The 135,539-nt window shown below is 41.3% G+C and overlaps 4 protein-coding genes across 17 annotated transcripts; all 4 read right to left on the reverse strand.

Annotated features, from left to right (window-relative positions):
* Window positions 1–631: 631 nt before the first annotated feature.
* Window positions 632–5,155, reverse strand: phf11 (PHD finger protein 11). The gene is made up of 8 exons (XM_033986706.2): window positions 5,010–5,155; window positions 1,828–1,932; window positions 1,513–1,646; window positions 1,398–1,429; window positions 1,093–1,157; window positions 1,003–1,025; window positions 851–915; window positions 632–747 (listed from the first exon to the last, which is right to left on the reverse strand). The coding sequence occupies exons 1-8, from the start codon at window positions 5,112–5,114 to the stop codon at window positions 632–634; spliced, it is 645 nt and encodes a 214-aa protein (XP_033842597.2). The 5' UTR covers window positions 5,115–5,155.
* A 511-nt stretch (window positions 5,156–5,666) lies between these two features.
* On the reverse strand, window positions 5,667–33,344 carry mcf2lb (mcf.2 cell line derived transforming sequence-like b). 10 transcript variants are annotated; one of them, XM_055230804.1, is made up of 35 exons: window positions 33,251–33,344; window positions 32,903–33,072; window positions 21,629–21,712; window positions 20,189–20,303; window positions 18,635–18,725; window positions 16,797–16,916; window positions 15,834–15,950; window positions 15,308–15,457; window positions 14,497–14,621; window positions 13,976–14,090; window positions 13,775–13,894; window positions 12,885–13,076; window positions 12,602–12,793; window positions 12,308–12,467; window positions 12,115–12,179; window positions 11,938–12,023; window positions 11,760–11,826; window positions 11,535–11,650; window positions 11,355–11,424; window positions 11,191–11,283; window positions 11,018–11,110; window positions 10,817–10,942; window positions 10,525–10,746; window positions 10,326–10,418; window positions 10,168–10,246; window positions 10,015–10,087; window positions 9,832–9,935; window positions 9,617–9,709; window positions 9,436–9,495; window positions 9,200–9,265; window positions 8,953–9,030; window positions 8,447–8,556; window positions 8,253–8,359; window positions 6,484–6,587; window positions 5,673–6,391 (listed from the first exon to the last, which is right to left on the reverse strand). In XM_055230804.1, the coding sequence occupies exons 2-35, from the start codon at window positions 32,979–32,981 to the stop codon at window positions 6,312–6,314; spliced, it is 3,645 nt and encodes a 1,214-aa protein (XP_055086779.1). In that variant the 5' UTR covers window positions 32,982–33,072; window positions 33,251–33,344; the 3' UTR covers window positions 5,673–6,311. The 10 variants fall into 10 exon arrangements, with proteins under 10 accessions (XP_055086786.1, XP_055086779.1, XP_055086780.1 ...); XM_055230805.1 differs by having other exon boundaries at window positions 32,903–33,030; window positions 33,251–33,295; XM_055230807.1 differs by lacking the exon at window positions 9,436–9,495.
* An 830-nt stretch (window positions 33,345–34,174) lies between these two features.
* Window positions 34,175–64,219, reverse strand: LOC117389102 (phospholipid-transporting ATPase IH-like). 5 transcript variants are annotated; one of them, XM_055230813.1, is made up of 31 exons: window positions 63,735–64,160; window positions 54,367–54,489; window positions 54,180–54,269; window positions 53,430–53,510; window positions 52,774–52,881; window positions 51,361–51,489; window positions 50,492–50,595; window positions 50,336–50,386; window positions 50,201–50,265; window positions 49,676–49,757; window positions 49,440–49,590; window positions 47,980–48,177; window positions 47,735–47,908; window positions 47,089–47,255; window positions 45,937–46,008; window positions 45,411–45,484; window positions 45,235–45,338; window positions 44,391–44,572; window positions 43,826–44,059; window positions 43,571–43,748; window positions 43,385–43,487; window positions 43,139–43,284; window positions 42,702–42,761; window positions 42,489–42,616; window positions 42,280–42,415; window positions 41,834–41,857; window positions 40,746–40,811; window positions 40,365–40,468; window positions 39,502–39,667; window positions 37,263–37,464; window positions 36,536–36,657 (listed from the first exon to the last, which is right to left on the reverse strand). In XM_055230813.1, exons 1-30 carry the CDS (start codon window positions 63,771–63,773, stop codon window positions 37,282–37,284), a joined length of 3,522 nt encoding a protein of 1,173 aa, XP_055086788.1. In that variant the 5' UTR covers window positions 63,774–64,160; the 3' UTR covers window positions 36,536–36,657; window positions 37,263–37,281. The 5 variants fall into 5 exon arrangements, with proteins under 5 accessions (XP_033842587.1, XP_033842588.1, XP_055086788.1 ...); XM_033986696.2 differs by lacking the exon at window positions 37,263–37,464 and having other exon boundaries at window positions 34,175–36,657; XM_055230814.1 differs by lacking the exons at window positions 36,536–36,657; window positions 37,263–37,464 and adding an exon at window positions 38,714–38,916.
* A 35,529-nt stretch (window positions 64,220–99,748) lies between these two features.
* sox1a (SRY-box transcription factor 1a) lies at window positions 99,749–101,302 on the reverse strand. Its single transcript, XM_033987499.2, has one exon. It carries the CDS (start codon window positions 101,072–101,074, stop codon window positions 100,064–100,066), a length of 1,011 nt encoding a protein of 336 aa, XP_033843390.1. The 5' UTR covers window positions 101,075–101,302; the 3' UTR covers window positions 99,749–100,063.
* Window positions 101,303–135,539: the final 34,237 nt, after the last annotated feature.

Genomic DNA, 135,539 nt, shown 5'->3' on the forward strand with positions numbered 1-135,539 from the left:
GTTTAGCTACAAGCTCCCCAAGTTTTCCAGAAGCCATCATAACCTTCAGTGCTACATCACAATCTGCACAAGCTCAACATGCTTCAGCGTGTGACAGTTAAATCATTATTCATAATCATCAGGAGGATTTTTTTACCATGTGTATCGGCCTGTCCCGATGTTATTCTGGTAAATGTGTCCTTCATTTCATCAATGAAACCGTTGAATATTGCTTGTGCACAGCCTGATGAGATACAGTTGCTCCAGAAGTGTGAGGAGTCTATGGAGACGTCAGTCGGCTCCACTTGAAACAGTTCAGTGTTTGAGTTCTGTGAAGTGACTGCATCCTCAGTGGTGTCCTGGCTCTCCATTTGATGAACTAGAAAACAAAGACCTCTATGGTTGGTATGTCATACTTAAATGTGTTTAATTGAATTATAACTTTGCATACTTGCATACCTGTCACAGGAGCAATGACAGGGAGATTTCTGGGAGAAAAATATAAAATTGAACCACAGCTCTCATTTAGCTAATAATGTAATTTAATAACAAATACAAACCCATTTAACTGTAGTTTTCATATGGAAAATAAAACAAATGAATACATGTTAGAAACCAGGATAATTAATGTCGATTCAAATATGGTATATCTTTAATTTACATAATGTGATTTTAGACTGACCAGTGCATTTTGTGAGTTGGTATTTTCCTCCAAGTCTGACTCTATAGGGCCAAACATGGCTATTGGCTCACCAGCATCAGTCACATCTATAAGCACAAATCAATGGAGGATAAAATAAAGTGAATATTTTTACTAGCAATATTTAGCACTCAACTTAGTTAACACAGCTCAAAACTAAAAATACTTTACCTGAGTCTGTGGATTCATCTAAGATTATTAATCTTGAGCGCCTACGGTCTTTTTTCTCTTTTTGCCTAAGACACACACAGAGTAGTAAAAATGTAGATATTTCTCAAAACATTACCCATGTTTAAATGGTTATGTCTATTAAACTGTCAAACCTGTCACCGAAGTCCAATTTCCTCTGTAAATTTAACAGTTCAGTAAATACAATGAATGCTGAGAGTGAATGAAATCAGACTATGCATCACCTTGGGATTACGAGTGGAAGTGCTGGGTAAATCATCATATAACCCTTCTTCTGAAGATGCATGAGCTAAAACAGATGAATCAAATGAGACCATTGACAAAAAACACAACCAACTGTGCCAACAGTCACATTTAAGACTTTCCCATTGCATTTTCATAGACAAGGCAATTCATCAGACAATTAAAACAAGTGAAAAAAGGCATCAGAATAACAGTAACCCTATCAGAAGACATCTGTTTGTGATTTCTTATGTTCTAATAAATTATTTGAAGGCAACAAATATTTCAGTATAAATGGTGTACTCACACTGTGTTTTCTGACAGTGAACACAGTGTAACCTTGAAGATAAAAATTACTGCTGTTAAAAGGGTTTTATGATATAACAAAAAAACTAAGTGACACAATTTCAGGCTAAACTTACCCAAACTTGCCGTTCACTTGGTCCTCAAATGTCTGGGCTTTAGCTTGGATAGCACATGGATAATGGTAAGACTTCTTACAGGCTTTGGTTTCGCACCCCACAGTGGCACCTTTTTTCTTACACTTGCTGCAAGACTGAAATGGATTTATAATTGTATTTCACTAATTTACAACAATTTTCAACCTTATAGTCTGTCTCTCTACAGACACACATCAGAAAGCCTTTCAGTTTGGAATTATATTTAACACTCTAGTCTTTTGAGTTTATCAAATGGGAATAAAGTTTAAGTGCATTTGGTCTCTATCCAAATTTTACCAATCTGCGTCCACGTTGCTGCTCTGACAAAACATCTTTGGCAGAGAAACCAAACAAGTCATCAAAGTCTGGAGTGTTCCGACAGAAAAGTCCAGAAGAATACAGCTGTGGAACAGAATAGTGGGTGAATTTACATCAAGAATACAAAATGTGAATGGTTAAGCAACAATGTAGGTTTGAAAGTCACCATGTGTAATTAGACTGACTGACCCGCCCCTGCTGTAGTCTCACTTATCACCCCTACATGCTATTTATGTAACTGCAGTCTGAGTTTTTCCTTAGTCCCAAATCCACTCACATTAAGACACACCCAATTTTTTGAACCTGTATTTCAAGTAGCTAATTGAGTTACATTTTTACAAATACATTTTTAGTACCTGCATTTTTAACATTAACAAAGACTCTAGCAAAAGATGAAATTTAAAGCTGTCAACTGGACAAATCGTTGAGTGAAGACGTTTCGCTGCTCATCCGCTTCTTCAGTTCTGGTCAGATTACTGCTGGACACTGCCTTATATCTATCTGAAGGGAGGAGCCAGTTTCAGCCTTAATGACCCTATTCAACCTTTAATGGCCCCCTATTTTTCTCTTTTGTTTCTGTTTGTTTTGTGTGTGAGGATGGGACAAAACAAAAATAACATAACAAACAAATATAGCTTCTTTAACTCCCCTCTCAAACCATTTCTTTTCTCTGGCTAAGATCTGAACCTCACTATGTTCAAAGGAGTGGTTAGTGGCTTTGAGATGGAGATGTACAGCAGACTGGGGTCCAGAGGAGCTCTTACGCCGGTGTTGGTACATTCTCTTATGAGGTGGCTGCTTAGTTACTTGTTAGGACAGACAACCTTTCCTTAAACAGGAATTGGGGCCTGAGACATAATCTCTCACAGACCTATGATTTCATCCTCAGACCTAAAGCAAACGGAAACAAAAGAGAACAATAGGAGGGCCATTAAAGGTTGAATAGGGCCGTTAAGGCTGAAACGTTAATAGATGTTTACAGTTTCAGTGTAGTTAGCCCCAGCATTCTGACCAGAACTGAAGAAGTGACTTGGATGAGCAGCGAAACGTCTTCACTCCTACAACAATGTGTCCAGTTGGCAGATTTAAATTTCATCTTTTGCTCTGCATCAGACCTGGACGACTGAGAGATTACGCAGACATGTTCTAGACTTGGGGAAAAAAAATCACTAAATATCAGCTGGTTTAGATTAGAAATGCAACAAACACACCCCTAAGGCAAATAAAACCCAAGCTGACAATAGGCCAAGATACAACAGGCTTTATATTTTTAAATAGATGTGGCTTTTTACAGAAAAGTGGGTAGCAGATCTTTAACCCTTAGATGCACACGTGGGGTCAAAAATGACCCCAGAGGTTGTTATTCTTCAAAATCTTTAAAACAAAAAGTTGTAATATATTCATATTTCAGGTATTCCTCACAAAACATGTTTGTGACATGAGGCCATTTGCATTTTTCTTTATTTTTTCATTCATTTTAAGAAATTGCAGTTTTTGTATCACTACCCCACTCTTCCACAAGTGGGGTCAAAAATGACCCCAAGCTATTCCTATGGAATCTTCTGTGAACCTTTAATTCTTAGCAACTTTGACTGTGCCACTTACACATCTGATGTCATATCTCACATCTGATGCAACTTTGACTGTCAATACTGTCCCACTTATACACCTGATGTCAGCAGTCTCATCACCCAGGAGGGGTGCACCCCAAATGCAGTTGATGGAATTGTGTACGTAGGGAGACGGCCAGGGGAAGACATCCAGAAGAATCTGGGGGAAAACATTGTCAGTTGTGCAGTGAATTCAGACACACAGGTCGCAACATCACCAAGCAGAACTTCTTCACCCATGTGCTTCTTGCAGACCATCTCCTGGAAAAGGGTCTGACTGTTGTGGGAACTTTGCGACAAAACAAGCCAGACATTCCACCAGTCATGAAGGCTTCCAGGTCCAGAGTGGTCCACAGCACTGAATGTGGGTTCAGTGGCAGCATGACCATGATCAGCTATGTGAGACACAAGGGAAAAGCTCTTCTGCTGCTTAGCAAAATGCACCACAGCAAGAGGGTGGATGAAAACAGCCCAAAGGAAAAAAAAAAAAAAAAGCGATCAGCTTCTACAACCAGACCAAAGGAGGAGTAGATACTATGGACCAGATGGTTGGCAACTACAAATGCAAACTCCAGACACAGAGGTGACCTTTGGTGCTCTGAATGCTTATTCATTTTTCAGGCATCACCAACGGACAACGACACTTCCTCACAGAGGTCTCAAAGGAGCTTGTGACACCTCACATGAAAAGTCAACTGGAAGGTACACCGACCCTACCCACCTACATCACTGAAGCAATGGGAAGGTGTGGCGTGACAAAAATTGCTGCGATCTGGCCACAGGAAAGAAGCACATAGAGCCAGCAGAAGAGAAAAAGGTGCCAGTTGTGTCCACGAAACAAAGATTACAAAGCCACTGATTGCTGTTGGAAATGCAGTACCTCTGTGTGCAACGGTCACAGCCAGAAGCAAGTAGCTTGTGACGGTGCATACAGTGAATGGAGATAAGATGTTTGTGTATGTACATATGTGTGGACAGTGTTATGGACTCTGGACCTGTTGAATGCACACAAACATGTTTTGTCACCTGATTGACCTAAAATGTGAATGAAAAGTAAAAAAAAATGTACATGTCAAAAAGGAAATTACTCTTTTATTTCAGCAAAATATATAATCTTAATCAACATGAGAGAAATGTCTTTAGTTTATTGCAAAAACACACTGATTTCAAGTGGGATCATTTTTGACCCCACTTGTGGAAGTGGGGGTAGTGATACAAAAACAGAAATTTCTTTTCTAAAATTAATGAAAAAATAAATAAAAATGCAAATGGCCTCATGTCACAAACATATTTTATGAGGAGTACCTGGAAAATGAAAATATTCCAACTCTTCGTTTTAAAGATTTTCAAGAATAAAACCTAGGTTATTGCAAAAACGCATTGATTTTAATTGGGGTCATTTTTGACTCGTGGAAGAGTGTGGGTATTAGCGAACTTTACAAGGCAGATTCTCAAGATGAAAGTCTTCACAAAGTTACTTAATAACGATGTCTCCTATCATTAGTGTCCTGCCCTTCTCCAGTGACACAAACACATAAAACTATACTCTACCAAACAGTTCTGATGAGCAGTAACTTCTTCTTTCGTAGATAAAGGTCCAGTGATCTTGTTCTCCTCGGACGTCCGGCACAGGACGCACACAACACCACAGTTCATTTTATCTTTATCTTTATAAAAAGGAGGAACATGCAGGAAGCGTTTCAGCGCCACTTTATTTCACTGGTTGCCAGATTTAGTGACACGAGTGCCTCTTGTGACAAATAACAGACCTGCTCTATTCGTATCTAAGCGTGTCGTTTATTTGTTGGATAGTATTAAAAATATGTACGCTGACCTAGATTTAAATCTGTTATGAAAACTGTCCACTGTTATGTCCACTAAATAAAAAATACCGAGCAAAGTCCCTTTAGCCTCACCTATAACACATTTTAGTGTGTATCTGGCAACAAAGTAAGTTTCAGTTTCATTTCTCATAGAACATATTTGTAGATGGCCGACCTTCTAGGCTACTTAATTTTGCAAACTGTCTGTAATATGCTCATTTTAATCAGGTACTATTCTAACAATATAGTCTAAGCCTATGAGTTATAACTGCAAGTATCACAGCCAACACAATGGGAGTTATTACAACACTTTTATGTAAAAAAAAGAGTCACAAACTTGTGACATCTGCATACTTGATATACAATATAGCATTTCAATAACAAACATCTCATGACAAACATGAACAATATCTACATTCAACATAATCCTCAAAAGAGAATAAATTAAATCTATACAGTCACCTCCATCTAGTTCAACTTCACGCAAACATGTTTTAACTGTAGCTTACTTGATCCATCAAGTTTTGTGCATCACTTTTAGACAAAATCTCAGAGAAGCTGGTAGTTACATGAACTGACACAGACAGACAACTTTACATATATGCAACTTGATTTTTTAACAAAAATAGTAAATAATAAATACACAAAACAGTCTTCAAATCTAGCAGTAAGTAAATATGTGCAAATATTTATACATGGTGGTGTAACAGTAACAGTTTTACCTTGGGTGTGATTTGATCAGACAGACAGATAACACAATCAGTCCAGTCCGGCTGGCTCATTCATACTGCTGTTACAGAATAATTATACATATATTGTGAAAAAGAGAATTAACGGCAGGTTCGAAACGTACTCTGACACATCTTAACATTAATTCTGTCATTTATGACCGGACAAATAATAAAGACATGTTTTTTGTGGAAACTGTACAATAATCAAACAGTACAATGTTGGCAATACAGCACAGATAGTCACGTGATGCTAGCATCCAAATGGGCTGTTTGGTCGGGAACAGAAAGTGCACGTGATCTCAGGGTTTGAGATCAGAAAAACCAGTGTAGGTCTCACTGCAACTGGACGACGTGCTGAGATTTCCAGAGCCACTGCCCTCTATAAGACGCATCGATGCAAAGTAATATCACTACTTATGCAAACTGTGATGCATCATACTTTACTTCCTATCAGATCATTAGATTGCATACCTGAGCTGTTGAGGGACTGGCATGACTTAGACTTTTTGACGAGTGATATAAGATTTGAAGCAGCAATCCAACCCTCCTTTGAAGTGCTAAGGTTGCGGACAAGCCTACAAAACATGAAACAATTATCTGTAAAAAATTATGACAAAACATACGCTATGCACATTACAATTCAAATCACAAAAGATGACAGATGCCCAGAGCCTCACTGGGAGAATCTTCACCCATAACTCACCTATTGCTTCACAAATGGAATATATTTTAAGGACAAGCAAAACTGGATACTATGGTGGTGCTTATGCAATTTAATTATCTGGTAAAAACATTTATACTCAAACCTGCACCTGTTTTCAAAGTTTTAAATGGACTTATGTACTTTACTTTACTTATGTTTGTTTTTTGTGAGTCTAAGTCAGGGGTGTCAATCATGCGGCCCGGGGGCCAGATCCGGCCCGCCATCAGACTTTATCCGGCCCTCAGCTGATTTTTAATAAAAATACACTCAGCAAAAATTGAATTTTTTTTCTTTTTTCTGATTGCTAGCAAAATAGCATCATCTTCAAAACCGTAATAATGAACCTTAATAAAACAAAGGTGCATTCAAAGCTAACACACAAGCACTTAAATGACATTTTGAAATTGGCAGCTACTCAGGATATGATGCCTGATATTGATGCACTTGTGCAGGGTAAAAGATGCCACGTTTCTGGATCAAAAACAAAGCATGACTAAATCCTGTAAAATAAAAAGGTAAAATACTGGTGATTTTAGGTCTGGATCTTTTTTTTTTTTTTTTGCTTTCATGTGCAGAATGTTGAGTTCAAATCATTTTTGTGTTAATCTGCACATGCTCTAATAAAATCTAAATTCTAATATTTTATAAAGGAACAGTTCTCTTCAATAAAAATATTTTACATGTTTTTCTGCACAAATGTTTCTACTTATTGCTAGTATTTATGCTGTGAGTTTTCTGGTCCGGTCCCCTTGAGATTAAATTAAGTCGTATGTGGCTCCCAGACCAAAATGAGTTTGACACCCCTGGTCTAAGTGCTCTCATTGGGCTCTTCCTGTTTTTATATGTGTGTGTATGAACAATGAATGTATGTAAACTCAACACTACATTTTGTCATCCCTTTATGTATTAATATAGATGCACATACATGCATACAAATTATTAAAGAGGGAGTATTTCTATTGTCTATTAACTCCTAACACATAACATATTTAGATCACCATGTTACCTTTTAATGTTTTGAAAATGATATATTTGCCGCAAACAACATATTAACATGTTTTAAAAGTTTCACTTTGTTTTTGACGCTCTGAGTCTCCCCTCCCTTTGCTCCCTGTGTTAAGTCACTCCCCCTTCAGAGCACTCAGCAACCAGCATGCATCCCGCTAATGACACTACTGCACATCGCATCAGGTTTGTCAAGTCGCTGTGTACAGTTTTGTGTCATGTTTTTGTTTATTTATGGAGAACTGTCATGTGTGAGCCTGGGTGACATAGGCTTGTGGGCGGAGCCTTGCACAGAATCTTACAGCTAACCATAAGCAGGGTTCAAATTGGACCTGGAAGAGATCACTAAAATACTCAAACATGCATGGATGATATCGAAAACCTCTTCAGGCATGTCTGTAATGAGGGAACAATGTTGTAACATGATAGAAAGCTAAAAAAAAGCTACTTAATTTTGCATAATACCTCCTCTTGAATATAATAATAATAATAATAATAATAATAAGTTTCAACAAAAAATCTGGATTCATACCACTGTTTGTCTTCGCCCTCTCGGACTAACTGAACCATGTCTCCACTCTTCATTGACAAATCTTCAGAGCCATTGAGATCAATATTCACAATGTATTTGCCAACACACTGTAGACAGCATGGAAAACACATGATTATTACTGGATGATTATTGCTATGCTAGGCTTTACTTTTTATTTTGAAATGATAATTTACTAGTTTCTTGTCAGCGTCGTCCTCATTGTCTGAGTTTAGTGGGTCTTCAGCACTGGAGTATCCATCCTGCTCCTCAGAGGTATTCAGGGACATCGAGGCCTTGTTCCATCCTGTAAAATACAAAATAAAATCAAACTAATAAAAGTTTGACCTCATAATTTACTTTTACCATTTTGAAAAAGGAGAAAGGAGAAGCTAGGTCTAAAAAAAATGCAGGTAGCGCTAACATGAAGGAAGGGTTAGGCCAAGTTCTGGCCACAAGATGTTGATCAACACATAAAAGCTGATTCCCAACCACCATAAATTTGCAGAAGATGGAGACTAGAGAGATGGAAGGGACTGCAAAGAGAATATTTCCCCGGCCCTACTGGACACCCATGCAAATTACATCTGAAAATGTGTCTGAGGAACTGTCTAAGGAAAACTTTAATGGAAAAAAGTGAAGAAGTAGGCGTCTTAGGCTTGAAAAATAACTTTGGTTTTCTTCCGAGCTGTGGCCAATGTACCTCTCCATTTACTGTGTCTGACACTAGTGGTGCTGAACCAACTGGCTCTGCTCAGGTGAAGGGGAGGGGGCCCTGCATCTGAAGCACATGAAGCAATGCAAACAACCAGTCATCTCCCAGCAGAGTTAAAGCTATGTGTACTATCAAAGTTCTGAAATAATACTACCACAAAATTAAAGTTTAAAGTTGTTTCACGATTGCAAAACTAAAAAGTAAGACATTTTAAGAAGTTTTTTTTTTTTTTTACCTTTGAAGCCAAATGGTGTGGGATCACTCTGCCGTTTTGTCTTGTGATCAGGGCTTGGGGGAGATTCTTTGTGAAGATGACCACAGATAAATACAAAAGATTATTATACAAATATTAAGTAACTGAGATATGCTACGCTAAGACCAAAGCTTAAGAAAGACAAGTAGAAGGGGTTCTTTACTATTTAACACTTAGACTACAGACATAGAGCACACAGGGTCTGACAGAAATTATACCTGGAGATGGTAGGATCATCAGGGGTAACGTAAAACTTTTATCATCAGAAGCTGAGAACTCTGTGAAGGGAAGCATGCAGTATTTGACCTACTGTTTCATTACTGCATTGGCAATAGTGTGATATATTTCTATATTGTACGTCTATCACTATTTTTGGATCAGAATGTGTCCCGCATTTACCTTTCGGGGCTTTGAAGTTACTAAAGCCCTGTAAAGTAAAGCGCTTTTTAGCAACAGCCGCTCTCTCTGAGGTAGGACTTATGAGAGCCTCTTCTGAGTAACAGGAAAAACAGAGGGAAAGACAGATATAACGACAGGACAGTGAGTTTACATACAGTGAAAGCAGAAAGGGAAAAATAATCAGACAATCAAATAATAATTCAATTTTGACAAACCTTTTCCAGCTGGTTTTGGTGAAGAACAGTTGACGTCGGGGCTGCCTGGCTCTGCTTTCCTCTCTTCTCCCTTCTTCAGTGACTTCTGTCCAGTCTTAAAAGGGCTGTGGAATCATTGAAAGTATTGAAATATGAAGCCTTAGACAAAAATAATTCCACATTAGCAAATATATAAGACCATACCTGAGGCTCACAGCTCCTCCTGTCACTGGAGGAAACTGGAAAACATGGTCTGGTGCCCTCTGTTGGCGGGCCTCTGAAAGTAACCAACCAAACAAACTCAGAAATTGGATCATTTTTTAAAGATATTAATGTAAATAAGATATTTCTCTTTACCTCTGCACGCCTCAAGCTGCGTCGTCAAGACCTTTCTGATTTCATTCACCCAAACAGTCTTCACTTCAGCAGTCGGGGCCTATTATCAAGCAACATATTTTAACAAGCCAGTATTTTATAGTTAGTTAATTGCACATCTATTACGCAAGAGGTCATACCTGCACAATATAGACTTCTTCTCTGGAGTTGGACCAGATTTCAAACTTCTTATTGTCTCCCTTGGCATTTTCAGTGAAGCCAATAGCATTCATCTATTAAAATGGTAAAATTGTCACATTTTACCCTCAAGGCACTGAAAACCACTCACTCATTCACACACACGTACACCCCCCACAAAATTAAGTAACAAAAACATACACTGAGGGACTGTTTGAAGCTGTAGGACGGGGCTTTCTCGTAACCCTCTCCGTTCTCCTCTCTTCGTTTGCAGAAGAGTAGGGCTTTTTCATGAAGGAAAAGGTGTCTCTGCATGGGCTTAAACCGAGCCAAGTCTTTCACTTTGGCATGGCCTTTCTTATGCTCTGTCCACACACTGAACGAACCTTGCATCAGCAGTTTACCCAGCTCACTCAGATTTCCCTATGAAAAAAAACATCTTTTAGATTTTATACATATCTTCAGCCTTGTGCGTTGTTTTTTTTAGTCTGACCTCGTATCCTGTGATGGCGATAAGGTGCATGGAGTCGTTAACGGCCTTCAGGATGCCTACGATAGAGGTAAGAGCGTCCTGTAGGTCCTCTGCTCCTTCACAGCCCTTACTGTACTTCAACATTTCCTGTAATTGCATTTATATATGAGTATCAACAAAGCATACCAATAAATATACTGTTTTATGAGATGAGCAGTACACCTTTAATAGCAGCTGATATTTGGTAATTCTTTGAACAGGTTTGAGCAGGTAAGAATCCAGGCCCAGTTTATGTTCTAACTTCTTCTGACACTCCTGGTAGGATTCAAGACACAGATATTTAATTACACTATTCTGCACTTGGTAAAACATGATAAAACATTTCTTCTGATTACCTGGAAAAAGGCACAGTCGGAGCACTGCCTCCAAAGGCTTTCTGAGCGGGGCTTGTTATGGCAGTACTTCTCATAGATCTGTAGGTCAGTCATCTAAAAGAAACAAACACTAAGAACTTAGAATCTCGTAATATTGAGAGAAAAAAGAAACTTAATTTACTTACACGTTCAAGAAAACATCTTCCAACCAACTCCGGACAGTCAGTGTACAGCTCCAACTCTCGGAGGAAAGTTCTACAAGAAACAAAACATGCAGTTTAGCAAATAAGCTCAGAGAACTACAACTAACAGAATCATGTGGCAGTGCAGTGAGAGCAAAATTCCTGCAGGTGACGCCCACTCACCTCTTATGGAAGTGGTAGATTTCTGGCATGTTGCCAAACAAAATCTCCTTTTTGTTTTGCAAAGGAGTGGGGATGAGGGGGGCCATTGCTGGATTATCCATCTCAGAGGCATAGCCCTGTGAAACAAAATAAATACATTTATATAAAAAAACAAACTAAATGTTATTATTTGTATTATTTTTTATATTATTTTACAAGGATGATCTGGAGTTTAGTGAGAATTACCTGTAGAACACAAAGCAGTTCTTCCACATAGGCTCTTTCAGTTTCTAGCAGCTCATTCATCACATGTCTAAAATAGAGAAACATAAAACAATTATAGACATGCTTTGTGAGAAATAATAATAGTTTTCATGCTGGCCATCTGGTGTGTAACTTGAGAAGTTTATGGTTTCTTCTTCACCTCCGCAGCACTGCCAAGTTTTCCTCTTCCTCTGACAGAGAGGCGTGTCGGCTCGTACTGTCTCCATTCAGCAGCTGCCCATTTCCCTGTGGGAGAGAAAAGGAAATATAGATTACCTTGATTGATTTCTATATAAATAAAAAAAAACTAAAGTAACAAATAAATAGCTCTACTCACTGTTTCACAGATGATGGTAGTGCAGGAATCCACCTCTGAAATCCTCTCCTGTTGTACTTTGTGAGCTGTGGCAGAGTTTGGTCACATTATTAAAGATAACAGATGACAATAATAATAATCTATTTTAAAAATCTATATGTTTATTTTTGTTTTGACAGTAATAAAAGAGTAAACAGTAAAAGTAAAAATGCACCAGGAGAGGTGAGAGGGGATTTGATGAAAGCCTCTGGTCTCGGGGCGACAGGCTGGACTGGTCTTGTCTGTTTGGCTGCGAGCTTTTTCAAACTGACCCTCCTCTTATCAAACATCTCCAGCATCGACGTTTGCTTTTGGAAGACCTTTTCCACTTGATCCTATGGGCAGAAAAAGAGACGTGTTTTATTTTTAATATTCTATGGGCAGACACTTAATGGCTTATAAAACACAGGAGTTTTCTATTTTATTTATGAACACCAGGTGGCAGTGTAAAATGGTTCTTTACACTTACTCTGAACTGCGGGTTAAGAACAGCCTCATATTCACTCCCTATTCCACTAAGGTCTGTCAGCTGATTCTGTCCTGAATTGTCCAAGTGCCGTTCAAGTTCCTTCAGTGCCAGCTCTGCCCCCTCATGTGACTGGCACTTGTCCACTGGCTGCGATGCTAGTAAGTATATGCCCTCATCGCACCACTTTGTTGCCTGTAAGAGACAAAAAAAAAAAAAAAAGTTATAAAGTAAAACCAAAAACGGAGAAGAGAATGAGTAATAGTGTGTTGTGTTTCAGACTCACTCGTTCCAGATGGTGGTGCAGCTCAAGAGCTTTCAGAAGGTGGGCTTTCTTTGCTTTAAAGTTGTTGGACACATTTTCACTGGCTGATCTGAGGTCAGAGCATTTTGGCTGGATGGACTCCTCTGAATAGTGCGAGTGTTGCACCAGCTCGTCTCCCTCATGGGCCAAAGCTGCAGCCCTGTCCACCACCTCCTGCAAATTAGAATGCAATTACTGAAACTGAAATCCACTGCATTTTATTTTGTTCATAACAATCCAATGCTCTAGAATGTCTGTAGTTTAAAATTGAGCAGGAGGATAGGTCAGAATTAGCTCAATCGTGCCCGGCAACCTCATTTATACTTTCTGTCCAATTTTATCTCTATTGGTCAGGCTAAAATACATAAATATTTAAAGATAAGACAGAGGACAGGGAGCTGTGAGTGAATGTCACTGACAACATGTTAAATACTACACAAATAAAATGAATACTGTGTTCAGTTTGTGTTAATATTTTAATTTTTGTCCGGTAATTAATGAAGTATTCTACATATAAATATAGTCAGGTAGTCTATATTTTAATTAATTAGAATTTTAATATATTGTTTATTTTATGTTTTTGGATTTTAATAAAAGTGACTGTTATCTTTAAGACATATTGACTTAGCTAAAGTGTTGCTATGTACAAAGTCTATTCTATGGTGAAGTTTTCTGGTTAACTGTCAGAGTGCAGATTTGTTGACCTGGTTTATGGTTAATATCTATAATTACTGGGCCTATCCACATGAAACTAAAACAGGCACACAGTTAAAGTTGTGCCATTATTCAACTCTAAAGAAGTGATTGTTGTTGCCATCCAAAATTATGACTAAATCAATTCTAGAGCGTAAAAACAATCTTTATTCACTTACACAGACTTTCTTCTCATAGGTGGTGAGTTCATTGAAGATATGGTCGGCGTGTGCGGGGCTGATCCCCACCTCGGAAAATGTTGAAAGCTTTTCCGCCACCTGGTTCAGCAGAGCGTTCACCTAAAACGGCAACATCCTCTTGAGTTTCAGGCCATTACAAAGTTCATTTATCACGATGAAAGTGCTGATGTTCAAGCTTACCTCTTTGTAGTTATGCTCAAAGTGGCACAGCTGCAGACACTGGTCCAGTTTGGTTTGGTGCCTCACCCAGAACTCATCAAACGCCCTCTCCGTCTCATCCAGCTGGGAGAGCAGTCTGACGGCATAGAAACACAGAAACATGGAGGTTAATAAAAGCACCTGACAGGGAACATAGAGACGGTTCTTGGGGTGTTATTTGGTTAATCGATAACTGCGATTATTCAGGTCACAAAATAATTTCAGAAGCAAAATAAAATTACTTCCATTCAACCAATACTCCCAAAATAGTAAACTTAAATGTAACATGCATTGATTTGGCTGTTTATGGCATTGCATCATTCCGAAAGTAAACAAAGGATAATTGTGAATAATCATACAATGGTGGTGTTTCTTCTCACACTAACACTAAAATGTGATACAGTTAAATAATCTTAAATGAATGTATATGTAAGATACCCACAAACACATTTTTTAAAAAAGTGTTTAATTACAAATAATACTGTTCCGTTTACTCCTCTCACCTTTGCACAGTCGCCAGGTTTTCCAACTCATCCTGGTTCATATTGTGGTCTGGATCTCGTACTACTGGCTCATTGATGCTCTCTAGAAGTTGGCTGCCTTGTCCCAAAGTCACCAACAGGTCGTCCTACACACAGGGATTGGATGTTATGTTTGGGCACTTCTTTACTCCTATATATATATTTTTATTGTCTATATTTTCGTAGCATTTCTTCCCAATTTTCTCCGCAGAAGTTATTCACATTTTTCCTTATATTTTTCTTTCATTAGTTGATTTTTTAATTTTTTGTCTATTTCTGTATAGTGTAATTAATCATATTTTTTTGTAGTCTTGTTCCTGAGCCAGAGAGAGCGTGAGCCCGGCGTGCGGCGTTCCCCTGGTCTCAGCCCCCTCCCCTGTACGTCAGAGCCTGCCGCTGCTGGAACATCTACGCCGGATTCTTAGCTTTTTGTTAGCCTAGCCTCTTTTTGTTTGACCTGGTGAGTCCGGAAGTCCTGTTTTTGTTCTTTATTTTGTGTTGGGATAATTTATGGGTTGTTTTTTTCATCAGGGTAGAGACAGCGGTGGCCGACTCACCATGGTCTTGTTCCTTTGTTTTTTGTTTTTTGGCATGGGTTTTGTTAAGGGTTATTTTCCACATATTTAAGATCAAGTTTTAAAAGTAATAAAAACAAAAAACCCTTGAACTCTTAACTTTGTTTCCTTAATAAATATGTTTTGTCTACTTTTGGGTCATAACAATGTTGATGCTCCTGTTTCAGCATTTGTGAGAAAAATGACAAAATAAAGTATCAGAAAAAGCTTGTTCCTACCTTCATTTTGTTTTTCTTGCTGGTGTGTGTGTTGAGTAGAGTGGTTGTGGCTTGAATTTCATTTGGGAGTTCAGTTTCAGCCAGTTCCATCCCAAACGATTGAAGAGTCTGTGCCATCTTCTTCACCATTAAAGCAAAGCCCTCAATAGCCTGATGCAAACACAAGTATGTCACCGTAACTTCATTGTACTATGGAACTAATGCGTGATATCTGATATATGATATTTATCACACTGAGGGGGCTAAAATCAGTATACATACTCAATTTGTGGGAACCTGCCTCACTTATGGAGACATTGCCATAGTGATTAACAATTTAAAACACAATAATAAATCTTTTGAATGGAAAAAAGCCCTAAAAATGTTGCACATAGCAGAAAGCTAAAACCCATGAATAGTTTAAAGTTAGAGTTTAATTCCAAGTTTGACAAGTAATGACTATGGTTAAGGTTAGGATCAGTCTGCAGGAAATGAATCAATGTAATGTTCCTGTTCGACGTATAAACCCAGGATGTGTGGTGCGTACAGTGCGATGGGAGATCCACTTCTCATGGCAGTACTCCTGAGTCCCCCCGAGCTCCTGGGTGAGCTGTGACCGGTCGATGTAGGAATGAAGCTCCGTCAGTGAGCTCAGCATGATTACCTATATACAGATACATATACAGATACATATTCATATACAGATACATATTTATATTCATATGCACGTACTACATCAAAATAGAAACATTTCATTTAAACTTATACTTTATAATAACTACACTGTAATTATCTGTACTAAAGCTTTGGCAAAGACTTAATTCATGACTCAGGGTTAGTCATTATGAATTAAGTCTTTGTTCATGCTCTATTAAGGCTAATTAAAATGTAGTTATTATCAGTGGTGGAAGAAGTACATCATTTTGTTACTTAAGTCAAAATACAGATAGTTGAGCAAAAACTCAAGTAAAAGTGTCACATGAAAAAATGACTTAAGTAAAAGTATTAAAGTACCTGTTTAAAAATGTACTTAAAGAGTATAAAGTGTTCTGTGCAGATTTTCAGATCTAATGAAGCTTTTTCATACAGATTTGCACTGAAGTTTGTTCAACAGAAACAATGGAATTAATATTTTTTTCCTGGCTGTCTTTATTTTGTATAATTTCTTTGCTCAAACTACAAATGTGTTACAAATAAACCACTCAGCCTTTTTAGCAGGTTTCACACAATTATAAAAAAAAAATAAAAAATAAAAAATACTGTAAGTTTTCAGTCCAATAAAAAAAAATTGTGGAGTAGAAAGTATGGATACCTGCTCTCAAATGTAGTGAAATAAAGCTAAAAGTACATCTTACTATAGATACCTAAAATGTATACTTGAGTACAGCACTTTACTACTTTTACTTTGCTGTGTTCCACCACTGGTTATTATACAGTGTTCCTAATTTGTTTTATGTATTCAGTGGACAAAAGGCAAAAGGCAGGTGGGAGACAGAAAAGCTGCACTCACCGGGACTTTCATTTTGAACTCATCTTTGTTCATCTTGAAGAGGATGTCGGACAGGGTACGCTGCAGGAGGGTGGTGGGCCTCAGGACCAGGACAAGCTGGAGGTTCCCCGGGAAGGCGCCCTGAGACATAGAGTTCACATTTACACTGGTGACATGGGATGAACTATGAGACTGACATTTTACAGCTGATACATTTGATCAAGCAGTGACTGACCAGTATTGTGTCTTAAAACTACAATTAAATATCGAGCGGTGTGTTCCTTTCGCAGCTGTTTTCTGGAAGTAAATGTGTTTAATTTGGTCTCCGAGGGAAATGCATGTGTTACTGCATGTCTGATAAAATAATAGTCATTAGTCATAAATAATAATTAATCTGCAGAATAGGCTAAAGTTTAAATGTTTTTTTTTTTTTTTTCATATCTTTTCAAGCTAAACTGACAATATAATGTTTAATATATACCTATAATGGTGTTACTAAACCACATATCTTTTTCATTTAAATATTAATAAGATACTGGACAAAATCTGTTAGAATACATATTTTTCATGTGCAAATGTGAGCGACTTCCAAGGCTGGTGATCAAAGTCATGGTCTACTTATTTTCTGCTCTTTGTTCTTTGTCAGATTTGGACTTGATGCTCACACACACAGAGCGATGAGCCAAGAGTGGGCTTAGCAACTAGACCTTGGATCTGTGTAAAAAAATCAGCCTATTTGTTTTGATAATTCTCTCTGAAAAAAAACATATTTAGAGAGAAAACTATGCACTTTTATTTAGGTAAACCCTGTTCACCGCAGAGCCACTCAAAGCCTGCAAACTACCAGCTTTCATCCCTGTTCATTTAGCTGCACTGCTGAATCATGCCAACACCAGTTATTACAGGGATGACTGACTGCACTATATTACAACGCTGTCAGTCTGTAAAGCTCCCCTTGTGGGATTAATAAAACTGGATTTAATTTGGAATGAATGAGTGCTTTCTCCATGTGTTTGGGGGCCGTAACAGCTTTAGGCAATTATTATGAACATTGTAATCACTAGACTTTCAACGACCCAGAGATATTAGCTAATTAATTTTATCAACCAAGTAACGTGTTTCTGTGCAGTTATGATATAAGGAAATTGGTGTGTGTGTATATATATGTAATTGCATATTTACAGTGTATTTACATTGCCTTTGCACACATGGCGAGCTTTAACAGTGATGAAGATTAAGGTTACAGTGTAAACAACTCCAGCTGTTGTGATATTACTCTAACATCTGTTCTTTGCATTTGTATTTTGTTTTTTGAAATACTCATTTTATTTATTAGTTTACTTTTTGAGCAGATTAATGAACAAATGTATCCAGTATACTTAATGCACATTTCACATATTTTTTCTTATTTAAGCTCGAAAAGGAGTGGGAAGAAGAAAAAGTATTAAATTCCTCCCCTGTCTTCCATAAGAACATACATTAAATGCTTTTTTAAAGTTTCCTTTTCAGTTGAACAAATAAATATATATATAAAAACATTCAATTCATGACTATAACTGCAGCAAAAGGTCACTGACAATGATTTAGATGGACTGTGTTGCTCTAAGTAATTTTTAAATTTCAACAGAAAGAAAAACATACCAAGAATGATAAATAAATGGTAACAATAATACTGCAATGGTAAGGAAGCAATAAACATAAAGTAGAACCAAAACTGATACGGCAATACATTTAAACTCCTCTCTCTCTGTGCACAGACCAGACCAAATTTATGAAATAGATCATGAAAATCATAAATGCACCAGTATCTTTAGCAGAAAAACAAAAGGACCCAGGTACGTGCAAGGGGTGAAACTTACAGCTATCCGGAGCAGAGTCCCCTTGACAGCTGCCCATCTGTCTTGTCGCCGATCAATGACGAGAATGAAACCCACTTCTGTTGGGGACAAGCTGCAACACAAAAACGTACAAAAGCACAGAACACAAATACAGTCAGAATTTTCAGAACTCAGTAAAGCCCTGGGTCTAAAGAGTTAATGTCTGAGCAGTGAAATACCCAGGATGCCAAGCTTTTGTCCCTGGCTTTTTGTTATGCTGTTCTTTATCTCCTTAGACAGCTGCTGCAGCACATCAAAGCATATACAAGGATTCACTCTCAGATATTTCCCTCCTTTTAATTCAGTCCTGTGAGAGAAATTTAATTAAAACTATATAAAATGCACCTTTAAATAATCATCCAGAGTATCTTCTTCCTTAGTGACCATCACCTGCGACACTCGATAGTCGATATTACAAAGAAAAGCCCCAGACAAAAAGCCCTTGTTCACATGAGGTGGGAAGCATGCTCTGCGATTGTCATGGATTGAGGCAGGGAGTCCCTCAAAGCATCGCTAGACACTGCCCCCATCAAACAGCATTTTAATTATCCAACCACAAACTAGCAGTAGAGAAAACACCAGCCTATTGCACACATGTTATGGAGTGATGAGCAGCTTCAGTATCCAGTCAGTGTGGCTTTTGTGTGAGGGGGAGGGGCAGATTCAGGGGTCTGGTGGAGATATTAAAAGGAATAAACACACACACAAACACATTAAAAGGAATAAACACACACACAAACACACTACATTCTCTATTGCAATTTGAATCTGAAGTAACATTTAATTACGGTAACTATAGTGTCAGTTTGTTTTGTGGTTTTGTGGGGTTTTTTGTTTTGTTTTTGTGCTCTTTGCTCACAAATTCTATTACAGATTTTTAAAATGCTCGTTCAAAATCCCATTTACAAAGAAAAGGGTGTGCAGGGATGTGCAGTTATTTATGGCTGATCCAGAGGCAGTAACACAGCACCAAAAGATGTTATATGAGTTTATAATACATGTTAAGTATTAGAGAATGCACAATTTAGGGAGATTGACATTCATATTGTGCTGGGCTGTTTTCACTTTGTTTTTCAAGAAGCCAGCATTATAGATTTTATCACATGGTGTCTTCTTTATTCAATGTCATTGGCCTCAGATGTTGGACACTGGCTTCTGGCTGGAGGCTACATGTGCCCTGTGAGGGGTGTAGGTCCCTGAGGTTGCTAACCATCTGTTGTCATGACAGCCATGAATCTCCATGATGATCTAAATGACTAAATGACCATCTATCCTTATGTATTCACAGACAAGAAAACCTAAACCAAAAATGTTTCACAACACAGACATGAGAATTGCTTTGTTTTTACATGGCAGTGCAATAGCCTCATATCTGTTGCCCTCTACTGGCAGTAGATGATGTCCGGGTTTTTGCCATTGGGATTAGTCTGTCTACATGACTAATGGCATACTGCAGTGCGCTACCCAGAGCCATAGTGTGGAGTGTGCAGTAGACATGGGCTGATAAATGCAGTTATCAGACATGAACAGATTTACCTGGGCACACTGGTCAGGTAGGTGAGTACATTGTGGAACTCTCTGTCTGTTATCTCTCCAAATGAGGGAAACTCTGGAAACACGATGATGGGGCTGCCATTGTCTCCTCTGCCACCTATAAAATCAAACACATTGTCATGGGGCCTGCATTATCTGTCCTCCTGTGCTCTCTCCCCCTGGAGTGCATCAGCGCAATTACCTCCACCTGCTGCCGAGTATTTGAGGGCTCGGCAGAAGACACTCGGAGCCAAACCGTCCGCGTGTCAACGTGAATGCTCCAGCTTAGTTTTTGCATTTTTGTTACCTGTCTGCCTGTTACCCATTGGAAATTTGCCAACTTCCAGATTCCTGCTCTCGCTCGTTCCTGCTTCTGCCTCTGCGCTCCAGCTCCGGTACAGTCCACCCCTCTGCCTTGCCTCCTGTCCCGTCTTGGTCTCTGGCTTGCTTCCCGTCTCCTGCCCTGTCTCTCGCTCTCTGGATTACTCCTGCTGGGTCTTCCCTGGCCCTGTCCCTGGTCCCGTCGTGCTCCAGCCCTGGCTGTCTCCGTGCCCGCTCTGGACGTCCCTGCTTGGCTTGCCCTGGTCTTGTCCTGATCCTGTCCTCGTTCCGGTCCTGGTTTTCCCGTCCCTGCTCTGCACTACTCCCGCCTGGTCTGCCTCCCGCTCCCTGCTCCCCGTGTGTGTTAAATGAACTATTAAACTGAATTTCACCATTTTGTAAATAAACACTGTAAGTCTGCACTCCTTGGTCCGCACTCGCACTAGCCATTACGACACACATGCAACATTAGAAACATCCATGTTTGGTGTTAAAGACAGATACAGATGACACGGTACATCTTTTCTTAAATTGTAACTGACCACTGGATGGCACAAAAATGTAAAACTCAACATCTATATCATCTCAACTTCAAATTAGGGCAGAACATAAATATAATTTCATGATTATTTCCAAATAAAAAGCATGATTACCCTGGTTAGGGCTCAGTGGTTCAAACTGATCACATTTCTCTTCTGTTTACTCTGGTCAAACATACTGTACACATACTAAGCCGTCTTTGTGAAACAGCTGTCTGCACCATGGCCAGAAAATCAGTCTCTCTTTCACCGCTTGTTGCTATAGCAACAGCAAGTGCACAGTCATGCTTCAGTGTCTGCTCTGATCTGAGGCTGCAAAATGGTGCCCAACGCTACTGCAGCCAATGTCAGCTGCAGCACTCACACACGTTTCACACATGTGTCACAAAACTGAGGCCTAGCTCAGCACTAGCCTGATGAGAGCAGACTCAGAGGATATTCTGGTCCAACACAAGGCTGCAGCGATGAGGTGAGATGAGATTATGAGTTCCATTGTTGGATTTTACAAAAAAACTTAAAAAAGCAAATATAATTAACATCTTGGACAGCCACACACACACATACATGTCTCACACACACTCACCTGAGAGGAAGGCGAATCTCTTTCTGAGGTCAGGAGTGATGTCTGTAGCTCGGAGCGGACTATTGTCCAATTGCATGATTTCATCTGAAACACACCAAACATGATAGGGTTAGACTCAAGTCTAGACATAAGTCTATCCAAAAGGACATTTAGGACATACAAAGACAAAGTTAATGGCATCTTCTTTAACACAAACTATACCCACTTTTCTCAAGCTAAGTCCTGAATGTGGCACATAAGTATTTACATTTATCCCACAGGTAGAAGTAGGAAGCATGTAAAACACTCTTTAATATTTAAAAGGTCTGATAAACAAACACTGTAAACTTCCAGACTAGTACCTGTCCTGCGACATCTGGCAAAGCCATGAGCCCGGAGCTGTCTAGTGCAGCTTCATTTTGAGAGCAGTATTTCTCTGTCAGTCGGTAAATGCCCCATAGTCTCCTCCGTCCTGTCTCTCCAGCTCTTCTTTGTGATAAGTTGGATGTCGGCTTACAAACTTGCCTATTCTGCTCTGGATCTTCTTTTGATTCCTGGTTAAACAAACCAAATGTCTGACAGTGACTCTTTGTGAGCGCTGGGAAAGCTATCAGGTAACTTGGCCTTAGGCTACCATTACACATCACACTCTCTCCTGCTCCCTCCATGCACAGACACTCAAACAAACTGTATCAACACTAAGGACTTGAGCTCAAACTTGTGGAACATGTCTGTCTGCTTTTTTCCTTTAAAACAAACATTAAAAACTTAAATCTGAATCTGAAATACATTCCTTTTCTTTAAATAATTTATAAAAAAAAAAATAGCATCAGCATGATTTAATCTTAATTCAAATTAATTAAAATGTATTCAACTTATGTGATACTTTTCTATTCACTTAGCAACATGCAAGTCAACCACAAGTCAACTATTCATAGCATTGTGTCATTCTACACTATTTAATTGGAATAAGTAAATATGTACTGACTATTAATAAATGTATTTCACAGGATCCTGACAATACAAATGACCAGTCCCTCACACTGACAGACAAACCACATAAACACAACCTCCACATTTGTCTTCCTGACTTCACCTGAAGCATGGGTGTGCAAACCACCACAAGCCCGACATGTGGATCAGACAGAGACGAATGGGTATTTTTGTGATGCTTGTAACCTGCCAGAGGATTGTGGCTTGGCTGAAGGTCAATTATTCCCCCAGGAGATGGGACACAAAGCTCCAGTGGACTGTCCATCTGCCCGGCGCTCACAGGCACGCTCCAAACCCACTCAAGTTCACACAGGGAGCAGCAGTTTCCTCTTTCCACTAGCCACGCCTCGCCCCCAGCTACTCCCACACGTATCAGCCCCCGCCTGCCAAGACCTGCACTTTGTTAACGAAAGACAGGCTATACTGTTACTGAGAAATCCCCTTCAAAGATGTCAGATTTCAGTCTCATTCAGCTCATGCATAAAGCCTACAAACATTCTCCAGATTTCCTCTTACTGTTGTCTTGTGTCTCTTTCCCATCGACTTACACTTGTCAACCCTCGAGCGGTTTACACAGACAAACATGATGCCACTATACGTCACACTATCGGGCGAACTAGTGAAACCATTACAATATCCTTTCTCGTGTTTAACTGTTTTAGACACAACGTCCAGTATTGGTGATGTAACAGAATTGCTTTTGACTTAATCATAGTTAATTATTTAATAGTGTAGCAGTTTTATCCCATTCAACCTTGCATACAGTTAAACATTACTTAAGACGCGGTGTTCTAAATCCTGGTTCATAGCTTGAATAAAAGCGGACAGTTGCAAGCGAAAGGGAATCTGGAGTAAAATCTATGCCAAATTAAAAGGGTCACTGGAAACTGAAGCTAACACGGATAGTTTGTGATCATTGTTTACATCTTTGTCGAAACAGATAGAGCTATTTTAGTAAGTCCCGTTTTAATGATTGAGAATAATGGCTCACTCAAGGTACTTATTAGCAGGGAAACAACATATACTTTAGTGTTTTCATGATAAAAATTCAGTCAATTCTAAGGATGCACTCCATACTGACAAAACGTTTCTCCTTTACCATTTCAGTGTCATCGTTATAACTGTATACAATATAATGTAATTGTGAACATGGACGAGGCATATAGCTACTTTAATTCCAACATTTGCTCAAACTACCTCTAAAATAGTTCAAGTAAGTCCCTAATGAAATGAGGATCTAGTTTCAGCACTAGTTTTAGCATCGATTAGCATTTGGGTGTATATTGCTTTTTTACAACCCCGATACATCTACTATATTTTAATCCTTATAACAAAGAGTTCGACTAAATCCAAAACTGCCCCCTTTTTTTCCTTCGTCTTGAATCGTAAACACAGAGCTGCATGAACCACCTGCTGCTTTGGACACTAATGTTCTTTAAGAGCTTAACACAGAGGATTAGAGTGCACTCACGCTCACGTTTGGGGGCAGAGAGTCAAACATTACTGGGTCACTGTCACACCTGGACCTCCTGATACTACTGACACAGATTAGGCACAAGTCCAGCAGCAGGTTCTCAGAGACACAAACAAGCTAATTCTGTTATTATTACAATGCTCTGGTCTTTAATAATAAGTGACAGTGTTTTCTTGATAAAATTAAAGTGAAATCTGTAACGTTTCTGGTGGACCGTTTCGCCACCTGCTTTTCTCCATGGTATGGCTTTAACCTGCATATTTCCATGGAAACAAACAGGTGACGCCACTAGTTACAGGTCAGATCTATGGAGATGTGACCATGCTCACTGTAAGAATACCTACAATGAGGTTAGTAGCAAAAACACATATAAGTCAATAAATTAAGATGAATATGTTAAATGCCATACTGTGGAACATTCCAGGAAAACAGTAACCATAATAGCCATTAGGGACAAGCAGCTGAAGAAAAAAAAAACAAACAAACAAAAAACTAAACGCCAGAAAAGTTGAATGAAATGTGGGTAATGTATAAGTTGAAGCAGCTACATCAATAACAATGGGGGGAGTGCGGCAAAAACTATAAGGGGCTTAAAGGGATGGTCATGTGAGGAGCTATTAATGAGAAGAAGCCTTCAGACATAGAAACAACGGCACTCATGGTCCATCAGATGAAAAAATGTAGTATTAAAATAATCTTTAAAGTATAAATAAATAAAGTAAAAAGTAAAAAGTATTTTGCACAGATTTTGAGGTCGTATAAGACTTTAAATATAGTCATTTTGATAAAGATTTGTTTTTTTTCTAGCATTTTTTTATTTGTATATTTTTTTGTTTGCTCAAATTATTAACATGTTAAAAATAAACCCTCAGGTCTCAAACAGTCATAAAAATACTTTTCAGTCAAAAATGTAGTGCAGTGGAAAATACATGCTTGTTTTACGAGTACAGTACTGCTCTCAAATATAGTGAAGTAAAAGTATCCACTTTAAAATTTACTAAAGTACTTAAAGTAAAGTACTTAAAGTAAAGTATAGATATCTAAAAGTTATACTTAAGTACAGCACTTTACTACTTTTACTTTGTTACGTTTCACCACTGGTCCAATATGTTTTTCATTTAGCCCAGAAACAGTTCAGTTATCTTTCTTTGCTACAGTAGGGCTAGCTATCCATCCATCCATCCATTTTCTTCTGCTTATCCAGAACCGGGTTGCGGGGGCATCAGTCTAAGCAGGGACTCCCAGACATCCCTCGGGGTTAGCTAACATATGTTAAACTGTAGATACACTAAATGGGGCACAATGTATTGCTTTAATGCTGCAAGGTTTGCATCACTTCAGAATCTCACATGACTGTTGTTGCCCCAGTCCCAAGTCAAATATTCTGAACACAATAGCAGTTTTATAATGTTACAATGGACAAACAAGAACATGCAAAACCCTCACTAGGAAAAAGAACATATTAAATGAAGTATCAACTGTCACCTACCACACAGGAGCCAGTGGCAGCAGCGAGACAGCCTATAGTATCTCTTCACCTCCTGCATGGATATCCTGACGTGGGTACCCCTGTCCTCCACGGGGTGTAAACAAACATCTAGAGTCGTCTTTGAGCCTATGCCCTGTTCACTTTGAGCACACGTGTTTAATGCATCCATCTGACTTTCCTCCGCTTCTGCATCTCCATCAAAAACCAGAGAATCAAATGAGTCCAGCTCCTCTCTTTTCACATCTTTTTGCCTCTGCTCTTCTGTCAGTTCTGAATCCAGGCAAACCCCAGAGTCTAGCTCAGCATCCTGAACGAAGAAGTCCACCGTGTCCTCTGCCCCCATTGCTTTACAATAAACAATGTCCTCTTCACTCATGTACGCCTCGCAGATCTTTCACATTAACATCGCAGTAGCTCTCACTAACTGCACAGACTTTTTTTTCAAACTCGGGTTACCTTTACCTGCAACAAAGGCATCAGTGTAACAGTAAGCTCCGCCTTTTTCCCATGGCTACCCCACCCCTAAAGAGAAGCTACCTGAACCCTCTCATTTCAATAACACAGAAAGCCCCACTAACAAAGCAATGTGCAATGTTGGTTATTGTTATCGTTGCTGTTATGACATATTCACCATATTTTAACATATACTTACAATACAAAAAGCCCCTGTGCATTTTACAGCAATAGACTAAGTACAAAGCCCCCCAATCTGAGCAGTCTATTCAAAACGCAGTCTGCATCTCCATTTAATCACTCACACACTGTTGTCATTGAAGGCCCTCTTCTTGGGTAGGACCCTCACAAGACCCTATTATTACAAACTAGTGAAAGGCCTAACTCTTGCGTGATCCCAGAAAGACGACACTGTGTCTTAACAGAATACGCCAATTACATTTGACTCTCACTCGGTTAAGTTTCATGAGTGAGTCCTTATTTATTTAAGGCATTGGTTAGAAATGTGTCGGTTCAATCCATATTTAGTCCTGATCATAGACTGTATATATAAATGGACACAGCTAACCTAATAGGAAATGATTATGGGCGCGCGTCCAGATCCATCGACTCTGACTCCAATTCCCTTTACATTAGAAAACTGTGGCCCCTCTCTCTGTAACTGCTGCTGTCAGGCTCATCATTTTAGTCAAACTGTTCGTATTGACCAGCGCTACATGATCCTGATGTTTTTATTTCTCTTTTGTGTCAAGATATGAACATTAATAACAGATAAATCATGTGCCTTCTTTCCCTGAGGTCACTCCCGATGTTCACTTTGACCATCTTTATCTTATACTGCCTTTCTTTACGTGCACACCAAACATATGTCATGTAAACATTAAAACCTAACTTGAGTAATCTGATTTCTTTCTGTAAATTCAAAAATGAAAGAAAAACGTTACAGATTGTTAGAGTTACTTTGAAATTTGTCTTACTTAAGTAACAGACTGAGTACTTCTGCTGCCACTGCTGATGATCAATTTCTTTTGTGCATGTAAACACACGTCAAAATTTGATCTGATTATTGGGACATTTCATTATTCCAGCCTGATATTACTGGTCATGTAAATGTACCCAGTGTCACGTTTAAATCTGGTTAAAAGTTGCCTCGTGCTTTGCTCATGTATTTCCTCCTCTGTCACTGCTCATCAGTCCTGGTGGTAAATGTAGACAGTAAACATGCTGTGTGCGCTTGTTGTGTCTGACCCGTAACAAGGTGGAGTTTAATGCTTGTTTTACGACGAAGGGCGCACTTGAGGTTATCAGCGTAACAAACTCTGAGACATATTAACTAAACCCAAAAGATTACAACAGCTAAGTCAAAGGGGTTAACCAAAAGCAAAGTCTGCTCAGGGAGTACACATGATTTTCAGCGGTTTTCCCAAGGTCAGTGATTTGGGATGGGGGAGTGTCAATGCAACTACAGTGTCTGTGTGCTACTTCCTGGAATACAAGTGAGGCTAGTGATACAATAACCAGTGAAAAAGTGTGTATATAGAAAATTTAAATACAAATATATGTACTCACCAACGAGAAGAGAATGTAAGAATAGTGTAGTTTAGTTAAGATACAAAACTGCATAAAATAATACAACTGAACAGCACGCAACTAAATCAAAAGTAAAATTAATATGTAAATTGGTTGATATGGCATAATAATACAAATACAAATATAAATACTAATACTACTACTACTAATAATAATAATACACTCAAACTTGGTCGTGGTAAGCTACTATTGCAGTCACATGTGCCCTGAGGCAGACTGATGGAAGCGAGGCCGCCAATCTGTGCCATTGGCCCCTCCCACCACCACCAACACACTCACGCACTCACGCACACATCACTTTCATACTAGACTATGTGGGTGAAGTGCCTTGCCTCAAGACACAACCACAGTTTTTGCAACTGGCGCCCCACGGTGACACCTGATATTCCCAGCGGTCTCCCATCCAAGTCCGAACCAGACATGAACAAGTTTTCCTATGACCAAATGAAAATAACAACTGCTGAACTGCATGTTGTAAATGCTGATGACTTAACCAGAAAACCAGAGATAATTAGCTGCAGTTTGGCGTGGATACAGCGTTAAATATCTGAAGACTTGGAGGTGCAGTACTGTCATGCCAGTGAATGTGAAGAAAGCAAACGGTGTCCCCAGACTCACGTGAGCGAAGCGGCACCATCGGGATCCCACAATCCGACGAAACAGCGCTAGTCCTGCGTTTCCTCCTCATGACTATCTCTCTATGACTGCAAACCCCTTTTAAAATTTCCAAGGTCTCTGCTCTATGGTTGACTGGCCAGCTCAGCAGCTTTGATCAGCACTTTTCAGACCTTCATACTGGCTACTTCACTGCTGGGGTGCTGCTATTTTTCTATTCTGCAGAAGAGTGGTTCACTGCGCAGGAAAAACACTGCGCTGCTGCCAGAATCTCAATGTGGGAAACTGAGGCGTCTGTTAAAGTAGTACAGACATGCATCCCCCAACACACACACACACACAAAATAAAACAGCAAGTAGAGGAAAGAGAAAGGAACTCAAAAATAAACTGCATACAAGGCTCTGGGCATTGAGCCTCGTGAAAACTTAGTCATAGCTATCACAAGGAAGATACAAGCTCACAAACAGGGCTGCTTAAAACTGTTAAGAAAATAGTCAAATATTGTTAATGAAATACTTAAATCATCTTCTGTTTATAGAATGGTGGAGTGAGACCTAAAATAAGGCAGAAAGTACCTGACTTGTTATTCAAATCCACACCAAATGAGTCATTATGTCCTTGGACCACTGCTGACCTTCCTTAACAGCTTTATGGCACAAAATATGTGTGTCAGAAGATTATGTTTCATTTTTACACCCCACGAAAATGTTTACTTTCACTGCTAAAATGGTGAAAAAATAGGATAGCAAAAGTATAATAATTACAATCTTGCATTCTCAAAATAGTAAACAAAGTTGTCGTTTCTCACAGCAGGTTTCATGATCAATCTTACCATCCCACTCTCTCCAGGAGTTCTTGCGGCTGTCGGGGCTAAAGGGGAACGGATTGGCAAGTCCAGTAATGTCCAAGTTTTGGATAATTTGACTGAGGCGGTTCATGATGCGGTAGGACGCCTCTCCTCCCTCCCGCAGGATCTCATGCAGAGACATAAGAGCAGCAGCCTCAAACAAGCAACTCACTCACCTAACAAAATAAAAATAAATAAATATTCACTAGCTTTGCAAAACTCCGCAGTGCACTAGCAGCCTCCCAGCATGGCCCTCTTGCTCTCATCCTCCAAAGGGGCATCTACATTGGTAACAACACAAGAGCAACGTCCTTTGCAAAGATACATCCAGGACACCGTAGAGAGAAGTCCAGGCATTTATAGAATAAGCTGACTCATGGTCTCCAAACGCCTACTAAAAGCAATACTCTTCACACCAGGGGCAATGCAGTGACTGATGCTTTAGCCACTAACACAAACTATCACCGGAGCATTAGAGAAGGTTTGGAAGTAAGTACGAGGAGAAGGGGGAGGGATGGGGCCAGCCGGTGAGGCACAAATCCCCTTCTGCTGCTCTGGCTAATTATATTCAACTACTTCTTCTACTTGTGAACAAATCTGCTATATCCTGTGATACATGTGTAAGTGCTACAAATCTTTGCAACACAGCAAACAGAAAATGCCATGTACTGTTGTTTGCAAATACCACTCAAGAAACAAGCATATCTAGCTTATAAATCAGTGAATTGTAATTACTCTGTGAATGTCTGGCTCGCCTTGAATTGTGAGAACAAAATGTAAAGTGCCTGCAACAAATCATCAGAAATAATTTAGCAGATTTTAACACAAAATCATATTTAGAAAAGGGAGTTTTTCTTACAATATTCATGTGGAAGTGCTCGGCTGTGTTCTCTTGCGAGTACATACCAGCATCAGTTTATGAGCTGAATAGAGAAAAAGGCAGAGCTACTCACTCTCCCTCATACTGATGAGGCTGACCCACAAAAGGGGTTCTTCCTCAAAGAAAGACTATGTTAGCCACAGTAATTCAACAACAACACAAGATGCACCGTTTTAAATTAGGTGTGAGCTTAAAGTTGCCAGGTGCATTGTGACAGTACTAGGACTGGCCATATTGTGTTTTGGTTCAAGCCTAGTCGGAGACGATAGTGACCTGCTGCATTCATCTGGCTTCACACCTGCTCTACCTTCAGGGCTAATCAGTGATCGAACTGAACCACGGAGAAAAGTGTAAACTAGAAATCTTTTTTATGTTTATTTTTACTTATTCTTAATGCATGCTTTATTTTCAATTTATCATACCTTATATTTACTATTATTATTCATTGTTTTATACTACACCATACCACCAAAACAGAGTTCCTAGGTTGTGAAATCAGTTCACTGACAATGAGAATAAAACATATTCTGTTTTTGATTCTTTGCTGTTAAAACATTAAACCTGCATGTTAGTGGCTATTGGGATGTGCTAAAATTTCAAAATATCCATCTATTTTCTTCTGCTAATCTAGGGCTGGGACTCCCCGACTTCCCTCACTCTAGACACTTCCTCTAGCTCTACCGGTGGGACCTCAAGACGTTCCCAGGCCAGCTGAGAGACATAGTCCCTCCAGCGTGTCCTGAGTCTCCCCCGGGGCCTCTTCCCGGTGGGACATGCCTGGAACATCTCCCCAGGGAGGCGTCCAGGAGGCATCCTGAACAGATGCCCGAGCCACCTCAGCTGGCTCCGCTCGACGTGGAGGAGCTCTACCCCACACCTGTGTGACTGAGCTCCAACATCAAAATATCATGATACTAAATTTAGTGTTACAATATCAATATTATGGGCTGTTGTATCAGTATATCACATTGTACTTATTTTTAATCCAGGCTCAAAACTGTTCTGTTTTTGTGCATATGACTGAAAGTTTTTATTCTGCATTCTTCTCTTTCAAAGTTAATTTTATCATGATTATTTGTAAGTATTTATGTTTTGATTTGTTGTAATGTGATTTTAATGTCTTTCTTATTCTGTAAAGCATTTTGACTTACTTTGGGTAAGAATTGTGCTTTACAAACAAACTTATTTTTCCATTCTCTTCTATCAGTGTGTGGAGACCTTCTGTTTTTTCTTGTTAAATGTTATATGAACAATGTGTCAATATCGCCTCAAAACCCAGAGGATCACAGCTGGATATAAACAGAGCCTTGTCCCTTTGAATCAGTGGAAATGGGTCAAATGGCCCGTTATAGAGTCAAGGAGAGCACTTATGATTAGCACTATAACAACACTCAGACAATGATTAATGAACGCCCTGTCTGCTCCTCCTCTCCATTTGTGGACAGACAATCACTATGTCTCAAGAAGCTATTTAAAGTGCTCCATTTATTATTCAGTATTACATTACCATCACAAATTCTCAGTGTTTACTTTTGTGTTGTTATTGTATTCATTATATGATAAAGGAGGAGGAGATGTATGACCAAAATTACACCTTAAACAGTGTCCCTCAGTCTCCAGCATTTCTTTTTTTGTTCCAAGTAAGAAAACATGACTGTAGGTGCAGACTCGTTTGTTTCCGCTGTAGTCTGTTGCTCTCCCTCACTCTCCCTTCCTCAGTGTTGTCTGAAGCGATCAGCATTACTCACTACTATGAGCCGATTACAGCTTTCACCCTCCTGGCCCAGCAAGATACTTCCTCACACGTGTACAGCAGTATGGACCAGTGTCTCTTTGGGAATGTCAGAAGTCTTAAGAATTTCCATAAAAGACTAAATATAGTGGTAGCTTGTGGTGCGGATATTTCAAATGGTCCACCCACCCACTCCATATTTTATCAGTGGTTTATCCACTGGTTAGACAGTATAAATAAGGCCCACTCCCCAACTCCCAGAATAATAACAAACATTTCACTGGAAACAAGATGGTGCAGATCTCTGTAGAGTTTAATCTGATGGCTCAATCATCAAATGTAACTCAAGGAATCTTGTTTTGTGCACTGTCCTCAGAGCAATGAAACTGAAACAAATCAAACAGAGTTATCCTTAACCTTGTGTTCGGTTATATGACATTAAAGGCTCTTTAACTCATTTAACATGGGCCAACCAATATGTACAAGATCAATATAGTATCTTTGCTGGTGCCCCATCTGGTCTGTGTGTATCTGCATCCAGTGTGGTTAAACAGATGTATGTTGGTCGATTGAAAAAACAAACAAACAAACAAATAAATAAAATAAATAAATAAATAAATAAATAAAATAAATAAATAAAATAAATAAATAAGTAAATATATATATATATATATATATATATATATGGATCAAAAGAGAAGGATTCAACAAAAGCATATTAGTGCATTTGAGAGTCTAGCCTAGAGTAAAAAAAAATAGCTCTTTGTCATCACTTTACTTCAGTACTTCAATTTTGTTTGTGAAATGTTTGTTAAAAAAGATACTATGCATCCACACACCAGCAGAGAGGTTTTGATCATTCAAAGGATAATAGAAACAGAGCAGGATGATAAGCTCTGCTGCACACAGTACTGCAAATACTGCAAATGTTACTTCATATTCAAAATATATAGTAAGTAAGCAAGTAAGTAATGTATAATATATGGGTCAACGTGTCTCCTCTGAGCACTGTACAATGAAAATACTAACTGTGGGTGGAGCAGGGAATCAAATAATACAGGCCAACATCTCATCTTCTAGAGCAAGCTATTCAAAAGCATTACAGGCCAGTTCATGGTAATAATACAACACAATCAAAACCAAAAGGCTAAAAAACACAGCTATAAACTACGGCTGGGCAACAAACACACAAAAATCTGTTTGCTACATGTTGACACCTACCTATGGTTTTGATGACGGTCTTCAGTCTTTCCAGCAGCTCCCCTAATGCCATGTCCTGCGTCTTCATCCACAGGATCATCCTCCAGAGGGACAGCGGCAGTCCAGCTGTCCAGGCGATACGCGTTTTCCTGGGAAGAAGAGACAGCTTGCCTGCTTGATCCTTGGATGCCCTTATGAAGACAAGAGAAGACAGGGGAGTGCAACAAGGGGCAGTAGAATTGTGGCTAAAGGCTAAAGGAATCTCGCAGGAGAGGGGGCGTGTGTGACAGCTCTGCACTGCTTGACGAGATATAGGTGCTTTGGAGGATGCTGCCAAGACTAGTGCTGTTGAAATAGCAGGAGGCTTACTGGATGGATCCGGGTAGACGGAGGGTGGGGAGATGGAGATGCCGACGGTGGAGGAGGAGGAAGTGGAGCAGGAAGCAGGCTTATTCACACATGCATGCCCCTGTCTCAGCCCGCTTAGCTCTGGTGGTGCTGCTGATGATGATGATGCTGCAGTCCTGGCACACAGAGAGGGGAGGGGAAATGAAGGTCAGCTCTGCAGTCCTGTCTCAAATAATAAATCCTCTAGTGACACCCAGTGGACATGAGAGGTATAACATTGATAACATGTCCTGCTAAAAGGCAACATTTGAAAAGTATTTTAGTTTTTATCTTTCAGCTTACTGTAAAAGGCCGGAGTTTATTATATAATTGCTAAAAATCTGTCAATCTGTTGTATTTTCATCACCGAACCTCAATAGGATGAAGAGGAATGCACAATTGAAGAGTATACTTGTTGAAACCAGCACAAGTACTATCTGCTTGTTTGAGGAACACTAAAACCCCAAACTTCAACATTTTAAAGCTGTTTAACTTAAATATGGGTACAGCCTGTTTATCCCAAATAAACAAAGCCTGCACAATTGACTTACCCCAGCCACGTGGTCCACTGCCACGATCAAATGTGAGTTCATCAGACATGTCATTAAAAGGTCTATATTATGAATACAGCATTAAATCGCTGCTTAAACACAGACTGTGCCCTTTACTGTGTGCTCAGTGCAGTATGTGCCAGACGGAGCCTCCACTTACCTGGTGACAGCGCGTGTAACACATGATCATGTCTCCAGGGGGCGGTGCAGGTGTCACCTCTGATCAATGCTCCTCCACGGGGGTCCTGACCTTATTTTTGCCTTCTTTAATGTCATTTGTTAAAACTCTGAAAACACTTAATTATACAAATGTGTTAAATATGACAGGGCTAAGCAGAAGAACCAGAGACCTAACCATGTTTAGTCTTTCTTTATTACAAGCAGAATGACAATACAGTGCTTTGCCCTTATTTGCTACAGACAGGCTGACAAAGGTCAACAAATAAACCTCTTTTAAAATCTTTATCGAAAAAAAGAAAATCTCCTGTTTAGTAAATACAGACACTGCTGTATTGAACATGTATGATATGACACAGATCTTGACATTTCCAACTTTTGCCAAGCTCAGCATTGACAAGATGAGCACCTGCTGTTGTGCCAAAGGACTTAGAAAAGCAGTGTGACATTCTCTTTAGCAGAAAAGGCTGGTGCAATAGAAACCACGGAGGCTGACACTCAAGAACAGTTCAATCCCACAAAGTAATTTGGTCACTTTTTCTCACCTACTATTAATCTTTAAAAAATAAATAAATTGTGAGGAAGAGTGAAATTGAAAACATAAACTTGAGGAGAAACCAATCTGTTGTAAAAGTGCAGTGTGTATAATCTAGTGATACATTTCTATTCTTATTTTGGTTAAACACATTCCAACACAGCTAAAATATAGACCTTTTCTCTATACAAAAATAGCAAAATTAAATATTCACATTAAAATAACACAATAACACAAAAATCTAGATGTAGTGGAAAAAGAAAATACTGCATGGGACACTACCAAAAATAAAATAAATGATTGTAATGGCAACAGCACAGTGACATTGCAAGCACTTAGGCCTTTTTGTTTAGCCTATGGAGGTCGAGAATTTGATCCCAAAAACAAACGAAGAAACTTAATACATTAAATCCAGACCTCTTTTCACTGACATTCAAAAATACATCAGTAGTTGTGTTATGAAAGATATGCTTTGGACAAATAGAACTGCAATTATAAAAGGTGTATCCATTATAAGCTACATTCTTCAAGTGACGGACACAATGGGACAGTTCAACATTCAGTCGATTTGATTGTGACATCGCCTTTTCAAGTCTCTGTCTTACCGCCGCCGACTACACCCCTTTTCACCAAAATATATTATATAAAAATTAAGTTACATCCAAACATCAACAGTGACTGCCATTGATAAACAGTACAAGACAACTCATTTAAAAAACACAACAGAGGGAGGAACCTTAAATATGACTAATATGACAACAGCATTCCCACAGACTTTTGCATAACCCAGAAAAAAGCATGGCTGCAAACACACACGCAAACAATGCCACAATGGGAGAAGAGCAACCCATTTAGGACATCCATAACAAAGAGCCCCCATGGTAAAGTACCATTTGGGTAACCTCCAATTTGTTACTCACAAAGCTGCAGTTGCTCCACATGACCACGTGATGGCAGGAGTGGATACAGCATGGATATGGTTGGAAATGAAATGGGGAAGGGAAATACTTGAGAGAAGTTTGGATTAACAATAACATGCAGCCAAAATTTAGCATGCTACACTGGCTGATTAGCAAACGAGTAATCACGATCAACTAGATGGAAATTGACACACAGTACCAAATAGATGTGGAAGGTATATCTGAACCATATTGGGGAGGTATAAACAGATTTAACTACTGTATGTATGAATGAATTAAGGCAGGGTGGCTAGAATACTGCACATCCCTCTAGAAAACACCCCATTTCTTTCTCCAGCTGAAAAGTGTGTTTGTGTCTAAGGCTTTGTATGTTTCCACGGTTACACCCTTCTCCTTTGGCTCCTAGCCTGCTGCTGCTGCTGCTGCTGTGTGGTACCTGTAAGGCAAAGGTGTGTCACAAACAAACGCACTCTTAACAGGCAAAAGTCATGCATGCAAGCATCCGTTCACACGCGCACACATGCACTCACTCGCAAGCACTCCTAAAGGGCTCAAACTTAAGGACTGCCCTTAACTTGGCCAGACCACGTATGTACATTTAGATAAATACAAAGGGGTGAAGGAACAGGCAATGTCATGACTGAAAAAATATATACAAAAAGTCCATTATTTGACATGTGTAACGAGTGCAGGAAAATACATATAGCTCCTCCTTATCCCAGAGGTTTATATGCAATTCCCATATTGGTGTAAAAGATTCGATGAAAACAGATGTAAGAAAGAAAAAGAAATCACCAAAGTATGTGGGTATGTAGCCCAAAAATGCACAGGTGAACAGAACATGAAAGATGTCAACGTTCTCTTGTCCGTGAGACGAGAAACGTAGTTGCACAAACGCGTTGTACAAAGCCACAAAAAGAATTTGTTTCAGCTTCATACAGTTGTCTCTGGACCTGGAGCATAGTGGGCAAATCCCGCCCCAGACAGACGGAGCAAATAGGGGCTGAGGGTGTAGACGTCTGCCCCTCCCCTCTCCGTCAGGCGAGTCAGTATCTTTTGGGGAAGGGGGTCCGACAGGCGCAGCGACAGGGCCTCGGCTGCGCTCAGGTGTAGGTGGGAGGAGTTGGCGCTCGTGCTTCTGTAGGATCGCCGTGACGACAGTGGAGTCAACTCGGCCACAACACCCCGCACCATTTTCTCGTTACCCTAAAAACAAAAAAGAGAGAATAGTTAGATTATAGTGAAACAGCACAACGGCTGCATTCCCATTACTGCATGTCTATTGCCCATCAAAATAATATTAGGAAGGTTTGTTTTAAACGCTGTATCAACAGATTAAAAAGTATAACTACGTAAAAATTGTCAAGACAAGCCCTAATATTTTAAATGTCCACACATTAATTATACTTATTGATGTACGTTAGGCATGCGCAGGAAATGAAAGAAGCAAAAGCATGTTATTTCACCTGCAAACACAAGATGGCATAAGTGCAGCGTTTGAGAGGGTTGAGATCTTGCTGTTAAGTTGTATAATAATAAATCACAAGTATTTTCTTTTTGAATAGCCCAGCTTGTCAGAATGCCCTCTTAACAGTTATTTGTGCACAGAGAGTAAAGGGTTATACATGCCAAGGACCTATTAGTCGAGATTACACAAAAATGTTTCCAAATTTAAACAAATGCCATTAACAAAAACAGCAAGTGTTCAAGCATGCATTAAAACAACTTAGCAGATTCAAGAAAAATCTCTCCAAAGCTCAGCCTCAGCCCAACAGCATGCCCCATACACCAAGCACTCCCACTGCTGTTACCATGGCGACCTCAGCCCAGCTACGGAGCAGGTCTAGGATTTGCTGAGGTTTTTGGGGTGCTGTGGTCATATGACATCATGGAGCCATAGGTCTTAGCAGCTAAGCCTCCACTGCCCTCTTCGCCGGTCCTATCAAGAGTCAGCAGGTCTATCTCAGTAGTGACTGTCCCAAAGTCATCCAGGACCCTCTCTGTCATTACACTCTGTGGATAATTGTACAGGTAACATTATTATGAACCACACTCTACCAATATTTATAATTATTAATTTCCTTCTCAATAATAACTGCATAATAAATATCCATATGACTGTGTAAAGAATGCCATCAACAAAAACAAATAATGTATTTGTATAACTAATGTAATGACATATATAGCAGAAAAGTGATTTTCTAGATCTGGACTTACCATACCATTTTAAAGGTCCTATATTACACATAATGGATTCTTGTGAGCTTTAAGACACGTTATAATGATGGTACCTCCTCAAAAACATACCTGGAGTTGTGTTTTGTTTCATTCACACCTTTGGAGATGTAAATAGTATTACTCAAAGATGATACTATCTTGTGATGTCATGTAGTGGTAGTTTTCAAGTTAACAGCGACCTTTTACCTTTAGCTTAGTAGAGATTTGAAAATCCAGGACTAAAATGATTCGAATGATTCTAGTGAAAGTGAATGGAATTTAAAAACACAGTGGAGCACTTCCTCTATTACTACATGACATCACAAGGTGGAACAGGTTGTTTTCTGTTTGAAAGAAGAACTCAGCCTAGGGCTAAGCAATTTTGCCTGAAAATAAAATTGTTGATTTTTTTTCCCAAAAATTCTATTTTCAATTTCTTTTCCCCCTCTACACAAAAAATATTCTGCAAAGTACAACAAATGGTAACAACTGAAAAGATTGTATTCAGTGATCATATTGAACCCACTGGCCTTTGGGGAAATCTTTTATGAATGAAATAAAACAAACTATTGCATTAAACATGCCCCCCAACATTTAATTTGACGTCACTGATTTCAACACAGTCAGCGCTGCATGACCTTGAGCTAAACTGGGGTCGCTGTGGCTGCAGTGAGCCACCTTTTTTACATTTTCAATACAATTTCCAATGGGAGAAAGTGGCAAAAACAAAATTGATTTTCTTCCAAACAAATCGATTTTAACCTCAAATTCGATTAATAGATTTTTTTGCCCAGCCCTAACTCAGCCTAAACATTCAGGGTTTGTGTATTAAACATGTTTGAACAAAACAAAACACAACTCCAGGTCTGTGTGAGATGAGGACACAACATTATAACATCAGAAACAGTGTAATATGGGCCCTTTAAAGATGAAAACATACACATTCAAATCACAAATGTGAGATGAAACACCAAAATATACAATACAAACTTATTTAGGTTTGGAGTAGAGGGATACCAATAGTTGACAGAACACACACGACTCCACAGGTTAGTTTATGTTAACATGTCGGGATACTGTTTTACACCATGCCATAGAACATGCAGAGGTGACGAGGGCTTAAAGAGAGAGTCACCTCCTCTTCCTGCTCCTGTCGTCTGTGTGAACCAATCAGAAACTCATTCTGCTGGATGACTGAGAGAGCATGAAGATGGTGGAGGGCTCCACTGTAAGGCACGGGCGAGTGGACTGTGGGCACCACCACCCAGGCAGCAAAGGGCAAGAGGAGGATTTAAGGATAATGACAGAGATGAAAAAGAAGACGGAAGAGGTAGTGACAGGCGTTTAAAAGGGGTCAGGTTAAAGAAAAAGGTGAGAGAAGAAAGGGGGGATGGTGTGAATTTGGATAATAGGGGTCCGTTAGGAAGCACAGAGGAGAGAAGAAGAAGAAAAGCACAGCAGGAAGAATCTGTCAGAGCGGTCAGTCATTTTATACTGAGCTGGAGTCAAGCCATAAAGACAAAGGTCAAACTGAATAACGCTCAAAGATATTTTTGATAGGAGGACAGTTATCGAGAGTGAAATAGCTTGTATGTCTTAATATATACAAGTTTTGTGTTCTTTGGTTAGTGATAACAAGTCTCAAAAATAATGAAAAAGCATTTGATATCACAATATTCATTATAACCAAAGTATATATTACTCAAAATACACTTGGTGATTCTCATAAGCATCGCACATATTCTGTACATCTATAAAGATCTAAAATAAATAGTCTCAGAACATTACATTTCGCGAGTCTTAGATTTGAAAAGCAGAGCACATAGACGGTACCTGTGCGCGCTCAGTCGCAGTGGGACAGACAGCTCTGCACAAGACCTTCTTGATGACATCTGGCAGAAGGCTGACTGTAATGAGCAGGATGATGCTGAGCCAAGCCGGACCGCTGGAGAGCATCTGCATGAAAACATAGTACATCCTCTGGTAGTTGAGGAACGGCCTGAGAAAGGAAAAAGTGTCCATCAGTTTGAATCTAAACAGCTGAAATAAAAAGATGTAAATATATTTCATGGTATGGTATTATCACAAATATGCAGCTCAGAGTAGGATATTTATTGCAATATTTTGGAGAGGTTAACCAATTTAGTGCTATTATTGTTATAGTTTAAAGAATTAACATATACAAGTGTTTAATAATGCTTAATAATTTCATATTGTCTGCACTGGAATGAAGCAAAGGATCATGGTACGTAGCACCCCCTGTATTGTAGTTGTTGCTCCAATAAAGCTATCACCAGGGATCCAGAATACACACTTCTTAAATACTTTACAAAGATGTGAGTTTGGTCACCCACAGGGGGATTTCTGCACAATCAATGAGTGAAGAACTAAACTGTGTTAGTCTGAGGTGAGAGAAATTTGATTTTATTTGTAAATCGTAGGTGACCATTGTGCTCCTTTTCACGAAACAAATCTGATTGTACGATTATGTTTGACTTGAGACGTAACAGAGAATGTGGGGACCATTATAAAAAAATACAGAGATATTATTAGGGATTTCATTTAAGCAAACATCTGATATATGGTAAAATATCACAAGACTTTCGATAATTCAACAGCACAATACCCAGGTTATAGTTACATCCCTACTGAGTTATATTGACTATTGTAGACTAGAGTAAAGTTATATGTTATACCAAATAATGCCTCCCCAGAGAAGCGAGAAGATGACGTAAAACAGTAATGACCCCCAGATGACAAAGTGATTGATCCAGGTCCAGTGGTGTGTATCCAAGGCAAGCTAAAACACAGAGAATATATACATAGTAAACACTCGCACAGGTCAATAAAGTCAATGCCAGTGCCTCTGGGCTTTTAGTGTTGTGCAAACCCAGTCGATCATTTATGTAACAGCCTGGTTAACATGTGCAACAAGCGTACTCCTCTGCTCTCCACACACACTAATAGAGTGATGTGAGGAGTCAATTAAAATCTCCTTTTCCAAGATGACAGTGAATGAATAATGCAAAGACGCCATATAAGACTGGTGCGCTGTTATTACGGTATATTTCACGTACCTTTAGTGTCACGGTGAACACAAGCACAGTGAAGACTAGAGTCCCAAATGTCCAGTTGCCAAACATCTGTAAAGGAAATGAAAACAAAGAAATATTTTTAGTTATTTGAGTAAAATATTTCATATGTGGGTTATCGAGCCCTGAATGTGACGTTTTGTGTACAGTATAGCCTCGTCTTTGGTGTGTTTTAGTAATGAATTTGAGGTGCAACTTGCAACTGAATAAGAAAATGTTGCATGTAAAGATTTGCAGTTACTAACCTTGTATTAGAACTAGGGCTGAGCAATTAATCAAATTTGAATTTAATCAAAATTCGGTTGTGTCTAATGGTTAATAATATGCTTAGATGTTTTTAATCAAGAAGTCAATCCTCTGTCAGTAAAAGCATGTGGTTGGGAGCAGAGTTTAGACTTTAGAAGGAATAATCTGGACTATTTTGTGCTAAATGACACTTAAAAATATTCATCCATAAAGAATACATACTTTTAATATCGCCCAGCAGTATATACAACTACTGTGTTTACATTATAAGTGATAATTACAATATATCTTCTGGATTTCTTTAGGTAAAACAAACTCAAACCTTAACCCTATACCTAATCCACCTTTGGTTAAATGTGTATACTGTATATAAAGGTCACATCTTCTACTTTTATCAATCCATGTTTTAGTTAGTAAGTTAGAGGCTCTCTGAATACATATGTGAACGTACAAACACATACAGACGAAATCACAAAGACACACAGACAGAAACACAAACAGATGTTGAATACAGATCTATAATGCTCACGCTAGTATTACGTCTTCTAGCACAACAAAACAGAAGGATAATGTGAGGGAGGATCTAAGGTTTCTACTATGTTATACGGATCAGGTGCTAGTGCAGGATTCAGGGCTTTACAGAGATTAGGAGGAATAATGTCATGAGAGGAAACTGCACTGGAATGACAGTGCATGAGTGGCATGAGTGGTGGTGAGAAGAGAGGAGATGTGTGAGGATGAAACGGTCAAATGAAAAGCTTAAACGGTGCAACAGAACAAAAAAGAGGCGTAAAAGACAGAGCTGACAGGGAGGGAGACAGGCTTACCATCTGCGTGTTGGTGGTCATAAGCTACAGAAGAAGAGAGGGAGCAAAATAAAGAGAGGAAGCAAAGAGAGGAGGGGGAGAGAAGAGAAAAGAATCAGGACAAAGGGCAAAAAATGAATATCAGGATGTTTTAACTTAAAAAACAGGACCAAAGGCCATCCAAACTGTTGACATGGTACAAATTAACAATACAGAGAAAGATGCTATTGCGTTGTCGATATGAATGGCATCCTACTGCATGTTGTTGACCATTTGGAGTGCTGCAGAACAAAATCTTAAGTGTTAAAAATTGTCAGCTCAGCATCTCCACAAATCTTCCATATGTTTACCACTAATGGAAATGGAAATGAGTTTTCCTTCAAAAACAGTAATGTTTTGTGTTCTTTACAACCCCACAGACACTGACGAATGTATAAAATACAGGGAAAATGGTATGTAATTAGTACCTGGCCATTGCTGGTGAATGTGGTGTTGTCAAACAGAAAGTAGGCACCAAAGAAGAAGATAACTGCGTCAAAAACTCCCAGACACGTCCAGTAGAGGAAAACCGGCCAGCGGAGGAGTGAGTTCTTTGCAATATCCCTGGTGAAGGCACAGAATCGAGTTAGGAATGATAATATTATGGGACTTATGACACGGGGGAAGTGCTTTTCACCTGTACAATGAAGGCTCCTTCTTCAGTGTCTCTACAGACACATGCTGCTCCACTAAACTGTACAGGAGGATGGGCAGCGAGGTGAAGCTGATGTTATACAGTGTTAGGTACGCTGTGTCATAAAGAGGCTATGGACAAAACACATGAACAGTTCTCATCAATGCAGCAAGATTATAAAATATAGCGTATTAGGATAGTATGCTAAAAACTTACTTGTTGAGAAAACCCACAGAAAAACTGATACAGGAACTGTGGGAATATGAAGCATACATTCTGGAAAGAACATTTAAAGTAATTAGTTTATTTAAAATAGTAAGAACAGATTTGTTCTTAAAGTCTACACATTTCTGTTTATGTTGTGATAAGATGCCAGATTGTGTGCTATAAGCTAAGGTTGCTGAGTGGGCTGTTAAGAAGGGGTCTGTAAAAATGAATCAGTTGGCAGGGCAGCGCTTGTGTGAAAGACGCCCACACCAATCACTGAAGCCACAAATCCAGGAGTGAATGTCGCACTGGGGATTCATGAATCCAGTAATCTGTCACAGGGGTGCTCAAATCCGATTCTTTGTAACACAGTGTTTCCCCAGGGTGTACAATGCAGTGATTAAAACACATGAGCTATGGATAACAATATCTATTTGGTCTTATACCTTGTAGAAGAAGTACTGAACAAGTTCAGCTATTCGAATGTAGTAGTAGTGCCCATGTACAAGGAGTATCTTCTTTAGGTGCTTAAACTTTGGGATAGCATAGTCACTGTTTCTTGCTGCCTGGCGTCCTTCTTTACCCATGATTCCTTAAAGCACACAAGCAAATTATTTATAGATGTACGTTCAATGACTCTGATCAAAACTTTGATTAAAACGATCAGTAATTTAACATGTATCTTAACTTACCAATGCCCACATGTGCCTCCAGGATCATGCTGACATCATTGGCACCATCACCAATGGCAAGAGTTATAGGGTGCTCTTTAGAAGCTTTTATTAGTTTCACAATCTGTGGAACACAGCACTAGTCTTAGTTCAATATACACCACATTTAAAAGCATGTAAAGAGTTGAAAAGTGAGCAGTTTTTCACCTGAGCTTTCTGCAGTGGGGCCATGCGACAGCAAAGGACAGCACTGCAGTTTCGACAGATCTCGAGAAAGATCTCTCTGTAGTTTGCAGGACCAGTGCTCTCCTGGCTGGGCTTCAGTACTGCAGAGAGTGTGGCCCCATCTATGATCAGGCCGAAGTCCAGGCAGTCCACGGACAGGCTGCAGCAAAACATGGCATGAGGCAAAGCACATGTTCAGTGATCAGGAATTTAATAATAAAGAGCATTTAAACTTACCCAGAAATGGATCGCTGCCTGAGGACCGTCCTGTTGAGCTCAAAAAGGACATCGTGCAGACTCTGCTCCTCTGTGCGTTTCTTAGTCAGCTCCAGGATTTGGGTGCTGCGACGGAAAAGCTTGCTAGCGTAGCAGGTAGCTGCCGCCGTCTCCATCTTGTCCCCTGTCAGGACCCAAACTTTCATCCCAGCCTTGTGCAGTGATTCAATGGTGTCTGCAGCTTTCTCCTGGAGCCTGGAAGTCAATAAGCCAATAAAGATTTCAGCCTCCAGTATGCTAGGTTAGAGCATCCATCAAAACTTCAATCAATCAATTACCCTTTGGAGACAATTCATCAATGCCTGACCACCCCTGAGCGCTAACCCCTGCCACATTTTCAATCAGACAGCTCCAATGGTTAGGGAAAGCTCTTACACCACCTCAGAGCCTTGTTTTATTACTCCTTTTATTACAGGCCTCAAAGTCACCTAAAGGTTTTGTTGACAGTACTTGAAATACAGCAGTTTGTTTCTGTAGGAACCAATGCTGCACTATTTCCATCAAGTCACTGATGTGTTTGACTGACCTGTCCTCCACCGCTGTAGCACCCAAAAGTACCAGGTCCCTCTCGATGATGTCATAGGCCTGTGCCAGCCTCTGCTCCCTGTCCTGCAGGGCCAGCTTGGCTTCTGTCAGATGGTAACACGCCTCCTGGTACTCAGTGTCAGACAGGCTCTTATAGGCGACACACAGTGTCCTGAGCCCCTCCTGACAGAAGATAAGAGATGTCACTTTTTCTTTCATGTTTGCCTTTGCCTAGGCCTAGGTCACAGTAACAAATTTTGAAGTACGATATATTGCTGAATAAAATATAGTTGATAAACGATGAAACACTGAAACTAACTGATTATTCCCCTCAAAACGATTCTAAATGGACAATATTGTTTAAAAAAATGGGTTGCAATAGATAAATAGCACAATAACACTTTAGTTTTGTATCTATAATGAGTCATAGAAGTCATTAACACTCTACAGTGCAAATCTTATCGCAGCTCAGAAAAAATACAAATGTCCCTTTAAACAAAGAAATTGTACACACGATAAATATTGACCCCAAAAAGACATCGTTTCAGTTTTCATATATTAAATGATAAGTTGATAAAGTGATTATTAATTCATTTTCCAATGCAAAACCTGCACAGGTGTGAACAATCTGAAGAAAACCATTGAAGAAAAAAACCAATGAAGAAAGCCATTTCTATAATATTATCATTTCAGAAATCATATAATGATCAGATTTGTAAACCGCATCAAAACATCAATAACCAAAATGAATTACACTAGAACAAACAGAGATACCTATTATGTGTTGAGTCTTCCAAATTAAATATAGTATAATGGAGCACATATAAAAAAGACACTGAACGTACTACAGCATTCTGCTCCACATGGGCTTTAACCTGCTCCACTTTCCCAGACACCACCCGTGGAAATATGGATGAGTCTGCTCCTTTACAGAACAGCAAGACCTCTCCTGAAGCACAAACAGTCATTAGACACGCTAAGATTGGCTGCAGGGTTAATAATAGGTTTATATGTATCCTACCTGCGCTTGATCTGACTATGACACTCATTCTTCTCCTCACAGAGTCAAAGTTCAGTACGTGTAGCAGCTCAAACCTGCAACCAAAGCAATCGAAAGACAATTTGGATTAAGACACAGATAGTAGTATGTATTTTAATGCACCATTCATTCCTAACAAGAGGCCAGAATACTGATCGTTGTGCCCCCATTCCATCTAAATCTTTGGATATGCTGAAAGAACCACCCCCTCTTCCCACCTTCACCACGTCTTTAAATAGCTCACTATTGACAGGCCACTGCTGAGAGGGATGCACAGGCAAACCTCGTTGTACGGACACTTGTTTCAGAATAAACCAAAACCACAACTATATAATGAAGAACCATTTTATTTTCAAATCTTTTAAACTTTCTCATGGTTGCATTTTGTGTAACATAATCTGAGCAGCTTCTCCTCAGACAGGCAGTATGCGACCACAACTCCATAATCCAAATGACTTGCTTTTTATCTACAGCTGCTGGAACCGCAAGAAACACTTAGCAGACCAACCTTTCAATCTCATCGTCTTTGTTGAGTATCTCCATGTGGTTGTCTCTCAGGCGCAAATAGGTGTAGCCCAGCCTAGCAAGAACAAAAGAACAAGAAAAAAAATCTATCAAATAAAAAGAAGCCTTAATTAAACACAGGACTGTATTATTAATTTATTTTCCCCAGTCAGTTAGTGTAATCATTAATCATGTTACAATGATTCATGAATAGCATAAAAATAACACAAACATACCACTTCAGTTTTTCTACAAGTCAAAGGGATAAAGTTTAACATGTATTTTGTCTAACCCTCTTTATATTAAAAAAAACAACCTTATCTATTATGAATGCAGGAAAGAAGACTCATTTATTATTATTAGACATAGAAATGCATTAAATTCAATAGGTTATAAAGCAAAGTAGTGTAACTCTTATAATGAAATTCTTGGTTGACAAGACATATCCTGTGTATCTCTTAGGATCTTATGCAAAAACTACTACTCGGTACACTGTATTGTACTATACTATACTGTACTATAATATACTATACAGTGAAAAGACAGATTAAATTGTCCATTCACTCCCTCATCTTCAGCTAACTCAGTCAATGCTTTCTCCTTTCTTTAACAGTCTTTAAGATTCTGATGATGGGTTTTAAATGTCTCTATGGGTTGGCCCCTCTCTATCTCTCTGAGTTTCTGTCTGTCCTTGTTCCCAGTAGAATGTTGAGATCAGCAGACCAGATGATGATGTTCCAAGGACCCAGCTAAAACCTCGAGGGGGCCGGGCTTTTGCTGTAGCTGGTCCCAGACTCTGAAACAATCTTCCAGAGTCTGGCTTTTAACATGAGCTGAGCTGAACTCTTGTACTGTATTGTATTTGTTGTATTCTATTGTATTTTTGCATGTTTTGTTTCATAAGATTGAACTTTATATTGTACAGCACTTTGGGCAGCGGTGGTTGTTTTCTAAATGTGCTTTATAAATAAATTTAACTTGACTTTCTGCTGTGGTCCATATAAATAATATCACATAATCATATAAATAAAATAGTAATTTGTCAATCGTTGTCCGATTAATCAACAACAATAATAATACACAACTAAAGGCACATAGCACTGTAAACTGTGTTGAGTAAAACATTATTTCAAGAGTCTGACAGCAGTGTGTGCACCTTTTCATTCCCTCCACTAAAGCGACCTCATCGGGTGAGGAGGAGATGTAGAAGGAGGTGGGTCTGCCTTGGTGGATGCCTCTCTTGATGCCGTCCACTGTCTCTTCCTCTTTGACCTGAACCGTGTGACACAAGCACAGTGCCCGGAAAAACAAATCCTCATGTTCCTGCACAGAAAGAAAAGAAACTTTATAAAACTGTGCATGGGTTTAGGACAAAGCAGTTTTTAGTTCCCCTTTCATATTTTATTGAAGATATTAATAGTGCTGTATGTAGCAACACTGTTTCATCTATGTATATCTAATATGTTTTTTTTGCAGACCTTTCTTTTCTTCCTGTTCATCAAAGTTAGACTCAAGCCCATATGCTTTCACTGCACTTTTCTTCAATTAAATCGTAATAAATCACTGCTATGGCCCCAACAAAAGCAGCGCTCATCACTTTTTGTGCACCAGTAAATTCATTTCTGTGCAGAGTCTAAGAAAAAAAATGTATTTGTTTAACAGAACTTAGTTTTAACCCAAAGGCATCCATTTGTGAAAAAACTTTAATAATAGAAAAAAATGACTGACATCTTTGATTGCATCTTGGCTAATTAAATGAAAATGGCTTTGGGAATGTTTTATTTAGATAAACATATGCTTACTCTCCGGTATCCTCCAGGAGAAGAATCAATCATGTCTATACTGGAGGCGGCGCTGAGGATTTGGCCATTACAGATGGCATGTGGAATGTAGACGTTCCCATCCACACAGCACTCGATAAACTCCATGTTGTTTTCTGTCAGGGTGCCCGTCTTATCAGTGAACACATACTCCACCTGGGAGGCAGACACACAGATATTTACACATGGATAGTTGAATCATATGAAAGCTTGCCCGAGTTACACACCTGCCCGAGTTCTTCATTCAAGTCTGAAGTGTTGACCTGCGCTCCCTCCCCCAGCTCCTCGTCAAACATGTCCTCATCCCATGTAATGAAATAGGAGCCAAGGAACTTCTGCATCTCTACAGTCACGTACATGGACACGGGGATGATGTAGTTAAACAGCACCATGAACGCCAGGAAGTCTGTGAATGCTCGGATGACCTGAGGAAAATAAGAACAACTATTAAACATGTTGTTTTGGGTTGAATGATGTCAGGTGTTTCAGTGAGAATCAAAGTGAGGCAAACAATGTTGTTTAGGGTAGTGGCATGGAAACGACTGGAGCAAGAACCAGAGATAGACAACATTAAAGCTTCTTTACCTCACTTTCAAACCACGAAAATAAGTACGTTTTAACAAGTTCCTAGCTCCCAAATCCTTAGAAACATTGCTTGTATTCAAATGCAGGCATTTTAGGGATGAGTTCAGCTTAAGAGCAGCTTTCAGACTACTGTCTTCTGGGTTTCCTAGTGATAAAATAGATGTCTGTGTAATCCCTCAGTCGTCCAGGTATGATCCATAGTAATATAAAAATTTGTGTCAGTTGGTGAAACTAGTTTCAGTTTGTTTGTTTTTTTTCTTTTACTATCAATAAAATTGTTCATAATTGTACATGGAGAAATAGTAAGCAGTTTGACAAATTATTTTTGGATGTTGGTGGGAAAAAATGTACTCATTTACAAGAGCAAAGTCAGCAAACCTTTACAAGGACAAGGATGTACAAGATTTGGAATAGACAGTTAGGTCATGTTTGTGTTGGGTGTTTGTTTTAGCAAAAAAGTCAAAGAGAATGGACTAAAATGTTTGAAGTGGGACAATGATGATATATCAACAGGACAGCAGCAAGACGTTAGAGCTGCAGAGTGGGGGCCTTGAGGAAGAATAGACTTTAAAAGCAGCTCTGCAGCAAGTCTCTCCATGACCTAACACCAAAGTACATCTCTGACATGTTAGTGCCATATGAACCATCTCGCACTCTGAGGACTTCAGAGACTGGGCTCCTGCTGGTGCCTAGAGTCAGAACTAAACATGGGATATCAGCTTCAGTTTTATGCAGCTAAAAGCTGGAACTTGAAGATGTGAGACAGGCCTCTACTTTGACAATGTTTAAATCCAGGCTCAAAACAGTTCTGTTTAGCTGTTCACATGATTGAAAGGTTTTATTCTGCACTCTTCTCTTTTCACGTACATTTTATGATTATTTGTGTATTTATTTATGTTTTGATTTGTTGTATTGTGGTTCTAACGTCTTCTAAGCACTTAGAATTAGTTTATGTATGAACTGTGCTATACAAATAAACTTGCCTTGCCAAGAATGTATGGATGAAGTGAAAAGGGACATAAAGCTATTTACTATGACAGAAGACAATGTTAGAAATACGATTAGTTGAGAACGTTTTAAGGATATAAAATAGTGTAAATACCACATGTCTCTGGCGCTCGTGCTCTGTCCGATGGTTGTACCAGGGTTCATCTCTGTCAGGTGACCACTGCCAGGCGTACTTCAAAACTGTGTTGATTACTGCTTTACTTATTAAGATGCACAAATACACAATAAGGAAAGCATTCATGGACCTGCAGCGAGAAGAAGCAAAGGTCACGAAAACAGACCACCGCTATAATGGAAGATCAATTTACACATAAAGAGAATCAATCGTACTTTTCAACAGCTGAGCGCTTTTGAGATTTGGACTGGTAGTTTAGTGCCATCTTAGTCTCCATACCAGTGTAGACTGCAACAGCTGAAGGTAAAAAAATAAACAAAATAAAGACATGAATTTACACCATATACATCACTATATTGTAGAGATGGACCGATCAGGCCGATATTTGGACTTTTTAGTATATCGGCCTTAATTGTCCACTAAAGGTCGATATTTAGTTTTGGGTAATCTACAGCCTAAAAATACCCATAGAACTTTATTTGAACACTTAAGTGCAAAGGGACAACTTCTCAAAATGTGACTGCACATCTCTTATGGGTTTGTTATGAAAAATGGGCTGTGGGTGAGTTCCTAGCAAGTTGATATTTTTAGGACAATAAGTAGGACCTATTTGGATTATCTTCCCCAAATGATGTAATTTTAACAGAGCCATCGGTTTCTCAGAATTCTAAACAATCACCCATGAAAAAAAAACCTCGGTCCATCTCTACTATAAGGTGAAATAAACTGTCCATTACTACCATAAATATGTTGTGTGTTTTTCAATGTTGCTCCTCTAAGAAGTAGATTTTCTGCTCCAAGTGGTCTACAAGGTTAAAAGAATAGTTTAGTTGTTATCTTAGTACAACGATGTAATCACCGAGCACAATACGCACCTCGCCACAGGCTCCTCTTTGTCCTTGTAGATATTGATGCGTCCCACGAATCTACAGAACAGCGAACTTCAATTAGGAAAATGGCCATAGTGGAAGAGCATGTAATATGTCTGATGGGTGTACAAAGGTGCATTAACGACGGCATGTCACACTCACTTGTAGAGGTCAGGCTGCGGTTGTTCACATTCAATAGTGGCATGTAGAGAATCCACCTCCTGCTCAGTTCTAAAGGCCATGGTATCTGGTACAGCATAATAGGTCTGGAGGAAGAGGAGGAGAAGGACAACAGAGAGAAAATGTCAGACTTCACCCACTAATGAGAGCAGGGTTCACCGGACTCCTCAGAACGGCCCCCAGCAGCTAGACTAAATGACTGGGAGAAGACGGGAGGCGAGACTGAGAGCTGCCTTCCGGGGCAACACCAGACGACATACAGCGAGGATGGCCACATTGGCGGGTGAAAAGGGGTGGGAGCGTGGAGGTGTGGGTGGAGGAAGGGGGGCGAGGGTGAAGGATGGAGGGGGCCGGGTGCAATTGCGGAGGCGTCTGCAGTGACAGCGGATCAGCCACGCGTGTAGTTGAGTGTGCGATGGTGATGGATATTGACAGACAAAAGACATCTACATGCTTCTTTATGTATTATTACTGAAGACACTGCGACTACTATGACACTATTACTATGACTACAAAATCATTACTGCACTGCCAAAAATGGTATGTGAAATAAGACCTCCAATTAGTGAAAAAAAAATAAAAAAATCGTATGGATGTTAAGGCATACATTTACATTGAATTCATCTTTATTCCAGATCCCTTATTAAAAACAGACAAATACAGATCATATACTGCAGGTGTTGGCAAACCATATTGTGATTTCTTAGTGACTCACACATTATTTAAGTATTTTCTGAACTTTTCAAAAAAAAAAGAAAACTGACAAAGAAACCTATACTGAAATGTTTGTATATGTGTTTTGAATTATGCTCCAAATGTGGTCAAATAAAATGTTGTATTAGCTCTGGTACCTTATGACTGGACTCTCCATCCAGACTTGCTGTTGTGACATAGCAGGTCCCATCATGGTGACTGGAGGAGAGAAGGATGAGGTCACATGGGAACGTCTCATCCTCCCTCACCATGACCACATCCCCCACCTGGAAGAGCAATAACAGCCAAATAAAAATAGCATAATAGCTTTAAGATCAATAATAAATGAGCACTGCCGCCAGTGGATATTTAAGTCAACACAGTCAAAACCTGCTCATTCTTTCATTTTCCCTTTTTTTCAAAAGGATTGTGAAGTTGCATAACGGATTATGAGAGTGGAGCAGCTTTAGCTTGGTTAAATCCCATCTCCACGGTGACCAAACACATGACACACACTCTGATTTTGCATGATTAATATATTCATCATTATTCCTGCTCCGTATCCTATTCTAATCCCTTCCGTTTGATCTCAGGTACTGAGAAACTGCAGTACACAAAATGACAAGGTAGAAGAAAAACAGGACATATTTTAATCTAAAAGAAGAGGGGGAAAAGCACAGCTACAGCAACCTGCACTAACCCCAGCACCACAACGTGCTCATTTGACTGAAGCAGCAGACGCAGCAGAATCCAGTGTACCTGGACCTATTAAATAGCACAGACACAAAACTAACCTAAAATGGACTCTATCTATACATCTGCATAAGAGCTGAGTCAGAAACTTACATTATGCATTCTCACAACAAGCCCAGTTTCATTCATGGAATTTTAATATGAAAACAACTACAATGTCCTCCGGTAAAAGGAAAGTAACTACAGCAGACGGAGTCTCATGCAACATTGGACCAAACAAGAAACTCCATAATGCCAAAGAGGAGGCAGCGGCTCGTGGAGCCATGGCACACACACAATGAAAATAACAAGATAAAAATGAAACTATTTGTGCAACTTCCAAGATGTTAGATTTTAAGTAATTTATGATCTGCTGTATGATTTAAATACATTTATAAATATTCCATACATTCATCTCTAGAAGAAGCATGGCACTCACCATAAAAACAATAAAATTGTGGTTTTATGCCATACAAATCCAGAGGATTATCACTGAGCATTTTCAAGTATTAGACTGAGCCAATGGCCATGCTCTGATTTGTGTTGCATCAGAGTGACATAAGAGCGCATCAGTGGATGATGACAGAACATTCAAATTTATGAAACACATCAGTCCCTGTATGTGTCCTGGGACTCCACAAACCCCACAGGATACTCTCTCCTCTCCCACACTTCTGGGGCAATTAATTGGTGGAAAAGCACAGGAAAGACAGGAAAGAGAAAAACAAAGTTGAAGCGGGCCGCAGAGAGCTGTGTATGTGAGGGTTATAGAAGTGTGAGTTTAGCAGTGTTGCTTTGTGGCCCCAGGTGCTGTAGCGCTCTAATGAGGCCAGTCTTACCCGCAGCTTGTGGCTCTGTGTCCTCACCACCTTCCCCCGTTGCACCACGTCCACTGGACATTCATTTATCGAGCAGTCCGCCTTGTGTCTCAGCCAGTCCTCGTAACCCTGAGAGGGTTGGAGCGGGAGAGCGAATTAGTGAAGAAGAACAAAAGAGAAAATGAGAGTATAGATTATTGCATCTGTGAATGAGGCCAAGGCGCAGTCAAATATCAGGGGGAGAGGTGAAAGTCATAGGCTATAATTAACTAGGATTGCACTTCATGAGTTTAGCGGCCGCTTCCTGGATTTGTAGCCGATATGCCAGGTTTTAGATTTATGTCCAGAGAAAACTCAGGCTTCCTTAGCCAGAACAGATCCATCTATCACCCACAGTGGGCCATCCCTCAGTACGGGACGGGCAAGAGGATATGCATGTCCCAGGGGCACGGGACGCTCAGCGAGAGTGATTAACAGAGGAGACTATTCATTATCATATTTCTCACATCACCAGACAGATTCAATGGCATGTCCTTTGGCTTGGGAGAGGAATGTGTATACGCGGATAATAGAGCGGCCCGCTGATGGACCGCAGAGTGTGTTTGGAGATGGGAAGAGAATGAGGCAGAACGAGAAATATTTTCCGAGAAACGTGAGCGCATTTGTGTGTGTCCTACCTGTTTTATGGCAGTGACAGTGATAACAAAGAAGAGGGGCAGGCCGCTGGTGATGGGACTGGTGGGGGTGTCGATGATGAGCTGCAGGGTACAGAGAAGAAGAGAGGAAGAGGGTTACAGAGGGAGGGAGAGGAAAGGGAAAAAGAAGACAAATACACAATAATTAGTATGATACATTCAAGAGAGACATAATTACATTATAAAGATGGGGGCAATTACTGATTATTTAACCCTTAATATAGTAGTATTAGGAGTTTTTACTTTTAAAGATGAAACAACAATGCCCAGCCATGCTTGAAGAAGGATGTTAATGTTGCTATAAGCTAGAGATGCATCGATATCAATACAGGTATCAAATATCAGTGCAGATGCTGAAAAATTTGCTGGATCAAGTATCGATTCCATTCCAAGTATCGATAATATTGATAAAGCCAATATCCTGGTTGGGTCTTTAACTGGATGTAATAGGAATATTTACAGGCCGATTTTGTCCTACAACTTTTCATATGTTTGAACCTTTCTTCATGGTTATTTGAAGGATAAACTGCAAAATTACATAACACAATTGTGTCTCCTGTGCTGTGTAACACCTTATGTCACTTTCTCTCCGTACACTGATATTGGTTCATATTGGGTAACAGCAGATATTTAAAGTCAAAGTATCGATATCGGTATCAGAACTGAAAAAGCTGGATCAGTGCATCTCTAATTCAGACATTATAATATTTAAATAATTGACTGAATACATACCTGGACCAGAAATATGACCAAGAAGTAGAAGTTTGCTATTCTTCTAAACTGCTCAAACAGGTTTTTTGGGATGAAGTTCCAGAAAGTATACTGTAAGACAGGAGGTACAATTAGAAAGAGTGATGTTTACCTTAATACAGAGTTGGACTGATAAAGGTTTAAATAACAGTAGTGCGTGGGGTGTCACCTTGGAGGAGACTATGCGGTTGTCGGGGTAACGCTGAGGGATGTAGGCCTCGGCTCCTGGTGGGGGTTCTTTGTGCCCAATGTACACCGTCCGATTGTCCACCCAGTTCTCCTCCCCCACACACTGCAAGAACAGATATAAATAGCATTACAGGTAGCAATAAAATGGGTTAACACATTCTTCATCCAAGGGAGTTTGTTGTGCGCCTATAACCTAGATATTATGATCATTAGCCCACTATTTCTACAATGATTGAATCATTATGGATATTTTTCTAGTGCAACCAAGTAGAAAATGGCACATATTATGAAAGGGCACAGACTGAAGGATAAGTACATGTTGATGTGTGGAGGCGGAAGCAGCTCTGAGTCACACAAGAGCAGATTTGTCATTTTTCTTTTTAGCTCTTCCAGGACCTGCCTGCAGTCTGTATTTTTTTTATTTTGTCTATTCAGAGACTTGGAAATAAAATAATAGAGCATATTGAATTATATGTTCAGAGTTTTCCATCTTTGCTCATCTCTTACCTGCACAATATTAGTACTAAGTGCCTCCTCAGGGATAACAAGTGCATTCTGGGAGTTCAGCACTGCAAATATTTTTTCAAGGTGTCCTTCATTAGAGTGTACTGTGGTGGGATGTGAGTGCTTGGGACTCAAGGGACCCCAAAATCTGTTCAGTTTTATTCTGCCATTTTCTAGAACTGTCATAATCCAGTTTAAGTGGAAATATTATTCTGACACTAAGAAATGCAAATTTGTTGATGATCACCAGCAGAAACAAGCCCTTCAGAACACCAAACTGCTTTAAATGTCCTCCACATTTTGGCTGGGGCAGAGTATACAAATGCCAGGACCTTAAATGCATTTGGGCCAAGCAATCAAACCCCCAAACTAGTGCCCTACTTTGAGATTAAAAGAGAACAAATCAATCCTTCTTTTGGGAAATCTAATAACCTACGCAAGTGTGGCCAAACATAGTAACAGTGATTAACAGGCAGTTGGCACTAGAGCAGAAATAGACACATGCAGCCAACAACGTCAACAGACCAGAGACCCTCCAAAACACGAGAGGACTGGCATGGCACCGGGGATCCACTGAAATGAAAGATGGATAATGATGAAGGGAATAGAGGATTTAGGAAACAACAGATATCCCAGATTAAAATGACACTACTGCTCAGAAACAAAACAAAGTGAATATGGATGGCTAATATGATTAGTGCAGTATGAGCAGTTTAAAAATAAAATGTGTGTGTGTGTGTGTGTGTGTGTGTGTGTGTGTGTGTGTATATATATATATATATATTCAAATCCTGCAGATAGTGACCTTGTTTCATATTGTTGATGTCTGCCATATGCATCTATAATGTAGAAAGAAAATAAAAATAAACAAAATAAACAAAAAAAAACACTGAATGAGAGAGTACTGTATGTTCAAACTTGGACTGGTACAAGTGTAAGTTTCAAATCCCTCCTTTAAAACAATAAATACAGAAATATTTCCTTTCCTTTATTGACATGAGCCCATGCATGCGTACTTTTGGCCTTTTTGGCAGAGATCGTGATACGACTTCATCCCCACACCTGTTATTCCACAGATCTGCCGTCAGCAGATTCTGATCCTGTCATATTCTTGGTAGTTCTATTTCCTCCCCATTGTTCCTTGTATCTTTGGACTGAGCGTGTCTCACTCTGCAGTGTGACAGCGGAGGACAGAGATAGAGAACGACGTGGAGAGATTTCATTGTGGACTCTAGTTATCTGATCATTAATCCCCACTGATCCGTATCCAGCCCAGTTCCACAGTTCCCTCTTCACTGCTCGGTTCCATCAGACAAAGTGGCTGGCTGGTCGGTTGCGGGACACGAAAGCTTTGTCTTTATTAACAACAGAAAAAAGAGCTTTGGGCAATGAGACTACTCTTACATCATCATTAATCTTCAACAGGAGATGACAGGCCTGTGTGGGGATTTGGTAACACTAAATATCGGACCACTATTACATAGATTTTCACCACTGTACACGGGTTAAGGGTGATTCCAACAGTGAGTCAAAGTTAGGTGTTGAGATTGTGCCAATGTAATAACCTTCAGGAAAACTTGCTCTTAGCACTTTTCCAAACGCTGCTGTGATTGGCTGAGCACAGACTGATCATTCACTTGTTTCCGTCGCGAGTGGCTGGAGCCTATCGTTGTGGACAGTGGCCAGGTAGTTGGGAGGGTGATACAGGGACAAGTCACTATACACTCACAGCAGGGTAGGCTAAAAATAAATGTACTGATTCATTTGATTTGTTTGAATGATGGGAGAAACTTCACAAGTCAGCACAACCACAATCGTCTTGCAGGGGTGGTGCCATATATTTTAGGTTGGAGGAGCTAAGAAGGTGCTAAGGATTTCCAAGTGGGCGCTCACTTTACATGTTAATTTACAGCCTTTTAACAGTGGAACGTACCCCCATCCTGTATCATATTTGTGTTTAGTTAGCACCCAGTAGTGACTTATAAAACCTAATAAGGAATTTTTTGTTTTTGTAGTCTCATTATAAACACTCTGTTGTTTCCATTTGAATATTTTTAGTCATTATTGAATGTCCTATGAAAATGTAGCAGAAACCTTTGAGGAGTATTTCGTTTCAATACTAGCTTGAATATTGATTATAGGATTGAGCCATATGGGAAAAAATTGTTTTTTTCCCCCCTCATATTGATCGGTTTTGATTATTGCTTCAATTTTATGCTGTCTATTCAAAAACGAAATAAAAATGGCTCGTGGCATTGAGTTTATGAACATACAAAACCATATAAATGTTTAATCACTGCCATTTAACACTGTTTTTCGCTTCCACAGTTAGAACTCTGCTCCAAGCCACATGGAGTGAATATGATTAACAGAGATTCAGCAGCACGACCACATCTCAGCCTCCTCCTGCTGCTCTTCTCCAGTGAACAACAGCTCACCTCAACCACACTTCTAATTACCCAGAAGCCCTATTTATACAAGCCTATCCCGGTAACACCGCCTGCCTCTGCTCTCATGACCCCTCCCTCCCACCCCATGTCTCTAGTTCATCTTTCAGCCCAAAGACCTCAGCATCTACAGAGAGGAGGGGGGAGGATGGTCTTGAATCAGCTGGGCTAATCTCCTGAGACAGAGCCCCTGAGTCTCTACAGCCTCCGCATCTCTCCATACCATTGTTGTGCCATGGTCTTTGCCAGTGAAATCAAATGCTTTTACTGAGAGAGGACTGGCTATAAACCTCTTGATTCTAAAACTCAACTATATGACAGACAATTAGACTTGACTAATTCACAATTTTCTCAATCTTTCAAATAACTGCCCAGTCCTAACTGATTACCACCTTGATTTTTGATAATTTTGACCATGTTGCATCAAACAAGTAGAAGCAAGCATTCATTGTACACCGTCTGTGCTATAAAAGTACTCACTTTACAGGGTTGTATTCACGTACACTGCAAGTTAAAAGTTTGAACACATCCTCATATAATATTTTTTTGTTACTATTTTGCTAATTCCATATATTTTTCTTCATATACTTGATGTCTACTGTGTGTATCTAAAATGTACAAAGAAAAAAAGTTAAATAACTATCCTTTTTTTAATGTACATCCAAATCTTCAAAGCAGCCACACTTTGCTTTAATACACTTTTATTTAATACATTTTTTTCTTTGCTATATAATTCCATATATCTCGCTTCATATATATGTCGTCTTCTCTATGTATCTAAAATGTAGAAAGCAGTAAAACTAAAGGAAAGAAAAAACACTGAGGAATGAATGAGAGGGTATGTCCAAACTTATGGTTGTGTAATCCGATGTACTATAGCCGTGTACATCAGGGGGGTCCTTCCTGTGTCAAAGACATAATAAAATTAAACAGTGTCATTATAGGGCCCTGATTAAATGGTTTGTGTTTCGTCCTATCTCCTGCCTCTGTGCCCTGGACACACACTGACCATGTTGAGCTGTCCCCCTCATTAACCCACAGATCAAGTTCCTCTGACTGAGCTCTTCCTTAATGAACTACTCATGGACGAGGCCGAAATGTAATTACACAACACACAGACACGAGGCAGGCCGCGGCAGCAGATGTTAGACCCTCCGAGAACAGTTTTAGTTATGAAAGCTCTTTAACAGGTTATATCATTATATAATGAGAACTTTTACACTTCATTACACTTTGGAAAGCTGACAAATGTTTAACCTTTGAAGGGGGATTTTTGCAGTGAATAACAACGACCATAATTCCATCTCGAGATCGATCGATATGGGTTTTTCCATGGCTGATGGCGATAACGACTGTTTGGGATTCAGAGAAACTGACGCAATTGGGCTCTGTCGATATTTTTGGGCCGATATGTAGGGCAGATTTGGGTAATTTTAGCCAAATGAACGACTCTAGTTTGTAGTAAGACAAGGCTGTGAATCAGTTTGTACTAAATTCAAAGACCAGTGTAGTCACATTATTGCAACGCCCTCTCTGGAATTAAGTGTTCAAATAAAGCTATGTTCTTCATGTTCTTCATGCATATGGAGGTAGGTGGTCGGCCAAACAAAATATCGGCCTCTGCTGGAGATTTAAGGCTGACAGTGATAGAATTATTTGCAGTTTCATCCATCAAGTGACCCCACTGTAGAGCACCAATGTGTTGTAAAATAAAATATAAAAAATACTTCCATGCCTTGCTTCCAGTTTAAAGCTCAGATAAATGAGAATGGTTAAGGAAGGGCACCCATCCAGTATAAAACCTACCCAACATGGCCCTGGACACTAAAAGCTGTGGCCTCAGAAGGGTAATACAAAGTCATTTTGTATATATTTTTTTAAATTGGTGGTTAATCCAAATTCAGTTTTTAAGTTTGATGTATGTACTCTGTTAATGCACTTCAACATCCAGTACTACTCTATTAATCACAATAACAATACACCATCTAGCAAGGCAAAAGAAATTACAATTTGTCCCAAGTCCAAAGGAATATATAAGGTATTCATAGGGCCAAATTCAAAAAGCAATTTGACAATACACTTTTGCTTTGCCAGTAATACAGAATATGAACTGCACCATTTTCTATAAAAGTCTGGAAGGTTGGGTCTAGGCCAGGGCTAATCTGTTACACTTTGGAGACAAGCCAAAAAAACAAAACAAAAAAAACCCTAAAACACTGCAATATTTATTCCACAAACATTAAGTCTTGGAAGATGACTACATTGTGGGGTCTTAGGTGCATTTTTCAAAGCAATGTTATTTATAAGAGACAGTTTACCAAAAACAGTTCAGAAACACTGCTACTAACGCCTGCCTCATTTGTATGACAAGTATAGTGTAGACTGGGAAGAACATCAAAGGCAAAGTGCTTTTTTAAGATGGAATTGTTGTGGCCCCAGCGCCGTATCCCGTTTGACTCGCGGTAACCGACGTTACGTAAGGCTTTAATCCAGCTCTGCTACTTCTCTGCCCTCCCTCTCCTCCAACTATCAGAATAGTTATCCTCATTTTGCCAACATTTTAATGCTAAATAGCATTCTAATACAAACATTACACCGTTTGTTATAGGAAGCATTCTTATAGCGGACCATTTATTGACAAGGTCTCCAATTAATCAAACCTTTTTATCAAGATGGACATTCAGTCAATTGTCAATAAGCTTGGCTCTTTGTCATAGCCCTAATACTGACCCATGTTTTCTCCCTATAACTGGACAGCAGCAGGCTAGGTGTTTTTGTCACTTACACACACACTGCCTGCCCACTGGGGCCCCATCACAGAGGGGAGTGAGGACAGGAATAGACTGCCCTTAAACATTTGTAGCAGGAAGCACTAATGTGGCACACAGTAAACCAAAAGATTGTTTCAGCTCCAACCAGAGAGTTGTAAAGTTGCTGGAACCCTCGCTAAGGCTCTTCAGCACTCCAGGCACGCTTTAGATCAAAGATGCCCCACTATCTATTACCTATTGAGATTAAGTAAGTATAACAGCTTTACAGTTGTAGATAAGGGGAATGTGAGGTGCAGGGTCAAGGGGGGACAGTGAGAGAGGAAGCCAGAGTATGGCACAGCAATGATGGGTATGCAGATGGCAATTGAAATAACAAGTGGCTACTTATACAGAGTAAAAAAGTGAACTGGTTAGCATTTCAAAGCACTATTTTAAATCAACACTGGCGCCCTATGTTAAGTTGACACTGAGCTTTGCTGGTTTAACAGTTTGAGTGACACTAGAAATGCGAATGGGCAGTCGTAAGTTTATGTTAACTTATAGCAACAGGAAGCTACATGTAAAGCAACGATGTCCGACAGGGAAGCATTAAAAATAAATGGCATTGATTTATATAGGGCTGGGCTGTCTTTAGACGTCTACGATATACTACTACAGATATATACTGCTACAGATATGTACTGCGATAAACAAGACTACTCAAACTACTTTATGCTACTGACACAATAACAATAATGCAAGATAATCCTTTTAAATAAACAGTATCATTGAATAGAACCAACAATTAGCCACAAAAGTCACTTATTTAACTCTTTACAGCTCAACTCTTATTAGAGTATTAGCACAAAAAATACTCCAAATCTTCACATTTTTACAAAGAAACTGCACACGTGACAGATATATTTTTTCAGCTTTCATATATTGAACGAAAGTTGATAAGTCTTATTAAAAACACTTTTTTAATTTCCTGAACATAAACAATACTTTTGCTCATTTAGCACAGAAATAACAAATTTCTGAACTGTGCTCCACATGTTTTACTGACAGGTTTGACTGTAGACTTCTTGATTAAAAAAACAAGCTGATCATTGACGATTACAAATAGGAAAATTCTATTAATTACACAGCCCCAGACTAGTATAACACTTTACACACTTAGCCAGTCCATGTTATTATTCATTCACTGCCCAAACTCGGTGGTGTTGTTCGTGGCAGTCTATTTGAGTCGCCACAACAGGGACAAACTGAAAAACACATGGTTGAGATTCTGCAACAACCTCTTTTTTATAAGTCCAAAACTAATTTTTTCATATTGTTATTATTAGATGGTTGTTGTTAGCTTTTCTATTACGGTGGAGTCAAAGCTATTTCTGAAAAAATGACAGAAGGTCCAGAGCCCACTTCAGATCTCACGCTGACACTATTATTAGACAGAAGAGGGACCAGGAGAGGGGCCTAGATACACGCACATGCACACTCCACTCACACGTGCACTGCTCTATACGGTAAACAAGAGAGTGAGAAATCTTTAAAGTCAGCAAGTTATTAAAAGAAAGGTACAAAACAGATTTAGGTTACGTTACGTAACAACAAACACCCCATTTAAAACATTCACTCTGCAAAACGCTATGACGCAGGACTTTTTACAGAAAATACTATTTCTGGAAGTATTCGTTCAGGAGCGAATGTAGTATGTCGGACAAAAAAAAAAACTGGGATTTTCACCTTGACCACACAAAATGTCATCCAGAGAGAGATCACATTTTTTTTAAAAACAGTGATGGCTAAGCTTTTATCAAATGTAAATAGACAAACTCACTCATAGCACATTGGCTGAAGAATCTCTGACTCCATGTTCAGATACAAGCCTGAGTTTACTGGTATGATGATTTGGGGCAGAAAACTGATTTCACCACAAAAAAGACCAATAAAGTCCCTCTTGTAGTACTTGCTACCAGGACAACGCATTACGAAACATCTTTTTAAATATGCCAGAATTAGAATTTGTGTTTTGGGTTTTTTTTTGTCTGTAGCCTCTAAACTGTACAGCAAGTGCAAAGTCTCCATAAAACAGTTGCACTCCCCTTGGCTAAGGACAACTCACCTGACCATCATTTAATATCATGTTCTACTGCAGTCATCTCTGACCCTCAAAGTAAATGTACTTCCGTCTCTGTCCAGGACGACCACTTGTGTGCATTGTTTGATGCTATATTCGTCCTTCTCTGTCACTCGTTACAAGAGCAGCTGCTGAGAATATGGCGAGGTTAATGGGGGCTACACAGAAAACCAGAGCCCAAGTGTACATCACCCATCCATCCGATTCCCAATCAATATCCAGATAATTGAATTAATGATTAATCCCTTGCCTAGTTAATCATAGGCAAGGCTGGACGCAGAGGGAGAAGCCCGGACAGGGAGGTGAGAAACGATGGGTTGAATGTTGAATGACCCTCCACCATTCTCGTCCTGCCTCAGTCGTAGATCTGATTTCCCCTGATATTAGCACTGCTAGAGCATTCGTCAAAGTCTTCATGCACAATGTCTGCTGCAAAAGCACCCACACACACTACACTAACAATTGTAAAATATACAGAAATAGCATGTGGTTATCGGGTGCCACATGAGCCAGTTTTGAGGTCATCTTGGGGGGTCCCAGGATGGAGCAGATGTGATCGTACTCCAGACTTTGATGAGGGTTGTCAGTGCCGGTTCCAATAAGACACTTTTTCAGCCTAATTCAGCCGCCCACCAACCAGCTGCTTCCTATCCTGGCAGATCATCAAAGTCAACCCATTTGGACCACATGGTTTCACTTCTGTCATAGGGCCAGGCAATGATACTTCAAACTAACTTTTAAAACTTACCAATTGTTATGATTGAGGTGGGAAAGAGGGGATTTTAGCCGTTTTGCTTCACAAAAATGGAATACACTACACGCAAAACTGGATACACTGGTGACACAATCGCAATTTAATAGTCTGGTAACTTTTATATAAACACCTGCACCAGTTTTTAATGTTTTACATGGACTATACTTGTTTGTTTTTCTACTTGTCTTGTATTTTAAACAGGGCACCCATGAAAAAGAGAGACAAGGTGCTCTCACTGGGTTCCCCTGTATAAATAAAGATAAAGAAAATAGAAAAAAGAAAACTTAGCAATAACAATTGGTAAGTTATTTCAAGCACACAGTGAGCATTGCAGGCTACATGACATAAAATCTGCCAAAAAAACAAACAAAAAGGCCAGTATAACTTTAGTTGAACCAGTGCAACTTTCTGAAGACAGTTGCAGTGCATAGAGATGTCCAAAGAGGAATCAATGCCACGGTGGTTAAGTATGCATTTGCGTTGGGGCCTACAAAAACAACCTAAGTAGGACAGCCAAGTTCATCTCTATGCTCCACATTGGCCAACCATCAGTCCATTTGTAGCCACTGGCAAATTCCCCATTCAACTCCACAATAACATTGCAAAGCCTATAGTCTGTGGCAATTCAAAGCAGTATTGATGTTATCACAGTAACAAACAGAACGCATGCTCTCATTTTAAATCCTCACTAAACAAATCAGACATGGCATTATGGGGTAAGAGCTACAGTTGTGTTGACAGACGGGCCCTTACGTATCTGGTGATGATATTCCGTAGACGGCTGAAATCCATCCTCACGACGGTGGCGACAAACCGTGCGCCAGAGACGTTCAAACTCTCTGCAGGTGTGCGCAAACGCTACCTAACATGGACTTTTACGCGTGTATCCATGGCTCCACCACCACCACTGCCGCCGCCGTGTCCGTGAACGCGAGGAGTAGTTGCAGTCTCTCTCAGTCAGTCGCCTCTACTGATTTTCATGGCATCCCTATGAGGAGCCGTGAAGCGACGCACAGCCAGCCCAGCACCAGGCGCACTCCGGCCGCTGGCTACATTTCAGAAGCTCCCTCACCTCCAGTCGAAGCGCTATACCGTGCTGTAACTTGAATTGCTTCTCCACGTGGCCTGTGTGAGTTTTATTCTGGCTTAAAACGGTCCCTCATGGTGTATGTGTTAAAGCGGTGGGTCCTTCGGTGAAAGCGGCGAACGTCCACACACTGCGCGCAACCGGAGACGTCGACAGAGGCACGCATGCGCACATTTTCCATGGTCTGATTTGGTTTCTGCTCCATTGGCGCCTTCAGAAACCTCCACACAACACTACCCCTGCTGTCAGATATACTATGATAGTACATAATGCGTGCGTAAAGGGGTGTAAATGTAATAACCAGGGCGTAATGTTCTGAGAATGTGTGTGTATATGCTCAGTTTTCCTCATAATCTCACTAATATTGTTGTTTCATCTTGGTGAATCTTCAAATTCCAAGTATTTAGCATCACCTTTATACATTCTTGGATACTTGAATGATGAATACTTTACTTAAAGCAAAGCAAATGCATGTAAAGGTGAACATAGTCTTCATTATAGACTACACCAATGTTTACCAGCCCTTTTCAGTACTAACATTTGCAGTAGTGTACCATATATTTAACCTTTAAGTATATTTAGACAGCGGCATTTGACATGTTCTAAATGTCAGACACCCCTCATCACTACACACCCACAGCTCCAGCCCGTCATGTGATCTGACTGAATCCTCTCATCTGGTCCCCACACAGGCTGTTTATGCAGATTACATAACTGTTGTGCTCAAAATCTCTCAGAATCCTATATCAAAGCACAGATATCACAGGCCTAATCTGGTGTAACTAAGTGCGACGGTTAATTTGGAAAAAAAAAAAAAATACAGATTATCCAAACTTACAAAGCATCTGTCAGAGGAAGGAGAGTGTGGTTATCTTTAGCTTAGACATTTCATTTGTGGACATATGGCATTCAATTAGCAGACACTATTAATAATAAATGAAGGATGAAGTACTTTCAGACCTGACTTGGTAATGCATATAGGGGTTGTTTATATTTCAGCTCTATCCTGTATGCACTAGTGGTTAATGCAGAGGGCTTTAGGGCAGACATCACAGCTTTATTTGAACCTAGAAGAAAATACATTATTGTTGACAGATAGTAGTTGAACTGGCCAGTCCTGAATGTGTTGCGAAGGTTGATGTTTTTCTGCTCGTGATTATAGCTGGATGGTTATTGCTGTGGAAGAACTGGGTCATTGTTGACTCCCTCCTTCTGTTTCACTGTGGCTGAGGGCAGCTGCATATGGGCACACACTTTTGTTTTCTTTCAGTGCCTTTTTGATCCAGTTGCTTTAAACATTCTTGGATATTATGAAATAAGTGAATATTTAATGTGTGTGCCAGTTGATCCTTCATGAAATATTTCACAAAATATCCACTAATATCTCACATGTCTATAATCACATGGAGGAATAGATCACTGTATCAACACTCATTTGTGGATCCCACAATCTCACCATCAGATTACTCGAGAACAGAGTAGACCTGTAGCCAAACAAGTAATAAATAATGTTAATTTGATTAAATACACAATTTACAAGACATTCTTTCTAAACCATCATTTTTGTAAGGTTAAACTTTGTGAGGTTGTTGTCCTCCCTCCTTAAAGATGTGAGAGGCTATTTGCTTAGCAGCATGTTCCATTGAGTAGTAGCTTGTATTGCTGCATCTGGCTCATGTTTTGTGTATTTATCACAGCTCCTGTTGCAGAGAGAGTAGCTGACTGTGTACTATTGTCAGCACAAACACTAGATCCTATTGTGCTGCACACGTGTATTCTGAATGTATCAACTGACCATTGCAGGGACAGAATTAGGCTGTGTGAAACAGAGTTGTCGTAACGGTGCGGATAGGACCAAAGGATGCAGACCAGAGCAGTTTTAACAGTGTTTATTTACAGCGGTGAAAATGCAGTCTTTAAACAGGTCACAAGAGCAGGTACAGGAACCGGGGAGCGGGAGACGGGTCAGGCGGGTGCGGTGCAGGTAGAGGCGGGCAGGACAGGACCAGGACGGGGATAGAAGCAGGTGCGGTACCAGGGCGGGCGGAGCAGACGAAGACCAGAGCGGGGAGCGGGCGACAAACCAGAGACCAGGACCGGACAGGAGACGAGACGAGCAGGAGACGAGACGAGCAGGAGACGAGACGAGCAGGAGACGAGACGAGCCGGAGACGAGACGAGCAGGAGGCGATACCGGGACTGGAACGTGACGGCAGGAGCTGGGCGAGTGGAGGCAGGAATCTGGAGGGTGCATAAATCCAAATGAGCATTTGCAGGAGAGTACCAAATAACAAAGCTTAGCTAGAAACATTCACGTTTTACACGCGGACGGTCTGGCACCGAGTGTAGACTGCCAAGCCTTCTTGTACTCAGCAGCAGGTGGTGGTGATTAGGCTGATGCACCCCAGGTGTGCACGGGAGGAGTCAGGCACTCCACCCAGCTCCAGACACACAGGTAGGGGAGGGGGAGAGAGCACGGGAGGACAGGGAAAACTGACATCATGACAGTACCCCCCCCCTAAGGTCCACCTCCTGGTGGACCCCCAGGCTTGTCAGGATGAGCGCGGTGGAAGTCTCTCACCATGTCGGGGTCCAGAATGCGTGCCCTGGGCACCCAGGATCGCTCCTCCGGACCGTAACCCTCCCAATCGACGAGGTACTGGAGGCCCCTACCACGGCGACGAACGTCAATCAGGCGGCGGACGGTGAACGCCGGGTGGCCGTCAATGACTCGGGCGGGCGGTGGGGGATCGGCCGGAGGGCACAGGTCGCTGGTCCGGACTGGTTTAACCTGGGAGACGTGAAAGGTCGGATGAATCCGGAGAGACGGGGGTAACTGGAGGCGCACCGCCGATGGATTTATGATCCTCATGATCTTAAACGGTCCCAGGAATCGGGGGGACAGCTTACGGGAGTCCGTCTTCAGCGGGACCGTCTTGGCGGAGAGCCAAACCATCTGGCCAGGTTGGTATACGGGCGCCGGGACACGGTGGCGATCGGCCGTCGCCTTAGTGCGCGCTCCAGCCCGAAGAAGGGCCGCCCTGGCCTTCTTCCAGATCCGGCGACAGCGCTGGAGATGGCGCTGAACAGACGGGACGGCGAGGTCCCTCTCCTCCGTGGGAAAGAGAGGGGGTTGATATCCCAGCGATGCCTCGAAGGGGGACATACCAGTGGCGGAACTCACGAGGGAGTTGTGAGCGTACTCTATCCAGGGCAGGTGAGTACTCCAGGTCGCGGGGTTGGCGGAGGCTGTGCACCGTAGGGCCGACTCCAGGTCTTGGTTGGCCCGCTCCGTCTGCCCATTAGATTGTGGATGGAACCCGGACGTGAGGCTAACCGTGGCCCCCAAACTGTCGCAGAAAGACCGCCATACCTGAGAGGTGAATTGGGTCCCTCTGTCGGACACGATGTCCACCGGGATGCCGTGGAGTCGGAAGACATGACTGGTCAGCTGGTCGGCAGTTTCTTTGGCTGTGGGGAGCTTAGGCAGGGCAACGAAATGGGCGGCCTTGGAGAAGCGGTCCACAATGGTGAGAACCACCGTGTTCCCCTGGGAAGGGGGAAGGCCCGTCACGAAGTCCAAGGCGATGTGGGACCAAGGGCGACGAGGAACTGGGAGAGGATGCAAGAGACCAGAAGGGGGTGAGTGGGAGGCCTTGGCCCGAGCACATACCTGGCAGGCGGCGACATAAGCCCGGGTGTCTGTGTCCATCGTGGGCCACCAGAAGCGTCTCCTGAGGAGGGAGAGAGAGCGACCGGCACCAGGATGGCAGGCGAAACGGGAGGCATGGACCCACTGGAGCACCTGAGACCGGACAGAATCGGGAACAAACAGTTTATCTGGAGGGCCGTTACCTGGGTCGGGGTCGTTGGTCTGGGCCTCTCGGACGGTGTCCTCGATATCCCAATGGACCGCGGCCACCACACACGAGGAGGGGATAATTGTTTCTGCGGTGACCGGGCTATCCTCCAGGGCGAACTGGCGGGAGAGGGCATCTGGTTTGACGTTCCGAGATCCGGGGCGGTAGGTGAGGAGAAAGTTGAAGCGGCTGAAGAAGAGGGACCAACGAGCTTGACGGGGATTGAGGCGCCTGGCGGACTGGATGTACTCCAAGTTTTTATGGTCGGTCCAGACGATGAATGGTTGCTCCGCCCCTTCGAGCCAGTGGCGCCACTCCTCCAAGGCCAGCTTTACGGCAAGGAGCTCCCGATCCCCCACGTCATAATTGACCTCGGCCGAGGACAATCGCCGGGAAAAGAAGGCGCAGGGACAAAGGCGGTTGTGGGGGTCGAACCTCTGCGAAAGCACGGCCCCCACTCCCGAGTCGGAGGCGTCGACCTCCACGATGAATTGCCGTGAAGGGTCGGGCTGGTGCAGGATGGGAGCGGAGGTAAATAGTCTCTTAAGTTTCTCGAAGGCTGTCTGCGCCTCAGGAGACCAGGCAAACTGCAAAGCAGGAGAGGTGAGTTTAGTTAAGGGCGAGATAACCCTACTAAAATCCCGGATGAAACGTCTATAAAAATTGGCAAAGCCGATAAATCTCTGGAGCTGTCTCCGGCTGGTAGGAACGGGCCACTCAGTGACAGCCTGGATCTTTTCAGGGTCAGCTCTTACTTGGCCCCGCCCCACAATGAAGCCCAAAAAGCTGACCTCCTCTGCGTGAAACTCGCATTTCTCAGCTTTCACGAACAGTTTATTCTCGAGGAGGCGCTGGAGAACCTGGCGAACGTGCTGATGATGCTCCTGGGGGGACCGCGAGAAAATCAAGATGTCATCCAAGTAAACAAAGACGAATCGGTTAAGGAAATCACGGAGCACATCGTTGATGAGGGCTTGGAATACGGCAGGGGCGTTGGTGAGACCGAAGGGCATAACCAAGTATTCGAAATGTCCCAGGGGTGTCTTGAAGGCCGTCTTCCATTCGTCTCCCTCCCTGATGCGCACCAGGTGGTACGCATTCCGCAAATCCAACTTGGAGAAGATGGTCGCACCGTGGAGGGGCGTAAATGCCGAGTCCAGTAAGGGAAGCGGGTATTTATTCTTTACAGTTATATTGTTCAGACCCCGGTAATCAATGCAAGGCCGCAGGGATTTGTCCTTCTTAGCCACAAAGAAGAACCCCGCTCCCACGGGTGAAGTGGACGGGCGGATGATTCCGGCAGCCAGGGACCCACGGATATAGTCCTCCATTGACTCGCGTTCAGGTCTAGACAGGTTATATAGCCTGCTAGATGGTAGTGGGGCACCCGGCAGGAGGTCAATGGCGCAGTCATATGGGCGGTGGGGCGGTAAAGAGAGGGCCTTGCTCTTGCTAAAAACCTCCCCCAGGTCGTGATATTCAGCAGGCACCGAGGACAGATTGGGGGTGTCTGGGGACGGATCAGCGACAGGAACGGACCTCCCGGCCGGAGGGAGGGCGGACCGAAGGCACTTGGCGTGGCAATCGGGACTCCAGCCCGAAACTCCGCCCCTGGCCCAATCGAAAACAGGGTTGTGGGCGCGTAGCCAGGGGTAACCAAGGACCAGAGGAGAAGCGGAGGAGGACAGGACATGAAACTGACGGTTCTCTTGGTGGTTGCCGGACAGAATCACGGTGACAGGTTCTGTGATGTGAGTGATGTGCCCCAGAAAACGTCCATTGAGCCCCTGGGCATTTAAGGGGCGTTCGAGGGGCTCCAGGTAGACCCCGAGCTGCTCCGCGACTTGGGCATCAATAAAGTCCCTCTCAGCCCCGGAGTCGATAAGGGCGGAAACGCATAAGGTCTCTGTGCGAACGCACAGGGTGGCGCTGAGCCGCAGTCTATTAGAAGAGTCCAGGATGTGTTGCTCGCCCACCAGTACTCCCAGTGCTACTGGTGGGCCCCCCCTTTTGGCCGAACTGGGCAAGTGACCACATAGTGTCCGCGCTCACCGCAGTAGAGGCAAGCCCCGGCCAGACGACGCCTCCGTTGACGCTCCTCGGCCGACACAAGGGTCCTGTCGAGTTGCATGGGCTCATCCGGCGGGGGCGGGGCAGCGCGTGGCTCCGGCGGGACCGGTGACCGGCGTCTCTCTCGGCGACGAGCCCGTAGGCGGTTGTCTATACGGTGAGTGAGGGAGATGAGGGTCCGCAGGTCGGGGGGTTCGTCCCGGGAAACCAATTCATCTTTCAAAGTCTCGTTCAGGCCCCGCACAAACACAGCCCGCAGCGCGCTGTCCGTCCAGTCCAGCTCCGCCGCATGTGTCCAGAATTCAATGGAATAATCCGCTACCGTCCTGGAGCCCTGGCTGAGAGTCAATAACCGGGAGGCAGCATTGTCCTGGTAGTGCGGGTGGTCAAACACCAGCTTAAACGTGGACACAAATTCATTAAAATCCAGGCGATCCACAGACGTCTTCATTAGGCGCGCCTCTGCCCACTGGAGAGCTCTGCCCCGGAGTAATCCACATATATATCGGATCTTGGTGGCCCCCGAGCTGAAACGAGAAGGGCATTGCTGGAACATGAACTCGCACTGGAACAGGAATCCGCGACAGAGGTGAGGTTGTCCAGCATACGGCTCCGGATCCGTGCCTCTCGGCTCCGGGAGGCGTGGCGGCGCTCCAGCTGCAGCAGGCGGGGTGACGAGGAGCGCGGCCACCTGGTGGTTAAGCTGTGCCACCTGCTGGGACAATGTCTGATTTAGCTCCAATAGAGTTCGAATGGATTGTTCATGCTGACCCAGCACCGCCTCGGGGTGAGAGTGCGTGAGGCGGCGCGTCTGGTCCGGATCTGAGCCTGCTTGGTCCATAGTGGCCAGACCGTTCTGTCGTAACGGTGCGGATAGGACCAAAGGATGCAGACCAGAGCAGTTTTAACAGTGTTTATTTACAGCGGTGAAAATGCAGTCTTTAAACAGGTCACAAGAGCAGGTACAGGAACCGGGGAGCGGGAGACGGGTCAGGCGGGTGCGGTGCAGGTAGAGGCGGGCAGGACAGGACCAGGACGGGGATAGAAGCAGGTGCGGTACCAGGGCGGGCGGAGCAGACGAAGACCAGAGCGGGGAGCGGGCGACAAACCAGAGACCAGGACCGGACAGGAGACGAGACGAGCAGGAGACGAGACGAGCAGGAGACGAGACGAGCAGGAGACGAGACGAGCCGGAGACGAGACGAGCAGGAGGCGATACCGGGACTGGAACGTGACGGCAGGAGCTGGGCGAGTGGAGGCAGGAATCTGGAGGGTGCATAAATCCAAATGAGCATTTGCAGGAGAGTACCAAATAACAAAGCTTAGCTAGAAACATTCACGTTTTACACGCGGACGGTCTGGCACCGAGTGTAGACTGCCAAGCCTTCTTGTACTCAGCAGCAGGTGGTGGTGATTAGGCTGATGCACCCCAGGTGTGCACGGGAGGAGTCAGGCACTCCACCCAGCTCCAGACACACAGGTAGGGGAGGGGGAGAGAGCACGGGAGGACAGGGAAAACTGACATCATGACAAGAGTAAAGAGGCTGACATCATGACATTTAAAATATAGTCTTTAGAACTGAGTGCAAAGTATACTCAAAGTGTCTGCTGCTTTTTCACATAGTGCAACGGGCCTATCCAGTGCACTACTGCTGCTATAACCTGCTGTGATTATGATTATAATGCAGATACTTGGTCCAGGAACACATTCTATCTATCTATCTATCTATCTATCTATCGATCTATCTATCTATCTATCTATCTATCTATCTATCTATCTATATATCTATATATATATCTATATATCTATATATATATATATATCTATATATATATATATATATATATATATATATATATATATATATATATATATATATATATATATATATATATATATATATATATATATATATATATATATATATATATATATATATATGTCAGTTTTCTGTAGAATACATGATGTTTTTCATGCCATGAAAACATAAATGGAATACATTAATACATTTAAGATAACTTTAATGTGGAACATTCCGGCAAAGCAATAATGTCTCCATGGAGACGAGCAGGAAAGTGACATCTTTAAGTGCATTTGTCCACATAATACAGGACAGGGCTGTAACATGCTGTACCATAAACTCTCTGCACAGCTCGATGGCAGAGCGCTGCAGAAGGACTGTGGTGCCATCTAGTGTTGAGACTGGAGAAACACAACGTACACTGTACGCAGTTATTTCAGCTCAGGAGTCAGGGCGCTGTTAGTGTAGATTCAGGTAATTTGGAAGCTAATTAATTGCTTTGATTAGTTTAAATTGGAGGGCCACTGCAGTATGAGTTAATTCTCTATCACGCCAAAACAAATGCAACAGAAGGCACCAATTAAGCCTATAGTGTTTATTCTACAGTTAATTATTAATTATAGCAAGACGATTGAACAGCTGTATTAGACTGATTTGTTTTTACTTGAGTGGATTTGTTTTGGAGTGTGTAAACTCAACACTGATGGTGTGTGTTTGCGCTACAGGTGCGTGCGCTCCACGGCCCACGTCCACAGTGACAGCCCGCGGCGCCGAGGTGCACAGTGGGAGTAAGCAGCGAACATACCCCAGGACGCCAGTACCTATATGCGTAAATATAATAGGTGTGTTTTTCTCGTCTCTGGTGCGAGTGTGCGTCACATGTCTCTTTTCACCGTGCCCACCGCTCCTGCCAAGAGAAGGGCTTAAACCTGCGTCTGGAGATGGGGAGCTGTGGAGATCCCAGGGAACGTATGCTTGGCACCGTGAAATAGGATTTGGGAAGGGGCCGAAGCAATGAAGCGAGAGGCAGAAGAGCAACTGCCAAGTGCTCTCTACGGATTTGGTGCCCCCCTCCTCACCCCATAAACATATTCATATGTGTAGACGGGGCGGAAAAGTGAGAGGATTGTGGGTAGGAAGGCAAAGAAAAGGGAAAAGTATTATGGGAAAGAACGGTGTTTGGAATAGTGAAGTCTGAGGCAGTGACCTGAACATGTGTCAAACTTAAACAGCTGTGTAATCCAGGTGCAAAAACTATGGCAGGAACACAAGCTTGTATGTGAGACTTTTATTCCAGGTAAAATGAAATACAGCAGAGTAAATACAAGGACAATACAAGGACAGCAGGCCAGCGCACACATAAAAATAACACCACAGAACAAAATATAATCTTAAATGTAATATCACAGACATTTTAGCAGGATCTGAGTAAAAATGTCTCTCTGGATATGTAGAAGTGAGTGAAGAAGAACTGATCAAGCCCTGAGTGACAAAGAAAATGTACTTTGAGGGTTTGGTGCTTAAAAAAATTGAGATATAACATGAAAAAGTGAAACTGTGTCTGTCCCTTTCAGTTATATCCCAACAGACAGAAAAAGGCCTGTAATTATGTTCTATTGCCACACAGAACAGTAAGCTGGTAAGTTTAAGTGTAAAAAAAAATGCAAAGAAATGTAAAAGAAGAATAAATGCAGCTTAAAGGGAATATTTACCACCAGTTTTAAGCTTGAGTATAACAGGATAACATTCAAATTAAATGAACAAGTAATTGAGTAAATCTTAAAGTATTGAGTTTGAAAAATGACATGAAATTTTATTGCAGGAATTTAAATACCAGTTATGACGGCTGAATTATACTGATTATAGTTTGCTTTGAAATTAACTGTTGACTATTTGTGAAGGAGCAAAATATACAAACACAAGTATATGTTTCTAAATCAGTAAATTAGTCACAATGGACATTCATTTCTAAAAAGAAAATCTAAAATGAAATATATATAAAAAAAATATGATGTTGAAACCCTTTCCTTCACCCCTGTGCCATACATGTGCCCCATGCAGATTCTTGCTCAAACGATTTCTTCCTCCCCCTTTTCTTACCTGGGTACAAAGAGAAGGACTTGTGCAATTTGGCCATTACTCATATTATTGGTGGAGGCTGCAAACCGAGCTTGGCTCCATTCCTCGGGGGTAATTGGAAACTGCAGGTGTGAGAGGGCACATTAGCATACACAAGCCTTGCACAGCATTCAGCCTGAGCCCTAATGGCAGCGTGAAAAATACATCTATCACGCTAATGCCCAAGAGATGGATGTGTACTTAAGTTGCGCTGCGGAGACCAGTCAGAAAATGTGAATCGCCTGTGGAGTTCGTGGGCACTATTTTTTAAGGGTGTATTTGTGTTTATCAGAGACTTCGAGAGTGCAGCACAGACACAAAAAGTGGCATAGAGCAGATGTTGTGCAGTGTGTCAGATTAGGTAGGTCTGGACCATATGCTAACTGGACCGAGGACAGGTGGATTCTGTGAAACGTACAATACTTTAACTTTGCCGTGCCCCGTCCGGCGTACAGCAGGCACAGCTGATTTTCAGCATCTGTTTGCAAATGTGCCCACAACCTTCAGCTAAAAATAAATCAATAAAACCTGTAAAAGATACACACATACATGGGAGTTACACAAAAAAGTCTGGAGTATCAAAAGGCACTATTAAACACATGAAGTACAAATAATATTTCACATAATACTTACAATTATTATTATTATTATTATGTGAGAAAGCGAATGTCCATACAGGTTAAATCAGTAGTAAGGCAGCAATTAGCAATTATTCAGTGTATCTAAAGTGTTATAATTAAATGTGTTTGTTATTTTTATTCAGGGATCACACGAAAACAGGGGCCAATGAAAAAGAATGTTGAGAACCAATCTTGTATTACACTGGATCCAGCTATACAATTCTACAGGTTTTGTCTGTACACCTATAAAACACAGTGTCATGTGACTAAACTTGGTCATTAATAACAAATAATAAACTAATATTTATGATACACACAGAAAATGAGCAGGAGCGTACTGCCACTATCGCTTATATATTCAGTGTAATTTAAATCTGTGTATTGTGTAATAGGTAAACACAGAAAAATCTGAAATCACATGATAGCTTTCTATTCACGGTTCCCTTTTCTTGCAGATAAAATGCCACTTTCTTTGATCATTAATTTGGTGCACTTGTGTGAGTAATGAAGGTATATTAAAAAGCTTAATAATAGCAGCGTTATAGGCCAATAATCCAATTGGTCGGGTAATCAAGAGATATTTTTGTACCAGAACTTGGAGAGCTTAAATGTGGTGGAACACTTTGTCAACCAAAAAGAGAAAAATTTGAAGCATTTAATGAATTTCTTCTTGGGGGTGGGGTAATGACACATTCAGAGCCCCCGCTGTGCAAGCATAGGCCTGTGTCCCTTCAAGTCACAAACCATAGTTATGTGTTATTACCATATTCACACGCGCAGAATAGTGAGGTCTTTCTTTGTCCCGTGTGCACTTTGCAGTCTCTCCGGTCTATAGTGGAGCCTTGGAACAGCTTGTTAAACACTGACATCCATTGACTCCTGGACCCCCCGCGGAGCACATCTCAGTTGTTAGGGGCGCCTGGGAGTGAACCAGCCATCACTCCACTCCGAAAATAACAAAAAAAAAAAACAACTAGTAGTTATTTCACAATAGCGACCACAAATGCTTTCATACAATATATAGTGTACGTTCAGAGAAAACATACACAGATGAGAGGGCAAACACTCTATTAAGACAACAACAATCATATTTATGTCATTTTCATAAATAAAAGTGTTGTGGGTATTTGCAAGCTGTAGTTCAATATTGTACCACCAGATGGAGTAGAGAGTAGAGGGCTATATATATATATTTGTTTTTACCCCACCATGCTTTGTGCTAAAACATAAAAAAGTTCACCTTATTATTTTTATTTAATGTTAATTTGACTTAAAAAAAACCTCAACTTATTTATTTACTTTCTTAACGGTACTCTAACAAGTTATAATGTATAGAAGAGGTATAATGTTGGTTTGTATGAGCTTATTCAAAATTAAATGTATTGTACATCTTGAATTTTAAAAAGTAAATTTAAGTATTGCTCTTTACATCAAAAGTATGTTGTTTTCTACAAATCTGGAATCTATCATAAAAGCAATGCCATGAATAGTAACAAAAAGAGTAAATCTAGTTCACCTTGAGCGACCTTGTTCAGGACAGTACGACAGCATCTCAAGTGAACACCTTTTTGTTTACACTGTGTACAAATCTCAGGAGGCCATTGTCTCACTCTGCACCTGACGATCATAAAGGGTTCTGATTTCAGCTCTTTTTTCTCCTAATACACCAGATGTTGTGTGACTGAAGGGCACCACGCTGTCTTTTCCCCTGGAACATGGAGAAAAAGGGTTACCCCTGGAGGTTTTGCGCCATAATCAATACTATTATCTAAAAACTATAATTAGGTTCTTCAAAAAAATCTACTTAACAGAAAATAAAGCAGTATTAACCTTGCAAATCAGGTCTACTTTGTCAATATCATCGTCATTTTTGTCAGAATACCTTTAATATTTATGAAGGTTAGGAGCCACTTGTTTTTTTATCTTTTTATTTTTATTTTTTACTAAGAATAAATTTATAAATGTAATGAAAGATTTCTGTCCTAATATGAGATAGAGTCAAATTATCAACCTCAAACAAAGCACCACACAGGAACAACAACAGATTGAACTAGAAGAGAACTTTTATCAACTACTATTTCCTCTGTTTCACTCCAGGTGCTTCATATTAACAGCTGTGAGATAGGGCCTGGTTAAATCCTATTGCAATTGACTGACACCAGATGGCAGTACGTTGTAGAGTAACAAAAAAAAGTACCTAACAACTTGTCAGTATTTTTACAGACATTAAGATCTTTGCTACAACATGAGGACTAAAGATACCTGAACATAAGGTGCGTCATCCCTGCTCTTAACACTGATGAAACATTAAGGAGATACACTGTCCATAATTGGCTGCTTTAGGGAGCTGTGTGTTTTGCTCGTGTAACCCCTTCCATCTAGGGTTACCCTTACCTAGTCAGTGTTTGACCCCGATTGGCTCACTCCCAATTGGTTGGTGAATAAATGACTGGAGCAGCTCTGTACCTGTCTGCTCCTCCGCCCCTCCCACTCCGCTCTCACTGTGTCTGTGCAACTGGCGTTTGGACTGGATGACAACTACTCGGCTTTAAACATTACTTTCCACATTCTTCTCACACACGACTCAATGGTGAGTTTTGCCAAAACGTTTTCGATCTTAAATAATCATTGAAATCCCCCAAATTCAAAGCCAGTGCCGAGTTTGGCGTAAATTAAGTCGCGGTTTGTTTCCGCATATCCGCGTGTTGAATTCCGCTAAGAATGCGAGTATTTTTGTGTTTGTTTTGAATTACGGCAATCATTAACTAAAATTTATGAATGAAACATCATGTTCTAATTAACTTTGATGTGTTAACTTTAATTCGGCAGCACTGCTATGCTGTTTTGATACATTCTGTTAATGTAATTGATATATATTGTTAATCTAATTGTGCACTGCTGGCGGTATTGTCGGGCGTAATGTGTAGTCTTGATTTGTTGCGCAACTGTTTTTATTATGAATGTTGAAATGTTACGGTAACTGAACTGAGATCCTGTTTTGACCTTGTTTTTAGGTCAGGTTTTTTTCATGGGACCAAACAGATTCTCTACTGATGGCGAGCTGGTAGGACTAATATATTTTGTTTTGCTCCGCGAACTGTGGATTACGGATTTGCGTGATTACAAACTGAACCTGAACTGAATCCTAAAAAAAAAAAAGGAATAAACTGAACTCTTACACAAAGTCACACAACTTTAAAAAAAAACTGAACTGAACTCTCACACAAAGTCAATCTTTGACAAAGAACTGCCTTTTTTTTTTGTTGTTGTTTAAAAACGTTAATTTTGTTCATTGTAATTTGATTAAATGGTATGCCACTTTGTTTTGACTTTCACCAAATATATTTTACTTTATTCCAATCTGTTCTGTGTGTGTCATTCATGCACAAGCTCCCTGAGCAGCCTGTTCTTCTGTCGTCTTAATGCGTTAATTGCCATAAACAATAGCCCAACCAACTAAATATTTTATAGTGGTTACATTTGGCGAGCTAGCCAGGAGCTTGTGGTTATGAATGATATGGTTTTGTGAATTAACATTTATGTGAATCTTGGGTATATTATTTGAACTGCTTAAATCATGAATTTATCTGAAATGAATGCTGCAAAGTGCATTATGGTTTCTGGTGTCACTCATACGGTGAAAGATGATGAATTAATCAGTTTTCTAAAACAATATGGGTCCATTGAAAAGAGTTCCTATGTTAATGATGTATCAAGCCCATACTTTAAAAACCTGATCATTGAATTTTCTGACTCTGTTGCTTTAACTACTCTCGAACCAATATTGCCATATAATTACAGCCTAAAAGAAGAACCAGACATTTCATTCCGTATACAAACCTTTCCTGTAGAATGCACAGATACAGTGGGAGGGGCAGCGACAACCTCCCCTGACTACCTGGATGAGCTGAGATACTTGGCTCGAAGAAGTGGACAGAATTTTGAACTTGTACTGAAAGATGTCATGACTCAAATCAGTCAGCACTTGGACACAATTGAAATGAACCCGGATATGGGAAATGATGAGGATACTGAAGAGGAGGGAGATGATCAATTTGTGGATTTGTTTGCTCCCTTGCCTGGCCAGCAGGGGGCAGCAATCCAAAATGCTACATCTGACCAGCAGGGGTCAGTACCTGCAGCACAACAAATCTCACTCTCCAGTACACAACTGAACCCCCCAGAAGTCCAAAAAGTGGTGGTGGAGCATATTGTCAAAACAGGGGAAATGTCAGCTCACTCATTACCTTCTGTGAGACTTCGCACATTCTCTGGAAAAACACCCAAATCTGCAAATGAAAGTGAATATGAAGCATGGAGAGCACAAATTGAATCATTAATGGCAGATCCTGCTTTGTCCCCTCTGCACGTGACACGAAGAATATTGGAAAGTTTGTTGTCTCCAGCGGCAGATGTGGTCAGAGCATTGGGACCAAACACTTTGCCTACAATCTATTTGAAAGTGTTGGATTCTGCCTATGCCACTGTACAGGATGGAGAAGAGTTATTTGCTCAATTTTTGAATACTCTACAAGACCCCGGAGAGAAGCCCTCTGCTTACCTGCAGCGCCTGTCACTTACCTTGAACACAGTGGTGAAGCGTGGAGGGGTTTCTGCTCAAGATGTGGACAAACATTTATTAAAACAGTTTTGCCGTGGATGTTGGGACAATGCCATGATTACCAAATTACAGCTGGAACAAAGAAAATCAAAACCTCCTGTATTCTCTGAGCTGTTGTTGATGTTGAGGACAGAAGAAGATCGGCAGCAGGCGAAAGAAACCCTCATGAAGAAACACTTGGGCTCATCCAAGCAGCAACGAGTGCAGCTGCACACTCAAAGCACGTGTTCTTGTGGCCACACCGATGCTGAAAGCGCTACTATTGCTGAGCTGAAACAACAAATGAGAAAACTTCAGCAACAGATGTCCACCCTTCTCTCACAACAAAGTAAAGGCTCTGTTGGAAAAAAATGTCAGCCACAAGGTGGAGCCAAGGGTCAACCCTTATGGCCCAAACCAGGGTTCTGCTTTAAATGTGGAGAGGATGGGCATATTGCCCCTAACTGTACCAACTCAGCCAATCCAACTCTGGTTCAACAAAAGAAAAAGATGTTGCAGCAAAGACGGGAAGCATGGGCCAAGAATAAGAACACCGGTCAGTTAAACTAGAAGCAGTCTCTGAGGGGGGACGAGCCGAGACTGCTGCCATCCAATGTCCCAAAATCCAAGGTCATCAACTACCGAAAGGACTTGTTGGTACCAAGTGTACAGGTCAGATTGTTATAGATGGAGTCACTGTAAATTGTCTGCTGGATACAGGGTCGCAGGTTACCACAGTTTCACAATCTTTCCACTCTGTCCATCTGTCTGACCAGAAGATCCAACCATTGAACAATCTGCTGGAAGTCGAGGGAGCAAATGGCCAGGCTGTGCCCTACCTGGGTTATATAGAACTCAACATCACCTTCCCTTCTGAGTTCCTGGGTGCTCCTGTTGAGGTGGCTACGCTTGCCCTGGTGGTACCAGATTTGAGGACCTCTACACCATCCATCCTCATTGGAACTAATGCGCTGGACCAAGCATATCAACAGTTCAGTGAGCTTGGTGTTGAGTTCAAGCCTGTTCAGCATGGTTATCAGATGGCCCTGACGGTGCTGGAGCGACGCCATAAATTGGCTCAAGACCGCTTTCATGGAGTTGTCAAGCTGAATACTGCTGAACCTCAAACAATTCCGGCAGGGCAGACTGTTGTTTTGGAAGGCATAACCATTGCCTGCTGTTTGCAAGGAGAGAAGTCGGTGATGGTTGAGCACCCAACCTCATTTGCACTGCCTGGGGGTCTGATGGTCAAGTCTTGTCTGGTCGACATCAACAGCCATCTGCCATGTGTGGTCCCTGTGCTTATCCACAATGAATCAAAGCACAATGTCACTTTATGCCCCAGAGTTGCCATTGCTGAAGTAAGTGCCTTCCAGTCCGTGTCTTGTACTCACCAGTTTACCCAGGACACTTCTGAAACGATGCCATCTGATGAAGCCAGGCCAAGATATGAATACAACTTTGGCAATACATCCCTGTCCCCTGAATGGAAAGACAGAATTATCAAGAACTTGAACAGCATTCCAGAGGTTTTTGCTCAGCATGATGTGGATTTTGGCAGAACAGACAAGGTAAAGCACCAAATCAAACTTGCTGATCCAACTCCATTTAAGCAAAGGCCTCGGCCCATCCATCCTCAAGACCTTGATGCAGTTCGCAAACATTTACAAGAACTCCTGGAGTCCGGAGTCATCAGAGAGTCTGAGTCACCATTTGCATCTCCTATTGTGGTGGTCAGGAAGAAAAATGGAACTGTCAGACTGTGCATAGATTATAGGAAACTCAACCTTCAAACAATCAAAGATGGCTATGCCTTACCAAAACTTGAAGATACCTTCACAGCTTTATCGGGATCACGGTGGTTTTCTGTATTGGATTTGAAGTCTGGATACTATCAGATTGAAATGGAGGAAACTGATAAGTGTAAAACGGCTTTCGTGTGCCCTCTTGGATTCTTTGAATTTAATCGCATGCCTCAAGGAGTTACAAATGCACCGAGCACTTTTCAACGGTTGATGGAGAAGTGTGTCGGAGAGATGAATTTGAAGGAAGTGCTGGTCTTCATTGACGATCTCATTGTGTTTGCTCCAACCCTCGAGGAACATGAAAAACGGCTAATGAGAGTGCTGCACAGATTAAAGGAGTTTGGATTGAAACTGTCGGTTGAGAAATGCATGTTCTTCCAGAATTCAGTGCGATATTTGGGTCATGTGGTTTCTCAGAACGGGGTGGAGACTGATCCTGATAAGATTGAGGCCTTAAAATCATGGCCTATTCCAAACAATCTCAAAGAACTCAGATCATTCCTCGGATTTGCAGGATATTATCGTCGCTTTGTCCAGGGCTATTCTACCATTGTGAAGCCTCTTAACGAACTTACATCTGGCTACCCTCCGCTTCAGAGACGACTGCGGAATTCCTTAAAATCTGCTTTGTATCTGGATCCCAAGCAGCCGTTCGGTGCTCGTTGGAATGCGGTTTGTCAACAAGCATTTGATGCCATCAAGGAAAAGCTCACTACGGCGCCGGTGCTTGCTTTTGCTGACCCGCAAAAACCCTATATTCTGCACACTGACGCCAGCTCCATCGGCTTGGGGGCCATTTTGTATCAAGAGCAAGGAGGCCACAGCCGAGTTATCGCCTACGCTAGTCGGGGCTTATCAAGATGTGAATCCCGATACCCAGCCCACAAGTTAGAATTTCTAGCATTGAAATGGGCAGTGACCGAAAAATTTCATGACTATCTTTATGGTGCAACATTCACGATAATAACTGATAGCAATCCACTCACTTACCTCCTTACCTCTGCCAAGCTGGATGCCACCAGCTATAGGTGGTTGTCGGCACTATCCACATACAGCTTCAAGATCCATTACCGAGCAGGCAAAGCAAACACAGACGCAGATGGTCTTTCCCGCAGACCACACGGTGAGCTGTCAAATGACTTGATGTCTCAGAAGGAGCGAGAGCGGATCCTGAAGTTTACTCAACAGCATTTGGGTGAACCTACTTTGATTACAATTGACCAGCACACAGTTCAAGCACTTTGTGACCGCCACCTGATCTACAGTTTGCCTGACGTGTACCCTGAAAATGCACTCATTTATTCGTTGTCTACTAATGCCACCAGCCTCCCGGACAGTTTCACTGCCGACACTCAGTTTACTTCCACTGTTCCGATGTTGAGTCCTGATGAGATTGCTACCAAGCAGAGAGCTGACCCAGCCATCCGACATGTCATTGTTCAACTGGAAACCGGAGCATCGCCGCCCCCCTCCATAAGGGAAGAATATCCTGAACTGCCACTTCTTCTGCGAGACATAAATCGAATGGAGCTCCAAAATAACATCCTCGTTCGAAGAAGACAGCTCGGGAATCAGACTCAGTACCAACTGGTACTACCTGTCGAGTGTCGTGCTGATGTTCTGAGCAGTTTACATGATGGCATGGGGCATATGGGCATCGACCGCACCTTGGATCTGGTCCGCACACGGTTTTTCTGGCCAAAAATGGCAAATGACATCATTGTAAAAGTGAAGACCTGTGAGCGATGCATCAAGAGGAAAGCTCTGCCTGAGAAAGCTGCCCCGCTGATCAATATCAGAACATCACGTCCATTGGAGTTGCTGTGCATAGACTTCCTGTCATTAGAACCGGGTCTGAGCAAGATAAAGGATATTTTGGTCATGACGGATCACTTTACCAAATATGCAGTTGCCATTCCAACTCCAAATCAAAAAGCAAAGACTGTTGCAAAGACTCTCTGGGACCATTTTTTCGTACACTATGGTATTCCTGAAAGGATACACAGCGACCAAGGGCCAGATTTTGAGTCGAGAACCATGAAGGAACTATGTGACATGGCAGGCATCTTAAAAGTCCACACTACACCATACCACCCCCGTGGCAATCCAGTTGAACGTTTCAACAGAACTCTACTTAACATGCTCGGCACACTATCTGCAGAAAACAAATCTCATTGGAAAGACTTTGTTAAGCCACTTGTGCATGCTTACAATTGCACTCGTAACGACACCACTGGATTCTCTCCCTATGAATTAATGTTTGGTCGTCAACCAAGATTACCCATTGACTTGGCTTTTGGACTTCCTGTGAAGGAGCCAGCTCAAACACATTCTGAGTATGTCCAGAAACTACGGGAAAACCTGGAAAAGAGCTATAGACTGGCAACAGAGAATGCTGAAAAGGTCATGTCCCGAAACAAAAGCCGGTTTGACAAACATGTCACCCCTTCACAGTTGGAGGTTGGCGATCGAGTGCTCGTTCGTAATGTCAAGTTGCGAGGAAAACACAAAATTGCAGACAAGTGGGAGTCCGATGTCTATGTGGTTGTAAAACGGGCTGAAGAGCTTCCAGTGTATACAATTAGACCAGAGCACAAAAGCAAACCTTTACGAACTCTTCATCGAGACTTGCTCTTGCCCTGTGGGTATTTATCAGTCGACAGCAAACATAAAGTCAAGCCAGCACCCATAGTAAAACCACCTCAGATTGCGTCCACTGATTCAACTTCTCATGATGATGATTCAGACTTTGTGCCAGACGATTTTGTACCCAGTTATTGGTACAATCCCATTCCTGAACCGGTAAGGTTTACTACCACCGTGGATATCGCTCCAGCAAGCGTGGAGCCTGTTTGTGCTGATTCTCCACAGAAAAGCCCACCTATCCAATCAAATGAACCCCCTCTAAATCCATCTGACTCTACAGACATTGAGGTTGAATCCTTGGCTGAAGATTTGGGGCTTACTCAAAGATCTGATTCAAGCGAAGTTAACTTGGCAACAAACTTACCTGCTCCTATTGTGGATATCCCAGTAACAAATGTTACACCTCATTCAGAACCTGGGGAAGAAGGATTAAATGAATTGGACCACTCACCTTCCGGATCATCAGACTCGGATTCACCAATTTCATTTGAACAACCAAGTGGCCGTCCCACCAGAACAAGGAAACCCCCGGATCGTCTGCATTACAGCAAATTGGGTACTCCATGGATGAAAAGTCTTCAAGCTATTTTCCATGGTCTGAGCACAGCTTTTAGTTATGAACTGGAAGATGCTGAAGTTACAGTTGGTGCTGCTTCATCTCCATCTGCTGTCTGCAGCCAACCCGGTCAATGTACGAGGACATACATTGAGTCAGGGGGGGACCCTGTAACCCCTTCCATCTAGGGTTACCCTTACCTAGTCAGTGTTTGACCCCGATTGGCTCACTCCCAATTGGTTGGTGAATAAATGACTGGAGCAGCTCTGTACCTGTCTGCTCCTCCGCCCCTCCCACTCCGCTCTCACTGTGTCTGTGCAACTGGCGTTTGGACTGGATGACAACTACTCGGCTTTAAACATTACTTTCCACATTCTTCTCACACACGACTCAATGGTGAGTTTTGCCAAAACGTTTTCGATCTTAAATAATCATTGAAATCCCCCAAATTCAAAGCCAGTGCCGAGTTTGGCGTAAATTAAGTCGCGGTTTGTTTCCGCATATCCGCGTGTTGAATTCCGCTAAGAATGCGAGTATTTTTGTGTTTGTTTTGAATTACGGCAATCATTAACTAAAATTTATGAATGAAACATCATGTTCTAATTAACTTTGATGTGTTAACTTTAATTCGGCAGCACTGCTATGCTGTTTTGATACATTCTGTTAATGTAATTGATATATATTGTTAATCTAATTGTGCACTGCTGGCGGTATTGTCGGGCGTAATGTGTAGTCTTGATTTGTTGCGCAACTGTTTTTATTATGAATGTTGAAATGTTACGGTAACTGAACTGAGATCCTGTTTTGACCTTGTTTTTAGGTCAGGTTTTTTTCATGGGACCAAACAGATTCTCTACTGATGGCGAGCTGGTAGGACTAATATATTTTGTTTTGCTCCGCGAACTGTGGATTACGGATTTGCGTGATTACAAACTGAACCTGAACTGAATCCTAAAAAAAAAAAAGGAATAAACTGAACTCTTACACAAAGTCACACAACTTTAAAAAAAAACTGAACTGAACTCTCACACAAAGTCAATCTTTGACAAAGAACTGCCTTTTTTTTTTGTTGTTGTTTAAAAACGTTAATTTTGTTCATTGTAATTTGATTAAATGGTATGCCACTTTGTTTTGACTTTCACCAAATATATTTTACTTTATTCCAATCTGTTCTGTGTGTGTCATTCATGCACAAGCTCCCTGAGCAGCCTGTTCTTCTGTCGTCTTAATGCGTTAATTGCCATAAACAATAGCCCAACCAACTAAATATTTTATAGTGGTTACACTCGCAGGAGGTCAATACACTCCTGCGCTGACTGACTGTGAAGGATTATTATGGGATTAAGGGTGTCTCGGTTACCAGGGCAAGATGATAATCGCAGTGCCTGTCCTCTGATCTCAGCGAGGATAGGGGCGTCAATCAAATAGGAGACACTTAGAGATGAGGAGAGCTGCTGCTGTGTGCGCATCACATGGACAGCAGTTTGTTTGTGTCCACAAACATGCGTGGGTGTACTGAGTGAGTCACCTGATAAGTAAAAGGTTGATTTCATTTTCTCTGTCAGTGGCCTGGCCGGTTTGTGGTGGTGGAAGCAGCACGTCGGACTCCCGCCTGCCTCCAGATGGTCCCTGTGGAGAGAGGCTGATTATCGGCCCATCTGAGCAGGCAACCTGAGAGTGTTGATGTTGGGTGGGCAGAGTGGTGCCACGCCAAGACTCATGTCCCCAGGAGCCTGAATCCGATCCCCTTTACCTGCCCCCTGTCTCTGCTACGGCTCCCTCCTGCCCTGCCCCACCACCGGCTAGACTTACTGCACCCCTCCCATCTCCACCCTGGGATAGGCTTTCTTCCACCTGACAGGGCTTGGCCAGGATCACTGGAATACCTGGACAGGTAGCTCTGCACAGGGAGGTGTCAAGTGTATGTGCAAGGTCTCTCTGTGGGACTGTGGAGAAACAGAATCAGACAAAAAGGAAGATGTCAAAAACAAGAAGAACCAAAGAAAGAATGACTTAGTGTAATAAATCATTACATTTTGATAACATTGTTAAGGAGGAGGAGCTGTGGTGTTTATTACATAAAAAATCCTGATCACCCCAAGGACAGTATGAAGCCCGACTTTGTATTGAAAAGCATTATTTTATATTATCTCCACCACTGGTTGTTTATGGAAACAGGTGAAACAGCCAGTAGCTCTGATGTAATATTTCAAGAAAAAATATCAAATGTTTTGTTTTAATACAATAAAAAAATGCTATTCTGACTGGGCCATGCTTCTTGGAGTCGATTATAGGGACAGTAGGAAGCTGTAATGAAACAATGTGCATCTCTAGTTATCCTTTTGTATCTGTGTAACATAGTACAAAGCTCGAAACACTTCATTTTGCACAACAGTAATTGTTAATATAATTCAACAGAGACTGTGTTATAGGAAAAATAACAGTCACGCTGCAGCCGGCCTCACTAGGTTGTTGTGGACTTGGCAAAGCCACTAAGCTCCAAAGTCCTTCTAAATAATCCCATGAATTAATAACAAGAGGTCAGCAGCTCTGCTAATAAACTCACGTTTTGATTTTCAGCCCTCCTCATCTCGCCATCCTTCTACTAATTAGGCCAAAGTCTTGGGTTTCCTCCGTCATATTATGATTTTATCAAAGCCATTGGAGTGTTCAGGGTACAGTGTGTAAACCAGCCAACACGTTTAATAAGAAGAGTGTTGGATGCTGATGAAAGTCTTCAGAAAAGGCAAACGTCTCTTGGGTGAAAACAAGTGCCACTAGACCCACCGATGAGCAGGAATCCACGAGCTGCTCTACATAGGTCAAAATAACTTGAGCTTGATTTTTTGGCCTGACTTTCAAACTGCAAACCTCAATTGTCACTTAAACTTCACATTCCCTGCTCTAATTACTCACTTATAATGGAGAGACACTTAGATGGTTTGCATGGTTTTAAAATAGAAAGTCGTGCCATAGGTTTTTCACACAACAAATACAAAACCTTCTCTTAACTGGGTAAAGCAACACGCGTGCTAAAATGGGGTTATATTATTTACTAATATCTGTATGAAACTGTATATAAAGCAGAATCTAACATGAGCAGAATCAACACAGTATTTCAGATGTTAATGTTCTAACTGACTTGATGTACTTTTCTGGAAATGTTATTTTACTAGCCCTAATATACGTCTTACATTATTATATTATTTGTCTCATAGTCTTCACACAATATGGTACACATAGTAAATTATAATGCCTTAGAATATGTATATTTGGATTTCACTAGTTTTAATCCTTTTCTACAGCCTGCTGCCCCTTTGAAGCAAATTTGTAGTTTGGGAAAAAGTATGACTAATATTTTCACCAGACATTTCAACAGTTCGTATTAAAAACGGCAGAGGTCCCGCTGAGAGGAAAAAGGCGTACCTGGTAATTGCTGCAACACCCACTGACCCTGCGCACACACACATCGCTCTGCTCCTTGACTACATGTAAGAAAATTGCTTGATAGTTAGTGCATTATTGTTTCAGGGAACACCGAGAGGTTGCTTTACTTGGCCCTGGGTGGCATCATTAGCACAGTCTGAGTAACAGGTTTAAATCAGATGGCATTGTGGGGGCTTGTAACCACTGCTGTTCTGTGCATGTCATTAGTGTCCGCTTTTTGATTAATTTCCCATGTCGACAGAGGAGCCCTCGCGCTCGTGATTAATGAACCTGCAGACTAATGTAATGTTCCGGTGATTTGAATTGTGCGTCCAAGTACAGTTGGCCACAGTGCACAGCTGGGTCAGGAGCTGCAAGAGCGAAAAATCACAAACAATGACTGTCCACATAAAGTCAGCCATTAGCATTTCAACTACAACTATATTTATACATTTCCTCTAGTTTATACTTTTACAGATTCTTTTAAATACTGAAACAATTAAGAAAAAAATGATGGAGGTACGGAAGTTAAAGGAGGTGTTGTCATGCCAAGAATGACCATCTACCTGTCTGGAGTCGTGCAAAGTCCTCAAAGATATGTCACAAACTTAATAAAAGACTCCTGACCCAAGAGAGAGCAGATGTACCTGGAATCAACCTGCACAGACACAGAGAGAACATGCAAACATGCCGTGGGGTCAAACTCAAAACATGCTGTCCCCAATAAGGATTCTGATTCTCACTGGCAATTTTATAATTAAATTTGAGTCACATCGAGACGGAAAGAAGAGTAGCAGACACTAAACACTATAACCTTGAAATATAGGCAGTTAAAAAGAGACTGTAATTACAAATAGCCAGTGGTGTGAAAGAGATGAGGGCTCAAAAGTGGACTAGACATATTGTTTAGATAAGCTGATTGACCAAGATGAAGGTCCACAAATGTGAACCTTTGGAGCTTCTAAGTTTATTTCATAGTTCACACGGGGCAGGCTACATACAGCTTTATTACAGCTGATCTTTCATTTCTATGTCAATATTTCTTCAACCCTCCAGCTGTGAGAGGCAGAGTAAACCGCCCGGTGTAATTAGCCACCTGACCCCAGGGTTTGGTTGACCCCAGCAGCAGTGAAGCGCTGGTTTGATACTTTTGCACAGTGAGCTGAAATATGTCCTCCTCCTCTGGACCTACAGGGGGCTAGAATGATCCTGGAGGCCACATGCTCGTCTCTATGGAGATGTTGTTGCTTGGTCTTGAATGTTCCACAATAAAGATAAAATGATCTGCTTTAGGAAACAGTCCTACGTGGATGTGTAGAGATTGTGGAAAATAGTCCTTTTGGTGCTCTTCAGTGTAGGTGCCAGTCTCAAAAACAAAGTTGAAAAAAAATTAATCACTCAAAAAGAACAAAATGATTAAAAACCTTTATTACCACATGGCTGATAACATTAAAATCACGCCAAAACATTTCAGCCCTTTGGCCTTCATCAGGGCAAACGTTAAAATGATCTATCTATATATCAGGTTATGTCACCAGGGCAAGTTGCTGGTCAAATCTGTGGAGAGGCGAGCCTGCTCACAGTGAAAATACATGTTCTTCAAGGTATTTTTGAGAAAATAAAGCATAATTGAATAAAGGTGAGAACGATACACATTTACACTATCCACTATAAACATGTTCTTGCTTTTCAGTTTTTATAGGCCTGGACCATACCTGCACCATCTGAGGAGGACAGGGGAGGGGGCAGAGCAGTAACAAGAGCCAGGCAGGGTAAGGAGAGGGGAGGGGGGGAGGGAGGAGCACTGCTGGCCCTTGGTCAAGTGCCTTGTATTCCACAAACAGGCCGCATCCAGTTACACTTCACCTGAGACGTAGAGCCTGAGGACGGGGCACAAAGAGAGGCATGTGGGCTGTGTCCCTGTGGTGCACCTTCTTTCACTAAAACAGATTTCACTCTCACAACATGCCATCTGATTTACTGCACTCTAAAGGTTACTGTGAATTGGACAGGGTTACATTACAGTGCCATTGTTTTAAGTACAGGTTGGTTAGATATATTTTCTACAAATAGGGACTGGCTCATGGATGTTACTAACCCCAAAAGCATGCTAATTCAAGAGAAACTTTGAAGTGACACCTACAAACTACAAACTTTATCAAACAAGATAAGAAACAATAAAATACACTTCGGGGGTTAAAGTATTAACTAGAGAAAATTTTATATTTCATGAACAATGATAAGAAATTTAACTGTACAAACCAGGATTTTCTGGTTATAAAGTTGCCCTTGTACTGTATAATTATACCATAACATGGACACTAATCTAATCCTTCAGTTAGGTTCTTCTGTCAAAATTTCGCACAAGATATGGGTCCCGGGCCATGCACTATTGTCACCCACTGCTCCTGACAGGTACCCCGAGACACTGAGGGATGGGTCAAACGCAGGGGACAACTTTCACTACAGGGACTTTAAAATACACCTTAACATTAACCTTAACAAAGTCTTCATTTACACACTGTTGCCCAGCTATTATCTATTATGTTTCCATCTTTGACTAGTATTTAACTTTTAAGGGAAGTCTTCACCCGGGAATTGTATATCCAGGGATTAGCGAGGAGCCAAACCTCCAGTCCCTCCTCCTCCAGTGACACTCCGCACACGTGTAACTGTTTTCTTCTACACACTAACAGCCTTGGTAGCTTATGCGCTATGAAGGGCTTGATAATGGCTAAATGTGGCAGGCCTCGGTGCAGCTAATTAAAAAGCCGAAAGTGGGAGAAAGGGAGAGAGTGTCATCAAGGCCACTGTGGGAGAGCTACACCTGAGACGCACACAGGCAGAGACGCTCCGGGCATGTCTGACCCGAGCACTGCTGCTGTTTGAAGTTGTGACAGGAGAGAGGTAGGGAGGGGGAGAGAGAGAAGGGAAAGAGGGGGGGTAATAGAGGGATAGAGGGGGCAATGGATGGAGAGAAGGAGAGGAGGGGGTGCAACAAGGGGGAGAGAGTGAGAGATTGAGAAAGAGTGAGGCTGGGAAGGAAGAGACACCGTTATGACAATGGATAACAGATTGGGGAGGTGAGGCAAAAGGCTAAGAAATGAACTTGAAAATGAAGTGAAATAATGTCAGTCTCCCCCAAAATGATTTTTAAAGCGGGGGACAAATAAATCCATACAATTCCATACTAGGAGATTCGTCAGCGTTTTGATATATAAGAGTGCCAAGAAGAAGAAGAAGGATTTTCATAAATAAAAGAAGAACAGAACAGAAGACGAAGTCCCTATAACCCCCCAGTTAAAGTCAGAGGAACCACCCAGTCCCCCTGTTTGTCCTGGCCCAGCAACAGTCCCTGGAAGTGGGTCTAACTGGCACTAGAATTAGCATCTGTATTGTGTGGTCATTTAAATATAACATTAAGTCCTTTTGAGCGCATGAGCAAGACGTGCACATTATACAGTGATGGATAAAAGAGCTCATATGGAATTCAACGAACAATAAAACAGTTATTCAGAGTCTATTTGCTAATCGTTATCAAGATTTTATTATGTTTTTATTGTAAAGTATTTCTCAACAAAGGCGGCGTTGTACGTATGTTAAAAGTTAAATGTCGGTACTCTATGGGTCCACTTCATTTGAGGGAGTTACTGCAGTCCTATAGTCCACCCAGAACCAGACTCAAGACCAGAGGTGACAGAGTCTTTAACACAGTTTAAGACAAAACTGAAAACCTACGTCTTCTCCCTGGCATTTAACACTGGCTAGACGGGATATCTTGGTGTTTTATTGTTCTTTTCCTATGTAGCGTGTAATCTGTATACTTGTTTTTTTTGCTGACTTCTATATGAACCTCTTTGCTCAGCTGATGTTGTTTTAAATCTGCCATATAAATACACTTTAAATTAACTGAATATGTTACCAAGAGGTCCCCTGGTCTGAGTGAAACGTACTTGTATGAGAGGAATCTTAAAGTGCCACTGCGACAGTCTCCATCCCTAGTCCCTCCTCACCAAAGTGTGTCAAAAAGGCTGGTACCGAAAAAAAAACCAAAAAAAACTTGAAACTGCAATAGGTTCCTGTGTCACAACAAACTTTTACTTTTAAAGGATTCAAAACACAATCTGAACTTTTGAAGTGAACTGCTGTGTGTACGAAAAACACGTACACAATATTCAGAAGCAGCGTGGACACAGCTTCTCCTGAAATAATAATGCCACAAAATTATTTCTGTTTGTCATGTTGATTTGCAAATTGTTTTTTTTTTTCCATCAGGGAGAAAAACACTACACATGTCTGAGACTTTGTACACCAAATATATCACTCATTTGATATAGGCCTGGTCATAACACGGCTTTGATACATGGTTCTATAGACAGTGAAGTAATGGACGGGTAGTGGACTCATTTGGGGACTGTGCGGGAATTTATATTGGAAAATCCCATGTTCTTGAATTTGCAGGAACTTCAAGGAGGTCTGGGAAGTTCATCAAATTTGGATCAGAACAGTCTTGGGTCGTTTTAGTCGAGATGTGTGTAGCCGATGCTCTGTCAGAGTTCAGACTTGGGACGAAGGAAAGGGACTATTTTTGTGTTACGATAAACTGTACACTTCATTTTCAGGAAATTATTATTGAAAGTTCTTAGTATTTGTTTTTATAAGACAATATAGAATCGAAACGAAAGCCAAAACCTTATATTGATCGATCAGTTGTGATAATTTAGCCATATCGCCCAGGCCAAACCAACTCATCGGACCAACTCACATGTGAAGTAGTGAGAGGAGGCCTGTACCAGACACACAGATTATCTCCTGGGTTGACACCTCTTCTTTCTCTGCACCTCTCCATCCGTGTTTACAAACTCTTCCCATCTCCCTGTCGCCTAACCCTCTGCTGTTATTCCTCCTTTTTTCCCCTGTTTCTTTGTCTTTTTTCTCTCTTCAGTGCCGGTTTGGAAATCTGCAAGGCTTGCTCATCGGCGCCAGCCTCTGTTAATCCCCTCCCAAAGCACCTTAGCAACGCTAGGAATTTAGAGATGCTAAAAACAACCAACACATGACGACAAACGACAACAACTGTTCTTAACGCCGCGGTTCGTATTGGCAAGAGTGGCCACATCTTGAGACGTGGCTGTGTGTGTGTGTGTATTTTCCATAAGTAGTTGAGAACAATCTGGAAGGGTGTGATAACCAAGGATCTCTCCAGAGCTTGCATGTTTGTTTGAATGCAGTGGCAGCGAAGGGGGAGTGTGCAATATACTTCCTATAACAGCAACAACCTGGTAATCACAGAATATAGTCACCTGAGATGCTCATTATCTGCGGCCAGAACATGTTCCCTCTGTACCTTAACACTTAGCCAGTCTTTGTGCACACCTGTCAGACATGGGGTGAATAAACTAAAAACTCATCACAAAAGCAAAGAAAAATGACAGTAGGTTATAATGGAATCCAACTTTGATGTTAGCCAAATGTCTAGCTGCAAAAACAAAATCAATAAAGGCAAGGTTACAACACTCGTAGCAATTATGCCATCAGTTTATTTTCCCATTTGTTGGCTTTGCGGTTTTCACACACTGCTCCCCACTCTTTCAACTCGCCAAAATCAATTACTTAAGGGGCAATGCTAAAATAATTGAGGGCGCATGGAAGCCTTGAAAACATAGCGGTTTAAAATATATAGCAATAATGGGAGTAACTTCTATCACTTTTTAAACAACATACTTCAAAATAGTATAAGAATAAATGTATAAGGCAGGTGGTTTAATAAAAACATGCTGCAACTGCATAAAAGATTAAAACATGCAAAATGTGAGAGGAAAATAAAATAAAAATGAGCTAAATTTGAATAGAATTAGTAAAATGAAATAGGAAAAATATAGCCTGTATGTGGTGAGGATTAGGCATTTTGTTTCAGTACCATTTTCAGTTTCAGACTGGATTGGTTACTCTGCTAAAATATTTTCCAATACTTCTTTTTAAGGTTTGGATAAAAAGTAATAAGCAGAAACTTTGAGAATTTCAAGATCGATGAGTTGTCTCTGTACTTTGTTCTCAGAAAGAAGAGTATAATATTTTTAAATATTATATTTAATATTTATTAGGGAAACTTTCTTGTACTTGAAGTCTTTTGATAAAAAACTAATCAAAGCAACATTCAAAGACCTTTACTCAGTCGTGCATGTGCATGGATCTATTGGTGTGTGCACAGAAAAAGAAGATAGGGTTTCCATAACAGTGCTTTGGATTGGTCAAATATAAATAAATACATGCAGTGCCATCCAACTATTCATTACAGGCATTTCAACAGATTTTGCAAATCTCAAAACGGATTCTTGGAAAACATGCCAACCAAGGGACTAAGAGTATTAAGACAGTCAAGCTGGCTCAAGTGAATCCGGAAAGAGGGGGGTTGCCTCTGCACCCTGGTGTTTTATGTGTTTGTTTTTTATTGCTCAGATGAGTAAAACGACTGGCCTGTTTTTGTTACCACTGATCCATAAGAAAATAAAATGTCCTCTGAAATGGGACACTCCACCTGCAGACAAACACTGCAGAGAAAGGTGTCCGGGTAATTAAGGGGTTTACAGAAGCGCGCTGCACAAAGGCCAGAGTGAAAGCAGTAAATTTGGGGCTGACATTTTCCAAAAGGTTTTTTTTTTTTTACCCACAGCCGAAACACCCGTCCTGCTCCTAATGATGGCCTGCCACAAGAAGAGACAAGCTGCTACAGATGATGCTATCTGTAAAGCCCAGGTCCCACGCTGATCCATGTCCCAGACCTGTGATGGACACAAGAGACAGAGGAGGAAGATATGGATTTGAAACAACTATCAAATAGAAAGTCAAGAAAAACAACATACACAAAGGTTTAAATCTACAATAGGTAAACCTTTAATGTGCTGTATTTTTCTGAATCTCCAGACCTAACTAAAAACATTCAAAAGTTTAGAATCAATTATATTAGACACATTTATCTGAAAATTCATCAATCAGTAAAAAGGTCCTTGAACTGTGGCTCAGGACCTGCAAGGAGCCATGATGGAAAAGTGAAATAGTTCTACCTTTCTTATTTAAATAATATAAAGTCTTTTGTTCTCATATTGATTATATTTTAAATTTATACAGTGTTTTTGGAAAAATAACTGAGAAAAACAAAACTGAGGATGAGTGTTACAAGGACACTGCTTTATCTTGTTTTCAAATCTTAAATAAATGAAAATGTAAGCCACACTTAAAACAACAAACAGATGTGATTCCTCGAAATGTACCTCAACTAAAACACTCCGCAGCGATTGATCAAACCAACTGGGAATAAATGAAAGATAATCAATCTGCAAACTACACATTGTGTCGGGAGCTGACCAAGGTCCTGAAGTGATATGTTTTTGTATAAACTCTTGGACTAAAATAATATCTACCAATTGCTTTGAAGGCTGCGTGAAAATTACATTAGTTATTCCCCATTGTCATGACAATAAATAGGAGAAGTTAAACTGGTCCGGATGAAATAATGTGGTTCAGCAATTAGATCTCAAATCCATATCTTTTCTACTTGGCTCTTTTACTTTTCATAGATTTTTGCACTGATGTATTCATTTGTTTTCAATGTAAAACTGCCATATGAATGAAAAACATCATTGGTATAATTAAAGGCAATACATTGTGTTGAATCCTAACAATGCCTACAAGCTAGTGGGTGGTCCAAGCGCCTGAATACTTAATAGCCACAAGGTTATCATTCAATTAGAAATGAATCAAATGTACCCCACAGTCTGATAGCTGTCTAATGTCTAATGGCCCTGGGAACAAATTGAGAAGCTTATAATCATTAAGACAGATTCATCTTGGGTCCTTGAATGCACCGCTGTGACTTACACATCCTTCACATGTTCCAATCTGACCGCATCTATACGACTGTGGGCTGTTATTCACTTGACCCCCTGGAGGTCAGAGGTGGTGTGATTCAAACAGCTATCAGAGCACTGCAGGTCTGCGCAAGGACCTGTAAAAGTGCTGTTTCTTATCTCAACTCTTTGACCTCTCATTAACCCCATCTCAGGCCAACACGTGAATTATCACCTGCCACAAAGTACATGCGGAGCGACGTTTCCTTCGTGGCTTAGAGCGGATGTGGAGCAGCGATAGAGGATGCTACTGGTGTATCAGTAATACTGTACACTCCGCCAGATATCCCACAAAGGAGCAAGAGTTGGGCCATAAATCCTGCTGATTTTAGCTGGCGTGGTACTACTCATAGTTAAGTACTTGAATTATGTAGTTCAAAACATTAAACATAAAATACACAATTTTGGGCTTCTGTCACACAAACCAAGAGCTGCTTTCACCCACTCATAAAAATAAGCATGGCCATCATGGGTGAACTGCTTATTCGAGAATAATGTGTGCTTAACCTGGCTGTTTGTGTCTGTAAATTTAGCTAGATGGCTAACCTTTGTGTGTCAGGTGTAGTTCTCTACCAGGGCCTAAAGCTAGAACCAGCTCTCGCCCTGTCACTACTCGAGAAAATGAAATCAAGACATGAATAGCGTGTGCAAAAAAGGAAAACTAACTTGTGAAATATTTCGTACAATTGGAATGTTATTGTAGACAAATGCTAAACTGTGTATAATGGCAGGACTTCCTCATCAGTGCAAAGTCTATGGTCTTGTATTTGTCCCATTGTTGGTGGACATCTGTAGTGTTTGTTGTATGAAGTGTATAAGAAACAGCCCCGGCTCAGTGCAGTGACTGCAGGTGTTTGAATGTTTCTGTAGTGACATGATTATCTACAATTATAATCACTTGCTCTAATGGACTTGCCATTAAACCATAAGTGTCAGTGAAATCAAATAACTATGTAGTGTACCTTTGTTTTGGTCCAGATCATATGCTACTGTACAATAAACTACAAGGATCATAATAACTATTGTAAAACCAAGAAGACTAAAATATCTCCTTGAATGACACTGTCACAAAAAGCCAAAGCCAAGTAGTAGAAAGTATCTACACGTCTTGAGTGAATAAATTGTTCCCAAAAATGCTGTTTTCTAAAGGGCGACCTCATAAAGACAAACAGCTGAAAATCAACAAAATGGTATAAGATAAATAAAGCTCCTACGGACGTCACAGACTATGTTTAGGGAACAATCATTATTATTTCTACACAACTGAATTATAGAAGCCAAGTGATATAAGAAAATGAAAGAAAAATTAGCTTATTATTTTGAATCTGATCAGTTAAATACTTACAAAAGAACAGAACGGTTTAGGGGAGGTGCATTTTATTTTTGTTATTAAAGAAAAGGGATTTATACATTATTGGATCCAGAAATGTTGAACTATTGCATCCTTGCTCTTCTCGTTTGCAAAAATTAACATAAAACAAATATTGTTTTATTTGATTCCGTTTAATTCAATGGCCACACAAATGCTTCATGGAGGGAGCATGCTTGTCTTTAGCACTACAGTTTTGTGGCAGCTGAAACACTGTGTAGATAAGTGACGCTGATATTTAACTGTTAAAACACAAGATGATCAAAGTTTAAATATACCTTATATTCATTCAAGCTGGGTACACGTGATCTAGGATCAATATTATTTTTAATTGGTGAAGAAGAATTGCATAGATGAGGCTTTGGGAAGCAGGAGCCAGCGGGATGTGGTCCCTGCTCTCTGTCCTTTTCAGGGTGACAGACCCCTGAACCTCCGTGTGCCCCTTGCCCATTCTTTTCTTTTCACCTCAGCTTCCTGCAGCGGGATCATTTTGGGTGGTCCCGCTTGCTGTCCCATCAGAGTGTTTTCTCGCTTTTCTGACAGCTCTTGCCTCGCACCTGCACCGCTCCCAGGTCCCCCTACACAGGAATGCGCTGGGGCTTGTAATCGCCTTTGTGGGGGACATTGAGTTGGGCCATTGAGTTGTGTTCGGCTGAGTGAAACTTCCCAACCTCACAGCGCGCTGGCCGCTGAATGGGGCGCAGCGTGGGGCGCCTCTCCAAACCCGGTCCGCTGCCAAATTCCTACAGTGGCGCTCCACAATCAGTCCCACACAGGCCCCGTCCAGCGCCAGGCGCGAGGGAGAGGAGGGGGACATGGAACAGGCTCAACTCCGAACTGAACAGTGCGACTGGAGATATTTCAGGCTGTCGTGTGTATGTTTTTTTTTTTTGTTTTTTTTTTCTGTATTAGTCTCTCACCTCTTGTCACTTCCAACAAGAGAAAACTTTGGGAAATAAAACTAGAAATCGGGGGAGCGTTGGTGAAGCTGTTTGGACAAAGTTTGAAAATGAATCAATTTGTGGTGAGTTGGTTGCAGCGTGCACTGTGCAGTGGTGCATTGTGGGCAGATAGGCAGGATTAAGAGGCAGCAAGATTGTTCAACATGTCAACGTGTAATTGCACGATAAGGCCCTTCCGAGGAATCCATTGGCCCCGTTGCTTGCTCTATTCCGCGCTAATCTCGCTCGGCACATTCGCTCTGTGCAATCTGTCTCCATAATCTTCTGTGACAGCGGCGCACGAGCAGCAGCTTGGTAATTTTTTGGGGAGGAGGAGGGGACACAAGGAGGAAATATGCAGAGGCGTGATAAAGTGACGCTAATTATCCCCATTTAGGACAGCAGTGCAAGGGATCGGGGCTTTACAGCAGCCGTGCGCGCAACTGATGGCCTCGCGCACAGCGTATCGCTGGCTACAAGATAAGAGACCTGCGCGCTGGAGAGATTTATTGGCCGGTCAGCTGCTCTCTCGCGCGCCTCACACGCGCATACGGTGACATGTTCAGCCCACTCTAGCCTGTGTCACCTCGAGGTGTCATTTGTTCAGGGTAAATTTGGCAGAACGCGGCTCTTTTGGACCGCGATGCGCGTGACGGGCTCCGCCTCTCGGCCTTTTACTACTAATCTGTGCCTCTTCCCATCAGCTGATCAAAAAGAAATAGGCACAGCACGTGAGGAAAACGTGGTTATAAAGACTAGTCCAGAGCGCACTTGTTTTTGGACTTCGGGAATCCCACTTGCTGTGAACGCGCACCCCAACAACATGGGCCAGTTTCAGCTAAACGTTTGTTTCAAAGACTCATTTTTAGCCCACGTAGCGCCGGTCCATGTGTTTGCAAACAGTAAATGTAAAAAAGGCACATTTGATTAACCTACTTATGAATTTAAAAAGCACAGCTATAAAACCAAAGATATAGTACCAGATATAATACCAAATAAATATTAGAGTCACACACATTTCAGGTTGCGTGAGTTCAGGAAGCGCAAAACAGCTCCTTGAAAACTAAGACAAAGCTCTGATTTTAGGCGCAGCAGTGTCTTATATTTGTTGTCCTCTCTCTTTTGAAATGGCGCAGTTTGAAAAACGTTCAGACAAATAAATATATGCGCCATATTTGGTCTAATGTTATGATAAACTTCAGAGTATTTTTTTTTAATGCCGGTTAATACAAAATGTTTTTGTCCTTCTTCTTCTTCTTGTAACATGTGTGAGGTGTGAAAATACACATGAAATATCCAAGAGCTCACATAAATATAAAACCGAGCCAAAAAGGTCGATGTGTAAAAAAAACAAAAAAACAAAACAAAATGCAACCCAGTGTTTTTGATTTTTACAAAATCAAAAATGGTTTAAACGCATTTTCACGATCATTTGTTTAGATATTTTGGTTTGTCTATAACAAATGCAACATAATTTAATATTTAATGTGATATTCTCAGACAAATATGAGACAACAGGAAGGCCTCTGAATTTAAGCTGCCTGTTATTGCAAAGATTCGCCCTAAAGCTTCAGAACAGTTTACAGCTCGTTATTCAGACTTTCAAATTCACGCACAATTACGCATAAACAAAAAGGCTCGTGTAAAGCTTCACGAGGACTTTTCAAGTGTAAAGATGGTGTAAACTCTTGATAAAACTCAGGGAAAGTCAGTAATCACTGCAGAGCCATTTTAAGAATCAAAGCAACATTTTGAAATTTATTCGATTTTCTTCATTGCAATAACAGGCTTTTCACTGCGGAAAAGCTATTTCATTTACATCAGTAGTTGCCCGTCATATTTTAAAATATTAAAATTATTCACAATTTACAATAATTAGTGTTACAATAAAAAGAGATGATTTAATTAAGACACAGGCTTCTGCAAATGAACACAGATGTTAAAGGAATGTTTGTCCCATTTCATTTAAAGCACTTTTCTTGTGATTATGACACGTTTCTCATTTTCAATAACTTACAAATACCCCCAAAATGATGAAAGCCCCTGGCTGCTGCAACCTTAACTCAGACTGAAACAAGACAAAAAGAAAGAGATGAGCACAATAACCGATAAGTCAGCGTCTTCAGAACTCCACCGGGGCTCGTGAAAAGAGCTGTGAATATGATTTAGCCTCATAAAGTCCATAAACATTCTGTACAAAATGCAGGTAGCGGCGGGATCGGCCAAATTAGGAAAAGAGGTAAGTATTTGGTTCTGTGCAGTTCTTCAATGAGTCTTAAATATGTGTTAGAGGCACCGTCCCGTTCACTCCCGCCGCGGCGCTCTGGTAGTGCTGCGGGAGCGCGTGCAGTCTGCTCTGCATGGATGCATCACCGGGTTCACTCCCGGGCAGGTACATACTTATCATCTCCCTCAAGTCTCCAGGACAAGGACCACGAGAGTGCGCGCTGCTCACTGGGGGACTCACGCTGGGTTCGGACTTGACCAGAGAGCCCAGTGCGCCCATAGCAGAGGAGGACTGGTGCTGAGCGCTGTATGTGATGCTGCCATAACCAGACGGAGAGGCGCTCATGTAGCTCTGAGAGTTCGAGATGGGGCTGTACTGGAGCGCGCTCATGTCATAGCGGTGCATGGGCTGCGGGTTGTGCGCGTGGTGGTGATGGGAGTGCGCGTGGTGGTGATGGTGGTGTGCACCGCTTCCTGGGTGCTGGCTGTAAGCGAGCTGCGCCTCCTGCATCATTGCAGCGGCGGCCGCAGCTGCAGCCACCTGTCCCGAGTACGCGCCATTTGCCCAGCCATTCACGTGCGCGTAGCTTGACCCAGAGCCGGCGTGCCCCCCTGGACTTTCTAACCTCTGACCAACTCCTGATGAGGACATACCGACCCCCGCACCGGGCCCGGACAGCAGCCCACCAGCCAGGGAGTATTTGTCCTTCTTTAACAGAGTCTTGGTCTTCCTTCGCGGCCGGTACTTGTAGTCCGGGTGCTCCTTCATGTGCATGGCCCGCAGCCGCTTGGCCTCGTCAATGAACGGGCGCTTCTCGGCCTCTGACATCACTTTCCACTCTGCACCTAGCCGCTTGCTGATCTCAGAGTTGTGCATTTTGGGGTTTTCTTGGGCCATCTTTCGGCGTTGGCCACGGGACCACACCATGAACGCGTTCATTGGTCTCTTTACGCGCTCCTGGCTCGCTTTGGAGCTAGCGTTCGGCCCCGTTTGCCCAGTGTTTGTATTTGTTTGGGGGCCGGGGGAGTGGAGGTCCGTTTCCATCATCATGCTATACATTCACCTGCCTTTTAAATTTTGCCACCTACAGAGAAAAAAAAAGTCTTGAAGACTAGAGGCGCGCTGAGATGAGTGCGCGCAGAGCGACTGACCACAAAACCGTTTCTGAAGAAACGTTATTCAAGTCGAAATTAATCCAAATAGTCACAAATGTTGTCCAGTGTGTCTTCTGTCGCTTCACATCCACTGTGGGAGAATGTGCGCCGGAGCCACTTTCTGTGTCGCAGTTGAGAAGTTGCTTGAAGCGGCGGCCATATGATGTGCACTGACAGCGGTTAAATGAGCCACGAGCGGCCAATGGGGCTGCAGCAGCGGACTGATTTGCATGGCGTTTGGTCAGGTGACTAAGAGCGCTCATAGGAAGAGCTCACCGGAGGAGGAGGAGAAGTAGGAGGGCCAATCCCACAAATAGCAGAGAGACATCATGAGAGACTTGAACTAAACCAAAATAACTGTGGTGTGTTTGATTTAAAGTGTGCGCGAAATGCCAAAGGTCTGGATAAAAAAACACGTACAATATGGTTCACATTCAGCAATCTCTAGCTTTGACAGAAAACCATGGTCTAAGGCCTGCACTGATGCTTTATTTTAAAATGATTTGTACTACATGTTTCTTGCCACCTCCTCAATCCCCTCGATCACACTCTCCTTATTCAGGAGTTAGACTTATTTAGCAGAAAACAGCCTACACACTGACGACTGCCTTTCGCCCCGGTGCCGCCGTCTACTGGCGATATTGTCCCTGTTCGGGGGACTTCCAAACTTGGAAATGGATTATGTAGTTGATCTGTCATGTCAAAGTGGGGACCTAGTCATTTTGCGTGACGTCTTAAATCCCGGTCAAGTATTGCGTTTGCGATCCACCACAAGTAAAACATCCTGGCCTCGCGCATATATAATCCACATTTCACAGCTGACCTCCCCTGAAAAGCCCAATCAACCTCTAATTGAAAGGGATAACGAAATACCACTTCCCGCGGCGAGACTAACGATGTAATCACTCAATTGTATTCACTCTATGATGTTTTATTTTTAATTAGCGCTTCGCGGGACACGCGGTGTGTTTGGGGCCTGAGGGAGCGGGATCTGGACAGATCTGGAGCCTAATAGGGTTAACACAGTGGTCAATATACACGCGCACCAGGCACCGAGCGAGCCTTTAGGGCCTGCATCTAGTCAAGAGGAATGAAGGGAAAACCACAGAAAACCGGCGTGCACAATAGCGCCATCAAATTATGAAATGCGCAAAAGAAAAGGAAAAAAAAAAAAAATCTAAGAAAGAAAAACATTTTGCCTATAGGCCCAGTCAATGAGCGTAAAATGTATGACTTCATTCATTTGTTAAATTGTAGGGTAAATGAACACAATTAGGCCTAACACTAATAGTCTGGTGTATTTTTAATCCCTAAACAAAAACAATTAGACATAAACATTCTGACCAAAACAGAATGGAAAAAATAACCTAGTAAAACGGAAATAAACACCTATAATAATAATAATAATAATAATAATAATAATAATAATAATAATAATAATAATAATAATAATAATAATAATAATAATGCAAGTAACAACAATAACAACAATAATAATAATAATAATAGCTTTTATTACATCTGTTTCGTAATGGTGAAGGCTATCTAATTTTCTATTGAAAAAAATATATCGTGTGTTATCCTTACAATAGGACAGGTGCGCAGAGGGTGATGGATTGGAAAAACAGCCCAAGATGTTTTAAAGAAGGGGCGGACCTTCAGAGGATACGAGCCTAAAACAAAAAAACATGCGCAAACAGGTGCCTTTTACATTATAAAGTAAAAGTTGCTGATCATTTGGAGAAAAAAAAAGTGAATTCGTTGTTTAATTATTTAAACGTGTCGCAGAGAGGAAGCACCTGTCTTACAGTCTCATTCCACACAACCCAAATTTCATTAGGACCCCTCCTCTCTCCCATCGTACACCTGCTTTCCCCGCCTGTTGAACATGATGTAACCCAAATACTGACAGCCACAACGCACGTTCTGTCGTGCTGGTTAATACTAAGCCATAGAATAAAACGTTAACTCATTTTGAAATAAACAAACAAACAAATGTAAAAACCTTTCGTTATGAGAACAACTGTTGCACCAAATCCATATATCTTTTAAACCACCGCTTGGAGCCACTAAACACATCAGTGAGGGAGCAGAGCCACTGCTGCGCACCGCTCAAAGAGCCGTTTACTGCTTTTTCATCCAAGATACACAAAAGAGTTTACGCACAACATACACTTTGAGCTGACAGTAAATGCAGATCTCACAGACTTACGCACGTCTCCCTCGTTTCGTCTATTCCAGAGCATGTGGTCTGATTTGTCCCTCCACACTGCTAAAGCCGTCCTAAGCTTCATGTAAGACCGCTATTCCCGCTACAGTGTGGCCGCTTCGAGTCGAGTGCCAAGGCCGTGCTGCCCGGTGCCCAAACCCACCACTCAACACACACTGAGGGGCAGAGACGAGAAGAAATGACATTTATTATACACTCTAAAAAGAGACAATTCCAACTTATTGTTTCTCTCTCTGCTTCTAACATAATGAAGCGTCTTTTGTGTGGCGCAGAACAATACCAAACAAGTATTCTAATAAATAGCCACTTTTTTTGGCTCTCCAGGATGAATGGGTTGGAGCGGCGGGGTTCTGAAAGGCAGCTGTGCCGCATTCGGGGAGGAGGGGCGACGGCTTGGCGAGGAGCCCGCCCCCCCCTCTCCCCTTCCTCGCTCTCTCCCCTCTCCTCCTCCTGGATACTGACTCCCATTTCTGATCAGGGAGCATAAGAGATGCGAGAGAGAGAGAGAAGCTTTTGGGTAGGGAAGTATCGACTTTACAGGCTTTTTAGAGCATACAATGTTTTTTTTTTCTAAAGCAAGGCCTAAACAAAGTCTGCTGTGGGAAGTCCACAGCCACCAATTAGTTTTATAAGAAACACACAGCGTGAGAGCGGGGGACTCTGACAGCGTCTCAGAGCGGGAAACACCAGTGTACCAATACTGCAACTTGTTTCATAGCATGCAGCCTACCAAGTAATGCATTTTGTGACCCATAATATACATTTCAATAATCAATATTAAACATTTAAAATAGAAAATCATAAGTTGCAAATATTGTACCAGAACAGAATGATTCCTTCCCTCTCTGATAGTTTAGCAGCATGTCTGCTCATCCTACAACACATATGACTTTATGTACACTGTTCAGAAGAGCAAAGAAATGGTTTCAACACATTTCACACATGTATGTGTCCCCTTGCCATAAAAGGCATAACTCTGCACAATGAAAATACAGTAAACACAATATAGTATTGCCCAGTGTCATTGTGACATTGGATCCATAATTAACCAATGATGTTAAACCAATCCTTTAATTCTCTTCCTTGCAGAAAAAGAGCCAGCCTTAATGCACCCTGGTTTGTGTCACAACATCAAATACACATGAACTCCACAAGCAGGAGATTGACACAAAGTGGTAAAGCTAAGTAAAAGGCCATGTGAAGACTATTAGAGGGGAGAGAGACAGGCAGAAGGATCAGGTCGAGATCAGGCCTAAAAGCATTCAGGCAAGAGTGAGCCAATTGGCTAAAAGCACAGGTCTTCATACACTACCTCTCCGAACGCACAAATCTCACAAATCTCACAAATATAGCATCCTCTATACACTTTCTTTTTGACGGTGAAATGCAATTCAACCTGTACCCGTATTGTCAAAATGGGTTTAAAATGTTGTAAAGACAAGCCAGGACTGGAGCCAGCCTCATCTGACTAACATTATGACTCCAGCTGGATAATATGAAGATGTTGTTTAGTGCAGTTTAGTGAACACGAACGATACTGATGTGTTTATGATCAGATAAATGAATAGTAATATAAGTATTTATTTTCTTGAAAGAGCCATGCTGACATTGCTATAATACCATCGTTGCTATATGTTCCAGCCCCATTTTGATCTTATGAGGCTAGACTGAAATAGCTATTGTAACATGGCAGATGCTTAAAAAAAAAACAGTGCTTAGTATTAGTAAACAGGAGAGTGCTTTGTCGTCTTTGGGAGTTTTTAAAGCAAAATGCTAACCCCAAACTGCCATAGTGGAAGAGTGCATTTTTGACAGACAGAGCATAACATGCCATTCAAAAGTAGGGCACTCTTGTCTACGAGCAATTTGTTCTTTTGTTACACCATGTGCTCTATTTTCATTTTCTTCTTTTGCTAAAAAATGGTGAGAGAAGAGCATGTAAGGGCTTGATGGAGTGGTGAGTCAGAGACAATATGACACGAACAAGTGTGAACGAGGGAAGAAATCAAGAGAGTGAGGGAGACCAGGGAGGCCAATGTCAATCCCACGGCAAACAGCAGTGGATAATCATGGGCTTTAGCAAAACACTGTGTCCATAATGCTATTACCCAGGATTACCTACTCCAGCAGAGCCGCCAAGACGCTCTTCACAATGTGCCACAGACCTTTCAGATAATCATCTTATCACACATGACAAACCCAGAAGAAACATCCCATTATTCACCAATGGAAAGAAATCTGCAGCCTGTTTCAATGAAGACATATTGTAAGCCTAAATTATTTGAGTGGAAAAATATCAGATTTTGAAATTAAGCAGCATCTTCCCCACTCTTCTTCAGTTACATTTCCCAGCGCCACTTTCTCCCCCAATTAGACACAAGATTTTACGCATTGTTCGGCTTATCAATTAGCCATAACACCTTCCCCTCTGTTTGCTCTAATGGTTTTAACAGTCACCAGTTGCAACTCTTAGAGGTGCTGTGCTAATGGTGTCGCCACGGCGATGGAGTCACGGGGAAAGCGAAGAAGTAAGAAGGGGGGCAGCTCTCCCGAACACATCTCTAATTAGAGCTCACAGCCAGTCATTACGGCTGTAATGGGGTGTAACGCTAATGGCTATCAGGCGAGCCCCCACAAACAACAGAGGGGGGCTCTTGTAAGGTGAGAGGAGCAGAAAATTTAAGGAGGAGAAATAAAATGAAAGACTGCAGTGAGAAGGCAAGGTGGGGGTGTGGAGAGTCAGAAGGTGCACCAAGCAGAGAGGGTTTTAAAGTAGAGTAGTCAGACAAGGTCAGGCCCCATTAATGGAAAATGTCTCACCGATGATGGTTAAATCTGTCATTTCAGTAACTGGACAAATATGAAGATTGACAAGAAAAAACGACTGGGAATTAAGAAGCAGGTGAGAGGCCGACTGGTTCAGGAGCGGCACAAGAGACAGAATCTGGCACTCTGGCACTTAGACTTGTTAGTGCAGATGCACTCAGCAGCCCTCTCTAGCAGCGATACATGTTTTTACACTTTTTAGCAAATTGCACCGGCTGCTGGAAGACCAAAGTGACGGAGAGCAAGGTAAAGGAGGTGATGACAGAAAACTGGTTTTAGGAGAGGAGTGAGTGAATAGGTGTGTGTCCGAGGGGAAAACAGAAGAGCCTGATTCTACTTCACGCTGCACCAACACTATTAAGTGTAAAAAAGGATTTGATGCCAAAAAGGTGACATTGTCCGTGTGTTTACAGGTTTAAGTTGAGTTTGGTGTCAACAACAGATATGCCTGTGTGGCTGAGCTGCTATTGCACCGGTCTGGCCAGTCAAGAACTGTTATTCTGTTGTAGATACAAAACCAGTGTGACACCATCTTTTCCCCTGGGTTTAGGTAGAAGTCAAACAAGTGGAGGAACCAATCAGAGTGGAGCAATGTTTGTCCTTGTCTGGTGGGAAAAGCTGTTTGTCATAAATAAGACGGGTTATACTTGAGAGGAAAGACATAGAGCATACAAAATATACGACTGACGTTACTGTATATCATATGCTGATTTTAATTTTCCACAATACACACCAAACAAAGTGTCACAATTAAGGCATTATTGTAACTTAATGGAGCGATACCCTTTTGCAAACACCTCCACTTCGACCACATTCATTTCCTCTATTTAAAGCAACATAAAGAAGAGGCAGCAGGGTTAGCTGTAGCTACACGTACAAGATTAGTATTTAAATCTAATATATGTACCAGACCTACATGACATGTGGTGAGGTGTAAACATAAAACACAGAATTTCAGTTTCTAATCCCTTAAACTCTCTCTTGATGCATTGGGGTGTTTTTCTGGCAGGTTACCTCATGTGATCCCAAATATTGACTCTGCTATTAAAGCGGTGAAACTTAGGTCACCGGGGACGACCGCACAGAAATTGCTTGGTATTGTGCATGGGTTGCTATAAGGCAACGTCGGTTTAATGTAACTTAAAAACAAGCTCAGAGGGGGCATACTGGGTGCATGTTTTAAAATCAAAATGCATAAAAGGTCTGGCATATATAGTGACATGCAAATTAAGAAGAGCGTCCTCCACTGAAGACGGGAGTCTTGGAGGATTACTGTATGTCGTAACCTATTGGGTGGGTGATCTCTCTGTGGCGTGGCCTTTGAGAAAGCAGCAGGACTGTGTTTATGAACTGGAAGGCGTGCGGAGGGGCTTGTTTCTGAGATGTGCCTGTGTGGCTATGGTTCACTGTGGGCCCTCTCCCAGAATTTAAAATAAGGTCATTGTCCCTGGGAGGGCCCCAAGTCAAAGCTGTCCTTCTTCACCTGCCCTTTAAGTGGCCTCATCTGCACCTTTTTGGCAGGTTCACTCTTCAGCTGTGTCCACTCTGTTATTCACTCATTTATTTAGTTTATCCTATGCTGCGCTAAAACCTACTACAGAAGAATGCAGGGATTACTTGTACTTGCTGTATCTTTTTGAATCAATATGACAATTGAGGGACTCTAAGGTCGAGAGTGTCTGAGGATGTTGTGTTTTTGGTGAGGCATATTTTGTTTCTACATGGCAATGGATAGTGCATGAATTGGAAAAAAACAAAAACAAAACTACTACTTTCTAGAATCTGGATTACTTTTGGTAAGGCAAAATCAGATGAACAAATGCTGGAGTGACTGAACAAAAATGACTCAATAATTAGCCACTCTTTATATTATAGTGTGTTTACTATGGAATAATGTGTAATAACATGTTAAGGTGTAAGAGTATAGAGGGGCACGGTTACATGTTTTTACACGGTACTCAAAGAGTACATGGACTGTTAGTTTTGAAACAGTCTCTGCGTTGTGATGTTCCACTACAAGACGGGAACACTACCTTGAAGGTGGCCCCCATTATCCATGTGTTTCAGGCTTGATCTGTTTTTGCTTTTGGGAAAACAGTCTCTGGTATGTTCATATTATTCCTGAAAACCTTTTAGTAAGTTAACTCTTTGCCTATGTCTACTAATTTCTTTGCTCTTTGTTCAACCCAGGGCACATTCAGACAGTCTACAGATGAGGACACCCTTTTTATACTTGTTACACTTTGTCCCTGTGGCTGCATTTTGCTTGTTTTTGTCTCTCTAAAAGAGTGGCATCCAGTAATGCCTTAAAACTCTAATTTGATTGGAGAAATGAATTTTATGGATTAGCAAAACAATAAAACAGAAATGGCATCGTTAGTAGATAAGGCAGGTAATAAGTGTATTAGAGGTTCAACTGTGTGTCTGGAGCAGCACAGATGCGTATCCAATAAGAAGGCAGAGTGAGCAGGACAATAACCCACTATTCTTATGCTAATCAAGGAAACCATTAATGTTTACATTCAAAATCAGCCTGTCCATAGAAATACATTCACTCCCCGCTAAACTGGGATAATTAGTTCCCTCTTAAACCCATATTCCATTAACTCAGGTGAATCCATCTGAGTTTCATCAAATTTCTGCTTCATTTTGCATGATAATGCAATTTAAAAGCAAATGACATATTCAGGCGCTGGAGAAAATTAGCGTCTATGTGAAAATAATAGACAGTTACAAGGCTTCTTGTTTTATTTTATATAAATCGAAATATTTGAAAGTCAACGCTATAATTCAGCGTGGCCGATTTATGTATAAATGAATCTTTAACAGTAAACAGCTTATTGCAGATTAGTGACTGGTGTATTGAACGCTCCCGTTGCTTCCCTGAACACTTTGTATATGTGACACCTTGCATTATGATGTGGTCCTGATGTTGAGAGGATGGGACTGACAGCAGCATTCAGGTCCCCACTGAAGCCTGTGATTCTGGAGAGACCCCACGTCCTCATTGGAATAACACAGCCATCAGACAGGCTCTCTGCTGATTAGCTCTGTGTGCCCAGGCAAACAAATGGAAATTAATGTCCATCCCAATCACACTATTTTAGGTGATGTGTGCAAAATCACTTCCCCTAAATATCTCGTACAAACTGTCCCATCTTACAAATCGAATTCAGTCATTTGGAATTTGAATGCACCAAATATTATGTAGATTCATCCCTGTGCAACTGCTTACGAGTTTGAGACAATATTTGATCTTGGGCATTGGTAAGAATATGGCTGTTTTCTGTTTAAATGCAGCTTGACATGTTGGATCTGCAAGTGGCCATGGTAACTATTTGAAATATTTAGATATATGCGTGTTTCTTTTGTATTGATTTACACGTGCCATTAGAACTCTCTCCTTGGGGCAACAGAGTGTGTACATATGCATATTTTATACATGGATGATAATACATATGCAAAGTGTGAGAACAGAGCAACAGCAGCGCGTCTTTTTGTATCACATAGTTCAACCTCAGAGCCGGAGCAGAAAGTTTGCAGCGGTGACGTGAGCGTGTTTGAGACAGTTAAGCTAGTCCATACATACACCGGTGTTGCAATGCGTGTGTTGTATTTTACCTTTCATATTTCACATGTGCCCTGTTGCTGAGGGGGAGAGTCCCGGTGTACGGTCCCTCTACATGTCTCAGTAGCTTTAGCACACACACGCGCACACCGGCTGTAATGGATAGGAGCTGGCTGAGGGCGTCTGTCAGGGGCGACTGTTCTAATCAGAGCAGTGGGGAGAGAGATAAAGGAGAAAATAATGAGTGTGGCATCGGGCCTTTCATGGCGCAACAAAAGGCCACGGGATCAGATAGACACACACAATGTGGAGAGGAGAGCGAGGGAGGAGGAGAGAGAGAGCGAGGGAAGGAAGGATGGGAAGAGGCAGGACCGGGCTCAAACGGGGAATGAGTTTGCTAATAAGCCCATAGATGCGGTAGGCGGTGGAGGTATTTTTAGACATATATAGTAGTGTCTTAATCAGACTTTGAAAAAAGACAACAAAATGAATCAATGGTTATGCGTCACCAGAGCCAAAACAATGAAGCATTTACCGCAGAATGTAAAGGAACAAAGTAGTGTTTATAGCTTCAAAAGGTAACTCAAAATGCATTATAATAAAGAAATAGATAAATTATGTGAATATGACATGTGCAAACTCATATTGGCTTGTACCAGTGATCAATATGTGAAAACTGACACTGTATTTAACCAAAAAGCAAGTAAAAATCTAACTATTTTTACATGAATGATTTGTAAGTCAAAAATTTGCTTATAATTATCAATTGTAATACTTGATATTTTAAACGGCCACAGGAAGAGTAGCTGACACAATACACTGCTGATACCAACGGGGATCTAGATAAACCCACAAAAAAATACACAAAAGTACCAAAAAGTTACTACACACTCTCGACAAAGTATATCTCATAAGTAAAAATCCTGTGCTTAGACCTCCAGGTGCTAATTTTAACAAACTCATCTTCAAAAACAAAAAACATGTGTTTGTGACATACAAGTTAATGCGTTGTATAAACACTCCTACATCCAAACAGTGATCCAAACCCAAATGAAAATATAGTTGTCAATGACCCTGGTCGATCTTACTTTAAGCACTTCTGCAACAATTTCTCAGTAAAATTTTTCACAGCGCTCACAATGAGGCTGAAGACCGTGGTTTCTATGACAACATCAATCACTTTTGAGATTATAAACACAAGCTCCCATTTCAGAGCGCGAAAATACTTCGGCAGGCTTGGTGCCCTCTCTCTTCCGTCTGATTAGTGAAGCTTCATTTGCCGTGCATGTGATAATTTCCAGTTTGATTATTAATGCTTAATTTACCCAGATTACACTCCTTTGATTATTAATGCCTAATTTAGCCTGATGACTCCGATCATTACGCGGTGCCCAAACTGAAAGCAAACAACCTCAGTGGTCCTCCAATGTGGCCATACAGCCTCCTCTAACAGATAATGATACTGTTCAGAGAAGCCAGCGGGCCCAGGGAGCGTGTTAAGGCAATGTTTTTTCTCTCTCTTTTTTTAAACCCAAACTCCCATCAAAGTTTAAAGAGAAAAGAAATACTAATTAGAAACTGCAAGCTAGGAGAAATGAGGAGGCAGACTCTGAACAGAAAATCCTATTCACAGACTTAATGAGCTTGTCGAAGCTGAATAATTGATTTCTAATTCTAGCCTGCAGCTGTTGACCCAACCAGGGAGTGTTTTGAATGACGCTGAAATATGTTGCGCTCCAACTTGGCACCATTGGCTTTCAAGTAACTTACCCCAGAACCATCATATTTTACCTCGCACTTTTATTTACACATTTTTACAGTTAATTAGATGAGTCGACCGAGGCTCCGCGCTTTGAAATGCATCGCACATAATTCTCTTGACAACTTAATCCTCCCACTACTATCTTTATAATATATGCAGTTACAGTTGTTTGGTGATTAATATTACATGTATAAATGACAAGAAAGCCAAACGTTCCCTTATACACTGAGCGAGCTGTGGCACTGAGCTAACAACAGACGTGGGTAGACTATACTGCGCCACATATGGCTACTATATTAAGTGTAGTTACTCATTAAGCATCTATCTTGACCTGAACAAGTAAGATTAGACAGAAAATCCTCTAGTACACGCCCAAGAACAATCACTCAAGTGAAAAAAACACAACTGTCCAAGTCATCCCTTAACAAAAGCCTGTATGATTGACATTTATAGCAAACGTCATTTATGTCCGTATTTTTGGTGAATTAACTTAAACTTGATCAACTAAAAGAAGCTTTTTCATTTTCTCAATATTTTACTAAGTGATATAAAAGTAACAAAATACTAAAAGTTTGTAGATTTCTCCATGTAACCCCATTGGGATTGTGGGTCATATCAGATTGTAGTTGTTCTTTGCTGGTCTTGTTGGCTGTGGAGTGATTGGTTGTTGCCCCGGTGAGGATGAGGCTGTCCTGTCCTGGGGGGTTTGGGAGGGTTTGGGGGGCAGAGGAGGCACAGAGCACCCTGTGTGTGAACCACAGCAGCTCGGCGTCCCTGTAAGATGACCTCACGGAAAATAGGCCTAATTATTGCTGTGACAGCCCCATGCTATCATATTCGGCCAGATCAGTCACTACGGAGGGAGGGGGAGAAGAAAAATTAACAGAAATATATACGGCCGTGCCACCAACCCCCCCTAAACTTAGCCCATTTATTTTTAATACCCTAATCAGCAGGTCCCAACGGGGGCTTGGCTCTCACTCAGCCGCACTGACAAACACAGGTGAGCACAGGTAAGGCGGGACCAGAGCAAAAGGAAACCTGGTCATGTGGCCAACATCGATACATAACAAAAAACTCTGTTGTCTTCTCAGAGACTATCGAGTTTGCATTTCTCATAGTTTTGATTATTCTGAGCAAACTGAACATTTTGCTCTGTCTGTTCAGAAGCAGGTTAAGACCATGAGGACGTTTGGACACGATTCACACGAGGCTTCTATGCACGGTTTAGTTTTTAAATTCATCTTTGACAGCAGCAGTCTCCTCTGGCACAAGCAGAGCTTTCCATTTGAGCTTTTAGCAATAACAAAAAACAACAGAAGATTCCAGCATGTTGACATTATCATGGCATGTATTGTAGGTGGCTCAATGAATTGCCCTTCAAAGGACTAATGAAGTTTTCTGATTCTAGCAACACAAAGTTCAGTTTAATGGAACTTCAACTGGGGCTGCGACATTAAAGGCAACTCCATCTAAATGGCAATTTGTAAGGTCACAATTTTCCAAATTGAAAAGGTTGTAATTAGGTGATACGAACTCCTTTTAAAATAAAATATATATATGAATGGGGTCTTGGGATATAATGAAACCTGCTAATCCTATAGTTTAGACCTCTACAAATTTGATTATTCATGCCTCATTTAGCCTGATGACTCCGATCATTATGTGATGTCCACACTGAAAACAACCACAGTGGTCCCAGAAGACACACATCTAAACCTCAGAATACATATCACTGTAATCTTGCAATCCAACATCTGTTCTTCTAAACTATAAAGGACTGCAGCAAGTTGTGGTTAAGGAATAGAACGGAGGGAGTAAAAGCTGTGAGAGAGTTGGATTCTGTGCTCTCATCCAACAAGACAAGGTTTCTTTTTTTTTTTACTTAGATTTTTTTGTTCTTTTTCTGTTGCATTATTTATGTGTAACAGCCTGATTTTGATGTTGTTGACTGGTAAACAGGCCCCTGTCAAAGCTGCCACATGTCGGTCTGCCCTTAAAAGGCGAAAGAGGAGCTTCACCCTTATATTGAAATATTGGACTAATGTAAAGTTCTGTATACGTCCATGAATGCATTATACAAAGTCATTCTAGCCGATCTATATCAAGGCCTTTTGTGGCCTAGCGTTTGAATTGTTTTGTTGTGTTGAAATACTAAAAGAGGTATTCCTTTTTATGAATGGGTAAATTATATCAGTTTCAACACTTGATATAACACAGTAAATGCCTTTTAGAATAATTCAATTGGAGCACCAGCATATGGCAAATACAAAATACCCAGAGCTTAATGTAGACAGCAGCAATGATCCCAGAAACTGTCCCTCTCCTGAAGCTATAGTCATTAGGCCGGATCATTATATGATAGATTTCAGGGCCATTTACAGAGGTTTTGTTCCCAGAGACAGTATTTCAGAAACACCCTGGGAATGGGACACACTACACCAAGAAGTCCCTCCGTGAGAAAACATGAGATCGGACAAGAGTATGATGATCTTTGGCCGTTAAACGTGTTTATTATGAACAACATTTGAACGTTCCAACACTTTCGACAACTTCAGAAAGGTCCTTGAATGCAGCAGTACAACTCTATCAACTGTTTAAATCCACACAAGCAGTCTTACAGCAAAAAGCTTTAAGTGAATTTATGTAGGTGTCAATATAAAGCAACTACTATAATAGAAAAACAACAAAAACAGGCAAACAAAGCACTGTAGTAATGCAGTTGGTGGAAAGTTGTGTTAGGGCAAAACACTTTCTCTCCAGTGTCTGCAGACAAAGGTGTATAGATTTGTGTGAGCGATTTCTTGATTCTTCAAGTGCCCGTATAGAAAAGCAACGTGTAAATGTACTCTTGTAATGTATGTCTGTGTAAACAAGATTATGCCCAGAAAAGCAAACAGACCTAATTAGTAAGTTTAATTCATCGTTGCGTTTGTAACAGCAGGTCAAAATGTTTTTAATATTTTTATTAATTAATCAGTAAGTGTTATAATACAAAAACAAGAACTGGCATCTATTTTTAGCTTCCATAAATGTAATCAGCAGAAAAAAAAAAAACTTGAGTCAGCTGTGAATCAAACATCAATCACACACAGACACAATCAAACAACGTAATATTCTAATAATGAGATTAATTCCACTGATTACAGAAGCAGCCTCCTCCAGATAACTGCACTTCATTTGCAGCGTGATTGCGTGGCTCGGTTGGACCCGGAGCGGCGTGCTGTGGAAGTCCTTGTAACTCAGCCCCTCTCTGTCACTGGCCATGTGTAGTGTGTAATAGGCACTGACAGTCGGCGTGCAGGTCACTAACCCTATGGCCCAGTCTAATTGAGGCTAAGGATCGCGGCTTGTCCTGCCATCTATAATTAAGCACATCATCTGCGGCCGTATGAAAGATTCAGCTGGACTGGGAGTGGCCCGACACCTGATCCAGCGTCAGACTTCAGCACTCGAGCAGATAAACGTATGTGTGTCCGGGGACGCCAGCACTGTACTGACCTGTGAGCATCTACTGATTTACCACTGTCATTACACTGGCTTTTAATACACTGTAATAGTCATTTTCTAGAGGTTCAGGATAAGTGTAACATATTAGAAATAGCCTTAACAAAGCATGAAGTAATGACTTAAATCATAATGAACAAAGATTTATTAACATTCTGGCTTAGTAAATACTTAATGTCCTAACTCCTGATCATAATCCCTTAATTAAGTCTGAATAATTCTTAATAAAGGTTAAAATTGGTTCATTATCAGTCTTTCTTAATGCTTTATCAAGGCTGTAAAGGAGTGTTTATCCAGTTGAAGGTTGGCAGTTTGAATCCCGCTCTCGACATAAACGTCTTTGGGAGATAAAAGAGTAAAAGAAAGAGTAAAAGAAAAAATCAAATCTGGAAACTGCACAAAAAGTTGTAGAAGTGAAGACGTTTTGCTGCTCTAGCCACTTCTTCAGCTCTGGTCAGATTACAAGTGGACACTGCCTTAGACCTCTTTGGTAGGGCGGTCAGATCCACTGACCCACAGGTTGGCGGTGCAATTCCAGCTACCACAGTTGAACGCTGTCATTGTGTCCTCGGGCAAGACACTTAACCCAACTCCCCCTAGTATCTGCGTATACCGGTGTATGAACAAGCGTGCGGTTCCTTGGCGTAAAGTGCTTTGAGTGCCTTGAAGGTGGAAAAGCTCTATATAAAACTGTGGCCACTTCACAAACCACTCAAAAGACAACACAGTATTCAGTTACTATTTGGTGCCAAGCTACTTATATAGCCACAGCTGCCCCGGGGTAGACTGAATGAAGTGGGGCTGCCAATCTGTGCCATTGACCGTTCTAATCACTACCAGTTATGCACACACACTACATACATAAGCAAGTAAGATTATGTATTTATAGAACATTTCTCAAACACTGAAGGACATTTCTGGATCAGTTAGTCAATTAGGTTTAAAATCAGTGATGGAAGAATGCTTTGAAAATGTAAATACCTGCATTAAAAGGTATTTTGTAACATATTCCGACACAAGGTCCAAAGAGTACTGCATTCTGAATACTTTGCATATAAAACATGATGTAAAGATGCAAGATATGATTAAAAAACAGCTTTATATTTGTTTCACCATTTCACTAACTGGAGAAACTAAGATTACAGCGGTGTTTTATATTTTTCTCTCTGATTATGTGCAGTTTGAAGCTTAAATTGTGGGCTTAAGTACGACCATGTGTTCCTTTGATTTTAGAAAAGTAACTGTACTCTGAATACCACCAAATGAAAAAGCAATTGTACTGATTACACAACAGTTACTCAAAATTAGTATTCTGATTATAATTAAGGAAGGACAGATGGAAAAATAAAAACATACTTAGCAGCATAAAGGGCAAGTTTATGGGAGGCATATACAAGTTAGTAGCGCAGTGGATTAAGTTTATGAAAAGCAACAAGGTGAGCACTTTTTGCCCGCAATGTATAAAATGTACTGTATGTTTTCATTCTACCACGAAACTGGCTAGTATGTGAATGAGAAACTGCTAAAGAATAAGCTGATAACACACTCCTACAACGTTTATCTTTGTGTAAGGTCTTATTTTATTATCCAAGACACAGCCATACTGAAGAATAGACTAACTGCCTGTAAAGATTGCTGAATGCATTCAACAGGCTAATGCACATTCAACACATAATACCATGATGCCACTTAGCTAAACCCATAGTATGAGCTGTAAAGTCTAAACCACTCTTCTTGTTCTTGCACTACGCCTAGCCTGATCTTTGGCGTGACAGAAACTTGAAGTGTACTCTGCCCTCTTCAAACAGCCCACCTCCTTCCTCCCTCCCCCTCTTCCTCCCAACTCTCCCTGCTTCCTCGCCTTACCCCACTCAGCTCCTCTCTTTCCTGCCGATGCCTTTGAAATACAGCTTTCAAAAAAATGCTGCTTTTTGAATTAATGAATCATTTTTCGCCAGGTGTCGTTGGGGATGGGGGATTTGGGGGGGGGGCTAATAAATACAGAGTGGTACAGAGTGGAGAGAGAGTCCTGCCCCCTTCCCATCTCACTCACCCACAGCCCTCCACCGCCCCACAGCCTGAGATGAAAGCCCTGGCTCGTTCCTGTACCTTTAATTTAAAGCTGAAAAGGAAAACGAGAGCGGGGGTGCGAAACACGCTTATGAATATGGAGAAAATTGAATGAGAACTGTCCCTTTGAATAAATGAGTATGAATGTCCCTTGGCCTTGTTGGGAGAAAGGTCGCATCAGACCCTTGGATATACAGATATAGCGCAGCTTGATGGACTGGGCCACACTGCACTGCTGTCCGTACGCAAATATGTGGATGAGTTTTGTTCAACACTCGCGTGCTTTTATTGTCTGTGTGGAAGCTTAATTTCATTAGTCTGAAAAAGTGATCAGTGTTTTAACACAGCACATCTACATTCAGCTACTAAGAGGTCATTAGGATGCAGGCCTGTGGCCTTGGCCATAAACGTATTTGTAGGATTCTGACCAGAAATGTTATCAAATTGCTGCCTCTGCAGCACAATGTAAGCTCCAACTTTAAAACTGCTTTAAAGCCATTTATGATGAATAGAAGTTACAGTTATAGACAGCTTTCCTCCCGAAGACAATTCAATTTATAAGAGTATACTGCTTTTATTTTAAGTTATAAAATGTTAAAGCCACAGCCACAGAGTCGTGTGCAGTTTTTTATCACCATACGACACAATTTAACACACTAAATATTAATAAGCCATAAGCCAGTTTGAGGTACTTCTTCTAGCATTTAGTCCACCTATACCTTAACATGTAGCAAACAAACCATTAACCTTGAAAGACTTTTTGTTTATTGTTACAGCATTCACCCATTGTTCATAGCCAGTGCAAAAAAAACATGTTTTCTATAGGGTAATGTTCAATGCAGTCCTATAAATAATATCAAATTGGTCAAACTCTAGCATTTAAGAAGTAAAATGTTTGCAGTACTTATGTTGTAATTTTTGTATTAAAAAAGACAATACCTGTTAAAAAATGTTTTATCCATATATCCATCAAACCACAGTACCAAAGATCTTTAAGATGCCATCTTTAAGGTTCCAAAGTGTCAATACCAGGGTAACATCATTGCAAGTACACAACATACAATGCACTTCTCCTCTATGCCCATGTGGTCGTAGAGGTTTTCAGTGTGGATTAAATAGCAGTAAATAATAAAGACAGCGAGCCGGAGGAGGCTGCAGGGACACGGACATGAAGAACTCATCGTTTGGAGGTTGTCTCTATAGCTCAGACTCCTCTCTATTGTGAGTGGTAGGAGGAAGGGGGAGAGAATTCAATCCAGCGCTACTTTGGTGAACAGGCAGACACTGACTGACACTCATGAGTTAAATGCTAATTGAAGGTAGCAGAGGGCTGGATGCGAGTTCTGAGAGCCCGGTCTGAATGGCACACGGCCTTGGACCGAGGACGCCACAATGGAAGGAGCTAAAAGCAGTGTGTGTACTCTCCCATACTCGCAGATTCACCAACACTTTTATTGTTGACAGAATCGAAGAGATAGGCCTCCATTTATGTGCGCATTCAAAACATTCATGTATATTTTAGCAGTAAACAAAAACATGATCAAAGAATCTGCATAGTTAGTTTGAAAACTTCTTACTATGTTTTTGTATAGGCAAAGTTTCAATGTATCAAAACAGAACAAAAAACTACAAAACAGTAAAAATAGATTACATTTAATACAAATCCAGTTAGCTACATGCAAAATTTTTTATTTGAGTATTATTTCTGATTGTTTTTTATAACCTAATTTTTAAGTCACCCTACCCAGAGATGACACTCTGTTCCACCTGGTGAAGTCACTGAGGGGTAATCCAGGAAGTGCTCCTCCATGTTTTTGAAGTTCATCTTCAGCAGAGTCATTCTGATCATGTCAGTGCATAATTCACCAATACTGAAGCTAGCTGCTTTTGTTTTTCAGCTTAATTTATTGCTTTAACTGCTTCTCTCGTCAGTGCACCAGAATAGGGTAAATCCTAAAGTAAAAAGTAGTAAACCAGTGCTAAAGTGCCAAAGAAGTAGCTCCAAAGGCATGACTGTATAATTGCTACTTTAATTCCATTTAACTATACAGACAACAACAGCAGCACCAGATACAATAGTGGCTTTACTGAATAAAAAAAAATGTGGTTGCATTCATGAAAATCAAAGTCTGAAATCAAAGATGTTGAACTTTGTTCCAGGTCAACAAATCTGCAATCTGACCTATCCTCCAGCTCAGCATTAGACTGGAGGCATTCGAGAATATTGTGATGTCACATTAGCACAATCTATTGACAGTCTGCACTGACATTATACTGGCGAGGAAAGGGGGTTCTACATGTATCTTTATGGCGGAATGGTCAGCAGTTACCATGGTGAAACATTAGCAAACGCAGCCAAAAAAGTTTTAAGATCTAAAAGTCTGAAAACTCCCCCCCAAAAAAACAAAACAAAATGGATTTAAACAACACATTTTTCAGGAGCCTGTGATCAATACAAGTGTTCATTGTCCTGTTTAGTGTTAGATTGTCAACAAAAAAGTTGAGTGTGCTGTCCTCACAACAAGTGACTATGTGAAGCTAGACAGCCCGCGAACTAATTAAGAAAACTCCGTGCACAAGGCACGCTTTTCGTGCTTTTATGGAGGTCTCTGGCAATTATATTTTATTGAAACATACAGAAAAAAAAGAATATTCCTAACTACACTGTACATTTGGAGTGCAAATACAAGTACCTAGATGTAATAAGGCAGTCATAATTAGCTCCATGGAACAAGCAAACATTACATGTTCAAATGAAATACATTTATGACCTCTATCAAAGTACTTGTGAAAGTCCCCCTCCATCCCGGGAGGAGATCAACTAGTGGCCGCTCCATAGGTGCATGGACAGTTTGAATTTGAATTAAAAATGCATTGTGCTCTATGCAGTTTTAAGGAATTCAAACTGTCCATGTTTAGCTGACAGGGCACACACAACTTTCACAAAGGTCGGATTTTGTAGGAATTCTTTTCTATTTTCACAACATGAGCTTTTTAAAATTTTAAATCCTAAATGCTCCAAAAAGTTAGCTTTATAAGATTTAGCTTTGCCCCGCTCTAAGCCCACTCTAGTAGGGGCTTGTAGCTATCACTCTGTCTGACATCACATGGTGAGACGCCATAATTATTTTTGGGCCCATGTCCCAATGAACACAAGCCATTGTAAACAATATGACGCCATCTTGGGTTCACCTTCCAGATTTTATTACCCTTCCATGTTACCGAGAGGAAAAAACGTAAAGCGTCCTCTATGGATACATGAAAACATTACATGTGTTATATAGCATATAGTTTCTGAAAGTGAAACTAATCTCTGAGACAGGTCTGAGCAGTCTATTCTTTAACGATCTCCACTTCCACTTTGGTAGTCTTTACTATTAGTCCCATGGATCATTCATTCCTGTGTGCTTGAGCATCATTTAACAGGAATACATCTCCTTTGACATTACATCTAGGATATGCCAAGTCACCCCTATGAGACGTTCTCATTCTCCTTCCCATATGGGACGCATGCGGAGGGGTGAATGTCCATGAGCACTCCTTCTCTTTGAAGTACTTTGTCACTGCTGACTTGTCTGTGTCTGAACCCAGTTCTTTACAAGGTCCCACAAGAGCTTGGCTGGGCTGTATTACAAAAGACACAAGGCACTTATATGTTCTTCCGGGATGTCATCCTTGATGAGCTGAATGTTCATGGAAGAGTCTGATGAGGAGTAGGGCAATGTGGCTGGAGGAAGGAATAATCAGAGGGTTTATTTTCTGTGAGGTCAAAGGGGAGACATCCATCAATGTGTAGCAGTCCATCTTTAACCACAACTGGATTGAGCTTTTTGAAGGTGTAATTTTTTAGTTGATCTTTTTCATTTTCCCAACTTTTTCAATGTCTCTTTGTATGCATCACATTGAACTTGATGGCATTTTAGGAGCATGTGAGCTCTTTCACATTTATACATTCTTTGAGGCTTTTTCATCCTGTTTGTTCAGATTGGCTTTTGCTTTGCATGCTGTTGTCCAACTTGAAAATCTTTTGAAGAGTTCTGACCCTAGCTGTGACCCTGATACTGCAGTTCTGAGTACTTACACCCCTGGATGTATTTCTTTGTCATTTTCAGGTTCAACAAGTGAGAATGGATTGTGTTTGTTTGACACAGTGTTTGAATACAAGAAGCTTGGGCCACTGAACCAGTTACTGTTTGTGAGTTCAACGACTGAGATGAATCCAGTTACCTGCTCAGACATGGTTGGCTACATATATGTAGCATCTTTTTGAGGAGCTCTGTGTCTACCCTAGCACAATATGAAAAAAAAAATGTTGATGTGATGTCTTGATTAACTTGTACATTTAGATGAAGTACAGCTGCACAAAGTTCTAATTGTGGGACAATGTGTGCCGGGTGAGGGGTGAGTTTGGACTTCTCCATCACAAAACCTATGTGGTACTGACCTTAACTCTCTAAGGAGCACAGTTAAGCTACTGCTCCTATGCTACTTTTCACAGCATTTAACAGACTCATATTGTAGCACCAGCCCCTCCGGTGAGACCCCAAGGCGTTCCCAGGAGTCCCACAAGCCCACAAAGCTCGATAGACCTCCTTCAGCCTGGTGGTAGACCTTACTTCTGGTGTACATCCCCAGGTTTGAGGGTTGCTGCCACAACAATCACCGCAGCCCTTACAACCACAGCTACAAGAGGTCGGATTGACAATAGAGGTGGAAAACATGGCCCACTCAAAATCCATGTCCCCAGCCTCCCAGGATCTGGGAGAAGCTCTCCCGGAGGTGTCAGTTGAAGACCCTGCTGACAGAGGGCTACACCAGACATTCACAAACAAACACTCACAGTACACTTGGGTCTGCCAGGTCTCTCTGGCTTTGTCCTCCGCCAGCTCAGCCACCTCTGCCACCTCACCACCAGGTGGTGATCGGTTGACAGCTCTCCCCCTCTCTTCACCAGTGTCCAAGACACAGGGACGGTGGTCAGCTGAGACGACAGCAAAGATGACCATTGACCTCCACACAGGACCTTCACACAGCAACAGGTCCCCAGCAGGGTCTCCAGCAGGGTCTCTAGGAAAGGTTGGTCTGGAGGGTCCAGTTGGTCTGTGGCTGTGCAACATATTGCTGCTCTGCATTGAAGTTTGGCTCGAACTCTGCCTCTGCTTCATTTTCTCTCAAATAGTGCCTGAACTCATGTTGGGTTAATGTAGCTCTTGATCCCAGAGTCGTGGTCTTTTCAGTGTTGTGTGTGTGAAGCTAGACAGCCAGCTATGAAGAAAGCTCCATATACAAGGTATACTTTTCTTGCTTTTATGGAGGTCTCTGGCAATTATATTGTAAATGAAACAGAAGAAATGCATATTACTAACTACACTGTACATTTGGAATGCAAATAGAAGTAGCTACCTTGTACTCATGTAATATGGCATAGTTAGCTCTGTGGAACAATCACAATTTCACATTTCTCACTTTCGCCATGGTACTAGCTTGATGATTACCATAGACAGTATATATAAATGGACATAGCTAAGCTGCTAGACACTGTGTTCCAAATAGGAAGTGATCATGGGCGTGCTTCCGGCTCCATTGACTCCAATTCACTTTATACTGAAAAACTGTTGCCCCTCTCTCCATAACTACTGCTGTCAGGCTCATCATTTTGACCTTAAAATGTTCGTATTAAACTTCCCTACATGATCCTGCTATATTCATTTAACTATTGCATGCGTAAATCAAGATATGAACATTCATAACAAATCAGGCGCATTCTTTCCACGAAGTTGCTCCTGCAAGCGCTAGTAACAGGTTTAATTGACAGTGTTGCTAAGCGCCCGCTCCCTGCTAAACCAGCAGTGCAGGTGGGAAGGGGCGTCACCTTTAACACGCCTTGATCCAGATTGGCTCTTTGGTTGTTATGATACTCGCGGTAGGAATTCCAAATATGTAACTTGGCTCCAATTTTCCCCTATAACAGCTAGCCTCAATGAGCTTCATTTGACTAGACCCAAATGCTATGGGCGACGTCACACTCACTTCATCCACTTCTTTTTACAGTCTGTGATTATTACCAAGAGGAAAAAAACATCAAAGATCCTCTACAAAAACGCAGGAACACTTGTAATAAAAATGTAATGAAAATTAAACAATCCTTAAAAGGTGAGGATGTCTCACTCTGATAATTTTACCCAAATCTTTTAAACAGTTTGCAAATATAAAATAAACATATTTATTTAGCAAGTATGAATGTATTTATAACTTAACTTTTAGCTTAACCTTATGAAATATGAATGTCTTTTAACCAAAGACATGACAGTGAGAGTAACTAACTGAAAAACGATTGGCTAATGCTAGCTAGTTTGTGACTGCAATATTATTAGAGAAGAGTAAAACTCATCTCACCTGTTGTAATTCCAACTAAACCAGCTCTTTCTGGTCAGACTGTGTTAAAATAAAGCTCAGATGAAAGTCTAGATAGAGCCTCAGACAGAGCAGTGCTTTCAGTTAGCATCACACCCTCAGGGAATGTTGACATCATTTGCAAAGTATCACCTGACAAAACTGTGTGATAATAACAACCCAATCAAAAGCAGCAACAAGTTTTGCAAAGATCCCGATGTGTAATTCTCAGAGGGAGATAGAACATCACAAGTACAGTCTCCTTCGACAGAGCGTACGATGGCAAGGCAGGGGTCAGGCTAGACTAATTAGTTTTCCAGCGGAGCATAATTGAGACTATTTCACAGCATAATGTTTTGAGCTATGGGCCTTGGCCTTAACATCGAGAAATAAAGTCTTTTTCACAGCTGCAGCTGCTCTCACCTTCACAGCTTTTCACATTATGCCAAATTTATATTGACATTCCTCAACTTCTTCTTCGCATCGCTGTTGTGTTGCAACCCTGTCCACAAACATATACAAACCAGCGATACATGTCTCATGAATGCAACAATAATAACAAGGACAAGGGATTCTAAACAATTTTTGCATGCTTAATTGCTATATATTCTGAAAGACCTTTGGAGGACTGTGGTCGCAACTTGCATCGATAGCGTAAGGCGAATTGAAAAAACTATCCCTAAACACTATTAAAATGCTCTTCATGAAGATGTTATGTTTGAAAAAGTAGAACTATATTCTATTACATGGCGGTATTGCTTATCCCAGGGCCGTTCACCTCTTAAAGCTGTTCTAATTACAAGCTTATTAACCAAGAAGGACTCAGGTGTAGAGAGGCCATTCAGAAAGAGGCAAATCTGTGTGTGACCGTGTTGGGAAGGCCATGTCACCCTGCTTCAATGGCTAATGAACAAACACAAGTATTCATTATTAGCCACACAGTCAATGAATGCTAGGTTCTTTCTAGTGTTGTTTCCCGCGTATTGTCAATCACCTCAGCCCCCCACCCCAACGCAAAACAAGGAAGCACACAAACAAATGTCCACCCAAACAACCACCCACCCACCGAAAATCAGATCAGCCAATTAAGACGTACACAAGGAAGTCAGCTCAAACAGGGCCGGACAGCTGTCTCACTCCTCCGACCTCAAAAGGGGAGAAATAAAGGAACGCAGGGCCATGTAATGTGATTTAGACATAATGCTTCCAGGTTAAAGGGTGATGGCTAGACCGCTGGGCAGAGGCAGAGCAGCTGACAACCGTGTAACTAACCATGACGGATGGGAATTCAATGGACTGCCCACTCCACACAGACTTGTGGCAAGACAAATGACGTGGGCAAAATAGCAAGGCAGCCCCAAACAGCGGATTCCCTTGCAAAAACGCTGTATGCATGCATTGACTGTAATTGAGTCAGACACTGAATCATTACAGTGAATATTTGTGTGTCAAGTTGCAGCACAATGACTTGATAAATGGGAAAGGATGGTTCAAATATGCCCAGTACAGTCAGGGTAAATGGGAAAAAGACGGGTTATATCAGGATGGGCATCTAATGTAAATACATACAAGAATCCCTGCTTAAGTTAAAATTTATATAAGTGAAAAAAGTTTTAAGGCCAACTGTATTTTATTCCCAGTATTTTTATTTATATATGTCCAGTTTTTGAACCTCAAAATGACATCAAGTTACAAACTGGACAAACCTACAAATATAGACTGCACAAAATGAGTTTATATGTGAGTCTATATAAATAAAGGGTCCAAAAACTGAACAGAATCATTCAAATTACCACAGAATGCAATGGGGGTGGCAGAAGGAAGAGGTGAAGAAGACACAAGGCGGAGGGGGTTAAAACATTTCACCCATTATGCTCCCACACTGAGAGAAATTAATCGGAGAAATTAGCAGAGCAATTACCACTTTTATAATTGGAATAATTCTTCTGGCTTTGTCACAGCTGCATCCGGAGGTAGACGGCGAACCCCTGCACATGTACACTCCGCTTTCACCCTTTCACAACCTCTATTATTAATCGCACAAATTTCCGTGGACCTCTTTTAGCCTTTGACACCTGAGCTATCTGAGGGTGAACTGCTGTCAGCCTCACACAGATTATTATCTGCTGTTAGGATCTCTCTGCCCTTATACAGCCGCGCTGCGTACCTCCATCACTTCTCCTCTTCCTCAGGCAGGGAAACAATGGAACAGCCATTTGTGACAGAGGAAATGGTTGTAATTAACTAATGAGCTTTAATACAGTGAGGAAGATCTGAAGCCTCTTTACCACATAGCATATGTGAGTGATCCATCTGCATTTTAGTGGGGTTTTCCATGGCTACAAGGCTTTATACAGTAGGTAGATTCAATATGTGAAAAATAGGCCTAATGGATTTCACAAACAAGGATAGTACATTTTAGCTTTTTACCTACATACATACATCAAGTACACCCCTAATAATGTGGAATACATCTACACATCTACACAAAAGATCACTCTGTGTGTGTGCCATAACTGGTCTCTAAACTCACTTTTAGCCACATGATTGTAATATGCAGAGTATTTAGTACAGGATCTCCTCTTCCTCATTGTAAAACATAACAGAAGTATTTAATTTGATCTAATTACAGTAACAAAACAAGCCTTGAATACAGCCTACCACACACAGTCTGTTGCTTACTGGTCCTACCTCAAAGATTCATTGATCACATTGATCCGTGTGTGTTTCGCTGGTGAGGCAGTCAAACTGTATTTTCACAGAGCAGGGAGACCACAGCATCTGTTGACCCTGATAGCTTTGACTTATTTGACTTTTCCTGACACAGAAAGATGGGGGCCTGGGTTGAAGCCTTTCAGATACGTTTAGTTACAATACGTTAACACTGGTTGTAGCAGTGATTCCCTCTGGGGCCACTCACAAGAATGTCCTGTCCTGATGGGCTGATGGGAATCAGAGCAAATCAATAAGCAATGATAGACTTCTGCTGTCCACTCAGCTAATCCTGTTAGTGATAGCTGTGGATTTAATCGAATGGTTGCACACACCATGGACACTCAGACAAGTGTATGGTTGATCACACTCCAGTGTCACCCTCCAACATTCTTCTGGATAAGATCGGAGCACTCTGCTGTCATTTTGAAACAAGCTTCTCTGAGTCACAATCCATGCTGCTGTTAGAAGCGAGATCCAGTCTGTGTAATACTCCCTTTGCCTATAGTCCAAGTTGGACCATTTTCATTGCCGCTAAAGAGACTCGATTTGTCCCTATGATCATTCGATAAAGAATCTCGTTTTTGATATGGAGATCAGTACAACGCAAAGCAGTGTATGGGAAGCTGAGCCGAAATGGACTTCCTTTGAAAAGCTCATCTGTCACATGCTGTATACATATCAAAGTGACATAAACCCTGATAACTACACTCAATACAGCAGCACACATATGTTGTGGAGTATGTCTGGGTTAATACTGTAACCCCCTCCTCCAATGAGTGAATAGACATTATAAAAGGCGGCCCCAGTGGCACATGTTTAAAGGTACATTAAGAGAGCACATCAATTGTAGATGACATAATCCCCAGCCCTCTTTTCAGTCGCTTTCTCACTTCCTTAATCTCTCCGTTCTTTAACCCTCATCTTCTAAGAGGCTGAAAGCTCCCTTCATCTTGTCCTCAAGCTAGCACAGAAACCGCGAGCTGCCTGGGGAGAGAGCACAAGAAGAGGTATTACTCAAGTCTGATTAAATTAGCGCTGTGATGCAGATTTTTCCCTTTTTTCCCTTTTACGCTTTCTCCTCCTTATCCAACTGTGTGCCGTCTTTGAAAATTAGAGGAACTTGTTACACGAGGAAACTATATTTGCATTTGCATAAGATTTAATTAATTGGCGAAGCGTGTGGTGTTAACAGTGCCCCTGCTCAGAGATTCTTAAGGGGTGTTGATAAATAAATAATTAAAGGTAGTTGATAAAAGACTAAAGTGTAACCTCTGTGTCACCCCAGCCAGGACTGCTCCCCTGAAGCACACAGTGGAACCATCCTCTGTAGAAGGCTGTAATTACCAGGTTCTACTTCCTAATAACAAGAGGTTTACATAACTCCCGCCTGAATTGCTTATTATTCACAAACTATTCTCTCCATCTCTGTCTTTTCTTTTAATGGCAGATTGAGCTAGCACATCTCACATTTATTCACTTAGGAAAAGTTCACTTTTAAAGCCAGCACTCCCTTTTACCTCATCATGAGGATCCCTATACAGACACTGATTGAGTTAAATCTATCTAAGCTAATTAATCATTTCCATGGTGCCTATTATTGTTGTATAAAAGGTGCTTAGTTGACACTAATTCATTCAGCGTAGCACCTCTCGTTTTGTTCGATCACTACAATATGCCAACATTAGCAAAAAGAGAATATAGCTCTTTAAAGAATATTAACTGTATTGAAATTGGACATTAACCAAGACATTATATAAATGATAGAACAGGAGGCAGCTGAGAGCATATTCATTTAATATCAATTGTGGGCGTCTTTTTGTGAGGCAGTTCTCTGCGCTTAAACCAGAGCAGTCAAAGTTTAGCATCAGTCCAATCCACAAATATATTCTGTCAGCTGCTTATATCACATTCGATTATAAAAATGACCACCATATGGAAATTGTGCAATTTTAATACTTTTAGCCATTCAGTGTCTGAACCATTGCCATTGTCCTGCCTCTTCTTCATTGACCCCATCCTGCCTCCGCCCATCTGCTCCAACAAGGTGATGTTTATCTGCAGCAGGAGGAAATTAAAGCCTTGCTTCATGAGCTGCAGATATGCAAATCTTACACTGTGCAAATAGATTGCAGAGCTCCTCAGCGGACACTGTATAAGGGGCCACCCATTAAATTCCACTGATTTGAAATCCAAATCACGACATGGAGAGCTATATGACAACACTAAAGCTCAAAACCATAAAAGCAGAATGATATCATTAAAAATAACCAAAAGTAAATAAAAATATAATGATGATGATGTTTACTGTATAAGAGCATCATGAGGTTTGATAAAGCTTGTTTCAGTGGGGCGCATCTGTTGAACCACAGGTGAATGCTTATCTGTCTGACAGTGTGAAAATAAGTTCTCTCTTATCACCTCGACATGGGGTGCAGATTTTCTTGAACCCACAAAATTGGAAAGTAATAGTGGCCATGCAAAGCGGCTTGCATTTGTGGAGTATGTAATTTTGATATGCATTAGTGTTATTGTGGGCGCGGTGTATGGGATGTTTCTGGTGTGATTGCAGAGCTGACTTGTATTGTGAGAGGAAGGCAGACAGAGGGAGATAGTATTAAACCTGTCCTTGCCATTCCAATCTGTCTGCATGTTTCTCTTTATCATTCTGCAGTTTCTATCCACTTACGCTATAATTAAGTTTCCTGACCCCTGCCTTGCAGCCTTAACTAGACATTGGGAAATATACAGCCACTGCAGATCTGTTAGCCTGATGTGCTCACACCCTCCCGCCTCACTCTCTTGTCTCCTTCCCATTTGAGAAAATCTCTCTGCTGGCGCCTCTTCCTTTCACAGTCTCTATGGCGCTGTAATGAAATAAGAATTATTAATCGAGTAATTGTGTGGAACACATTAGTTTGCATTGAAATTCTCACTCTCATTTTCGAAGCTTGATTATCTGGCTATTGGGCAGGCGCCTCTGCCTCCCTTTCCTCTCACACCTACCACAACACTCCAGGCACATGCCCACACAAGGCCTAGTCTCTACCTCTGAACATGTTGTTTGCATCAGTCCAGATGATTGGTCCCACAGCAGTGAGGGCATACTTTTCCCTTTACCTCTTTGATGAAAAGGCCTATCAGACAGAACGTAACCCCTAGCCTGCCTTTCAAAAGACCAGGACCGCTATTCAACATGCAAAACTCGCTTCAATCATAATTAGTCTAATTAATTTAAATCAGCGTTGGATGCCTATCTAAATACAGTGACAACACTAAATGAACATCCAGCCCGGAGCACCCAGACCAGACCATATATACGTTCCCATAGTGAAACACACCCTCGTAGGATTAGAGCGGAAGAATAGGGGGATTATTATTTCATGACCTTTCAATCCGCTGCCTGTCAGGTTGAACTAAAGCCATATATGCTGCTGGAGGACTAATCTTCTTCTCCTTTTGTGTCCGCAAGGGATGTGTCATTTCTTTATCCCCTCTATCCAGATTTACTCCATAAAATAAACTTCCTAGCCTGATCTGATAAGAAGCCATCTCCTTACCGGGATAAGGCTGCAGCGGTGCCTCGTCGCCCTGCTCCCCCCGTAGCCGTATTTTTGGGGTGTCAGATAACTCGGACGAGGATGGGAACAGTCAGGAAATGCCACTTTCTGTCTGGAAGCAGGTGACAACAGAAAAACGACAGTGGCTTGATTAGAAAACACCCTCCCTGCCCCCCTCCAACGCGCGTTTTCTCTCTTAAAAAGTCACAAAATCACACATATTATCAAAACTGGATAGGACTTCTGGGAAACATTTGAATTGGGATTGTTTGCAGTGTAATATACTAATTATATTCATCACTGATCCAGCTGTCCGTCTCATACTCCTGGACCATCCTGCAGCACTTATTCACACTTTCTTAAGAGGAACAGTAGAGATATTAAAAACCTAAAACTGATAAATTCACTTTTTTTTTATATAAACAGTCTCACGCTGATGCTACCTAAATGTCGAAGTCTACAGGTGGCTGAAAGGAGATCAACAAAGCAGTAGTTTACTGGCAAGAAGTGAAAAAAGAAAAAGAGTTGAGGGGAAACACAATTGATCTTTCACCTAAAAAGAAAAAAAACAACATCAACAAAACACCTGCCTCCACATGTGCCCGCGTGATTTCGTGATGCAAACAACAACAAAATCGAAGTCAGGACCAGGGGAGAGCCTGCCTAATTGCAGCCAGGGTCACTATTAGCCACACTCCAACCTGCCTAGTATTCCAGTTCAAATGCTCTCGAGGATACAGCAGACGCACACACGTGGGCAAAAACATTAAATAAAATATCAGAGAAATGCTCGCAGACAAAGAGTATCACGCTGTGAAACAATCAGCGCCAGAGTCATTTGGAGCAATTAAATGGGTATAAGGAAATGCGGGGCACGTGGAGCTAAAGAGAGCCAGAGTAAAAATACAGATTTATTGCATTTTTTTTTTTTTTTTTTTTTTTTTTTTTTTAGTCTGAAAAGGCGATTGAAAGGAGAAGGTAAAATTAACTCGGGGAAAAAACACGTGAAAAACTAAACACTTCTGCTAGAGTTACATTTTGATATCAGCATTTTTATTTATAGTCTAAATAAATGCGTTAAGCTGTGGGTTATTTACACCGTGGTTTATTTCGTGTAAACAGTTTAAAGTATGTGCTCGTATCGATGCGTAATATTGGCCTGGTTTGAGCACGTTACCTCAGTCATCTCTGTGCGCCTTCTTCAAAGCGCGCTCTCCTCGTGCGTCTTTTGATTTGCGCCGCCTGTTTCCTCGTGGCCTGCTCCTAACTCTCCGCGCTATTATTGCACTGAAAGGAACGAAGCAACATTTGTCTCCACAACAGCAGCCCTTCACAAACAGCGACGTCAGGCATTTTTTTTTTTTTTTTTTCCCCCTCCATCTTACCGCCTTCGACAATTGAAAGACAGGTGCATTTTCGGGAAACGCGGGCTATTTACAAGCACTGTGTCATCAATTTGGTTAAAATAAACTGTGCAACACAATGTGATCGGAAAGGATATTGTTCCTATTAGAGGAAAACGCCATGCTCTCTCTCTCTTTTTTAAATGTCAGTGTAATAGTGATATGAATCTGAGGATGCAGGGAGGATGCAGGGTGAGAACTGACTAATTACCCCGTGGACCGTCCTGATAGTGAAGAATAATTAGATTTACACAAAAGACCCGAACTTGCATCTGAATAACAAGAGCAACAATTTCAATAGAATTTTTAATTTGATTTCGGTTTATAAAAAGAGAAAAATAAAGAGGGGAAAATAACATGCCCGTGTAGAAAAAAAAAAAAAAAAAGGAATAAAAAGCAGCAACTTTATGACTTCGTTCTGGCCTCCAAATGAAAACGGAAAAAGGCACTATAAAAAGGTGAATTTAGACCATTTCTTCTTTTGCAGATTTAGGTCACATTATCGGTTTACACCTTTAGACCTAATGCATTCATATTCTAGCAGATTTATTTAACATATAAAAAGGAAAATAAACAAAAAAATGAATTAACCTAAATGATATTGGTACTTTTCAGATTGTAAAATGTGACGATTGGGGGCAAGAACCTGTTTCCCACATTGATTACACTGCATTTTGCCATAGTATTTCCAAAAGGTAAATTCACAAATGTTGAACCTGATCATTTCCATTAGTGACTAAACCCAAGAGCTCGTTATATTACCACAAAAATCTGCATGTTCACAAAATTCACTATAACTGCCCTCCATGTGTATTAAATATTAGTGGCCTGTAGGATGTTGTGACGCCATCTGAACCCCAGCAAAAGGTGAAATACATCCAGATTCTTGTGTTAACTTCAAACCTCTTTACCAATAAATGTTACGACATCTGTGTAACGAAATAACAACTATTAACCTACCAGTTCCGTAGGGGAAAAAGTGAAGATGCACTGCAGGAGCTTATATACAGGATATTCTGAGTATGTAGGACAGACTACATGCAAATACTGAGTGCTTTAGAAGATTAGGAGATAGACACAGAACCCATAGTGGGCTGAGAGGAGTGGGCTCTCCTCCAAGACTGTGTCCTATCTCCTCAGGACTGGAAAAAGCATCCTAATCCGTTACCTTTCATAGTGATCTAAAGCCGATTTAAAACTGTCACTAGCCTAGTTTGTGTTTATTTCATGTTCATCTCCAGCTCAAGGCGATCCGCTGCACACCCACTTATGACATTTGTGAGAGTGGAAAACAGAGCACTTGGTTGAATAAAGGAGGAAGGGAAGAGGTGGTGACGCATCCAACTGACCAGCTCCGTGTGTCTGAGCTCATGAGAGGCCTGACAGCGATCGCTACAATTGTCCTTGAATGTTTTCTGCACACGGGCTTTAAGTTGGACCGCGCACCTCTTATTTCATGCATAGCTCCCACTCAAACCCGCAGCCCAGAGCACGATGAGCAAACAGTCTGTGACACATCACCGCAACACAGAAACACACAATAGCGCACACATAGAGACACACACACACACAGACACTGACCACTGAGTCTGCAGGCCTATCGGCAGACCACCTTCCTCCCTTTTCCCTTCTACTGCTCAAGGCCTTACTGTATTATTCTGTAAGCAGCAAGAGCCCAGCATTGACAGAGCTAATCACTGGCGGCAAGGGCTCTCTCTCACACACATATACAGACACAGAATGATTGACACACAATGGCAGCAAATCTATGCAGTGGCCCCCTGTCTCGCTTTATGCTTTCTCTCGGAGCTGAAAAGACAAGGGGGGAGGTTGGTGGTGTGTGCGTGCTGTATAAGTCCACATGGAGACCGCGACCACGAGAGGAGGAAGGGGGGGTTAGACGGAGTGATGTCCAACAAACCAAGACAGAGGAAGAAGTGAAGACGGTGAAGATGAGCTTGTGACTAACGCTGTTGCTAACCATTCTGCTAATCCCCCCCGCTCTGTCAGGTGCAGCAGCCAATCTGGAGAGCGCCGCAGACCCTCTCATTCGAATATGATCCCTTGGCTGGCTCCGACCCAGACATCCACTGATCCTGTTATCATCTCGCTGAAGACACAGAGGAGAACGAGCGCTAAAGACAGCCACAAACACACCATGTCAGCTCCTCAGTGCATTCCTCCAGAACCATAAGCCTGAGGGCCCGCTTCAATAAGGTCAGTTATATCAATGCATCTGAATCCAGGTCATGGCTCAGAGTTGCGTGTATTATAAAAGTGTTTAACATCTTACCAAACTAACTCAGTGCACACATCTGCACACGTCATCTTTTTTACACCAATAACCAGATTCCACTCATAAAAAGTATAAATGCAAATGATTAAATTTGATAAATAGCCATGAGATAACATTTCAGTGCGATATAAACAGATGTACTAAATGATATACGGTCCAAGTATTCAAGTTTAAAGAGGAACGTGCAGATAATATATTAAAAAAAAAGTCCAAATCTGAATGTTCAAATCTGTAGAACATATTTTTGTCTTGCCATGTTTGTACTTCAGATATTAAAAACACTACAAGCCCTAATTTAAACTTCTTACAACACTGGATTTCCTGGATGGGATGTACTGGTTGCCCAAGGTGACAGAAAGCCGTGTGGTTAATTAAAGAGTGGACAGCTCTCCAAAGTGCACTCACACACTCCTGGTATTGTCAGAAGCACCACTCTTCTGCAGCACAGCCCCTCAAGAGTCATTTGCCTGTGTTTTTTAGAACATGGGGCCAGACCCTGAAGCACGCTCTCGTTGTTCGTGGACATGTGTAGATGCAGCATAGACTCATCCGATAGCTCACAGATAACACTTTCAATTCACTTTGATGTTATCCTTTGGGCCTTTCTCTGAGAAATATGAACCTGTCACACGGGCCACGCGACAGATTTGTTACATAGTTCTACAGTAGATAAAAGCAACAATAGGGGCTGTGGCCTTGTGCTCTCTGTATGCAGACTTAGCAGGACTGCAGCACTAATCAGGAGGGAGCACATCTGGCCTGACAGCAGCTGCATCACTGTTTAGAGGAGCTGCCAGTGTGAGAAACACACAGGTCGATTTCCCTTTCTCCCAGGACAGAGTGGGTGTTTTTCTCATTCATTTCTTCTTTCTCTGGGCTTTTCTTTGAGCTAGCCAATTAACCTGGGAGCAGGGCACTAATGAGTTCCCTCTGGTGGCTCTGCACCTCTCAATGGACAAGAGGAAAGAAAAGCAAGGGCGGAGGAAGAGGAGCGGGTCAGGCCTGGATTGCAGCGGGCTGCAGGGGGGAGTGGGCCAGACATGGCAAAAGTAGGGCTAAGAGACTGTTGAGCGGGGTGAACGAGGAAAGAGGGGTGACGACACCAGGTTTGGGGGCACAGAAATATGGGACAGGTTGATGCAGGAGGAGAGGGGCCAGCTCAGTATCCAGCGGCCCACTACGGGCCTATCACCAAGACATTGTCAGCCAGACAATGGGCTTATCAGCCTCCTTTTCACACCAGTCTGATTAACTGGGAGGAATGGAAGGAAGAGGAGGGGAAGAATAAGGGCATGTCCTTGTACCAGCTCAGTAAATGTCAGGGAATGGGCCAGCCACTGGGACCAGCCACGTGAAATAAGCATACATCATTGTGGGGCACTTTAAAGCCATACTTGCTCACTTTGTGTTTGCAACAGAAGGAGGATCAGCCATAATAAATCTACAAGCTGTGTAAATGTATCTCACGCAGCAGATTAGCAGGGCTGCGATAAGCACCTTTAAGCATCATTAGCTAGACCTGCGTGTCTCATTCGTCACATAAACACAACAACCTGCACAACACAACCACTGTGGCCCGACCCAAGATAAAGGCAAATCAAAGAGACGGCGAATACTTACCTTGATATTCTATTATTCATTTGACCGTTTACGTATCCCTGAAAAAAACATTTGATTTCTTATTCAAGCTATGGATATCAGCCAATATGGTATTTATAAACATTAAGTGAAACACAAATACAGTTCAAAGTGGCAAAAGGTGTATAACCGCAAATACGTAATTATTTCAGTGGATCCAATCAACTTAGCATCTATCCATTTATCCTACGGGAGACCAGTAAAATCCACTACCTAACTTAAAGGTTTCTGTCAGTGTCTTTAGTGTGACTGTTCACTGCTGCTTTTTGTGTGCATTTAATAATAATAATAGTCATAATAATGATAATACCTTAGTCTTATATAGCGCTTTTCCAGATGCTCAATGTTGCTGTACAACTTTGTGCATCATTCATTTACTTCACACTTTGTGGTGGGACTACTATT

This window comes from Periophthalmus magnuspinnatus, chromosome 21 (assembly GCF_009829125.3).
Source record: "Periophthalmus magnuspinnatus isolate fPerMag1 chromosome 21, fPerMag1.2.pri, whole genome shotgun sequence".
Classification (NCBI taxonomy): Eukaryota; Metazoa; Chordata; class Actinopteri; order Gobiiformes; family Gobiidae; genus Periophthalmus; species Periophthalmus magnuspinnatus.

Coding starts and splice junctions, on each gene's coding strand:
- phf11 (XM_033986706.2), bottom strand. CDS start 5,114: ATGAACTGTGGTGTTGTGTGCGTCCTGTGCCGGACGTCCGAGGAGAAC. Junction 1,933..5,009: donor CTGCTCATCAGAACTGTTTG/GTAGAGTATAGT, acceptor TCTGTTCCACAG/CTGTATTCTTCTGGACTTTT. Junction 1,647..1,827: donor AGCAACGTGGACGCAGATTG/GTAAAATTTGGA, acceptor AATCCATTTCAG/TCTTGCAGCAAGTGTAAGAA.
- sox1a (XM_033987499.2), bottom strand. CDS start 101,074: ATGTATAGCATGATGATGGAAACGGACCTCCACTCCCCCGGCCCCCAA.
- mcf2lb (XM_055230804.1), bottom strand. CDS start 32,981: ATGATCCTGTGGATGAAGACGCAGGACATGGCATTAGGGGAGCTGCTG. Junction 13,077..13,774: donor CCTATGAGAAGAAAGTCTGT/GTAAGTGAATAA, acceptor TCTAATTTGCAG/GAGGTGGTGGACAGGGCTGC. Junction 12,180..12,307: donor ATCCCCTCTCACCTCTCCTG/GTGCATTTTTAC, acceptor ACTCTGCCACAG/CTCACAAAGTACAACAGGAG.
- LOC117389102 (XM_033986696.2), bottom strand. CDS start 63,773: ATGGATTTCAGCCGTCTACGGAATATCATCACCAGATAC. Junction 46,009..47,088: donor TTAGTGGAGGGAATGAAAAG/GTGCACACACTG, acceptor TGTTCTTGCTAG/GCTGGGCTACACCTATTTGC. Junction 43,285..43,384: donor GGAGGCACATGTGGGCATTG/GTAAGTTAAGAT, acceptor GTGTGCTTTAAG/GAATCATGGGTAAAGAAGGA.